The 144179-nt window shown below is 42.0% G+C and overlaps 5 protein-coding genes and 1 non-coding gene across 30 annotated transcripts in view; 3 read left to right on the top strand and 3 right to left on the bottom strand.

Annotated features, from left to right (window-relative positions):
• Positions 1-755: 755 nt before the first annotated feature.
• On the top strand, positions 756-35205 carry LOC139386874 (double-stranded RNA-specific editase B2-like). Its single transcript, XM_071132734.1, has 10 exons — positions 756-950; positions 22970-23059; positions 23280-24439; positions 27266-27383; positions 28767-28935; positions 30904-31055; positions 31249-31417; positions 31687-31868; positions 32227-32408; positions 33536-35205. Exons 1-10 carry the CDS (start codon positions 848-850, stop codon positions 33716-33718), a joined length of 2508 nt encoding a protein of 835 aa, XP_070988835.1. The 5' UTR covers positions 756-847; the 3' UTR covers positions 33719-35205.
• A 3995-nt stretch (positions 35206-39200) lies between these two features.
• On the bottom strand, positions 39201-61315 carry LOC139386573 (WD repeat-containing protein 37). Of its 4 annotated transcripts, none has more exons than XM_071132228.1 (16): positions 60975-61102; positions 59844-60016; positions 58916-58957; positions 57881-57977; positions 57591-57686; positions 57334-57398; positions 50190-50325; positions 48998-49069; positions 48746-48790; positions 48539-48615; positions 48189-48423; positions 47771-47912; positions 44781-44915; positions 44406-44520; positions 42936-43082; positions 39201-42524 (listed from the first exon to the last, which is right to left on the bottom strand). In XM_071132228.1, the coding sequence occupies exons 2-15, from the start codon at positions 59979-59981 to the stop codon at positions 42951-42953; spliced, it is 1527 nt and encodes a 508-aa protein (XP_070988329.1). In that variant the 5' UTR covers positions 59982-60016; positions 60975-61102; the 3' UTR covers positions 39201-42524; positions 42936-42950. The 4 variants fall into 4 exon arrangements, with proteins under 4 accessions (XP_070988329.1, XP_070988328.1, XP_070988330.1 ...); XM_071132227.1 differs by having other exon boundaries at positions 48189-48426; XM_071132229.1 differs by lacking the exon at positions 58916-58957 and having other exon boundaries at positions 48189-48426; positions 60975-61315.
• Positions 61316-64379: 3064 nt separating this feature from the next.
• LOC139386908 (GTP binding protein 4) lies at positions 64380-74558 on the bottom strand. Its single transcript, XM_071132785.1, has 17 exons — positions 74443-74558; positions 73962-74132; positions 73769-73872; positions 73534-73670; positions 72648-72748; positions 71368-71460; positions 70846-71037; positions 67391-67456; positions 67168-67257; positions 66958-67068; positions 66695-66772; positions 66480-66531; positions 66266-66366; positions 65826-66023; positions 65659-65724; positions 65406-65555; positions 64380-65122 (listed from the first exon to the last, which is right to left on the bottom strand). Exons 1-17 carry the CDS (start codon positions 74488-74490, stop codon positions 64970-64972), a joined length of 1911 nt encoding a protein of 636 aa, XP_070988886.1. The 5' UTR covers positions 74491-74558; the 3' UTR covers positions 64380-64969.
• LOC139387634 (small nucleolar RNA SNORA81) lies at positions 70442-70623 on the bottom strand. Its single transcript, XR_011629212.1, has one exon. It is a non-coding gene; the product is annotated as a small nucleolar RNA SNORA81 (small nucleolar RNA).
• A 9807-nt stretch (positions 74559-84365) lies between the features above and the next one.
• On the top strand, positions 84366-110213 carry LOC139386909 (la-related protein 4B-like). 5 transcript variants are annotated; one of them, XM_071132787.1, is made up of 17 exons: positions 84366-84827; positions 87708-87841; positions 94483-94642; positions 95333-95500; positions 95830-95908; positions 96553-96689; positions 96955-97058; positions 100990-101100; positions 101345-101398; positions 101724-101972; positions 102294-102403; positions 102607-102879; positions 103161-103209; positions 103546-103707; positions 103963-104141; positions 104411-104522; positions 104716-105941. In XM_071132787.1, the coding sequence occupies exons 2-17, from the start codon at positions 87761-87763 to the stop codon at positions 105037-105039; spliced, it is 2352 nt and encodes a 783-aa protein (XP_070988888.1). In that variant the 5' UTR covers positions 84366-84827; positions 87708-87760; the 3' UTR covers positions 105040-105941. The 5 variants fall into 5 exon arrangements, with proteins under 5 accessions (XP_070988888.1, XP_070988889.1, XP_070988887.1 ...); XM_071132788.1 differs by having other exon boundaries at positions 84372-84827; positions 103182-103209; positions 103546-103713; XM_071132786.1 differs by having other exon boundaries at positions 84381-84827; positions 103546-103713; positions 104716-110213.
• A 6282-nt stretch (positions 110214-116495) lies between these two features.
• LOC139386606 (disco-interacting protein 2 homolog C-like) overlaps positions 116496-144179 on the top strand; it is a 243132-nt gene continuing 215448 nt past the window's right edge. For 17 of the 18 annotated variants that reach the window (XR_011629081.1, XR_011629082.1, XM_071132302.1 and 14 more), the window contains exon 1: positions 116506-116818. Coding sequence is in view for 16 of the 18 variants with exons in the window: in XM_071132302.1 (XP_070988403.1) it covers positions 116740-116818 (79 nt within the window). In the remaining 2 variants the exon portion in view is untranslated. Of the gene's footprint in view, positions 116819-144179 lie in introns of all 18 variants that reach the window. The other variant, XM_071132301.1, reaches the window with a different exon arrangement.

Raw genomic sequence — 144179 nt, forward strand, 5'->3', positions numbered from 1 at the left:
TATTGGGAGGATTATGCAAAATAGGTATTATGATACAAATGACCAGAGTTTGTGGATTGCCGTGAACTGCCTTCTAACATGCGTCCACTGAAAAGCCATTGCTTCAGCAACCTTCATGGCTGTGGGTTTCAAAGCTGCGGATAATGATAGCAGGTAAATGTTCTACCATTAGGATAATGACTGTTTGGAATGCATCATCATTCAGGCAGAAAAGCTAATATGATTGCCATATGAGTTTCCATGTAAGGAATTTGACTGGAAGAGGGGCTATACATGCTGAAACACTAGGCTACTACTAATGAAAACAGTTGCCTTCTTATATTTCATGAGTTAATTGAATAGATGGATGGTCACTTGATTGTACTGAGATAAATAAATCAGTCTTGACTCTTTTGACATTTCAGGCAAATAAAGACAATACGCTACATTTGCGCTCCCCGGAAGGAAAACATGCACAATTGCGCACATTCCATTCCCAAAGACAGCATACACGTGTTGCCTTCTTGTGCGTTAAAGTCTTTGTTGTCTGTTGGTGTCTTTGCATGTTGTTTGTTTTCAATCGGGGAAGAAAGCATGCATCACTTTGCATACAGCGGTTAGTCCCCATGGTGGTTCTCCTCTCCAGTCTAAATGATGTCACTTTCTAAAAAGGCTGTCAGCAAGAATGTAGGTGGCACCCAAACACAGTAGCAGGGAGATTCCCGCAGTAAAGCTCACACACTGTCACCAAGGCGCTTCAGTGAAATAGTCCTGCACTTTACTTGGATAGTCTCTGCTTGTCATTTCACCGGTTATCAACCAGGGGAAGGCATTCCAGGAAGACTGTAGGAGTCTCTTCGTGTGCCTCATGGCTGCGGTACTTGGAAACAGCACCCGAACTACGGGAACTTCAGATTGTGAGCTGAGAAGCCACTTCAGAAGGAGAAAGAGGAGGAGGTCGACAAGAAAAGGTCAGTAGACAACTTGTTGTGGTCAAATGACGAGTTGTCACCATGAGTTAAATGTGGACAGAAGGTCACAGAATGTACCCTTCATTGAGATGATTTAAGTTTGCCTTGAGGGTTACTTTGTAAGATAAAATCACAAAGCCTGAAATAAACGCAGGAATACTTTGTCACTGCATCGTTATTGGGAAATATTTTTACTTTATTTTGGAGGTGTAAGGTTTGCCAGTGGTCATAAAATGTAGCCTACATTATTACAAATATGATCATACCACACTGTAAAACCAAGTACCTGTGCAGCACATGCTCAACTCATTTCTGCAAGGAGTGAAGTGATACAATTGTTTATTAATTGATCTCCTCATATTGGAGGCAACAGAGAAAATGCACTGTGTTGAATTTTGATTCTCATATTATTGAACTGTAAGTGCCTTTGGTCCTGAATTGATTCGTAAGGATATTATAAAATAGGCTTACTCCAATCAATGGAATGCTTTGACCAATAATTTAAATGGCTTTTGATAGTTCCCTCCCTCTATCTCCTGTTATTTAAATTCACTCTCATTATCATGAAAGCCCTGAAAATAATTTATATTGTCCTCTTGGCAACAGGTCAACATTTTAGGATTACACTGCACTGCCATTGTTCTTGACACACTAATCCTCGGAAAATGCTGCAGATTATTTCACGAGGGGCTTTGTATTAAAACCTATGCTTATTCAAAGTGCCTAAACCTTTTCCATTCTATGTACGACCTATTGGCCTTTTGCTGCTCAATGTGAGAGTGTATAACGTTACAGTGAATGCATTGCATGTGCCCCAAATGCTAGCCGATTCCCATTAGTGCACTGCGTTTAGTGCAGACTTGGTTTCAAAATAATCAGTGGCCTTCTTTTGAGGAGGTTTGTTGTAATGATTTAACTAAAAGGTTATTTTGAATTGATATATTGACAGAAGAGTTGTATATTTCTCTTTTGAATGTGGGATGTGGTAAACATTTGAGTAGGCTATATAAACATTCAAATGATGAGACAAATATATGAACTTGGAACATTTCTTGGATATCATGAAAGTTGTCTTTAAACACAATAATGTTTTGATCATTAACAGAATACATTTGGTAAATTACTGAAAAAAAAAATCTTTATTTTTACTATTTTCTACATTGTAGAATAATAGTCAAGACCTCAAAACTATATGAAATAACACATATTGAATCATGTAGTAACCAAAAAAGTGTTAAACAAATATATTTTAGATTCTTCAAAGTAGCCACCCTTTGTCTTGATAACATCTTTGCACACTCTTGGCATTCTCTAAACCAGCTTCATGAGGAATGCTTTTCCAACCGTCTTGAAGGAGTTCCCACATATGCTGAGCACTTGTTGGCTGCTTTTCCTTCACTCCTTCTCTCTCTTCACTCCTCAACTCATCCCAAACCATCTCAATTGGGTTGATTGTGGAGGCCAGGTCCTCTGATGCAGCACACCATTACTCTCCTTCTTGGTCAAATAGCCCTTACACAGCCTGGAGGTGCGTTTTGGGTCGTTGTCCTGTTGAAAAACAAATGATAGTCCCACTAAGTGCAAACCAGATGGGATGGGTACAGGTTAGAGGTCATTTGTACATGAACAGTCGTGGCCAAAAGTTTTGAGAATAACACAAATATTAATTTTCCCAAAGTCTGCTACATCAGTTTGTATGATGGTAATTTGCATATACTCCAGAATGTTATAAATAGTGATCAGATGAATTGCAATTAATTGCAAAGTCCCTCTTTGCCATGCAAATGAACGGAATCCCCCAAAAACATTTCCACTGCATTTCAGCCCTGTCACAAAAGGACCAGCTGACATCATGTCAGTGATTCTCTCGTTAACACAGGTGTGAGTGTTGACGAGGACAAGACTGGAGATCACTCTGTCATGCTGATTGAGTTTGAATAACAGTCTGGAAGCTTCAAAAGGAGGGTGATGCTTGGAATCATTGTTCTTCCTCTGTCAAATATGGTTGTTTACCTGCAAGGAAACACGTGCTGTAATCATTGCTTTTCACAAAAAGGGCTACACAGGCAAGGATATTGCTGCCAGTAAGATTGCACCTAATTCAACCATTTATCAGATCATCAAGAACTTCAAGGAGAGCGGTTCAATTGTTGTGAAGAAGGCTTCAGGGCGCCCAATAAAGTCCAGCAAGCGCCAGGACCGTCTCCTAAAGTTGATTCAGCTGCGGGATTGGGGCACCACCAGTACAGAGCTTGCTCAGGAATGGCAGCAGGCAGGTGTGAGTGCATCTGCACGCACAGTGAGGCGAAGACTTTTGGAGGATGGCCTGGTGTCAAGAAGGGCAGCAAAGAAGCCACTTCTCTCCAGGAAAAACATCAGGGACAGACTCATATTCTGCAAAAGGTATAGGGATTGGACTGCTGAGGACTGGGGTAAAGTCATTTTCTCTGATGGATCCCCTTTCCGATTGTTTGGGGCATCCGGAAAAAAGCTTGTCCGGAGAAGACAAGGTGAGCGCTACCATCAGTCCTGTGTCATGCCAACAGTAAAGCATCCGGAGACAATTCATGTGTGGGTTTGCTTCTCAGCCAAGGGAGTGGGCTCACTCCCAATTTTGCCTAAGAACACAGCCATGAATAAAGAATGGTACCAACACATCCTCCGAGAGCAACTTCTCCCAACCATCACAGAACAGTTTGGTGACGAACAATGCCTTTTCCAGCATGATGGAGCACCTTGCCATAAGGCAATGCTCAGCATTTAACACCATAGTACCCTCCAAACTCGTCATCAAGCTCGAGACCCTGGGTCTCGACCCCGCGATGTGCAACTGGGTACTGGACTTCCTGACGGGCCGCCCCCAGGCGGTGAGCGTAGGTAACAACATCTCCACCCCGCTGATCCTCAACACTGGGGCCCCACAAGGGTGCGTTCTGAGCCCTCTCCTGTACTCCCTGTTCACCCACGACTGCGTGGCCACGCACACCTCCAACTCAATCATCAAGTTTGCGGACGACACAACAGTGGTAGGCTTAATTACCAACAACGACGAGACGGCCTACAGGGAGGAGGTGAGGGCCCTCGGAGTGTGGTGTCAGGAAAATAACCTCACACTCAACGTCAACAAAACTAAGGAGATGATTGTGGACTTCAGGAAACAGCAGAGGGAACACCCCCCTATCCACATCGATGGGACAGTAGTGGAGAGGGTAGTAAGTTTTAAGTTCCTCAGCGTACACATCACAGACAAACTGAATTGGTCCACCCACACAGACAGCATCGTGAAGAAGGCGCAGCAGCGCCTCTTCAACCTCAGGAGGCTGAAGAAATTCGGCTTGTCACCAAAAGCACTCACAAACTTCTACAGATGCACAATCGAGAGCATCCTGTCGGGCTGTATCACCGCCTGGTACGGCACCTGCTCCGCCCACAACCGTAAGGCTCTCCAGAGGGTAGTGAGGTCTGCACAACGCATCACCGGGGGCAAACTACCTGCTCTCCAGGACACCTACACCACCCGATGTCACAGGAAGGCCATAAAGATAATCAAGGACAACAACCACCTGAGCCACTGCCTGTTCACCCCGCTATCATCCAGAAGGCGAGGTCAGTACAGGTGCATCAAAGCTTGGACCGAGAGACTGAAAAACAGCTTCTATCTCAAGGCCATCAGACTGTTAAACAGCCATCGCTAACATTGAGTGGCTGCTGCCAACACACTGACTCAACTCCAGCCACTTTAATAATGGGAATTGATGGGAATTGATGTAAAATATATCACTAGCCACTTTAAACAATGCTACTTAATATAATGTTTACATACCCTACATTATTAATCTCATATGTATATGTATATACTGTACTCTATATCATCTACTGCATCTTTAAGTAATACATGTATCACTAGCCACTTTAAACTATGCCACTTTGTTTACATACCCATCTCATATGTATATACTGTTCTCGATACCATCTACTGCATCTTGCCTATGCCGCTCTGTACCATCACTCATTCATATATCTTTATGTACATATTCTTTATCCCTTTACACTTGTGTGTATAAGGTAGTAGTTTTGGAATTGTTAGTTAGATTACTCGTTGGTTATTACTGCATTGTCATGTGACAAATAACATTTGATTTGATTTGATTTGAAAGTGATAACTAAGTGACTCGGGGAAAAAAACATAAATATTTTTGGTCCATGGCCAGGAAACTCCCCAGACCTTAATCCCATTGAGAACTTGTGGTCAATCCTCAAGAGGTGGGGTGGACAAACAGAAACCCACAAATTCTGACAAACTCCAAGCATTGATTATGCAAGAATGGGCTGCCATCAGTCAGGATGTGGCCCAGAAGTTAATTGACAGAATGCCAGTGCGGATTGCAGAGGTCTTGAATAAGAAGGGTCAACACTGCAAATATTGTCTCTTTGCATCAACCATGTAATTGTCAATAAAAGCCTATGACACTTGTGAAATGCTTGTAATTATACTTCAGTATTCCATAGTAACATCTGACAAAAATATCTAAAGACACTGAGGCAGCAGAATTTGTGAATATTAATATTTGTGTCATTCTCTAAACTTTTGGCCATGACTGTAGGTAGGGGTGAAGTGACTATGGATAGATAATAAACAGTGAGTAACAGCAGTGTACAAAACAAATGGCGGGGGTGGGGGTGGACATTTGATTAATTGTTCAGCAGTCTTATGGCTTGGGGGTAGAAGCTGTTAAAGGGCCTTTTAGTCCTAGATTTGGCGCTCCGGTACCTCTTGCCGTGCGGTAGTAGAGAAAACAGTCTGACTTGGGTGACTGGAGTCTCTGACAATTTTATGGGCTTTCCTCTGACACTGCCTATGATATAGGTCCTGGATTACAACGGGAAGCTTGGCCCCAGTGATGTACTGGGCCGTACGCACTATCCTCTGTAGTGCCTTATGGTTAGATGCCGAGCAGTTGCCATACCAGGTGGTGATGCAACCGGTCAGGATGCTCTCGATGGTGCAGCTGTATAACTTTTTGAGGATCTGGGGACCCATGTAAAAATAATTCAGTCTCCTGAGGGGGAAAGGTTTTGTCATGCCCTCTTCACGACTGTCTTGGTGTGTTTTGGACCATGATAGTTTGTTGGTGATGTGGACACCAAGGAACTTGAAACTCTCGACCCGCTCCACTACAGCCCCGATGATGTTAATGGGGGGGGGGGGGGGGGGGGCTGTTCGGCCAGCCTTTTCCTGTAGTCCACGATCAGCTCCTTTGTCTTGCTCACATTGAGGGAGAGGTTGTTGTCCTGGCACCACACTGCCAGTTCTCTCCCTACAGGCTGTCTCATCGTTGTCGGTGATCAGTCCTACCACTGTTGTGTCGTCAGCAAACTTAATAATGGTGTTGGAGTCGTGTTTGGCCACGCAGTCGTGGATGAACAGGGAGTATAGGAGTGGACTAAGTACACACCCCTGGGGGGCCCCAGTGTTGAGGATCAGCGTGGCAGACGTGTTGTTGCCTACCCTTACCACCTGGGGCGGCCCGTCAGGAAGTGCAGGATCCAGTTGCAGAGGGAGATATTTAGTCCCAGGGTGAACAACATTCTCACATAGGTGTTCCTTTTGTCCAAGTGGGAAAGGGCAGTGTGGAGTGCGATTGAGATTGCATCATCTGTGAATCTGTTGAGGTGGTATGCGAATTGGAGTGGGTATCCAGGAGGATGCGGGTGATGTGAGCCATGACCAGCTTTTCAAAGCACTTCATGGCTACCGACGTGAGTGCTACAGGGCGGTAATCATTTAAGCAGGTTACCTTCGCTTCCTTGGGCACAGGGACTATGGTGGTCTGTTTGAAACAGACATTACAGACTCAGTCAGGAAGAGGTTGAAAATGTCAGTGAAGACACTTGTCAGATGGTCTGTGCATGCTTTGAGTACACGTCCTGGTAATCCATCTTGCCCCGCGGCTTTGTGAATATTAACCTGTTTAAAGGTCTTGCTCACATCGGCTACCGAGAGCGTTATCACACTGTCATCCAGAACAGCTGGTGCTCTCATGCATGCTTCAGTGTTGCTTGCCTTGAAGCGAGCATAAAAAGACATTTAGCACGTTGGTAGGCTCACATCCCTGGGCAGCTCATGTCTGGGATCCCTTTGTAGTACGTAGTAGTTTTAGAGCCGGTGTAGTAGGATTCAATCTTAATCCTGTATTGACGCTTTGCTTGTTTGATGGTTCGTCTGATGGCATATGGATGTGGATGTGTTTCAAGGCCTACCTTCAAACTCAGTGCCTCTTTGCTTGACATCATGGGAAAACGCAGCCGTCATACCGCTCAGGATGGAGACGCCTTCTGTCTCCTAGAGATGAACGTACATTGGTGAGAAAAGTGCAAATCAATCCCAGAACAACAGCAAAGTACCTTGTGAAGATGGTGGAGGAAACAGGTACAAAAGTATCTATAACCACAGTAAAACGTGTCCTATATCAACATAACCTGAAAGGCCGCTCAGCAAGGAAGAAGCCACTGCTCCAAAACCGCCATAAAAAAGCCAAACTACAGTTTGCAACTGCACATGGGGATAAATATTGTAATTTTTTAGAAATGTCCTCTGGTCTGATGAAACAAAAATAGAACTGTTTGGCCATAGTAACCATCGTTATGTTTGGAGGAAAAAGGGGGATGCTTGCAAGCTGAAGAACACCATCCCAACTGTGAAGCACGGGGGTGGCAGCATCATGTTGTGGGGGTCTTTTGCTGCAGGAGGGACTGGTGCACTTCACAAAATAGATGGCATCATGAGGATGGAAAATGATGTGGATATATTGAAGAAACATCGTCAGACATCAGTTAAAGCATGGTCGCAAATGGGTCTTCCAAATGGAAAATTACACCACACATACTTCCAAAGTTGTGGCAAAATGGCTTGGACAACAAAGTCAAGGTATTGGAGTGGCCATCACAAATCCCTGACCTCAATCCTATAGAAACTTTGTGGGAAGAACTGAAAAAGTGTGTGCGAGCAAGGAGCCCTACAAACCTGACGCAGTTACACCAGCTCTGTCAGGAGGAATGGGCCACAATTCACCCAACTTATTGTGGGAAGCTTGTGGAAGGCTACCCAAAACATTTGACCCAAGTTAAACAATTTAAAGGCAATGCTACCAAATACTAATTGAGTGTATGTAAACTTCTGACCCACTGGGAATGTTATGAAAGAAATAAAAGCTGAAATAAATCATTCACTCTACTATTATTCTGAAATTTCACATTCTTAAAATAAAGTGGTGATCCTATCTGACCTAAGACAGGGAATTTATACTATGATTAAATGTCAGGAATTGTGAAAAACTGACTTTAAATGTATTTGGCTAAGGTGTATGTAAACTTCTGACTTCAACTGTATGTCCATTGCTCATGTTTCTTGGCCCAAGCAAGTATCTTCTTGTTATTAGTGTCCTTTAGTAGTGGTTTCTTTGCAGGAATTCGACCACGAAGGCCTGATTCACGCAGTCTCCTCTGAACAGTTGATGTTTAGATGTGTCTGTTACTTGAAATCTGTGAAACATTTATTTGGGCTGCAATTTGAGGCTGGTAACTCCATTGAACTTATCCTCTGCAGCAGAGGTAACTCTGGGTCTTCCTTTCCTGTGGTGATCCTCATGAGAGACAGTTTCATCATAGCGCTTGATGGTATTTGCTACTGCACTTGAAGAAACTTTCAAAGTTCTTAAATGTTCTGCATTGACTGACCTTCATGTCTTAAAGTAATGATGGACTGTCGTTTCTCTTTGCTTATTTGAGCTGTTCTTACCATAATATGGACTTGGTCTTTTACCAAATAGGGCTATTTTCTGTATACCTCCCCTATCTTGTCACAACACAACTGATTGGCTCAAATGCATTAAGAAAGAAAGAAATTCCAGAAATGAAGCTGGTTGAGAGAATGCCGAGAATGTGCAAAGCTGTCATCAAGGCAAAGAGTAGTTACGTTGAAGAATCTCAAATATAAATTATATTTGTATTTGTTTTAACACCTTTGTGGTTGCTACAGGATTACATATGCGTTTTGTCATAGTTTTGATGTCTTCACTACTATTCTACAATGTAGAAAATAGTCAAATTAAAGAATAACACTGGAATGAATAGATGGGTCGAAACTTTTGACTGGTGCTTTACCTTGTGCAGAGACTAGTGGACTTTTCAGTACAGTATACTGTAATTGGTTATTTGGGAAAGTTGTGCAATATTGTCCTTTATTCAGGACAGATTAACATGATGAACCAACATGGAACAACAGCTGTTGTTGACCATTTCTGTCATCTGTTGTTTTCAACAAAACGTATTATGATGATCTGTATCCATATTTGTTGATTTGATTGTTATTTTGATATAAAGTTACATTACAGATGTAGGATCTTAATTTGACATAAAATGCAAAATAATCATGCAGCAACAGGTTTTGAACGTTTAGTCCATATTGTTGCTTGATCAGTGGTTAGGCTATTAGCTGGCCAAAATGTAGGCTACATAAATGTGCAATACTGTTAATATAACCGTGTGTTAGTGTGGGTTTTCAGTAAATTACAAAGCTCATCTGCATTTCCAACAGTGCAGGAGAATTCTCAGCAGCAAAAGAGTGATCAAATTAAGATCCTACATTTGTATAACAAACATACAACCATTGCTAGAGCAAGTCAACGTGCAATTTTACTTCGGCATTATTCACAGATTTGTAGCATGTATAGCGAGTGCCTCAGGTCTAGACAGACAGGAAGAAAAAGGCTTATATTAATGCAGTGTAGAAACGTCAGGTCTGCATTTATCTTTGTTGGTTGTTAAGTTGCATTGAAACCAGACATGACAGCAGTCAACTAGACAGCATTTTGTTAAAGACTGATAGCCAGACAGACAGACTGCCTGATCTGTCTATGGATCAGCATTAGGGGATGTTTTAATCTCATTTAATGTGTCAGGGAAACTAGTCAACTTTAAATCCACATTGACACCAATATAATAAAGCTGCAATTATTACAGTCCACTGCACAGCAACACTGTCGAGAAACGATAACTGAAACTATGACACTTATTGTATTTAATGTTGTAGTATTCATGAACCATAAGCTGTAGTGAAGAAACCCAGAACAATATCTTCAATATGTTCAGGGAGTAGATCATTTGACAGAGTGCTATTGTTTAGCAAAAAGAAAAAAAGGTTCAATAAAGCCCTTCTCATTGATTCCACTGAAAAGATGCCATTTGTCAGAAGACTCACTCTACTACAAGGCAACATAGATTAGAGGAAATATAGTATTTGGTTTGATGAAGGGGCAGACAAGCAGTCAGTGGTGCTACTAGTTGAAATGGGGACATTTTCACAGCTGTTGTATCATCGGAGAGCCACAGATTCGTGCCACAGTATGCCATTGTTATTATCCTCAATTGCAATTTATTTCACATTACCATATGTTTTAGGAAATATTTTCATCATTCAGTTCCAAGCAAGTATTTATTGTCGGCTTTGGGTTTAGTTTTTGAACAGCTTTTGTCTGTGTTTATTTGATTTGATGTACTGTATGAGTAATTTGATTAGATGTCTCTGCTAAAGGCTATCACCCAAGCTAAAGGGAGTCAAGTGGAAGGCTTCCACTTTCCTCCACAGTGGACAGGATGCGTGTGATCGTCATGGATTTGTGCTCAGATATCAGATATCTCACTGCTTGACTGGCTCTGAGCCTCTGGTTGAGTGGAGTTTATGAGATATTGTCCTCTATAGTTCAAAGATATGACTGCAGATTAGATGGGTGGGCTGTTTTTAAGAAGATCCAGGGCCTTATGTATGAAGTGTCTCAGAGTAGGACTGCTGATTTGGGATCAGTTTAGCCTTTTAATAAGATTCATGGACAAGGAGGTACCTGATCCTAGATCAGCACTCCTACTCTGAGATACTTAATACATACGGACCCTGATTTTTCTCTTAAGTACCCACTAAACTGGAAAGACATTTTTTTCTCTCTGAGGTTTCAAGGTTCATTATGTTCATTGTGTAATGTCTGTTGCATAACAACCTGTTCAAACTGATTTAATAGAGTCCTTTGTTGATGTGTGTGGTAATATGGCTCCTCCTCTCTGAGAATATAATTATGAAGTTCTCTTCCTGTTTATCTGATCACTGCAGATGGGAACAACCTGCTTGTGAACTCCAAACATTACAACTACATGAATAGTTTGTAGCATATTATGTATTAGTTATAAAATGAGTTTGGGTAAAGTGGCAAACCTCCCTTTGGCTCTTAACCATGACAGGCTGTTTCCCCCCTGCTATCTTCATTTGATGTCACTTTCTCAGTAGAGATGCAGACTTTTGGCAGACAGGAGCCTAGCCAATTGTGTCAGTTTCATAGTTTCATCCGCGTTACATGGGTGTGCTGGTTTCCTCAGAGAGGCGGTTCACAGGTAAATTAAAGGAGGTTGTCAGATGATTGTTCCATCACCTCTCTCTGGTTCGATAGAGATACACATCTCAAACCCTCACTACAATGGAAAAGACCAACTGGATTGAGAAAAACATTCAAAATTGGTCCAAGTTGTTTTGAAGTTTTGTCGGGTACACCGGGCTCTATTTGTTTTCAGCTGGCGATAAGCCAGCGCAATGATCACATGCTCATTTGCAATTTTGTTTGCAGGGTTGGACCCTTTTTTTCAATTTTCGTCTAAAACCACAAACCCAAATCTAACTGCCTCTAGCTCAGGACCTGAAGCAAGGATATGCATATTATTGGTACCTTTTGAAAGGAAACACTTTGAACTTTGTGGAAATGTGAAAATAATGTAGGAGAATGTAACACATTAGATCTGGTAAAAGATTATACAAATAAATCTTTTTTTTTTCATCATTTTTGAAATGCAAGAGAAAGGCCGTACATTAACATAGGTTCCCAGATGCAATTTAGATTTTGTCCACAAAATGACAGCAGTGTGTGTGCAAAGTTTCAGACTGATCCAGAGAAGAATTATCTCACTACACAATATTTTGAGCCAGAGACAGCAGTGGGGTCAAACTATAGAACCTTGTTGCTACATTTGAATATAGTATTAGTAGTATTTTAGTATTTATTTTAATTAGTACTTTGCACATAGTATTTTATCAAACATAACTATGCTACATTTTATCTCTGGGACCTTCAGGATGACGAATCAGAGCAAGATTACTGAATGTAAGTACATTATTTACCTTCAGAGGTGAATGAATCAAACCAGTTGCCGTGATAAAAGTGTTTTGTTGTTGTGCACTATCCTCAAACAATAGCATGATATTTTTTTTCTTCTGTAATACCTACTGTAAATTGGGCACTGCCGTTGGATTAATAAGAATTTAAGCTTTCGGCCCATATAAGACATGGCTATGTCCCAGAAAGTTGACTGTTGTATCCAACATTTTCTAGTCACATTATCGCATATTGAGCAACAACCGTCCCGGTTTAGAGACACCGATCCGGTAAAGGTTAGCGTGTTAAAGTCGGCGCTCTCCTTTTTTGGAACCCTAGCAAAGGATTTGTCTTTTACCTGTCTTATATGAGCTCTCTTGCGCTGAGGTGGAAGGGGTGGCAATATCGGAGGTGCGTTCTTCCTTAAAAACGTTCGCCAAAGTGCCAATTTCAGGCAGCGCTGGTGCGGATATTTAAAACCATGGTAACGAGTTTGGTTATGGAATAGATTTTGACAGGGGAAGGGCAGTCTGTACAGCCTTGATGCACAGTGCCCATATGCAAAAATATCAGGTTTGGGAGAATCCCCTTTCTATTGTACATTATTTTAGCCGGCTCCTGTTATTATTTTGGATGTGCGTAAAATGCCCGTCATGGAATAAGAGATGAGATAATCCGGTGACACTCGTATTTAGGAACATTTACATAATTGTTGTCTTTTTTTCCTGTTTAGTTTGATTAAAAAACAAGCCCTTATAGGCTACCCTTACCCTACTATAATGAAAGCTGGTTCAAAAGCGATGCGTCTGTCTCTTTCTTATCCTGACCATGCATTAGCCAAGTCGCCTATCCATTACAGGTTTCTAAATGGTCGCTCATGATTTTGCATTTTTCAGAATTCACGTCAGCCTACCTGCAGTGCATAGGCTACTCCATTCAGCTTGTATCGCGCACCTCCAAACATATATTATAAATGATTCAGTCCTATAACACCATATCAACGATATGTGCCTCACGCAAACAGCACAGGAGCAGGAGCCTAGTTTTTTTTGTTTGAGGATAAGTGCCATGCGTAAATGGGCCTATACACCTTGAAGCTATGTACAACAATATTGACTTCAACACTCTTCACATATTGAGCACTGGGTGTGTTTTAACTGCTGCTATTACGCATTACTGTAGCCTATGCTATTTAACAAACTGTATCAATCCACAATGGACTAGGAAGAGAATTGTGCCCCCAGCCGAATTGGAGAAGACAATGCAAAGACCGTCAATAACCTACAGAACTTAAGATAACTGCATGCAGTATTAAGCCATGAAACGTGCTGATTGGACAGTGAGGCCCCTCCTCACATGTATAATTTATGTATTAATCAAAGCCCAGCCCTTTCGCTCCACCAACTGCTATTGCACTCATAATTCCCACAGTGAAAATAGCAAAAATATTTTGGGCACACTCCTGGACCTTTAGCCCGACTGCCAGCGCTATTTTCTGTGAAGTGCACAGCTCAAAATTGAAAGTCTAACGCCGTCTTTGCAACACTGTGGCCATTTCCCCCTTGGTGAACAGAATACACTGGTGGTGTTAGTAGTGACTGACGTGTTTCACCCACCAGGCCCTTTTGTCCACCATCCGCTCTTCATCCCTTATGTGACCTGATCAAAGGTAGTGCACTGTATAGGGAATAGGGTACCATTTGGGATGCATCATGGTTTATTTCTCGCCTCATTTCCCCTTCCCCCAGCCAGACTCCAACCTGGCCCTGCTGAACGGATTCTACAAATTATGACCAATTTGTTACCATTAAATGTGAGATGCTTATTTGATCCACTAAATGGATTGAATTGTGGAAATTAAATGTATGTATATTGAAACAATGTTTGCCTCATCAAACTCATTTTGCAAAGATGATAGCAATGCAAATATGCACATTTTAAACTGGAGAAATATTTGTGGTCTTGATGTTTGTGCAAAATAAAGTAATGTGTCTGTACAGTGCATTCGGAAAGTATTCAGACCCCTTGACTTTTTCCACATTTTGTTACTTTACAGCCCTATTCTAAAATTGATTAAATAAAAACATTTCCTCATCAATCTACACACAATACCCCATAATGAAAAACATCCTTGAGATGTTTCTACAACATGATTGGAGTCCACCTTTGGTAAATTCAATTGATTGGACATGATTTGGAAAGGCACACACCTGTCTATATAAGGTCCCACAAGAGCAAAAACCAAGCCATGAGGTCGAAGGTATTGTCCGTAGAGCTCCGAGACAGGATTGTGTCAAAGCACATATCTGGGGAAGTGTAGCAAAGATGGAAGCCACTCCTTAGTAAAAGGCACATGACAGATTCTCTGGTCTGATGAAACCAAGATTGAACTCTTTGGCCTGAATGCCAAGCGTCACAACTGGAGGAAACATGGCACCATCCCTATGGTGAAGCATGGTGGTGGCAGCACCAGACTGAGGTGAAGGTTCACCTTCCAACTGGACAACGACCCTAAGCACACAGCCAAGACAACGCAGGAGTGGCTTTGGGACAAGTTTCTGAATGTCCTGGAGTGGCCCAGCCAGAGCCCAGATTTGAACCCGATCGAACATCTCTGGAGAGACCTGAAAATAGCTGTGCAGCGACACACCCATCCAACTTGACAGAGCTTGAGAGGATCTGCAGAGAAGATTTGGAGAAACTCCCCAAATACAGATGTGCCAAGCTTGTAGCATCATACCCAAGAAGACTCAAGGCTGTAATCACTGCCAATGGTGCTTCAACAAAGTACTGAGTAAAGGTTCTGAATACTTTTTTTGGGGGGGGGGGGGGGGAATAGGGTGCCACATCTCTGCTGCTCGGTGGGGGTGAGGCAGCAGATACATCTCAGTGAAATTGGTGTCTCTGGGTTCAGGGGCCAAAACCCAAGCACATTACACAGTGCTGCACCAGTAATGTGTTAAATGTCACTGTGGGACTACAGGGAATCTCCTGAAGATAGGACCCTGGATGAATAATGGACAATAGTCAAAAAAAGAAAGTATTTTATAAAAATCTATTTCTGTTTAAAAATAAAATATTTATGTTTTATTGTCACATACACCGGATAGGTTCAGTGAAATGTGTTGTTTTACAGGTTCAGCCATAGTAGTACGGCACCACTGGAGCAAACTAGGGTTAAGTGCCCTACTCAAAGGCACATCAACAGATTTTTCCCAACGGAAACCGCTAAGCTACCTGCCTTCTTAAGGAAATGGGCCCTGGTCAAAATTAGTACACTATAATGGGAAACTGTGACATATCAAAACATGTAAATTAACATTTGATGACAGATATTCTTTTCACTGATATTGATTAACTTACAACAATGTACATTTTCATATCATGAGAAAGTAGTCCAATCTTTTCCTGGAAATGTTTTTGGAAAAGCTCAATGGATTTATTCTGGTCAGCCTGTTAGCTCAAACAATGCATTTAGCCAAAAGGTGGAGTGTTCACTATGAGATTAAATGAGGTATGGTACTTGCTCAACCTCTGAAAAAGAGGTCCAGGAGGTATCCTTATCTCCCCAGCAGAACTGGCAACCAGGGACTGGCAGAGATTAGTCAACTAATCACTCAGCCACAAAACGTGTGCATCCCAAATGGCACCAGTTTCCCATTATAGTGTACTAATTTTGACCAGGGCCCATAAAGTAGTGCACTAAATAGGGTGCCATTTGGGATGCTACCATGGCTTTCCTACTCTCCATGTGCCTGAACTGAATGAGAATCTTTCGGCTTCCCACATTGCAATATTAAGACAACCAGTCTTATAGATGTCTACAGGTTCAAGAAAACAACTGTTTCAATTGTTTGTATTGCTTTGTAAGAAGTGAGGCAGAAAAGGGATAAAATGTACATGTTTGTCTGTACTTCTCCACTTTGTCAAACTGGCAATGAAGTGTGTATACACTGAAGTAGGTAATGATAGGAAGGTGGTTTCATAGTGTGGGTAGTAGCCTACTGTGCATAACATAAGACAGTGATGCAATCATAAACTATTACAGTCACCAGTACTATAGAGGGTTTTCCTTAAGAAGGCAGGTAGCTTAGCGGTTTCCGTTGGGAAAAATCTGTTGATGTGCCTTTGAGTAGGGCACTTAACCCTAGTTTGCTCCAGTGGTGCCGTTCTACTATGGCTGAACCTGTAAAACAACACATTTAACTGAACCTATCCGGTCCGGTGTATGTGACAAAAAACATAAATATTTTATTTTTAAACAGAAATAGATTTTTATAAAATACTTTATTTTTTGACTATTGTCCATTATTCATCCAGGGTCCTATCTTCAGGAGATTCCCTGTAGTCCCACAGTGACATTTAACACATTACTGGTGCAGCACTGTGTAATGTGCTTGGGTTTTGGCCCCTGAACCCAGAGACACCAATTTCACTGAGATGTATCTGCTGCCTCACCCCACCGAGCAGCAGAGATGTGGCACCCTATTCCCAAGTGGCACCCTATTCCCTATATAGTGTACTAGTAGTAAAATATATAGTGTGCCATTTGTAACTTCACCATGCTTAAAGGGATATTAAATGTCAGCTTTTTATTTTTTACTCATCTACCAAAAGGTGCCCCTCTTTGCGAGGCATTGGAAAACCTCCCAGGTCTTTGTGGTTGAATCTGTGTTTTAAATTCACTGCTCAACTGAGGAACCTTACAGATAATTGTATGTGTTGGGTACAGAGATGAGGTAGTCATTCGAGAATGTTAAACACTATTATTTCACAGAGTGAGTTCATGCAACTTATTATGTGAATTGTTAAGGACATTTTTACTCCTTAACTTATTTAGGCTTGTCATAATAAATGGGTTGAATAAGACATTTCAGCTTTTCATTTTTAATGAATTCTCAACTTTTATAAAAACATAATTCCACTTTGACATTATGGGGTATTGTGTGTAGGCCAGGAACACAAAATCGAAATTGTATCCATTTTAAATTCAGGCTGTAACACAACAAAGTGTACAAAAAGTCAAGGGGTGTGAATACTTTCTGAAAGCACTGTACTTTACTGTGACTTTACACTTTGCTGTTCCCTTGGATATTTGAGTATATTAAATGCAGAAAGAATGAGATGAGAACCAAACAATGTAATTAGAAGGCTTTTAAACTGGAGCTGCACGGGAAGCTCTTTCCTGCTCTTTCCTGGCCCGTATTCTTCCAGCTAATGATGTAATTTACTCTGGAAACGAAAACAAATAACTGTATTTTGTCACGCATCTGCTTTTTTAAATTTGATTATTATTGTATTTTTTAGAGGGTAGATTAGCTTTAATATTGCAGATAGATTGTGGGTTCTAACAATGTAATTGTCTGCATAATTTCCAATCCCGCATATATTTAAAAATATCTTTATTATTTTCCCCTAACCCTACCACACCTCCGTAGCTGCTTAGCTAGATTTAATATCTGTCTCTTTCTCTGAACTCCATAAGAATTAACTGACTTGATAGAAGAGAATGCTTACTCATAACAAGCCTCAGTTTATCAGTTTGAAAGCCAAAGATGCGAGATAGAAGGTTAGTATTGAAGACTTGGCAAGCAGGAACATTACAAGCCGACAGTTGCCTAGGTATTTAGTTCATCCCCATTCTGGGTGGATTACATGTGCATTAGCAAGATGTTCATTAGAATGTGCCTTCAGCTTTAATTCAGGTTAATCTGACTATACCCTCACAGGAAACAAGGACTGAACTGTATAAGCTTTCTGTAAGAGTTTAAGCTTAATGCTGTTAAATACAGTCGAGTGAAAGCAAGGCAAATACAGACATATTTCAAATGAACATTTCCTTTCTGCGTAATACAATACCTCTAAAGACACTGTATTCCGGAAGGTAAATAACATCTCTCACCATCTTGAAGTAGAGACATATCAGTTGATAATTGTAGCTTTCCTCCACCTGTCAAATACCACTACCTCAGATATCGAGACAGGACCCCCTATTACAGTGAGTCAGTCCCATAGTTATAGTTAACTATTAGGCTGAGTTGACATACTTTCTCTCTCCCATGCATTGCCTTCTCAACCTAATGAAATTTCACTGTTTGCTCTTATTTTAGTGCACTTTTGACATGTTTTATCATTTAATATCACATGATCACAGCTACCCCAAACCCAAGCCTATTAGACATGGAGAACCACATTATGTACATTACATACTAAGGGTAAAATCTGATATCACATCATCATATTCCAGTGTGACTCTTTTAATACTCCAGAGGCAAATTGGTTAATTCCGTCATTGTTAATGAAGCATGTTTAATAGAATAATGAAATTAGGCATGGCAAGGAAAGTGAAAAGCACCCCCTTCCCATCCAATGTGTGAGGCCTGACAGCTATGCATAATCTCATTTGCTAAGCATAATTAATAAAAAGTGGTGTGATTTTTCTCTAATGCGTACTGTCTTTCTTCAAGGGCAAGATAAATGTTGAACTACTTGGATAGTTTCTAGCTGACGGTAGTGACAATAGTCTCAACGCCATTCCTCTAGATCAGAAGCAGTTCAAATCATTTGAGAACATTTGGATTCATTATTATCATACAGATCAATATATTACATGTACACTGTATATAATACATACGTACAATGTATGCACAGTGGACCATGGTAACTGGCTAATGGTCCGCTTCTTTTTTTACCTCCGCCTGGTTTTAAGTGCAATGGAAGCGTGAAAGTTCATTACTTTGAATTATTGGTCACTAAGGTGACTCGCAATTGCCATTAGCATGTTATTCTTCCTTCTATCTGGTAAAAATAACACGTCTGCTCAAAAGAAGTGTGAACTGATTGACAGCTCTTTGTCTATTAGCAGAAAATCATTGATAAAACAAAAGAACAAACTGCCTGGCTGTCCATACATTCTGTAAACATCTAGGAGACAACTAGGTTACATAGAACTAGTCAGATTGGCAGATTTATTTGAATGGATTCCATTAAAAGGATGCCCCTGTGTGGAATATTCTGGTTTTATCTGCCACACCTTTCAATTACTCCAGTTTTCTAAGCATTCCCTCTCTGTGTTTGTTTTCTCTCCATCCCTTCAGCCAGCAGAAATCTAATCGACTTTCAGCTTTACTCATCAGATTTGCATTGTTACCATGAAAGTGTTTACTTCAGTCCATTTTATTAGATTTTTTTCTGGAAGTAATAGTTGGGCTTGGAATATATAGAGTTGAATATAAATAACATACAGTACAGGTATTGTCACATTCTGACCATAGTTCTTTTGTGTTTTCCTTGTTTTAGTGTTGGTCAGGACGTGAGCTGGGTGGGCATTCTATGTTGTGTGTTTGTTCTTTTCTATGTATGTCCTGATATGGTTCTCAATCAGAGGCAGGTGTTAGTCATTGTCTCTGATTGGGAACCATATTTAGGTAGCTTGTTTTGTGTTGGGGCTTGTGGGTGGTTGTTTCCTGTCTTTGTGTTCTCTGCACCAGATAGGACTGTTTCGGGTTTTGCCACGTTTGTTGTTTTTGCAATTGTGTTCATGTTTAGTTTCTCTTATTAAAAACCATGAACTCTAACCACGCTGCATTTTGGTCCTCCTCTCCTTCGACGGAAGAAATCCGTTACAGAACCACCCACCACAACAGGACCAAGCGGCGTGGTGACAGGCAGCGGCAGCAGGAGCAGCGCAAGGAGGAATGGACATGGGAGGACGAGTTGGACGGTAAAGGACCCTGGGCACAGCCAGGAGAATATCGCCGCCCCAAAGAAGAGTTGGAGGCAGCGAAGGTGGAGAGGCGCTGGAATGAGGAGGCAGCACGGCGGCGCGGATGGAAGCCCGAGAGTCAGCCCCAAAAATGTATTGGGGGGGCACACAGGAAGTGTGGCGAAGCCAGGTAGGAGACCTGCGCCAACTTCCTGTGCTTACCGGAGGGCGAGAGAGACCGGGCAGGCACCGTGTTATGCTGTGGAGTGCACGGTGTCCCCAGTGCAGGTGGATAGCCCGGTGCGGTACATACCAGCTCCTCGTATCGGCCGGGCTAGAGTGGGCATCGAGCCAGGTGCCATGAAGCCGGCTCTGCGCATCTGGTCTCCAGTGCGTCTCCTTGGGCCGGCGTACATGGCACCAGCCTTACGCATGGTGTCCCCGGTTTGCCAGCACAGCCCAGTGCGGGCTATTCCGCCTCGCCCCACTGGCAGGGCGACCGGGAGCATTCAACCAGGTAAGGTTGGGCAGGCTCGGTGCTCAAGAGCTCCAGTGCCCCTGCACGGTCCGGTCTATCCAGTACCACCTCCACGCACCAGCCCTCCGGTGGCAGCCCCCCGCACCAGGCTGTCTCTCCGTCTCAGCCCTACAGGTGCTCCCGCCTGTCCAGAGCTGCCAGAGTCTCCCGTCTGTCCAGAGCTGCCAGAGTCTCCCGCCTGTTCAGAGCTGCTTGAGCCGCCAGTCTGTCATGAGCCGCCAGAGCTGCGAGTCTGCAAGGAGCCGCCAGAGCCGCCAGTCTGCAAGGACCGCCAGAGCCGCGAGTCTGCAAGGAGCCGCCAGAGCTGCCAGTCTGCAAGGAGCCGCCGGAGCCGGCAGTCTGCAAGGAGCCGCCGGAGCCGCCAGTCTGCAAGGAGCCGCCGGAGCCGCCAGTCTGCAAGGAGCCGCCGGAGCCGCCAGTCTGCAAGGAGCCGCCGGAGCCGCCAGTCTGCAAGGAGCCGCCGGAGCCGCCAGTCTGCAAGGAGCCGCCGGAGCCGCCAGTCTGCCAGGGTCCGCCGGAGCCGCCAGTTGGCCAGGGTCCGCCGAAGCCGCCAGTCGGCCAGGGTCCGCCGGAGCCGCCAGTCGGCCAGGATCCGCCGGAGCCGTCAGTCGGCCAGAAGCTGCCAGAGCTGTCAACCGGCCTGAGCTATCTCTTAGTCCTGAGTTACCTCTCAGTCCTGAGCTACCTCTCAGTCCTGAGCTACCTCTCAGTCCTGAGCAACCTCTCAGTCCTGAGCTACCTCTCAGTCCTGAGCTACCTCTCAGTCCTGAGCTACCTCTCAGTCCTGAGATACCCCTCGGTCCTGAGCTACCCCTCGGTCATGAGCTACCTCTCAGTCATGAGCCAGATTCAATCTGGTTTCCGCTTAGGTTATGGATATGTCACTGCAACCTTAAAGGTCCTCAATGATGTCGCCATTGCCCTTGATTCTAAGCAATGTTGTGCTGCTATTTTTATTGACTTGGCCAAAGCTTTTTATGCGGTAGACCATTCCATTCTGGTGGGCCGGCTAAGGAATATTGGTGTCTCTGATGGGTCTTTGGCCTGGTTTGCTAACTACATCTCTCAAAGAGTGCAGTGTATAAAGTCAGAAAATCTGCTGTCTCAGCCACTGCCTGTCACCAAGGGAGTACCCCAAGGCTCAATCCTAGGCCCCACGCTCTTCTCAATTTACATCAACAACTTAGCTCAGGCAGTAGGAAGCTCTCTCATCCATTTATATGCAGATGATACAATCTTATACTCAGCTGGCCCCTGCCCGGATGTTGTGTTAAATGCTCTACAACAAAGCTCTCTTAGTGTCCAACAACCTTTCTCTACCCTTAACCTTGTTCTGAACACCTCCAAAACAAAGGTTATGTGGTTTGGTAAGAAGAATGCCCCTCTCCCCACAGGTGTGATTACTACCGCTGAGGGTTTAGAGCTAGAGGTAGTTCCCTCATATAAGTACTTGGGAGTATGGCTAGACGGTACACTGTCCTTCTCTCAGCACATATCAAAGCTGCAGGCTAAAGTTAAATCTAGACTTGGTTTCCTCTATCGTAATCGCTCCTCTTTCACCCCAGCTGCAAAACTAACCCTGATTCAGATGACCATCCTATCCATGCTAGGTTACGGAGACATAATTTATAGATCGGCAGGTAAAGGTGCCCTCGAGTGGATAGATGTTCTTTACCATTCAACCATCAGATTTGCCACCAATGCTCCTCATAGGACACATCACTACACTCTATACTCTGTAAACTGGTCATCTCTGTATACCCGTCGCAAGACCCACTGGTTGATGCTTATTTATAAAACCCTCTTAGGCCTCACTCCCCACTATCTGAGGTATCTACTGCAACCCTCATCCTCCACATACAACACCCGTTTTGCCAGTCACATTCTGTTAAAGGTCCCCAAAGCGCACACATCCCTGGGTCCATCGTCTTTTCAGTTCGCTGCAGCTAGCGACTGGAATGAGCTGCAACAAACACTCAAACTGGACAGTTTTATCTCAATCTCTTCATTCAAAGACTCAATCATGGACACTCTAACTGAGAGTTGTGGCTGCTTTGCGTGATGTATTGTTGTCTCTACCTTCTTGCCCTTTGTGCTGTTGTCTGTACCATGTTTTGTGCTGCTACCATGTTGTGTTGCTACCATGTTATTGTCATGTTGTGTTGCTACCATGCTGCATTGTCATGTGTTGCTGCCTTGCTATGTTGTTGTCTTAGGTCTCTCTCTATGTAGTTTTGTGTTGTCTGTCTTGTCGTGATGTGTATTTTGTCCTCTATTTATATGTTATTTATTTTTCATTTATTTTCTTTATATATATATATTTAAATGTTTATCTTTATTTTTTATATTTAATTATAATTTTTGTACATTTATTTTATCCCAGCTCCCGTCCCCGCAGGAGGTCTTTTGCCTTTTGGTAGGCCGTCAATGTAAATAAGAATTTGTTCTTAACTGACTTGCCTAGTTAAATAAAGGTAAAAAAAAAAAGAATAAATAAATAAACATGTCTGGGGTTTCACATGGGGCTTTGTAATATTTTGTGTGGATTCCCCAGTAACTGTCTGTCTTTGTTGTTGTGTTTCAGAGAGAACCAGTATGCTGGCATCCTTCATCAGCCCTATGAAGATTAGAGATACTGGGACAACAACATCAAAAGACGATGGAGACACTTCAAGTAATTGATTCCTGTATTTCCCTTTCCATGCTATTCACTCACACCACATTTCAATCAGAGTAGCACACCAGCAATTTCAGTTTATACTTTCAATTTACACCTTTTGCTAAGCTTTCCCATTTCGGTAGTTTGGCCTTTTCTTAAAAATCTCATCAACATAATGTGAAACTTAATAGCGGTTTCCTCAACTATGTTTGTTCTTGTCTTAATTGGGGAACAGATAGCAGCAGCGCTGAGGTGAAGGAGAATCGTCATAGCACAAACCAAGTGGACTATTCCACCATACGACAACCTGCACATCATCAACCAGCTCTTTACACTGACATCTCCAGAGAGCTCTCCAGGACTACTGCTCTAAAGAGGAAGCAGCCATTGGTGGAAGGAAAAGACAGTCTTCTCTATGAACTCCAGTTGATCTGTAAGAGAACGGCCCATTGCTTTACATCAGATAGCGCCACGACTCCATCTGCACTGTCGGTTGAGGGAGGAGCATCGCGCGGGAGTGACGCAACCTGTCGGAAGACAATGAGGACTTCCTGGTCTGTCACAAAGAAGAACGCCCTGGTGCAGTTGAACGAGCTGAGACCAGGTCTACAGTATGAGATAGCATCCTGGACAGGGCCAGTTCACGCCCCTGTGTTCGCTGTAGGAGTAGAGGTGAACGGTCTCAGGTTCGAGGGCCGAGGCCCCACCAAGAAGAAGGCTAAGATGAGAGCAGCAGAGATGGCTCTTAGGTCCTTCATCCAGTTCCCCAATGCCCCTCAGGCTCACATCACCATGGGAAACCTCAACTTTATCAACACCACAGCACCAACAGACTTCACCTCAGACCAGGCCGTTCTCATCCCTGATACGCTCTTCAAGGAGTTTGAGCCAGAAGCAAACGAAGACCAATTCCTTTACCACAGGACAGACGGAAAGGAGTTGCAATTTGAGGAGCCACCAGCGCAGGGAGAAACACAACTCCTATACCACAGCCACAGGACAGGGGGAAAGGGACAGGAGTTGCTCTCCAGCATTTGTAACCATGGGAGACTAGTATGCCTGACCCTTGACCTGATGTCCTCAGCCAATCAGAAGAGGCAGAGGATCGGTTCCTCCATTGTTGAGGAGCTGAGGCCTGTGGCTCTGCTCAATGAGTTAAGGCCAGGCCTGAGGTACGTCTGCTTGATGGAGAGAGTGCGGGGCAGGCCGATCAGGAGCTTTGTGATGGCAGTGAGGGTGGATGGGAGGATATTTGAGGGTTGTGGGCACAGTAAGAGACTGGCTCAAGCCCAGGTAGCTACCTCAGCCCTACAGGACCTGTTTAACATCAGTCTGGGGCCTGAGACTAGCATCAGTCGTACTGCCAGCTGGGCCAAGAGCTCTCAGCTACCTCAGGTGGGTACCTTACCTTCACTGACTTACTGTATGAGTTCTGAGTTTAACCATATTCCTAACTCTGTTTTGTCTAGCTATGGGGGAGAATTCTTCAATCTCAATTCATTTTGAAATCAGTACCAAGCCTTGCTTGCTGTTCAATGTCTCTCCTAAAACAATGACAATGTTGAGATGCAGTGTTTCAATTTGCTGTAATTTGGATATAACAATCACAGTGCATCATTTTTTTGATTTCTCCATTTCATTCACATCCTCATTGAAGTGCCCAGGTTGAACAGGGTTATTGAACATGCCCCGTCCATTGCCTCTGTAGCTGCAGCATTACCATCCATCCCATCTTCTAAATGGTCATACTGAATATATCTAAGAGGTGCTCAGACTGCCACCAAATGGAGTGTGTCGTATCAATATGCATTTCATGTCCAGGAGCCTCAGGACTAAACGCTATCCTGGCTTGCATGCTCAACCACAGCAGCTTCACAACCCTGTTATGTCTGTCTGGCCTCAGAAAATCTGCTCTTCATCTTTTGCCATACTTTAGAACAGTATTATTCAGACTTTTTTAGTGGGGGCCAAAACTATTTTTGCCCGATGTTCTGAGGGCCAAATATTTTTACCAATAATTTCTTGTGACCCCACCCCACACCAGACCTTAAAATGGTTCAATTGCGGAACTCCCGGGTGGCGCAGTGGTTAAGGGTGCTGTACTACAGCGCCAGCTGTGCCACCAGAGACTTCGCGCCCAGGCTCTGTCGTAACCGGCTGCGACCGGGAGGTCCGTGGGGCGACGCACAATTGGCCTAGCGTCGTCTGGGTTAAGGAGGGTTTGTCCGGTAGGGAAATCCTTGTCTCATCGCGCACCAGCGACTCCTGTGGCGGGCCGGGCGCAGTGCGCGCTAACCAAGGTTGCCAGGTGCACAGTGTTTCCTCCGACACATTGGTGCGGCTGGCTTCCGGGTTGGATGGTGCTGTGTTAAGAAGCAGTGCGGCTTGGTTGGGTTGTGTATCGGAGGACGCATGACTTTCAACCTTCGTCTCTCCCGAGCCCGTACGGGAGTTGTAGCGATGAGACAAGATAGTAGCTACTAAAACAATTGGATACCACGAAAAAGGGGTAAAATTCCCCCCCAAAATTCTAATAATAAACAAATAACATTCATTGCATTCTTATAAAAATGAAAAGAAACCAATAAATACATTTACTTAACAAACTTTTTTTATTTTCAAATTAGCTTTTTCAAAAACGTTTGAATAATCTGTACTCTTCTTTTTTTCCCTCCAAAAAAATGTGTTTTTTTATATCTGCTTGCCCTCATATTTAGTTGAAGTGTTTTACCATTTTATTTTCAGGACAACCAGGGTTCAAGTAGAAGGCAATTGGACATTAACAGCTTTATCCATGAGTTGCATTGACAAGTGGCAATTAAAAAAAGGTCTGCCATGCAAAAACCTGATAAAAAAATATACTTATAAGGAGGCCATAAGTACATACATTCTTTGCTCAGTGACAGCTGTGTGGATTTGGAGTTTGTTACAGCAACTGTGTGAACTTATTACAGTATTATAGACACAAATCCTGGGATTTCCTATGACCTTCTATGTAGAAGAACCCCTTACCTTCTACATTTGACATTTTAGTCAATTAGCAGACATTCTTATCCAGAGCGAATTACAATTAGTGCATTCTTGTTAAGATAGCTAGGTGAGACAACAACATATCTCAATCGTGTCAAGTACATTTTCCCTCAACAAAGTATTTATCAGCAAAATCAGGGCTTGTCGGGGACGCTGGGAGAGTTATTTAAGATGCTCTTCAAAGAGTACCTTCTAATGACTCTTGTGTGGCTTGTGATAGTGCAAAACAGGTTACACGTGTCTCCGTGAGAGATGGATCACAATAGGTTGTAGCTCAAACCGTTCGGACTTTCCATACATTTTTGTAAGAAGAACCGTTTTCGGGATCCGCCATTGTCTCACAAACACCACTCTGGCTCAGCCCCTGTTAATCACACAGACGAGTGGTTGGTATCAGCGTTTTCAGAATAAATAGGCAATGCAACAACCCATGAGTAAAACACACAATGTTTCAAAGGAGTTAGAAGTCCAAAATTCGCCGGGGTCACAGTGAGACTGTAGGGTGAACATTATCATCGCAGCATATTGGTGATCAAGGAGGAGCCCCAGACTGAAGGAGATGAAATTAAGAGGAAGTGTGAAGAGCATATTAATAACTATTTAATACGCTCATTACGCATCATTGCACATGACCTTGTCCCATCGCCATTTAGACAATATCCTTTCCCCTTTCTAGTCATCTCTCCAAGCTTGATATCAGGGAACGGGTGGGATGATAACTTCAATGATCATGTATCGTATATATTATGTAAATTTAGTGGATGAGTTAGCCTTTTTTTTTTTATTAACTACTAAATATTGTCAACATAGTCTCATCATTCCCAGATATACTCTCAATATAATGCTAATCTAATATTGTATGTCTCAGGGAGAGTTGACAGAGAAGAAACCTCTGTCAGAGTCATTGAAAGCACTGCCACAGTGTGCTTCCCAAATGACACACTATTTCCTATATAATGCACTACTTTTGACCAAAACCCATATGGGACGCAAGCTTGCGGCACGTCCACCACACCTGATGACGCATGGCAACTATTATCTGGTTGTTTTGGTGACCGTGATATTGACTTAACAACTAGCTGGCAAACATTTGTTTGCTCTACTGTCTGTTTATGTAGATGTGAATACAGCTGTTATCTTGACCATTGCCTGTTTGATTAGGAAGTAATCCGTTAACGTATGTGATTGCAGTGCTTTGCAGAGTCAATCTTCCACTTGGTGAGAGAGAAACACAGTCAGCTAGCTGACTGTTACTGCCCTACCTCCCACAGCCGTCACAAAGTACTGGCAGGCATCGTAATGACCAGAGGTAGGCTTTGGACTCCGTCCAAACGGAACCCTATTCCCTGTACGTATATTAGTACTCTACTTTTAACCAGCTCGGGTCAAGTATGGCATTATATAGGGAACAGGGTGCCGTTTGGAAGGCAACCATAATTACACTTTTCATTGACATTTAAATATTTTACAAGTCAAAATGAAAGAGAAATGGTGGATCTCTCTTTAATACAACTGTAGATACCAGCATCAAAATGTATGATACGTCGTAAATGATTCAAATGCCTTTGAATACAGGCCTTTATAGGCCTGCATGTGACATTCCCACATCAACAGTATGCCAGTCAACTGGGAGTGTATATTAGTGACTTCAGTTGAAGCCAGCATGGTTTGGTTATTCGCAAACCTGAACATCTAGGAAACTCTCATTTGCCAGTAGAGCTCCTTGGACTAAGATGAGAGAGTGGGCAAAACCATAGAATTACAAGGAATTCTATTCATTCTATTCCTATGGGCACAGCGCTTTACAGGTATTGCCGTCCCAAAAGGCAGTGAATCCAATAGGAATCCCTCCCAGACTTTCATTCATATAGAATACCTCACAAGAAAATAAGCAGTTGCTCAGCTTGCTCAGCAACACAAGATGCAACTTTATACCATCCCCATTGATGAGATAAGACAGTCATTACATTCTTTGCAAATATTTCACGAGGTGCTGTGGTAAGACAACAACATACAGTAGCTGTTAGGTCTTACCTGGTTAAAAAAATACATCAAATAGTAGGATACTGGTATGGTATATTCTGTCCTATTAGTCATTTCTTACTCAGAATCATTTATTTAGCCATCTTAGTCTATTACAGTGATATTTAAATTTTGGGCTCCCGAGGGGCGCAGCGGTCTAAGGCCCAGCATCTCCGTGCTAGTGGCGTCACTACAGACCCTGGTTCAATCCCAGGCTGTATCACAACCAGCCGTGATCGGGAGTCCCATAGGGTGGCGCACAATTGGCCCAGTGTCGGGTTAGGGGAAGGTTTGACCAGGGTAGGACGTCATTATAAAATAAGAATTAGTTCTTAACTGACTTGTCTAGTTAAATAAAGGATAAATAAAAAATAAAAAATGTAATTAGATGAAGTTGTTTGTAAGGACATTTCCTGTTTGAGGCCAAATTACTGTAACTGATATCCCAAAAGACAAGTGTTGGCATACACCCTATTCTATTCCCTATGCAGTGCACTACTTTTGGCCAGGACCCATGGGCTCCAAAGTAGTAATAAAAAAAAGGCATTATATAGGGAATAGGGTACCATTTGGGACACGGACAACACTCTCAAATCTGTTGTATAAGTGTACTGTGCAGCTTTGTTTGATGTTGGTTAGTAAGAAACATTGTGTATTGTCCCCTGCCCAGGTTTTGACATTAGGCGAGGCCAGGTGGTGTCTCTGGGGACAGGGACCAAGTGTTTCAGTGGAGTGTCTGTCAGTGACCAGGGATGGACGGTTAATGACTGCCATGCTGAGGTCATCACAAGGAGGGCTTTCCTCCGCTTTCTCTACACCCAACTGGAGCTCTTTCTCTGGTAATATACTGTATATTATAAACTGGGTGGTTTGTGCCCTGAATGCTGATTGGATGACAGCCATGGCATATCAGACCATATACCATGGTTATGACAAAACATTTCTATTTACTGATCTAATTAGATTGGTAACCAGTTTATAATAGCAATAAGGCGCCTTGGGGGTTTGTGATATATGGCCAATATACCACGGCTAAGGGCTGTGTCCAGGCACTCTGTGTTGCGTAATATGTAAGAACAGCCCTTAGCCGTTGTATATTGGCCATATACCACACTCCTCGACCCTTATTGCTTAATAATATACTATATACTGCACTGTAATATACTGTATATATATACTGTCATATACTGCATCTTTACACAAGGGAATGCATCTCAAATGGTACCATATTTCCTATATAGTGCACTACTTTTGAACAGGTTTCTGTGCTCTGGTAAAAATGTGTGCACTATAAAGGGAATAGGGTGCCATTTGGGACATATCCAAGGCCTCAACCGTGAGGACGAAGTTGTAGAATCTTTGCTTGTATACTTTTACATTGAAGTTGCAAGTGAAACATTTTATATCAGCTGTTACTTACAGTATCTGCACTGATATGTTGGTTCCATTTTAAAAAGAGCCACTTGTAAATGTTATTTTATGCTCATTCCCCATCACTCAAGAATCAATTTTGATTCTTGATTAACACATCGTACTAAAAGCCTTGAATAACTAAACGTGTTCCCATCAACGTCAAGTGCACAAGGATGATTGAAGTATAGAAATGTTTAACATAAAACACCCTTTTCATCTCAAAATACACTACATGACCAAAAGCATGTGGACACCTACTCGTCGAACATCTCATTCCAAAATCATGGGCATTAATATGGAGTTGGAGTTTGCTGCTATAACAGCCTCCCCTCTTCTGGTAAGGCTTTCCACTAGATGTTGGAACATTGCTGCATGGACTTGCAGCAACTGATGTTGGACAATTAGGCCTGTTTCGCAGTCGGCATTTCAATTAATCCCAAAGGTTTTCGATGGGGTTGAGGTCAGGGCTCTGTGCAGGCCAGTCAAGTTCTTCCACACCGATATCGACAAACCATTTCTGTATTAACCTTGCTTGGGCACAGGGACATTGTCATGCTGAAACAGGAAAGGCCTTCCCCAAACTGTTGCCACAAAGTTGGAAGCACAAAATGGTGTAGAATGTCATTGTATGCTGTAGTGTTAAGATTTCCCATCACTGGAGCGAAGGGGCCTAGCCCAAACCATGAAAAACAACCCCAGACCATTATTCCTCCTCCACCAAACTTTACAGTTGGCACTATGAATCGAGGCAGGTAGCATTCTCCTGGCATCCAACAAACCCAGATTCGTCCGTCGGAATGCCAGATGGTGAAGCGTGATTCATCACTCCAGAGAACACACTTCCACAAACCCATTTCATGAAGCTCCCGACTAACAGTTCTATTGCTAACGTTACTTCCAGAGGTAGTTTGGAACATGGTAGTGAGTGTTGCATCCAAGGACAGATGATTTTTACTTGCTACATGCTTCAGCACTCGGCGGTCTTGTTCTGTGAAGCTGTGTGGCCTACCACTTCGTGTTGCTCCTAGACGTTTCCACTTCACAATAACAACACTTACAGTTGACCGGAGCAGCTCTAGCAGGGTGGAAATTTGACGAACTGACCTGTTGGAAAGGTGACATCCCATGACTGTGCCACATTGAAAGTCACTGAGCTCTTCAGTAAGGCCATTCTACTGTCAATGTTTATCTATGGAGATTGCATGGGTGCTTTTGATTTTATACACTTGTCAGCAACGGTAGTGTCTGAAATAACCGAATCCACTAATTTGAAGGGGTGTCCACATACTTTTGTGTATATAGTGTAGATGTATCTGGGTGATTAGGCAACACGTGACAATTTATTTGAAAGTTCATACTCAGAATGATCAGAACAACATAATTTCCTTTATTAGTAACCGGCCAGACAGTTTGGAGCAGTCCATCTTTGTGCGAGACAAAGAGTCTGGGTACAGACTGAGAGATGGTATTCTGTTCCATATGTATGTGAGCTCATCGCCCTGTGGGGACGCACGCCTCAATTGCCCCTACGAGGTAACAGCTACACGTAAGAAATGTCAACATTTTTATTTCAATTTATATCATTCATACTCGCAGTCGACAAGACTGAATTAAGCAGAATCTACAGTTACATTAAACCAAGGTTTTAAAATGCTCTACTTTAAAAGGATTTGCCTGTACTGTGGTTCGTAGAGCAGGTTTGCATTTGTTGGTGCTGCATCAGTTGTCTACTCCCTCAGACCACAGCTGGCACAGATTTGTAAGGAAGTTACGCTGCCATCTGAGGATGAAGATGGAAGGCGGTGAGGGTACACTTCCTGTCAGCGTACGGAGAGCCAATCAGAAATGGGACAGGGGGTTGCCGAGGGAACCTCCGGTCACCATGTCCTGCACAGATAAAATGGCCAGGTGAGCACCAGCTAGACAGTGACGACTTTCACTGAGTCACAAACGTATAACATACTGAACAAAGGGGGCTTGTCTCTCTCTCTTTGTTCCAATGGTAATGTTCCAGGCTTGTGTCTCAAATGGCACCCTTTTCCCTATATAGTGCACTAACTTTGACCAGGACCCAGTGGCTCTGGTCAAAAGTAGTGCACAATATAGGGAACAGGGTGCCATTTGGGACGCAGATCCTAGTCTTGCTTGATCTCTAGCCTTATTGCTTGTATCTCCAGGTGGAATGTTCTAGGTCTCCAGGGATCTCTCCTGTCTCACCTGGTGGAGCCAGTGTACCTCCACAGCCTCACTGTGGGCAGCCTGTGCCACACGGGTCACCTGGGAAGGACCATGGCACGACGCATGGGGCACATCAGCCCCACGTCCTCCTCCTATAGACACAACAGGCTACTCCTCGGCTGTAAGTCACCCAGATCTAAGAGATGATAACATGATATGGTTACTTAAGATACAGTATTTAGGTTCACATTACTTGTCCAGGAGTCATTTGGCAGTAACCCAGGGTTAGAGACCTGACAAAGAGAAATGTTAGGAGGAAGAAAGGTCATGAGGTCATTCTGTTACCTTGCCTGGTGGAGAGGTACGTTGAGGACCACCTGAGCGTGAAGGATAAACACCTTGGTCCTCGTGGTCCTGTCTCTTCCACTATGCCTCTGTGCTGGCTCATGATGTGGTATCAGAAGTGTGCATGTTAAGTACGTACCTGTACCTCTCTGCTCTCCTTCCTGACCCCAGTCTGGTCTCTGTGTGGTCTCCAGGCCTCAGCAGCAGTGAGGGTCGGCAGCCAGGGAAGTCCCCCAGGTTCAGCGTGAACTGGAGTGCTGGAGACGGGGAGCTGGAGGTGCTGGATACCTCTACAGGCAGGAGGAAAGGCTCAGGGACACCATCCAGACTCTGCAAGAGATCCCTCTTCACTCGTTGGGAGAGACTACACCACCAGGTTAGTCATGAACAGGGGAGCTATTCAGTATGCTTTACCCAGAACCAGTGGAGGCTGGTGAGAGAAGTACGGCTCATAGTAATAGCTGGAATGGCAAAAATAGAAGGGTATCAAACAGGATTCCGTTCCATTAATTCCGTTCCAGACATTACTGTGAGACTGTCCTCTGAGCCACCAGCCACCACTGCCTGCAACCCACACTGGCAACCCTGAGTCCACACTTTGATACTTCTGTTTTACAATGCCATCCATTGATACTTCCATTATGCTGTAAGCAGAAGCTCTAATGTATGTATTGGAACTAAGGCATGTGGTCTTTCGTATTACTGCAGTGAGGAGAGAGGTATTAACAAACTATTTGCCTACTGCTGATAGTGGAAAAGGCCAAACTTACAATGGAGATGCCATCCATCTTTGTTCAACTGCACTCTGCTGGCTCCCCAAGCATTTCTGTCTCCATTTAACACTCCTCATTATGAATATGTTTTTAAAGTACAGTTACATTTCCACTGTGAAATTAAATATGTATGCCGGTGCGTTCCATTGTTCCAAATGTCAGTGGTTCCATTTTGATGACAGTAGAGAGTCATAATTATTTAGAAAAGCATTTGAATAGCAGAAAAGGCTTCCTGCACTCAATATCACATGCAAGAATAAACAGTTATCTACTATACATCCTGGCTGTACTCCATTAAATATGTGTGAGACAGTCAGAGAGAGAGAGGCAGAGACAGAGAGAAAGAGAGAGAGAGGCCGAGACAGAGAGACAGAGAGAAAGAGAGAGAGAGTCAGAGGGAGAGGCAGAGAGACAGAGAGGCAGAGAGACAGAGAGGCAGAGAGAGACAGACAGAGACAGACAGACAGAGAGAGAGAGGCAGAGGTCGAGAGACAGAGAGTCAGAGAGAGAGGCAGAGAGAGAGAGACAGAGAGAGAGAGACAGAGAGAGAGAGACAGAGAGAGAATAAAGCAAAGCCTGTGGAATGTTAATTTGTTTGGTGAGATGTAAATGGGGGAAGATAGCCCAGCTGTTGAAGTTTGCAATTTGGGTTGGCTCATTAGTTTTTATTCTGTCTGGGTGGTGTTTTATTAACCCAAGCCTTTCCTATTGTTGCTGTCTCTCTCCTCAGCTGAGCAGGCCAGGACAAGTGTTGGGTGACGAGAAGGCCATAAAGACGTACTGTGGAGCTAAGATGACAGCGGGGGCCTACCAGAGAGCCAAGCAGAAGTTTGTCCTCTCACTGCAGGAGGCAGGCCTGGGCATCTGGAACAGGAAACCACCAGAACAGGAGCACTTCCAGAGCAGTGTGTAAGGGGTTCTTATAGAAGAAGCAATTCCCTCACACACACACACTCACATGCGCTCTTCCTATCATGGTCACTAAGACCATAGAGGTCCTATAACACAATGTTACCATGATAGGGACAGCACATGTACAGGTAACCCGCCAAAATAATGGAAACATTTGAGTAAATGAAGGATACAAAGTATATTGAAAGCCGAGTTAATTAAGCCGTTAATATTCTATAATGCTTAGGGTCATGTATAGAAATGCTGGAGGAGGAAAGCATGGATTATCAACTAGATTCAGCCGTGGGCGGAACAGGGGGGCGGAACATAATTACAGATCATTTCTAGGCAAATTGACCACAAGATCAAAACAGATCATGTATCTCTCTATTATGCGAGGGAATACTTAGAAACACATTTCCCAAATTAGAATCACTTTGGACTGATTTCCTGGTGCTTTTACAGTTTTCTTATGTCCAACAATGAAAAACCCTAGAGGTCTTCTCGGGTCCAAAAATGTGGACATGGACACGAACGGACAGATCATAAATTATTTTTTTTAAATGTAAAAGGGGACCCGAACCTGACAACAATCAGACCCAAGCATAAATGGACCCGACAACACCCAGACCTAGACCTGACCTGTACCCTAAAAGTTCCGGATCTAGACCAGACCCCTGATTGGACCAGAGAGATATTTTTTTTAATTTGCAACTAAGTTGCTCTTCTGGTTAACAAATATGCCTTTATATTTTGGCTAGGCCTTCTGTAAGTCAATAAACTCACATTATAAGTGTAAAATAAATATGCTATAGGCTATGCAGAGGCATTCGGGTCAACGCGGGTCTATCAGCTGTAGTACCTAGACCCAAACCCGATGACAATCAAACAGGACCCAAGGGAAAAGTTATAATTCTGGACCGCGGTCGGGTATCGGGTATTTGTTTTCGGGTACACCCATGAAGACCTGTACTATAACCCTATAGGATGACAATGCACAGGACACGAGTGGTTACTGAATTGTTTGATGAGCATGAAAACAATGTAAACCATATGCCATGGCCATCTCAGTCACCAGATCTCAACCTAATTGAACAATTATGGGAGATTCTGGAGCAGCACCTGAGACAGCGTTTACCACCAGCAAATTATGGCATTTCTTGTGTTGGGGTTTCCTTTATTTTGGCAGTGTGAGGTGAGTGTGTGAGGGAATTTGGCTAGCTAAAGTTCCCTGGATTGCTTCTGTGCACTATTTGCTTATCTATAATGAATTTGTAGCCCTGCTTTCATTCCGCCTCCTCTGTGCAATCATATAACAATAGTAGCCCAAAGATGATCCCATTTCCCCTTTAGTAATCCGTCATCCACACCTGTTGAGTTACTCACTTGAGCTCCCCTTATTTTTGGTGTCTCCTTGCAATGCAAACGACATTTCCTTTCAACCATTCTGTCATGTATTGTCTTGTTCATTTTTTACATTGAATGTTATTAAATAGTTTTGAGAGAAAATTGTCATTGTAGTACTGGGGAGTCAGTAGACTATAGTATGTGACTGGCTATAGTATGTGAAACTGGCCATGAGAAACATGAAAGAGCAGGGACATCTAGTGGCTCAAAGTGTACATTTCAAGCTGACAGTAATTTACTCATTTTTATTTTATTTTATCTACATTACAATTGCACATATAGACATGCCATATAGCTAATTTAAATTAATTCATGTATTTCCTCTTTCTGCAAGCAACTTTATTGCTAGATATATATTTCTACACAAAAGACTCTGCACAACACCTCACAGACTGAAACGACAATGCAAATAGTAATGTCAAAGTATTTTGTATCAATATCATTGAATGTCAAATGTAAAATAGTCATTACTATTTTTATTAAAAGGCAGTAAATTAGCATTTTTAGAATCTTCCACTTGGTCTTTGCCAGTTTTCCAAATCAAATTGTATTTTTCACATGCGCAGAGTACAACGGGTGTAGACTTAACCGTGCAATGCTTGCTTACGAGCCCTTCCCAATGACGCAGAGTTAAACAATAATACAAAGAAAAATAGTAACACAAGAGGCATAAAATACACAAGAATGGAACTATATTTAGGGAGTACCAGATCAATGTGGAGCTACATACAGGGAGTACCAGTACCAGATCAATGTGGAGCTATATACAGGGAGTACCAGATAAATATGGAACTATATACAGGGAGTACCAGTACCAGATCAATGTGGAGCTATATACAGGGAGTACCAGATCAATGTGGAGCTACATACAGGGAGTACCAGTACCAGATCAATGTGGAGCTACATACAGGGAGTACCAGTACCAGATCAATGTGGAGCTACATACAGGGAGTACCAGTACCAGATCAATGTGGAGCTATATACAGGGAGTACCAGATCAATGTGGAGCTACATACAGGGAGTACCAGATAAATATGGAGCTACATACAGGGAGTACCAGTACCAGATCAATATGGAGCTACATACAGGGAGTACCAGATAAATATGGAGCTATATACAGGGAGTACCAGTACCAGATCAATGTGGAGCTACATACAGGGAGTACCAGATAAATATGGAGCTATATTTAGGGAGTACCAGATCAATGTGGAGCTACATACAGGGAGTACCAGATAAATATGGAACTATATTTAGGGAGTACCAGATAAATATGGAACTATATACAGGGAGTACCAGTACCAGATCAATGTGGAGCTATATACAGGAAGTACCAGTACCAGATCAATGTGGAGCTATATACAGGGAGTACCAGTACCAGATCAATGTGGAGCTACATACAGGGAGTACCAGATAAATATGGAACTATATACAGGGAGTACCAGTACCAGATCAATGTGGAGCTACATACAGGGAGTACCAGATAAATATGGAACTATATACAGGGAGTACCAGTACCAGATCAATGTGGAGCTACATACAGGGAGTACCAGATAAATATGGAACTATATACAGGGAGTACCAGTACCAGATCAATGTGGAGCTATATACAGGGAGTACCAGTACCAGATCAATGTGGAGCTATATACAGGGAGTACCAGTACCAGATCAATGTGGAGCTACATACAGGGAGAACCAGGTTAATGTGGAGCTATATACAGGGAGTACCAGTACCAGATCAATGTGGAGCTACATACAGGGAGTACCAGATAAATATGGAACTATATACAGGGAGTACCAGTACCAGATCAACGTGGAGCTACATACAGGGAGTACCAGATAAATATGGAACTATATACAGGGAGTACCAGTACCAGATCAATGTGGAGCTATATACAGGGAGTACCAGTACCAGATCAATGTGGAGCTATATACAGGGAGTACCAGTACCAGATCAATGTGGAGCTACATACAGGGAGAACTAGGTTAATGTGGAGCTATATACAGGGAGTACCAGTACCAGATCAATGTGGAGCTACATATAGGGAGTACCAGATGAATATGGAACTATATACAGGGAGTACCAGTACCAGATCAATGTGGAGCTACATACAGGGAGTACCAGATAAATATGGAACTATATACAGGGAGTACCAGTACCAGATCAATGTGGAGCTATATACAGGGAGTACCAGTACCAGATCAATGTGGAGCTACATATAGGGAGTACCAGATGAATATGGAACTATATACAGGGAGTACCAGTACCAGATCAATGTGGAGCTACATACAGGGAGTACCAGATAAATATGGAACTATATACAGGGAGTACCAGTACCAGATCAATGTGGAGCTACATACAGGGAGTACCAGATAAATATGGAACTATATACAGGGAGTACCAGTACCAGATCAATGTGGAGCTACATACAGGGAGTACCAGATAAATATGGAACTATATACAGGGAGTACCAGTACCAGATCAATGTGGAGCTATATACAGGGAGTACCAGTACCAGATCAATGTGGAGCTACATACAGGGAGTACCAGATAAATATGGAACTATATACAGGGAGTACCAGTACCAGATCAATGTGGAGCTACATACAGGGAGTACCAGATAAATTTGGAGCTACATACAGGGAGTACCAGTACCAGATCAATGTGGAACTATATACAGGGAGTACCAGATCAATGTGGAGCTACATACAGGGAGTACCAGATAAATGTGGAGCTACATACAGGGAGTACCAGTACCAGATCAATGTGGAACTACATACAGGGAGTACCAGATAAATGTGGAACTATATACAGTGAGTACCAGTACCAGATCAATGTGAAGCTACATACAGGGAGTACCAGTACCAGATCAATGTGGAGCTACATACAGGGAGTACCAGATAAATATGGAACTATATACAGGGAGTACCAGTACCAGATCAATGTGGAGCTATATACAGGGAGTACCAGTACCAGATAAATATGGAACTATATACAGGGAGTACCAGTACCAGATCAATGTGGAGCTATATACAGGGAGTACCAGTACCAGATCAATGTGGAGCTATATACAGGGAGTACCAGTACCAGATCAATGTGGAGCTACATACAGGGAGTACCAGGTTAATGTGGAGCTACATACAGAGAGTACCAGTACCAGATCAATGTGGAGCTATATACAGGGAGTACCAGGTTAATGTGGAGCTATATACAGGGAGTACCAGTACCAGATCAATGTGGAGCTACATACAGGGAGTACCAGGTTAATGTGGAGCTATATACAGGGAGTACCAGTACCAGATCAATGTGGAGCTATATACAGGGAGTACCAGATCAATGTGGAGCTATATACAGGGAGTACCAGTACCAGATCAATGTGGACCTACATACAGGGAGCACCAGATCAATGTGAAGCTATATACAGGGAGTACCAGTACCAGATCAATGTGGAGCTACATACAGGGAGTACCAGTACCAGATCAATGTGGAGCTATATACAGGGAGTACCAAGTTAATGTGGAGCTATATACAGGGAGTACCAGTACCAGATCAATGTGGAGCTATATACAGGAAGTACCAGATCAATGTGGAGCTACATACAGGGAGTACCAGTACCAGATCAATGTGGAGCTATATACAGGGGGTACCAGTACCAGATCAATGTGGAGCTATATACAGGGAGTACCAGTACCAGATCAATGTGGAGCTACATACAGGGAGAACCAGGTTAATGTGGAGCTATATACAGGGAGTACCAGTACCAGATCCATGTGGAGCTATATACAGGGAGTACCAGGTCAATTTGGAGCTATATACAGGGAGTACCATTACCAGATCAATGTGGAGCTATATACAGGGAGTACCAGGTCAATGTGGAGCTATATACAGGGAGTACCAGTACCAGATCAAATAGGATATTTGAGGTAGATATGTACGTGAAGGCAGGGTAAAGTGATTGGCCACTGGGTGTTTTCTGACAACTGCGTGGTAACAGACTGAACAATTCATTAAATACTATCCTCATACTCCTGAAGCGGTGTAATGGTAATTTAGCAACTGACTCAAAGCAAGGCTGAAATACGACACAAAGAGCATACAATCTGAGGGAATAAAATGGTACAACATTTTATTTCACAAGCTGTTGTTCCTTATACATCTCTCTCACAACACCGCTGTCAGCAAAAACTGTTTAATGTTGAGTTTTATGTACTTACAATATCATTAGCTAGGTAAAAAAAAAAAATGTTTTTACTAAAGCTATTGCAGTTGATTTCTGTTGCTAAATTTGTGATGTAATGAGGGATACGTCCCAAATGGCACATTACTTCTTTCGTAGTGCAATATTTCTGACCAGGCCCCATAGGGCTCATGTCAAAAGTAGTGCACTGTAAAGGGAATAGGGTGCCCTTTGGAACACAAAAGAGCAGGACCACAGGACCAGATTTACATTATGAGGGAGAAAACCATGAGACTGAAATGTAAATAATCAAATAATAACAAAACTATTAAAGTTGATGATAAACATGGTCAATTAGCTAAACATGGTGGCTCAGAATGTGTGATTAAGGAGTTCAGGTAGCCGGAGTGCCAGTCTGTGCCATCATGCAAACTCATTGTAATAAATGCCAAACGAGCAGTGGAGTTGGCAAGAACACAAACAGATCTGGGATGTTGCTTGAGTTCAGGTGCAATCAAATCCAGCTCTGTAGATAGACTGTCTGCAAATAAGAAAATACTGGAAAACCATTCTAAAATGACACATTCACAGGCCAGTGAGTCCACACGTTTGATATTTTTGCCATTCAAACAAATCTGTTTCACTTCAATCAGGGATGATGACAATCCTGGACGGCTACGGTCCAAGAGGCACCTCTTATTTTACCAACCCATTTAACAGCCTACTATAATCACTGAATAAATGCATCTAGTACTACATCATGCATAGGACTGCACAACAAAATATGCAGTAGCTAGCTTGAGTGCCAGTCTGTTTGTGCCATCATGCCAACTCCTTGTCACTCATTGAGGGGATTTGATTCATCTGGCACGGGCGCCCTGGTAGACGTGTTTTGCAGTAGTTTTGGGGCCAGGTGCCGCGTTCAAAGCCCAAGGCGAAGTCGGCTCAAAACAAGTGACGTAACGAAGCACGTGGAGTGATGAGTTGGATTCTGTTTTCACGTGCAAAAGTGATTGTTTTTGATAAACAACGCTTTAAAAATCAGCCTTTCCAATGAAAACTAGTCTGAAAATTCTAACATTTTATAGAAAAGAGATGTTTACATGACCAAGTGGCACAGATTACTGTTTGATTTGAGAAGGGTGCTCCTCCCCCACCGCTTTTGCCCTTTCACGTCATGGGCCATAGACCGGTACCCCACGGCTCAGCATAATGGAATCCACCCACTGTCTTATTGTTTGGTTTGATAAAGACCAATGGAGTTGGCTCGAGCACAAACAGATCTGGGAGCAGGCTAGCCGTCGCCCTCTAAGACATCCCGGATGTAAATGATACGTGAGAATTACAACTAAATCAGTATTTGAGATTTATGCAAACCCCTATAGATTAAAGCAACAATACTTCAGTCAATGAAACCTAAGAGATCCAACTGATTTAACTGCACAGGATGAAGAACTAGTAGAAATGAAAAGAGCACCTCATAACATTAAAAAGGTTTATAAAATCTGCAGCAGTAAGACATCATTAAGCCAAATGGGCCACTTTGAATATATCAGAATATATTACATTTAAATTTGCACCAGATGTGAGATTTATTGTGAAAGGAAAGTTATGCTCCGTGGGCTTCTTCTACACTTGGCTTCATGGCTTTTTTAGACTTGTCACGATAACTATTCAATATGGGATATAAGATGTTCAATGTGGCTGTTACTGTATCAATATTAATGAGCATCATTTTGTTATACATTGGCAAAACACAAAGTATATCTAAAAGTCTCTACAGAAGCCTTTACTCCTGCAATACAACTGTCTGGTCTCATGTACTGAGATACATAGATCCTTTTTTAGCATTCGTCTGCTCTTCAGCAGGAATTTAGTCAACTGTGCTGCCTGCCAAGTGACTCCTGCAGACAATTACGTCCCAAATGTTTTAGAGGCCAACATCGACTCTCTTCATCTAAAAACAAAAACAGACACAGGTACTTTGTGACATCACACCACCCCCCCAACCCCCAAACACATCACAACAATATCTTCTTTTAGTTTTCTATGCAGTTTGTTGTTTTGGAAGCAGACATTAACGCCATGATCACTGACCACACAAGCATGTTACAGCCATTGCATTTGAATGCTCTTAATGAGATTCCACTTACGCAAGTACAACTAGGACTGGTCTATGTATCCCTGTAACAGGTTTTCAATACTGACTAATGGCACTGCTAAAATATTTTAAAGATACACTTTACCAATTAATATTGCTTGTAAACTCTATATCTAACGGTAAACTCTATATCTAAACAGCAATTTCAGAACGTCTTACTTTCTAAGACTCATTTATGAATATTACACACAAATGAAGTGCCTATTGAAATGGTGAAGACGATCAACCCCCACCCCCAAAACATGGATTGTTTACACAGGTTATTCCAATGGTACAACATAATGTGTCGGAGTAGGCTTCTTAACATTCTGTACAAAAGCTGAAATGAGATTTTGGCTAAAAAGTGTTACACAACAAAATAAACTGTAACAGATATTGGTTTTAAAAGGTGCATGACAGAGCCACAAGAACTCACTGTACTGTAGCCTCATTGTATTGTACGAAGCAGAGCTCAGTTAATCAGCAGTAGACTGTCATGGACCTGTAGACTTCTTCAAGGTGTGGCTCTGTCAAAATGACAGCTTGGCTTGCTGTACATCTGAGCAGGTTAGATAGGTAGAAAGCAGATGCGTGGAATTTCAGAACACAAGTCTCCATGAAATGCTGATCATCATCATCACATTCTAAGGCTACACCATCTACATGGGACAGACTTGCTCTGAACTGAAAATTAGGCACACTACATTTACCTACCCCCCCCCATACCTCCTGTTTGACACTGCTCTTTATCTTCAGCAGCAAGTTGATGAATAAACGGATCAAAACAAGCCCAACAACAAAGCAGAGAGTAGTCCTTCACATTTTCTGTACATGGGCAAGATTGAAACCACACACACTGTCACACATGTATGTATTATGGTATGTATATTCAGACCATGTAGACCAGACTGTGACCACATTTGGAGTGTCAAAAGAATATAGGACTTGACACAAAGAGAGAGCGGTCGGGGTGGGGGTCCTCGATCGATCTTCTCCCCTCCCTGCCTGAGGGTCAGGGTATGTGACTGATCTGACCAGGGATCAGCTCTTAAGATGGGCTCAATTAGCAGATGGGCCAAGCGGGTGGCTCAGAGCTGACTCTGGACCTGTTTTAAAATTTGCACACAAGAAAAAGACAAAAAAAACAATGAGATTTAGGTAATTTAGCAGACGCTTTTATGTACAGCGACTTAGTTACAGAGAATTAAAAGACAAAAGTACATGTGCAGTGAAGGGTAAAAAAATGACTAAAATAGGCTTCTAAAGCCCCTCCCCTTTCAGAAATGTCTAGAAAAAAATAAAGACTAGTAATGTCCAAAAATGCTAATGAAAAGTTGCGAATAACACTAGGGAGTGGATTTCCAGAAACAGGTTTAGCCTAGTCCAGGACTATAAAGCTAGTTTATGGAGATTCTCCATTGAGTCTAGGACAGGCCTTAGTCTGTGCCCGGAAAACCGTCCCTGAAAGAGGAAACCAAAAGAAAACATAGGATAAAAGTAAATGAGGGAAAACTAACCTGTCCTGGCTGGGCTCACTTCTCCTGCAGCAGCGCGGGTATGTTGATGTTCCACCCGATGGCCTGCCGGTCGAAGCCACAGCTGAACAGGTTACAAGAAGGGTTATCCTCACACCAGGCTGAGCAGCACACCATGCGCCGGTGGCCCTGGGAATAATAACAATACATTTCATTTATATAAACACACTTTTCACTGAAAAACCATCACAAGAAACAAAGGTCATAGACAACAAGGAACACAACTCTGTGAAGCAACAGTAACATTAGTACCTAACATGCTCTTTCCATGACAGACTGACCAGATGAAAGCTATGATCCCTTATTGACGCCACTTGTTGAATCCACTTCAAATCAGTGTAGATGAAGGGGAGGCAACTAGTTAAAGAAGGACTTTTAAGCCTTGATAAATTGAGACATGGATTGTATGTGTGTGTGTGCCATTCAAAGGGTGAATGGCCAACACAAAAGACTGAAATGCCTTTGAACAGGGTATGGTAGTAGGTGCCAGACACATCGGTTTGTGTGTGTCGAACTACAACGCTGCTGGGTTTTTCACACTCAACAGTTTCCCGTGTGTATTAAGAATGGTCCGCCACCAAAAGGACATCCAGCCGACTAGACACAGCTGTGGGAAGCATTGGAGTCAACATGGGCCAGCATCCCTGTGGAACACTTGACACCTTGTAGAGTCCATGTCCCGACGAACTGAGGCTGTTCTGAAGACAAAAAGGGGTGCAAGTCAATATTAGAAAGGTGTTCCTATTGTTTTGTACACTCAGTCTATATATAGAATGGAATGGTTTATTTCAAATTCAACATTAGAAAGCATCAATGGCAGCCGATGCTGAATTATTTGACACAATTCATATAAATACACTACGCACAAGAAAATAGTAAACAATAAAAACTCAAATACATACCCTTTGGAAAACCCATCAGGGCTAAGGGTAAGACAGAAGTGGCAGTCCATATCGCACTGGTTGAGCAGCCTAGTCATGTCTGGTACTGGTTGAGCAGCCTAGTCATGTCTGGTACTGGTTGAGCAGCCTAGTCATGTCTGGTACTGGTTGAGCAGCCTAGTCATGTCTGGTACTGGTTGAGCAGCCTAGTCATGTCTGGTACTGGTTGAGCAGCCTAGTCATGTCTGGTACTGGTTGAGCAGCCTAGTCATGTCTGGTACTGGTTGAGCAGCCTAGTCATGTCTGGTACTGGTTGAGCAGCCTAGTCATGTCTGGTACTGGATGAGCAGCCTAGTCATGTCTGGTACTGGATGAGCAGCCTAGTCATGTCTGGTACTGGATGAGCAGCCTAGTCATGTCTGGTACTGGATGAGCAGCCTAGTCATGTCTGGTACTGGATGAGCAGCCTAGTCATGTCTGGTACTGGTTGAGCAGCCTAGTCATGAGAGGTAATATGGAAATAGGTTGTGATTACAGTCCAGTGTTAGCCCCACTGTTTGGTTCTGGTTACCTGTCTGTTGCTACGTGGGAGTCGAGCCAGCCGCACTCCTGACATGTCAAACAGCCGGACTTGACGATTGTCGTGAGGAAGAGCAATGATTCTTTGGTTCACTGACACACTTATCCTGTGAGCGGTTAAACATATAATCAATGAATTACATTTTCTAACACAACATTGATTCTTAACATCCCTCTTAAAATCAATATTTAATTAGTACGACACGCTTATCCTGTAAAAAGTTCAAAGTACAGTAAACAACAAGGCTTTAAATCACCCCTTTTTATTGTATCTTCTAATCCCAGCTGTTTCTTTTTCTAAATCACACACATACTCTACCTAATAAGAGGTTTCCAGAATAAATTGTGTGATACAGTTCCCTCTCACCTATTGACGGCAGAGTCTGTGCGGATGGTAGCTATGGGTGACCTCATGTTCTTGAGGTCCCAGACCTTGACGGTACGGTCGTCACTCCCAGACACCACGTTGTCCCCCACAGTGAACACAGCTGATGTCACCGTGCTGGACACATACAACATGGTGGAAAAGAGAGTTAGTCATTAACCCCCTTTTCTTGCGGTTTAGGCCAGGTTACTGTAAAGCACTTAGGTGACAACGGTTGCTGTAAAAAGAGATTTATGAACCAGCGAAACACGTTATGCTTCCTGGAAAGGACAACATCAAAGTAGCATTCTAGGGACCAAGGCCTTATTAGCAGGACTGTACATTTGCAGTCAAATAAATACCTAGATATTTCAAATCAAATCAAATTTTATTGGTCACAAACACATGGTTAGCAGATGTTAATGCGAGTGTAGCAAAATGTTTGTGCTTCTAGTTCCGACAATGCACTAGTAACCAATGAGTAATCTAACCTAACAATTCCAAAACGACTACCGTATACACACACACACACAAGTGTAAAGTGATAAAGAATATGTACATAAAGATATATGAATGAGTGATGGTACAGAACGGCATAGGCAAGAAGCAGTAGATGGTATCGAGTACAGTATATACATATACATATGAGATGAGTAATGTAGGGTATGTAAACATTATATTAAGTAGCATTGTTTAAAGTGGCTAGTGATATATTTTTACATCAATTTCCATTATTGAGTTGAATCAGTGTGTTGGCAGCAGCCACTCAATGTTAGTGGTGGCTGTTTAACAGTCTGATGGCCTTGAGAGAGAAGCTGTTTTTCAGTCTCGGTCCCCGCTTTGATGCACCTGTACTGACCTCGCCTTCTGGATGACAGCGAGGTGAACAGGCAGTGGCTCGGGTGGTTGTTGTCCTTGATGATCTTTTTGACCTTCCTGTGACATCGAGTGGTGTAGATGTCTTGGAGGGCAGGTAGTTTGCCCCCGGTGATGTGTTGTGCAGACCTCACTACCCTCTGGAGTGCCTTACGGTTGTGGGCGGAGCAGTTGCCGTACCAGGCGGTGATACAGCCCGTCAGGATGCTCTCGATTGTGCATCTGTAGAAGTTTGTGAGTGCATTTGGTGACAAGCCGAATTTATTCAGCCTCTTGAGGTTGAAGAGGGGCTGCTGCGCCTTCTTCACGACGCTGTCTGTGTGGGTGGACCATTTCAGTTTGTCTGTGATGTGTACGCCGAGGAACTTAACTTTCCACCTTCTCCACTACTGTCCCATCGATATGGATAGGGGGATGCTCTCTCTGCTATTTCCTGAAGTCCACGATCATCTCCTTTGTTTTGTTGACGTTGAGTGTGAGGTTATTTTCCTGACACCACACTCCGAGGGCCCTCACCTCCTCCCTGTAGGCCGTCTCGTTGTTGTTGGTAATCAAGCCTACCACTGTAGTGTCTTCCGCAAACTTGATGATTGAGTTGGAGGCGTGCATGGCCATGCAGTCGTGGGTGAACAGGGAGTACAGGAGAGAGCTCAGAACGCACCCTTGTGGGGTCCCAGTGTTGAGGATCAGCGGGGTGGAGATGTTACCTACACTCACCACCTGGGGGCGGCCCGTCAGGAAGTCCAGTACCCAGTTGCACAGGGCGGGGTCGAGACCCAGGGTCTCGAGCTTGATGACGAGTTTGGAGGGTACTATGGTGTTAAATGCTGAGCTGTAGTCGATGAACAGCATTCTCACATAGGTATTCCTCTTATCCAGATGGGTTAGGGCAGTGTGGTTGCGATTGCGTCGTCTCTGGACCTATTTGGGCGGTAGGCAAATTGGAGTGGGTCTAGGGTGTCAGGTAGGGTGGAGGTGATATGGTCCTTGACTAGTATCTCAAAGCACTTCATGATGACGGAAGTGAGTGCTACGGGGCGGTAGTCGTTTAGCTCAGTTACCTTAGCTTTCTTGGGAACAGGGACAATGGTGGCCCATCTTGAAGCATGTGGGAACAGCAGACTGGGATAAGGATTGATTGAATATGTCCGTAAACACACCAGCCAGCTGGTCTGCGCATGCTCTGAGGACGCAGCTGGGGATGCAGTCTGGGCCTGCAGCCTAGCGAGGGTTAACATGTTTAAATATTTTACTCACGTCGGCTGCAGTGAGGAAGAGTCCGCAGGTTTTGGTAGCGGGCCATGTCAGCGGCACTGTATTGTCCTCAAAGCGAGCAAAAAAGTGATTTAGTCTGTCTGGGAGCAAGACATCCTGGTCCGCAACGGGGCTGGTTTTCTTTTTGTAATCCGTGATTGACTGTAGACCCTGCCACATACCTCTTGTGTCTAAGCCATTGAATTGCGACTCTACTTTGTCTCTATACTGACGCTTAGCTCGTTTGATTGCCTTGCGGAGGAAATAGCTACATTGTTTGTATTCAGTCATGTTTCTGGTCACCTTGCCCTGGTTAAAAGCAGTGGTTCACGCTTTCAGTTTCATGCGAATGCTGCCATAAATCCACAGTTTCTGTTTTGGGAATGTTTTAATCGTTGCTATGGGTACGACATCTTCAATGCACTTTCTAATGAACTCGCTCACCAAATCAGCGTATTCATCAATGTTGTTGTTTGACGCAATGCAGAACATATCCCAATCCACGTGATCGAAGCAGTCTACAACACACATGACGTCTGGGTGGGAAAATGGCGAGGCCTGAAGGTCACCAGCTCCTTCATTCTCTTGACTGACTCATGTACCACAGTATCATTTGTTCTGGATGCTATTGGCTGATTAGCTGTGCCCTCACCCGCAACTGTGGGCAGACCAAATCTAGCCCCTGTAATCTAAATGGACACATGGCTTATTAATGCTAATTGATGGATAATTAATGCCACATTATGGGTGGCAATATGTTTTCTGCATGAATTTTGTAGGGGTGCTACTGACTATGTGTCCCTGGATAGTAGATGGAGGGGATCACTGAAATCACACAGATGGAAAGTGTGTGTGTGACTCACTCAGTGTGTCCCTGGAACACATTGACAGAGTGGATGGAGGGGTCTCTGAAGTCCCACAGGCGGAAGGTGGTGTCTCTGGACGAGGTGACCACCAGACGCTGGGTGGGGTGGGTGCAGCAGTGGGTCAGCTCCTGGTCGTGGCCTGGGGACACAGACACAGCTCAGAGGGGTAAGGCAGAGTCACTTGGAATAGGACAGAGTTCAGAACAGTTACATAACGGGCATTCATTGGCAACGTAATCCAAAACAGCCCTTATGACACATAACAACCAATGCAATGCCCACTCTACAGACACAGAAAAAACACATTAAGGTTTTTCTGTTTAGTTTTTACTGTGTGTGCATTTTCTCCTTCATGTGTTGTTATTTCTCTACGTTGATGTTGTAACGTACGAAAAGTGTGGGGGGGTGGACCTACCAGTGAGTGAGTGGACGAGCTCGGAGGTCTCCACGTCGTACAGGTTGGCAGCCCGATCCCAAGAGGCTGTGACCACCTGCTTGCCCCCCACCAGCCAGTCTGCAGCAATGACCACCCCCTGGTGGCTCCTGAGGGTAGTGGAAGAGACGCGGATGGAGGGACACTCGCTAGGGCCGTCACCGTCCCCGTCAGCCTCGTCCTTATCTGAGAAGTCTATGTCGTCATCACAGGGCGTCTGCTGTGAAAACAGAGACAGACATCACACACGCACGCACACACAAACACCAGCATATAGGACCTAGACATCTAGGTGCAGTGGGTTATAAGAGACATGTTTTTGAGAAGCTTACACTGATGTCGGCTACAGGCTGTGGGGTGGGCAACTGCACCGTGTACCTCCAGATATGGGCTGTCTGGTCACCAGACGCTGTGAACAGAGCAGAGATAGAGGCCTCAAAAACACCTCACAACACCCCAAACCAATAGACATCTGAACATACATGGGACTCAAAACGTGTTTTTCAGACAATTGTGGCCATTCAGAAAGAGATCCTTACCTGTAAGAGCCATCTGTTCCGTGGGATGGAACTTGATAGAGTTAACTGGAAAGTGACAAACATATGTTTTTGATGAATAGCCTCCACAATAAAACTTTGGGCCTGTCCCAAAAAGCACACTACTACCTACCCCTATGTACTACTTTTAACCAGGGCCCCACAGTGTCATTTAGGACGCACCCTATGAATCATTTAGGACGAATACATTCCTTCATACACATTGCATGGATCAGAAAGAAGAGAACATTTCACCTGATCCTGCATGACCTAGATACTTCAGGAGGCATTTCCCAGTCTCGATGCTCCATAGCATAGCACTGTGATCTGTATGGAGAGACACGTGGTGTACACACATTCAGCTTTCAGGCCACATACATCATACATCACTGTAATCATTGTTTACGTCCAAAATGGCAGCCTATTCCATACACCTACAAAGTGCACGAAATAGGGAATATCGTGCCATTCGGGATTTAACTCATGAGTCATTCAGTTCACTCTACGTTCATACTGTAATCATTGCCAAATTACATTTGCCCCCTCTTAGCACAATAAGCACTCTGGTCTGAAAGCAATTCCTAATTACCAGACCATATGATGGCTTTGTCACAACCTTAACACGCACCTGTTGACAGTTCAATTCATTGAATATCAAACCAAAGTCTACAGTGCATTTTAAAGAGCCATCAGGCTGAACATTACGGACGACCAGTTTAAAATGTGACTCACTAACACGATTGTTTGTCTTGGGCCAGGAGGAAAATAAGGCCAGTAGTCAAGACATTGGGATGCAGGGGAGTCATGCACCCCAAAAATCTGAGGGGAAATCTGAGGGGGCACAAAGTACACATGGATGGCTGGGGGAGTGGTCCAAAAGTTGGAGTTTTGCATTTTTCAAACATCTGAAAAATATTTTTCCTGCAATCTAGAGCCATAATCATTATCTTTACTTCAGTACATTTAGTAATTGCTTGCTTTTCTAAAAGTTGACAAACCTTGCCAGCAGGCATGCCAGCTAAGACAGTTAGACAAGCTACTCTAACTTGATTGACAGCCTGAAAAAGCTTGGTAGCTAGTTATGAGGTTGAGAGATTGGGAATCTATCTAGCTGAAGACAACTTCATAACATTGTTAGGTGGCTAGTAGTATACTACAGAGAGAACAAATCAAAATAATATATATCTTTTTTAAAACAGGCCAAATCTGATGGGTATGACGCCTGTTAGGATGTTCTGTAGGTATGGTTGCAAAATTACAGTAACCTCTCAAAATGTCCAGATTTTTCAGAAGTCCTGGTGGGAGGATTCTAGATTTCCTACTTATTACCTCCCAATTCCAGGAATCCTACAACTGAGATTTCTGGAAAACCAGGACATTTGGGGAAAGATACTGGAATTTTGCAACCCTATCAGGAGGGCTTTGGAATGCACTGTAGCTTTCTAACCTGCTGACGCTGTGCCCAGCACCACGGGCTGTGTCCTGGTGACACTCAGGTCCCATATGCCATCCCTGTGGCCTACATACTCCTTGACCAGCTGGCACACGGCTCTGGACGTGGTGGCTTTAAAACTGGAGACGATCTGAAGGGCAGGCAGCAGAGACAAGAGATGGTGTTTACACACAGCTGATTAAATGAAGAGGAGGAAGCATAACAGAAGCAGGGGAGGAAGCAGGGAGGGACAGCAGCACTGGGAGGGTGGGTGGGTGGGTGGGTGGGGGTCATTAGGGCTCCAGACAGTCAGCATGATACCTCTGCAATGGCTAAGAAGCTTGGGTTGTTTTACACTGCATCCCATATGGCACCCTATTCCGTGGTAAAAAAAAAAGTAGTGCACTAAATAGGGAAAAGGGTGCCATTTGGAACACAATCATCATTATTATTTATTTTTTCACATCACCTTAGTATCATGTTGGACACAACAATTATTATGCTGCATTAATCAAAACTGATTTTAAATGCAAAGCTGTGAAAGAAAGAGGGGATAAAGAATATATGAACCTATATAAGGTTAAGTAAAACAAAATAACTTTAAATAATAATAGTCAAATGATTATCATCAGTCAGTATCCATGTTTACATCTAAAATGGAGATAAAACAAGTTGGACTTCTGGGAGGGGCAGGTGTTTGAAACAAACCACTAAATAAGTTCCCACTGCAAAAGCAAGAGGGGACAAATAAGCAGGTCAGATATCTCACCAAAATAATTCAACAACATTCAAAAAAATAGGGTAGCAGAATTACAGGAAATCTCCAAAAATTCCCAGGTTTTCCAAAAATTCCAGTTGGAAGATTCCCAGAATCAGGAGGGAATAAGCAGGAATTCCAAAATCCTACTACCGGATTTTTGGGAAAACCAGAATATTGCAACCAAATACAAACAACATAAAATCATACTTCAGAAAAATATGGAAATTAAAGTGGAAAAAAAATCAACACTATGTATAAACTTATAGTAAACACATAGGCCTAGTTAAAGCATAATATCATGGAAGACTAAAATACTATCCACAACTTTGATGAGTTGCAGTTTATTTTCAGTGATTGCTGAGCCAGGGGTTGGTTGGTTGTAAGCACAGAGCAGGCCTGCCGCAGCAGCCTATCCACACATAACAGCAGCAGCTCTGGATCTCTCTGGGCAGCACATATAAAACATCTGCAGATACAGTATCTGAGGGTGTGTCTCAAATGGCACCCTATATAATGCACTTCTTTTGACCAGAACCATCTGGGACACAGCCTAAGGCTGTGGTGTGAGATGCATGCAACGGACAATAAAATAATTACTATCAAATCATTTCAGAAAAAAATTCAGGAATGACATAGATATAATTGAATGGGTTTCTAAATGTTACCAGGTCTGATTTAATACAGTGTCCTATGAAAGACAAAGAGCCACATTAAGTTTAAAGTGTGCATAGACTGTGGTATAAGATAAATGAAGCGCTATCAACAGGAAGTAGTGAATGATGGCCACACGAGAGATAGCACTGCCGTTTATACTCTTAAAGGGCAGTTAAGAGTTACTGAATTAGTTTAAATAGAACACTGACGTTAGGGTTGCAAAGGGTCGGAAGTGATGCGGAAATTTTCCATGGAAAGTTAAGCCCTGGAATTTGGGGAATTTTGCTTAAATTCATTAAAAATAAATGCTTATAACTAACAGTGGACCTTTTTTGTGGGATACAAATAAGGCAATTCTAGGTCTTGTGGCATATTTTGGTTAAACTATCCCCAATTCAATGGAATTGCAACCCTCTATATGCACAGTGCATTCTTCCATCACATGTACAGCTGATTCTCAAGATCTTGCACACTAATGAGATGCTATTGAGCCCACACTACTACAGTGTCTGAGCCAAGGTGGGGCAAATTTTTTTTATATATGTTGATGATTGTCTTGATCGAGCTGTGTATGCAACTGGTTCACCTCTGGTGCTCACAGGCAATGAGTATTGGAAGAGATTTCTGAATGCTCTTCGCCCAGCATACACCCCTCCAACCAGACATGCTTTATCTACTCATTTGCTGGATGCAGAGTTCAAGTGAAGGTCAAATCATAGAGAAAGCAGACTATATTGCAATCATCGCTGATGAGTGGTCGAATGTTTGTGGGCAAGGAATGATTAACTACATCATCTCCACCCCTCAACCAGTATTCTACAAGAGCACAGCAGACACAAGGGACAACAGACACACTGGTCTCTACAATGCAGATGAGCTAAAGGCAGTCAATGACCTTGGACCACAGAAGGTATTTGCACAGGTGACAGACAACACTGCGAACATGAAGGCTGCTTGGTATAAAGTGGAGGAGTCCTAGCCTCACATCACACCCATTGGCTGTGCTGCTCATGCATTGAATCTACTCCTCAAGGACATCATTGCACTGAAAACAATGGATACACTCTACAAGAGACATAAGGAAATGGTTACGTATGTGAAGGGTCATCAAGTTAGAGCAGCAATCTACCTCACCAAGCAAAGTGAGAAGAATAAGAGCACCACATTGAAGCTGCCCAGCAGCACCCGTTGGGGTGGTATTGTCATCATGTTTGACAGTCGCCTGGAGGGGAAGGAGTCTCTCCAAGAAATGGCCATATCACAGTCTGCCAATATGGACAGCCCCATCAAAAGGATCCTCCTGCATTATGTATTTTGGGATAGAGTGGTAAGCAGCCTGAAACTCCTGAACCCTACAGCAGTAGCCATTGCATGGATTGAGGGAGACAATGCCATCTTGTCGGCTGTTCAGACTCTGCTTGCAGATGTAAGAGAAGCAATCCGTACTGCCCTGCCCACTTCACTGCAGTTCATTGAAACTGCAGTTGTGAAATACATCAAAAAGCATGAAGACTTCTGCCTGAAGCCCATACACGCCACAGCGTACATGTTGGACCCCAAGTATGCTGGCAAGAGCATCCTGTCTAGTGTCATCACAACCATGTCTCGCCGCCTTGTCCTGGATGAGGGCAAGGTTCTTGGGAGTCTGTACACTTCCAAGCAAGGGCTTTGGGATGGAGATGCAATATGGCAGTTGTGCCAACATATCTCATCAGCAACCTGGTGGAAGGGACTTTGTGGATCTGAGGCTCTTTCCCCCGTTGCCTCCATCATCCTCCAAATCCCACCAACATCAGCCGCCTCAGAGCGCAACTGGTCCTTGTTTGGGAATACACACCAAAGCACGCAACAGGCTGACCAATAAAAGGGTTGAAAAGTTGGTGGCCATCCGGGCAAATTCCCTGGCTTTTTGAGCCTGACAACGAGCCATCCTCAACAAGGTTGGAAAGTGACAGTGAAGATGAGGCCTCAGAGTCTGATGTTCAAGAGGTGGACATTGAAGAGGTCCAGGGAGAAGACATGGAAGCCTGAGAGGAAGACAACTAAAGCTTTAGTTTCTAGACTATCATTTTACGTTTTTGGGAGATGCGATGGATCATTCAATATTCCCTTTCTTTTGTTTTTCAGTGAAATCATCCCATGTGAATAGTCAACTCATTTAATTAAAGTTATATTTGTAACTAAATTGTTTTCTTTATTTATATTGGAAGGGTTTAATAATTTGCAATTATGTCTACTTACGATAAGGTAAAAGGTTTACGTTTGTCTCCATATGATATAGTAAATATATTCAATACAAAAAACATCTACATTGAAATGGTATTAATATTAATTGGCATATATTTCCATTAATTCCCACGGAAAGTTTCCACCTCTGAATATTCCCCAAAATGTGCAACCCTAACTGGCGTAAGATGCTACATTTAACCAATAGGCAACAGGAAGTGTGTGAGATAACACAAAGCTGGTTAAATATCTAATGCACCCAGCAGTTTATGGGATATAGCCTATTGTGACAGTGCATGGTCTGCAATGTGCATATCAAATTGTTGCTCGTTTTACATCAGTGAACATCAGCATTTCAAGAAAGGATTAGTGTTTGCTTGAAGTCTTCAAGTGCCATTTCTGAAAATTATATACACTACCTTTCAAGTTTGGGGTCACTTAGAAATGTCCTTGTTTTCCATGAAAACATACATGAAATGAGTTGCAAAATGAATAGGAAATATAGTCAAGACATTGACAAGGTTATAAATAATGATTTTTAATTAAAATAATAATTGTGTCCCTCAAACTAGGCTTTCGTCAAAGAATCCTCCAATTACAGCCTTGCAGACCTTTGGCATTCTAGTTGTCAATTTGTTGAGGTAATCGGAAGAGATTCCACCCCATGCTTCCTGAAGCACCTCCCACAATTTGTATTGGCTTGATGGGCACTTATTAAGTACCATAAGGTCAAGCTGCTCCCACAACAGCGCAATAGGGTTGAGATCCGGTGACTGTGCCGGCCACTCCATTATAGACAGAATACCAGCTGACTGTTTCTTTGCTAAATAGTTCTTGCATAGTTTGGAGCTGTGGTTTGGGTGATTGTCCTGTTGTAGGAGGAAATTGGCTCCAATTAAGTGCCGTCCACAGGGTATGGCGTTGCGAAATGGTGTGATAGCCTTCCTTCTTCAAGATCCATTTTACCCTGCACAAATCTCCCACTTGACCACCACGAAAGCACCCCCAGACAATCACATTTCCTCCACCATGCTTGACAGATGGTGTCAAGCACTCCAGCATATTTTCATTTTTTCTGCGTCTCACAAATGTTCTTGTGATCGGAACACCTCAAACTTAGATTTGTCTGTCCATAACACTTTTTTCCAACTGTCCAGTTGTCTGTGTTATTTTGCCCATCTTAATCTTTTATTTTTATTGGCCAGTCTGAGATATGGCTTTTTCTTTGCAACTCTGCCTAGAAGGCCAGCATCCCGGAGTTGCCTCTTCACTGTTGACGTTGAGACTATTGAAGCTACCGGTTGAGGACTTGAGAGGCATCTGTTTCTCAAACTAGACACTAACTTACTTGTCTGCTTGCTCAGTTGTGCACCGGGGCCTCCCACTTCTCTTTCTTATCTGATTAGAGGCAGTTTGCGCTGCTCTGTGAAGGGAGTATTACACAGCGTTGTACAAGATCTTCAGTTTCTTGACAATTTCTCGCATGGAATAGCCTTCATTTCTCAGAACAAGAATAGACTGACAAGTTTCAGAAGAAAGTTATTTGTTTCTGGCCATTTTGAGCCTGTAATTGAACCCACAAATCTCCAGATACTCAACTAGTCTAAAGAAGGCCAGTTTCAGGCCTCCCGGGTGGCGCAGTGGTCTAAGGCCACCAGAGACTCTGGGTTTGAGCCCAGGCTCTGTCGCAGCCGGCCGCGACCGGGAGGTCCATGGGGCGACGCACAATTGGCCTAGCGTCGTCCGGGTTAGGGAGGGTTTGGCCGGTAGGGATATCCTTGTCTCATCGCACACTAGCGACTCCTGTGGCGGGCCCGGCGCAGTGCACGCTGACCAGGTCGCTAGGTGTACGGTGTTTCCTCCGACACATTGGTACGGCTGGCTTCCGGGTTGGATGCGTGCTGTGTTAAGAAGCAGTGTGGCTTGGTTGGGTTGTGTTTCGGAGCTCTCGACCTTCATCTCTCCCGAGCCCGTACGGGAGTTGTAGCGATGAGACAAGATAGTAATTACTAACAATTGGATACCACGAAATTGGGGAGAAAAAAGGGGGTAAAAATAAACTTATTTTTTTAAATGGCCAGTTTTATTTCTTCTTTAATCAGAACAGCAGTTTTCAGCTGTGCTAACATAATTGCAAAAGGGTTTTCTAATGATCAATTAGCCTTTTAAAAATCACAGGAGTGATGGTTGCAAATAATGGGCCTCTGTACGCCTATGGAGATATTCCACAAAAAATCTGCCGTTTCACGCTACAATAGTAATTTACAACATTAATGTCTACACTGTTTTTCTGATCAATTTCATGTCATTTTAAATGGACAGAAAATGTACTTTTCTTTCAAAAACAAGGACATTTCTAAGTGACCCCAAACTTTTGAACGGTTGCGTAGATCATCAAGTTAACATTGAATGGAAGTATGAAAAGAAGCATACATTGAACAGAGCAGGGAAATATCCTAACTTATTGTTAGCAATGTGTGTTAATAGGGTAGTTCTTTATGGTAAGATTGTATGACTGCAGCTAAAAAAAACAAAGGGTTGATGTTCAATGAGGAAAAACCAAGCTCATCCAAACAGACCACCACACTGTTGCCATGATAGCAGCTACTTCGAAGAGTCTACTTGCAGTAACTGTGATATGGTGTTGTTTTTTCCCTACTAAATGACTAAAACGTAAAGATAGAAAGAGCACAACGTCATCTTTCATTGCACTGACTCCCTCTGTGAAACAAAGGAAAGCCCACAACTGCCATTTCAACTCAAACCATTGTCATTAAGCCATTGAAGCTCAAGGCATTTCACAGAGATCTCGTCAGCCTTTCGGCCTAAGTGCGTGACAGCCTGGAAATCCAATGTGCTTCCATTCTAGTGAGTGCAGAAACAAACCCCCAAAAAAGTGTGTACGGTAAATTTCTTAGAAAGCTTTTGTTAGTGAGAGATATCAATTAGTGTCTTTAATATGTCTCACTGTAAATTAGTCTATAAAACAACAAGTCATACATTTCAATCACCAAGTGTCTTGGAGACGGTGCATCAGCCCCATGGCTGGGCTGCTCATGCATAATGGCGGGGGGACACGGGGGAAATGAAGAACCTGTTACCCATGAGTCTCCACCCCACAACTCCACAATGTTCCCCACATTGAAGGTGGGAAGAGGTCCACCACCTACTTTGCCATGGAAAGAATGTGAGCGCTATGGTGAAAAATAGAAATAGATTTACCGCTGACCATACGACCACTTTCATATCTCTTTTTCAATTAACATTTAGTACAAACCCGAAGCCAACTGTATTTTAAAGAATATAGCCTTAGATACATTTCCTAAAAAATGAATACAATTTTGGTATAAGATTGTGTTTTTTTAATAGAACAGTGGACTGTGTCCCTTCTAAGTCATCCCTTCGCTGAAATTATTATTATTATTATTATAGCAAACAACTAGGTTGTAAGTTACTCAACAATATTATTTTTTAAATGACATATCATCATACAAGTCAGATAAAGATAAGAGATTTTACCTTGCTTGTAGATGCCTTATAAGTTGTCTTCAGTTTTTGAGAAAGTTGACTTGTGCTATGACTTGCTGTGAGTTAAGAGGAGAGAGCACATTAGGAGAACAGAATAAGAAGCCAGTGAAGTCTCTGATCAACATATTGTGGGTCTATGTCATTTACTCCATTTGGCATGAAGGCCCTTCACAGCAGCATTAACATGTGTTGAACAGAAATAATTCTAAACGTTCTAACATGTCAAACAGAATTCTGCTGTCTCAAACCTTTCGCTTTAAGTGCCCCCTTAGTCAAGTCTCCCCCGTCGATGGTTTGTCCTTCAGCTGTTAAACGATCGTTCAAGGTTTCAATCTCTCTACGCACTGCAAATGAATAGAAATCACATTGAGGGATAGTGACAGCAATGGGATTATCAAGCAGATATCAATCAAAACATTTTCACATATTGTTACTGCTGTACATGGGGTGAAATCATATTAAGTGACATCCACTCCAATGATGGCTGTGCACATTCACCTATAGGAATGTTATCCATCAATGTGTGTGCTGTACTTACACTCAATGTTTTCAATGTAGAGGTTTTCAAACTCCCTCTCAATCTGGCCAAAGAGGTCCAAAAGATTGCTCCTCAAAGACAATGGTAGTTTGGAATCCTGCAGATGCATAAATTGGTATATTAAGATTTTAGGGGAAAATAGGGAAGAGATAACATAATAATTCACCCTTTGGTTTATAATGAGACCAAGAACACAAACCCCAAATGGGTGGGCTTGGTCCTAGTGCAATAATAGCAAACTATTTAGCATAATATTCCTGCTAGGACACTGAAAAACAAATTATTTACTAGTGCTAAGGGGACTGTGAGCCAATAGGAAACGAGGCTACTACAACCAAACATTTAAGGGTGAAGACAGGGAAACTAACACTGACAACTAAATATCAACTGTGTTACCACTACACAAGGACAATAAGTGTTGAGACAAAATGGTCCCTGACTCTCTCTGTTACAAACCAGATGGAAAATCTACCCAAGTCATTCCTTTTAACATAGAAATGCTTATTCTACCAGAGCACTGATGTGAGCTGAATGGCCTAGTGCCACAAGAACACAGTCTGTCCAGGGCCAAACACATACAGGCCCTTTGTACCCTTGCTTGCAGGTCCAGCTTTTTTTCTAAGGAGTTCAGTAGAGATGCTCTTTGCATTCATAGGCTAACAGTAACAAGTCATGATGCAGCTGGAGAAAGGATGAGTACCAGTACACCACAATGCACAAAGTAACAGCAAAGCAGGCTGGGGTGGTGTAGTTTACAGAGTTGGCTATCGTGCAGGGGGGAATTTGATGGAACCTGTATAGCATAGAGAGATTTGCAATACTGAAACAGATTTTCTGGATAGGAGCACAGGGCATGTTGAATCAAGCTTCCTGTGGATTTAATAGAGCTGAGACGTTTGGCAAGGGGAATGGACAAGTATTGTGTGTGAACAAACACACTAGAAAAAACACTAGAACATTACAACTAAACTATTTAGTACGCTATTGAGAAGGTACTCTACATTCTGACACAGTGTTTCTAAATACCCAACTTACCTCAGGTTTCAAATAGTGATGCAGATTATCAGCAGACTTAGACTACTCAAAGTAGCCAGAGTGAAAACAAAAAAGTTGGATTAAGTGCTTTGCCCCATGTCCCAAATAATTTAAGAGTGTGTATTGTTGCTCTGAAGTAACAATACATGCTACCACCATAATAGCAGAGAAGACCTGAAAACATACTCTATGAAAAAGGCATACTCAAAAAGACAAGTGGAATTCTACGGTGATCCCTTTCTCAGTAAACTGTTCAATTGGCATCCCCTTATTAACCAGACATAGAATTTATCTTAATCTGTTTGTAAAAAAAATAATTATCGTAGAAAACCTAGCTAACACAACGTGACGCAAGCACAGGAACTAAAATCATTGAATGAACAATAACTAAATTAACTAACTACCTGGATTACAACAACTGTCTACTATGTATATTTATTTCATCTCATGTAGCCTAATCCATAACTACAAATACTCCCCCACCATCAACTGAACATATTATGTTCTTCTAACTGCATCCATATACTTTATCTCACATGATTGATTTAACTAAGTGATGTTGAACAAGATTAGCTTGAGTCCATTTGTGTCAAATGGACTGGGAGAGAAGCGCATGCATCGATTCTATTGGTTGAACAGCACCTCACATTCTCATGCTCTAAACTGATGGATCACAGTGTAATTGGCTTAGGTCTACTTAACTAGTGAGCCTAACAGTGCAAACCACAGTGCCATAAGTGCACTCAAGGTAAGAACCTAACAAACAACCACAGACATTTGTGGATTGCCTCTTTCTATACCACTTATGCAATCATACAGTTATCCTGGCTTGTGTTCAGATAGGAAAACATTTCTCTAGGTATGGTGACAACATTCAGCTGGACAAAAGCTCCACTTGTTCTCAGGCTCTCCCCAGCTCAGTCCACACCTGTCCTTCCAACATCTCCCTCTGTAAACCTGTGCGCTCCTGCTCGGTGCTGTTGGTCCGACGGATGGACAGGCTGTGGGACTTGCGCTTCTGCTTGGCCTGGCGGGAGGATGCACTGCTTCCACTTTCGACAGGCATCCCTCCTCATAGACCCCCAACTTTCCTATGTGAAACTGTAAAGGAGGAAGCAGAGTACATGGTTAAAATGATTAGCTATAATAGTCTGAAGCTATTCCTGAAAAGTCTTTACACAAGGCCCGAGCCATACTTAACTAAGAAATAGTAAGTGTCTTTCTGAGTCAGTATGGACAAATATTGTTGTATATTCTGTCGCCTCCTCCTCTTTGGTATGGCTACACCAGACCCCATGTTGGGCGGTGGTAGGTGTTCAGGTGCACAAATACCACAACACGCTGACAGACAGTATTGCTCACATTCTCCTTCACATCTGAATAGCTCCCAGGGGAACCAAGGCATCGTTATTAATTTAGGGACATATTGACAACTCTTGAGTATGTCTGACATTCATGCATGTCAGTCATCATAAAACAGACGTAATACCTGAAATGCATGTTAATATGATATGTGATGTCAGCATGACAAGCTTGGTATCATTTTGCCCTTGGAAGGAGCGTGAAGGACTGATGTCTCCAAAGAAAACGTTCAACGAATGTGAAACAATACATAACTACTGTCAATACATCATTACTGCAAGCTAACCATTTCTGTTGTAGGCACCATTACTGTCAAGCCACCCTGCTTGATCCTGCCTGACGTTAGCTAGTTGGCTAGCTAACCAAACTAACGTTAACTAGCTAAAGACGATAGCTGTCAAACATATCTAGCTAGCTAACCAATGCGAATTACCAAAGCTGACAAAAAAAAGTATTGATGTTACTTTAGTAACAGGACGAGGTATGTGAACTAACAAGCTAGCTACTTGTTTTGCACAAACTATACACACAAATAGGCAAAAAAAAAAAATAGGCAAGGAGGTGCCAGGTCAGCTATTACGAAGCTAACTAACGTTAGCTAAGGTAGATAGTCACTGAGTATGTGTAGCTAACAAACTAGCTAAATGTACGTAACTAGCTAGCTAACTTGCTATGAAAGAAACGTGAGCATACTTACATACAATACTAGAAATCCAGGTATTTGTTCCAAGTTGCTCTGAAATTTATTCTGCGACAGACCATTTTGCCATTTTCTAAATGAAAAGTAACGTTACTGGGATCCTTGTTGACTTCTCCCCATCAAAGATGGTGGATAAATTAAGATCACCCAGGCCATTTACCGTTGAAAACAAATGTTCAGTTCCGGTCAACTTAACTGGGTGTGTCTCCCATAGACGCCAATGCAATACTAGTTCACTGGGCCCCATTGAAACAAAACCGAAACCAAAACACAGACAAACACAAAACAGCAAGTGGGGTGTCTCGCTTCCTCTCCCGTCTCTGTCAAACAGATAGCCAGCAGCTTGACAGTCGTCTAGTTACCACAGCCACAAAGTCATAGACCATGCCTATTTCCACAATTCATATTCTTAAAATGTGATTTTAACCTAACCCATACTGATAACCTTATGCCTAACCTTACATTAAAACGAAATAGCTATTTTTTGTGTTCATTAATTATTACGATATTTGACTTTGTGACTATGCTATCTAGTGGAAAGCTGACTGGTTTGACTGGCCTCAGACAGGAAGACGAAGAGAGAGGCCCAACAAACGCAGGAAATCTGTCTCCCTCCAGCAGGTGGCGCTGTTTCGCCCAAAAAGCAAGGAGTTTTAGTGAGGAAATCATTGAGTGTCTTATTTGCTACGTGAGATTTATTTAACCAAATATAAGTTGTCTAATGCTTAAATTGTTACGAGTGTACTGATATAAGTAGGACCACGTGACATCCTGGCAAATGTAAGAAAATACATTTTATATCGGAGTTTTCTCGAGATGGCTGTGCATATTCATGGTATGAGGCTAGTAAGCATAGCATCTCTCTCCATTGAATACAGGCAGTTGAAGTTGAACAACCCTCATCGAATATTCAAAAATGGATCACAATAATGAGATGTATCCACTTATTCAAAGAAAGCATAGGCTGGAGCAAGACAGCTGTGCCACTTTGTGGACAACGACTCCCACTGTTATGGCAGAGACATGTATCTTGTCAGTATATCCATAATCTTTGCTGGCCTTCTTGTTTCATCCAGGCCACCAAAGGAAATTATGCCTAATTCCGGGTGGCATTCTCCATTCTAGCAGAGGAAGAGGCAAAGCGAGAGGTTTCACTCTCGTAAAAATCTGTCCAAAAATAAGCACAGTGGGTTTCTATGGGCTTATTTTGAACCCCCATTGTGGTAGTTATATTACGCTGGCCCGTGTTAAACTGGGCAATGTCCCGGCGAAAGGGGGAAAAAAGGAGCAACCTTCTCAAATGAACAGTAATCTGCGCTGCTCAGTTATGTTGTCACAAGGCAGCATGGTGCATTGTCCAGAAACTAGTTTTTATTTGTGCTGAGCGATAAACCGAAATGTTGGTTATTTTTCTGTTTTTAAACAACTAATCGACAGATGTCAATTTGGAGATAAATCAGATCATGCCCGAACTGTGTGATGTAGTAGGAAAATATAAAGGCAACAACTTCAAAGATTTTACTGAGTTCATATAAGGAAATCGGTCAATTTTATGGATTTCACAACTGGGAATCCAGATATGCATCTGTTGGTCACAGATACTTTAAGGGCGTGGATCAGAAAACCAGCCAATATCTGGTGTGACCATTTGCCTCATGCAGCGCGACACAGCTCCTTCGCATAGAGTTGATCAGGCTGTTGATTGTGGCCTGTGGAATGTTGTCCCACTCCTCTTCAATGGCTGTGCGAAGTTGCTGGATATTGGCTGGAACTGGAACACGCTGTAGCACACGTAGATTCAGAGCATCCCAAACATGCTCACTGGGTGACATGTATGGTGAGTATGCAGGCTATGGTTGAACTGGGTAATTATCCACTTCCAGGAATTGTGTAGATCCTTGTGACATGGGGCCGTGCATTATCATGCTGAAACACGAGGCTATGACAGCAAATGAATGACATGACAATGCGCCTCAGCACCTCGTCACTGTATCTCTTTGCATTCAAATTGCCACCGATAAAATGCAATTGTGTTTCTTGTCCGTAGCTTATGCCTGCCCATAACATAACCGCACTGCCACAATGGGGCACTCGGTTCACAACTTTGACATCAGCAAACCGCTCGCCCACACGACACCATACACGTGGTCTGCGGTTGTGAGGTCGGTTGGAAGTACTGCCAAATTCTCAAAAACAACATTTATGGCTTATGGTAGAGAAGTGAACATTCAATTCTCTGGCAACAGATCTGGTGGACATTCCTGCAATCAGCATACCAATTGAATGCTCCCTCAAAACTTGAGACATCTGTAGCATTGTGTTGTGACAAAACTGTACATTTTCGTGGGCTTTTATTGTCCCCAGCACAAGGTGGACCTGTGTAATGATCATGTTGTTTAATCAGCTTCTTGATATGTCACACCTGTCAGGTGGATGGACTATCTTGGCAAAGGAGAAATGCTCACAAAGAAGGGATGTAAACAAATGTGTGCATGGAACATTTCTGTAATCTTTTGTTTCAGCTCATGAAACATGGGACCAACACTTTATATGTTGCATCTATATTTTTGTTTAGAACTGGTCAATGTTTTACATAGGTCAGCGCAGAAAACATGATAATTAACTACAATAACCATAATCCATTGTGCAGCTACTTGTCCGGTCTGTTTCTTTTTGTGTGATCAAGAGGGGATACATTGAGCAGTTGCTTTGCAAGGTATTGGTATTCAGTCATAGTATGCCTTACTTAGAACTACAAAATGTGATTTCGTCAGACAGCAGCCTTATAGAGATCAGATGACTTGGAATGGAATAGTCATCAAATAAAACAAATGTAATATACACAACTGTAATATTTTATTAAAACAGGCCTAAAGTAATGTGAATAACCAATGGTTAATAAGTGATAAGCAGTCATGGGCAGTCTACCATCATGGGACATGTATTAACTTTTACTCTGCCTTGTAGAATAATTTATCATCGAAACCCATCTCAAAAAGCACTAATCGCTCAGCACTAGTTTTTATCAAAAGCAATCACTTTTGCATGTGAAAACAGAATCCTACTCATCACTCCGCATGCTTCTTTCTTACTTTTGTTTTTAGCAGACTTGGCCAGAGCAGGGCACCTGGCTCACCCGATCCAAACTCCTCCCACCGGGATAAACCAGCCAGATAAACAAACAACCTCATTGTTAGGATGGAGACACGATCATCTGGTCATTATATACAGATCTCTGATTCTCGTTGTTGACCGAGCTATGATTTAAACATCCCACTTTGAGCAGGCCTATTGAGTGCACCACACAATATTTTCGAGTTTCCTAACATTTCCTGGATGGGTACATCATTTATTATATCTTTCGATCACACTATTTAATAAACAGGCAGGACAAGATCAATATTAAAGTATTCAGTTAATTTGATTTTAATAAAGCACCACAGAGACAAATGTCAATTTAGCATTTAATCAGTTCCCCACTTCAGTGTACACTGTAGAAGAAACTCACATTTAGTGAGAGGTTAACTGTTACGGTGCATGCAGCTTCATGTTATTTATGTTTCTAGCGACACCAAAGAAATACACTGTATTAAATTCCAGGAGTTAAGGCAAGATGTTCCAATGAAAGTTTACAATTCAAGTACACTTTACTCGAATGCTATTTGAGCCTTTTTCGTATAACAATTGGTGGCCACAGCAATTGGAAGCTATGACTGTGGGTGTTCACGTAAGTGACAAGTTGAACTACCACTAAAATCCACCAACATCTCATTTCTTGCTGATACCTTGTCAGATTCTGTGTTTGTGCTCCACTGCACAGCTGCAGCTTTTCAAAACCAGGAACGACACGGCCGTGTCACTCAATACCTCAATATAATGAATGATAATAAATGTTTGCGGTTCCTGAATTATGTTCAGTTTTACTCCAGAGGAAAAGGTACACAATTGAGACAGAAGCTGGACTAAAAAGTAAACTGCATCGATCAATGCCTTTATCTGTGATCGTTGGTTCCGGACTTCCTCTTGCCAGAGAAAAGATGTTTTGGCTTGAGGTCAAATACATGTCTGTCTGCCTCTCCCTTCTTCCCCTGGCGGTTCATGTCCTTCTGTTGGTTCTTCATCAACTTCTTGGCCTGTTTCGCCATCTATACAGGAAAACATACTTTCAGTAAATCCTCAGCAAAACACAGGTTGCGTCCCAAATGGAACTCTTATTCATATATAGAGCACTACTTTTGGCCAATAATAGGGTTCCACTTCAGACAAACTTAATCTTCATAACATCTCCAAAAGCATATGTTTCTTTAAGACAAGGGACTAACACTTCCCACAAGGGACTAACACTTCCCCAATATGCATTGTGCATATTTTTAACACAAACCATTTCACCTGATGACAGGAAGATCTAGCGTAGCCTACACCACATACCTTAGGATCGCGAACACCAGATTGGTCGCGTGGAGGACGAGAGGCACTCTGGCTGCGGGTTCGAGAGGTGGGAACGACAGACGCCTCACGCTTACGCTTCTTGGCAACGCCAACGCTCCGGGATCTACGGGCATTCACTGCATAGTGGCTCTGAAAGGACATCAACAGCAATGTGTGAATATAGTATCCGGTCTGTAGCTTGTATTAAGACATTGTACTTGACATAAATATAACTAAATTAAAAGCAACTTACGTCATCTTTGCCAGTCATGTCCAGACCAAGGTCTCCCATTTCCTTCTCCAGGGTTTTTCTTTCAACCTGTAAATGTTTAACATTTTGGCCCAGTGATTAGTAAGACCGAAAATAAAACAAGATTAACTTTAAAAGTTCTATGCATATAAACAAGATGTCCATGTCACCTTCTTGACAGTTCTGGGTAGTCTGGGGCCGTGCACATCCTTGTCTTTGGAGCAAACGATCTTCAGCTTCCTCTTCTCTCTGATCTGTTTGGCCAGCTGACGGATCTCCTGCATCTCCTCGTCCTCGCTCTCCTCATCAGTCTCGTACTCCCCTGCCTTCACCTTCAGCTCCTCCTCCTTCTCCAGATCCTCCAGGTTCTGTATGGGCATGAGAGAGATGTTAGGAGAGGTGGCGGCCATAGAATTAGAATGAATAGAAAAGGCATCCCCATTTAAGTATATGATTCCATGAAATCACTAGAGGCATTCCCATTCCTGTCAATTATCCCTTTTCAGTCCATGTTGTCGGCTAGTGGCAGAACTGTCCATCCTATCCATACCGATCAACAATAACTATGGTCACCAAGATCAGTGGTTTCACCCCCCCCCCCCCCACTCACCTTCATGATATCAGGGTCGATATAATCTGCAATGTTGTGACCCTCCCATATTTCAGGAATCACATCATATTTCTCATCTTGATTCATCAGATCCCAATATTCTGAAAAGAAGAAACATCAAGTATTAGAGAAAATGGACCAAATAAGTTTGCTGAACACAATATCCTTTCAGACAAGCTTTTGATAAAGTTGATGACAACGTCAATATACATACTCTGTAGGTCCAGGATATAATCATCTCCCATCTCCACCTCCAGGTCTCTCTCCTGTAAATCAATGATGGAAATTGGTCATTCGTGAAATAATACTTAGTAAGACAGCTAGATCTTTACAATGCATGTTTACCACAACATAACCCACACGGATTACATCCAAGGCTCTTCCAAGATAATCCTTCCACAACTGTTACTATTATTAGTATGGTTCTACCGTTTTGCGTTTGGGTGCATCCACCTCCATTGTTTTCCTGCCAATCCTAGCTCCCTCCGGAATGAACGGTGGTCTCGCCTAGTGTTGAGAAAACAGGACAACTCAATTTCACCTGTTCACATTCAAAATGTATATAAACCATTACATTTTTGTTTTAACACGACCAAAATCATGCTTTATGACTTGCAAACATGTTTAACTTGGGCAAACAACGAACTGTGGAAAGACGTACACATCCACAGAGAGTATAGTGTTTAGCCCACCTTCTCATCCCTCTTTGCAGGCACTGCTAAATGCAATCTGTTGAGCACATCATGCACCTTCTTGCCCTTCATTTTGCCGTCGACACGATGGGCCAGAAGTTTGTCACATGCCTGAAATTGAAGAAAATATATTAGTTATTTGTAGAACATTTTGAAAAATGTGCTACTAGCAAATTGTTAGTAATCAGAAGAGTGGACTAGACTCCTCACTTCTGTTTTCACAGTCATCACTCCCTCCTCAGTCAAAGTGCTGGTTTCAATGACAGAGATGCCCTCTGCAGTAAGGTCAGCAAAGATTTTCTGAGGAAACAAAGTAGGAAACCGTGATAAGCAAGTCCCATCTTGGAAGAGGATGACAAAGTAAACTGGGGCGAAAAATACAGCCAAAGTAAAGATAGAGAATATATTAACGAACATGAAAAAAACTACGAACCTGGTCTTCTTCAGTGAGTTCACTGATCTTCTTGACATCACACTTGTTTGCCACAATGAGCAAAGGCTAGAGGGAAAAAATACAATAACATTATCATATTTGCGTGAAACCAGAAACAGGGAACGCCGTCATTTGACTGTAACGGTTTTTTATTTTTTAAACCCCACTACTCAAAATGACAGCACAGAAGTGGACACAACTTTTCGCTGTGAAAGAGGCTGTATCTATGTTGGTTGGTGATACGGATTCGGACCAGTCCTTGCACTTTGAAAAGCGATGTTGAGGCGAGTGAAATAAGTAAACAGCATATGTATGTTTGGTGTTGTCAATGTTCGATGCTGTGAAACTTGGGGAATAGCTCTCAGATGAGCAAGTCCTGTCATGATAACTTGGTTGGTACAGGCGGACACATCAACAGTGGTGCTCAAATGATTGCTCTCGGGCTCGAGTTGCAGAGTTCAGCTGTATATAGTCAGCTAACTCGTTATCTTGTTTCTACCGATGTCATTTTTATGGAAATGGCCCAAGATGCTTGCTATAGGTAGCTGGCTAACTATACTGAACAAAATAATAAACACAACATGTAAAGTGTTGGTCCCATGTTTCATGAGCTGATTTATCTCAAATGATGTTCACAAACTTGTTTACATCCCTGTTAGTGAAAATGTCTCCTTTGCCAAGATAATCCATCGACATGACAGGTGTGGCATATCAAGAAGCTAATTAAACAGCATGATCATTACACAAGTGCACCTTGTGCTGGGGATAATAAAAGGCCACTTAAATGTGCAGTTGGGGGAGCGTAAAATTGGCATGCTGGCGGCAGGAATGTCCACCAGAGCTGTTGCCAGAGAACTGTTGCCCTTGCCCGGTCATGTGAAATCCATTATCCACTAGATTAGGGCAATTTCAATTGACTGATTTTCTTTTGTGAACTGTAACTCAGTAAAATTGTTGAAATTGTTGCATTTTGCATGTATATTTTTGTTCAGTATAGTTAGTCTGTCAGACAAGAAATGTTGTGAGTAGCGGTAAAGGTGGGCTGCGCTCACGAAGTATCAACCTCAGCTGTCACTTTCCCTAGCTAGCAGTACAGACAACCAGATAATTAGCCACCGAAACAATGGCTAGAGTAATGTGTTTATCTGTTGGGATTAGCTTATGGTTTGTCATGTTTGCTAGGAGGATATATTCATAGACTGTATGAATCAGGCCTTCATGGTCGAACTGCTGCAAAGAAACTACTACTAAAGGACACCAATAAGAAGAAGAAACTTGCTTGGGCAAAGAAACACGAGCAATGGACTTTAGACCGGTGGACAATTGACCACAATTATCTTATCTGTTACTCCTCTCCCTCCGTTACTCTGTTCCTCTAGGGGTTGATCATCTTGACCAACTGAGGAGCTATTACAATGTTGGGGACAGAGGCAGAAAATGGTGGAAGTATGCATTTTGGGGGATGCTCAACATTGCCATCAGAAATGCGTACAGTGTGTGGGGGACCCTGCAAAGGTCCCTTCCCAGAAACCGCAGGTGCTGGTCCCTGAAGGCATTCCCTTTGTGATATTGTAGAAAGTGAGGAACTAAGAATGTGGAACCAGGGAATTGTGGATCGAGTTGTAAACTCATTTGAAAGCAGGTTAACTTTGAAGGGCGCAAGAGGGTGTGTGGTGTGCATCCAGAGTGGACGCAGTGTAAAGAGTGGGAGATGTGTAGAAACCTCCCTTATTGTCTATGAACAGTTTGTTGTGTTTTGTATCTTCTCTCTTTATCGGTCTCCATCTGGCAGCTCCTGAGTGGCGCGGCGGTCTTAGGCACTGCGTTTCAGTGCAAGAGGAGAGAATCCAGGCTAAATCACATCAGGCCGTGATTGGGAGTCCCATAGGGCGACGCACAACTGGCCAAGCTTCGTCCGGGTTTGGCCGTCAACGTAAATAATAATTTCTTCTTAACTGACTTGCCTAGTTAAATAAAGGTTAAAAAAATAAATAATATTGAATAATTCTTGTTGTCCAAGTAGGCTACTATTTCTACATTTTGTGTCAGGCCTGGTTTGTACTAAATCTTATTGAAGGGTTACCTACATTTTGTGTCAGGCCTGGTTTGTACTAAATCTTATTGAAGGGTTACCTACATTTTGTGTCAGGCCTGGTTTGTACTAAATCTTATTGAAGGGTTACCTACATTTTGTGTCAGGCCTGGTCTGTACTAAATCTTATTGAAGGGTTACCTACATTTTGTGTCAGGCCTGGTTTGTACTAAATCTTATTGAAGGGTTACCTACATTTTGTGTCAGGCCTGGTCTGTACTAAATCTTATTGAAGGGTTACCTACATTTTGTGTCAGGCCTGGTTTGTACTAAATCTTATTGAAGGGTTACCTACATTTTGTGTCAGGCCTGGTTTGTACTAAAACTTATTGAAGGGTTACCTACATTTTGTGTCAGGCCTGGTTTGTACTAAATCTTATTGAAGGGTTACCTACATTTTGTGTCAGGCCTGGTCTGTACTAAATCTTATTGAAGGGTTACCTATATTTTTTTTTGTGAAAATGAATAGTTGTCTGCATTTTTACAATGTTACAGAAGTAAGAATAGATATCAATCAAATAGCCTACTCTGTCGGTTTTGAAATACTTCTGAATTGTCTTCTGGCCACATTTGAGATCATATTTTTATTTATATGAAAATAATATTTATAAGTATAATATATTAAACGTGGTACATTTTGAGTGAGTAATTTAGTCAGATTTACTACAATTGAAATACTCTAGGATTTTTTGTTGTGTTGAGTGTTTCTGATAGTGTCTTTACACAATGGAAGACAAAATTTGTGTTATTCCTATTGACATGAATGTGGTGTCATTAAATAAGAGGCTGTGTTCTTTAAAACTAAGTTAACTTGTAATTGTCATTTGTTTTTGAGCTGTGTGAGAAAATTTGTTTTATCTTAAATTACTAATCAGTAATCTAAAGCAGCATTCCAGAATTCTATAGGGGTCTAAAGTTTTTGTTTGTTTTTTTGACATGCCTTGCTCATTTCAGAGAAATAATGTAGCACAGAGCCTTGAGACAAAGGACACTGGACATTAAGAAAGAGGTCCGTCCTAGCCTCACTTGCGACTCTGGGCCTTTTCTATCCTTCCTTGGTGTACCCATGCTTACATGGCCGCAAGAGCCAAGCCCGGAGGCTTCACCCCCACAATTTTAGCAGGGTGCTTTAAAAGAAGGGAAAGGTTTTGACTTTTGACCAAGCTGTTGACTAACTCACAAGCTTACAACTATCGACAATGCTGCTTCCATTAAACATGGTCTGAATAGGCACCCTATTCCTTATACAATCCATTACATTTGACCAGGGTCCATAGGACAGTAATGCACTATAAAAGGGTGTGTCATTTGTGATGCAGACTTAAAAAGTAATCAATGGTGCCTCCATAACATGACCTCTGACCTTGTTGGCAAAGAGGGGCCGGATGTTGTTGAAGAGCTCGAGCTGCTGCTCCAGGGTTTGGCCACACTGCTCGGAGACGTCCATCACGTAGAGCACGGCAGAACGCAGATGGGCCAGGGCTGTGATAGCCTGCATCTCAATGGTGTTCCTCTCCTCCAAAGGGTGGTCCAAGATCCCTGGGGTGTCAACCACCTGCGGCCACATATGGAGTTAGCAATACACATTAAATGGTCCAGGTGTTAATCGTACTCGACAACTCGTGATTGAGAGAGAAACTAACACTACCTCGAGTACTTTATTGACAGTCTCAGATATTGTGGTAGGGGTTATCCATCACATGTTCAGCGTGGTGCATGATTTCTCATCACAGACCTACAAAGGGTACTTGATGTATCTGTGTTGTGATCTATTTTCCTACCAAGTACAATCTGGTGGAAAAGTGTATGAATATCAAATATTTAACTGTTCCAATCTATTCCAGCTAGAGATAGCTGGCGTGTAAGTGCATTAAAGCCATCTTACCTGCCAACGAAGGTATTTGTAATCCATGTGGCCGACGAACAAGGACTTGGTGGTGAAGGCGTAGGGCTGGACTTCAACATCAGCTCTGGTGACCTGGGGAAGACATGTTGACAAAGCTGAACTCTTTTCTCACACTACTAAAATGTTTGGTATGACCATTTTATCCACGTTCTGCATATGTACCAGGATGTTCAAATGAACCTCAACCCATTTATTTCTAGTTGCCTTTATTTTACCAGGGAAGCCAGTCACAGCATTATTTACAACAACCCGACTAAGATTGATACATCGTGCAGCAATCGAGACAAGAAACATAGTGCAATGCCTCTAACAATGGGTGCTTAAACTTTATTTAAAAATACACCAAACTAATGGATTTGGCATTGGCCATCAGATCCTCAAAGTTCTACAGCTGCACCATTGAGAGCATCTTGACTGGCTGCATCACCGCTTGGTATGGCAACTGCTTGGCACTACAGAGGGTAGTGCATGAGGCCCAGTACATCACTGGGGCTGAACTCCCTGCCATCCAGGACCTCATTTTTTATTTAGCCTTTAACTAGGCAACTCAGTTAAGAACAAATTATTATTTACAATGACAGCCTACCAAAAGGCCTCATGCGGGGACGGGAGCTGGGATATAGGACAAATACAGGCCTATATACCAGGCGATGTCAGAGTTAGGCCCTAAAAATAGACTGTTCTCTCTGCTACTGCACGGCAAGTGGTACCGGAGCGCCAAGTCTGGGACCAAAAGGCTCCTGCCATCAGACTGCCGAACAGTTAATCGATTGGCTACCCAGATTATTTACAATGACCCCTTTATTAGTTATTCAACTTAATTGTTTTGCACTGACTCTCTTGCACTGGCTCTATGCACACTCACTAGACTCTACCCACACATACTACACTAAAACTACAACACAAACATGCTGCTGCTACTCTGATAATTATATATCCGGATTGCCTAGTCACTTTTACCCCTAACTACATGTACATACAGTATTACCTCAATTACCTTGCACCTCTGCACATTGACTCGGTACTGGTACTCTTTGAATATAGCCTTGTTATTGTTTTTGTGTTACCATTGTCTTTTTATTTGGCAAATAATTGTCTTGAGTTAAATCTGCATTGTTGGGAATGGGCTCGTAAGTAAGCATTTCACTGTAAAGTCTACACCTGTTGTATTCTGCGCATGTGAGCAATACAATTTTATTTGGACACTAAAGGTTCTACCAACCATTGAACTGACAAAGAATAACAACAGGAATGCATACCTTGTTGATGAAACTAGACTTGCCCACATTAGGATATCCACAAAGCAGTAGAGTTCGAGTGTTGGGATCAATCGTTGGTAAACGGGAAAGATGCTGGCGCACTGTAAAAACAATAACAAAATGTAAACAACAATGACAGCTGGAGGCTAATGTCTTTAGTATATGTACACCGGAGCCATTTACAGGCATGCATTATGAGGATTCTGTGTTATGCACTATAGCCCGTTACCATATATGTGATTGAATATTATCTGCTGTTGGCTTGTGTGGATGTATGTATGTGTTTTGCAACATAGCTGACTTGAAACATTGTTAACATTTTCAGAGCCATGGGCCTTTCTCATGATGGAAAAATACAGAATAACATGAAGACAGGAACTGTGCAATGAGTTGGGGGGGGCACATTCAGAACGTAGTGTTGCGAGAACAAACAGTCTTTTGTTAGATAACAGGAGCCAGGTGCGAGATAACGGTATCGAGCATGAGCACATAGATACTCGACACAGCAAGTTACATCTATCAACTGGAGCGCCCGGGGGCTGGTACCAGCTCTTACGACAACAATCAACGATAGGTTGGGTGAGTTTAAACCACGCCCAGTCTCTACTCTGACAGGCCGGCTTGGAAGCAGGAACTTTTTCTGTCAGGGTATATTTATAATATCTTTGTCAAGAACAAGTCAGTTCTCTGTTTGCCCTGCGAGGTGGGACAGAGAGCCCGTATATACGAAAATTGCATTTACCACTTATTGCTTAGCTAATAAAAAATACATAGTATACAATCTGTGACTAATTGTCATATTTATCCTGATACCAGATTCGAATTGACGCAAATCTAACAGCATACTTTGCCTTTCATAAAACAAAGTAAATAACTAAAATATCACCTTGTTCCAGGTATTCCAAGCTTTGCTTCTGTCGCTTCATGATGGTGCACATCCGACCCAGAGCAGCGCGCTTCAATTGTTTACAGCGGTACAGAGAATCACCATACTTCATCAGTCGAACATAGTCTTTGGAAACACTGCAACAAGAACACATTTGAGTGGGACCACTCCAAATTGACCAACATATATGATCAGTGTAAGCAACAACAAAAAGTGGGAAGAGTAAGCTTCATACTTGTCAATCAAATTCTTTGCGATGTTGATCTGTCCCAAAGCCAACTTGTAATGGTCTTTGTCATACAAGACATTCATCAAATCTGCATAGAAAGGATGGATATCCTGTGGAAGACCATATTATTCATTAGCACAAAGTGGAACTTGGTAGTGTCTGAATATTACAAGACTTTCAAAGCAATAACATTACTTACGTCCAATTTGGGAAAGTCTGTCAAAATCTGGGAGAGCCGATCATGATAGTTCTGTTGGGTGAATTTCACCTTGCGCATGTAGAAATGCCTGATGCGGTGAATTTGATAATGCTTGTGTACTACTGTCGGAGTCTTCCTTTGGGTTTTCGATAAAGTGATGTCAATGAATTCCTGTGAAATAAATTGGGAACGGCAATCAGCACATTGAATGAGGTCAATTTAAACAAAATGTATTTGTCAATACTATGTGTTTTACAATAACACACAATTCACATCGCTAGACACGCATTTGTATGTATACTGTTGACCCCCCCAAAAATAAATGTCATGCGTGGCTTCTCTCCCTTCCCAAGCACAACACGTGTCTCTCTCCAGAAACAGACATTTAATTCCAACCAGATAAACAGTACGTTTTCGTAATTTAGAGTCGGTATTTTCCGGAGAAAGACATCAACAACTTGTAAAACGTATAAAAACGTACCTTTGAGGTGGGAACCACCATAATCTTCTTAAAATTATAAAGTGCCATTTTTTCGGAGCACGTTTGGACACTGACTGCAAGCGGAAAGGACCCAAACCGGATCGAAACAACAAAGATGAGGAAGTGAAGCTGTTACATCAAGAGGAACTCCACGTGAGAAAATAAATGTGCGCGCTTTTCTTTACACTGCCCTCTAGTGCTCACATGAAGTCAGGGATGCAAAAATGACATACAGTTGAAGTCAGAAGTTTACATACACTTGTTTTTCAACCACTCCTCAAATGTCTTATTAACAAACTATAGTTATGGCAAGTCGGTTAGGACATCTACTTTGTGCATGACACAAGTAATTATTTCACTTATAATTCACTGTATTACAATTCCAGTGGGTCAGAAGTTTACATACACTAAATTGACTGTGCCTTTAAACAGCTTGGAAAATTCCAGAAAATGATGTCATGGCTTTAGAAGCTTCTGATAGGCTAATTGACATAATTTGAGTCAATTGAAGGTGTACCTGTGGATGTATTTCAAGGCCTACCTTCAAACTCAGTGCCTCTTTGCTTGACATCATGGAAAAATCCAAATAAATCAGCCACGACCTCAGAAAAAAATGGTAGACCTCCAAAAGTCTGGTTAATCCTTGGGAGTAATTTCCAAATGCCTGAAGGTACCACGTTCATCTGTACAAACAATAGTACGCAAGTATAAACACCATGGAACCAGGCAGCCATCATCTCTGTCTCCTAGAGATGAATGTACTTTGGTGTGAAAAGTGCAAATCAATCCCAGAACAACAGCAAAGGACCTTGTGAAGATGCTGGAGGAAACGGGTACAAAAGTATCTACAGTATATCCACAGTAAAACAACTCCTGTATCGACATAACCTAAAAGGCTGTTCAGCAAGGAAGAAACCACTGCTCCAAAACCGCCATAAAAAAGCCAGACTACGGTTTGCAACTGCACATGGGGACAAAGATCATACTTTTTGGAGAAATATCATCTGGTCTGATGAAACAAAAATAGAACTGTTTGGCCATATTGACCATCGTTATGTTTGGAGGAAAAATGGGGAGGCTTGCAAGCTGAAGAACACCATCCCAACCGTGAAGCACATGGGTGGCAGCATCATGTTGTGGGGGTGCTTTGCTGCAGGAGGGACTGGTGCACTTCAAAAAATAGATGGCATCATGAGGGAGGGAAATTGTGTGGATATATTGAAGCAACATCTCAAGACATTAGTCAGGAAGTTAAAGCTTGGTCGCAAATGGGTCTTCCAAATGGACAATGACATAAAGCATATTTCCAAAGTTGTGGCAAAAATGGCTTAAGGAAAACAAAGCCCTGACCTCAATCCTATGGAACATTTGTGGGCAGAACTGAAAAGGTATTATGTTAGGAAGGATGCCTACAAACCTGACACAGTTACACCAGCTCTGTCAGGAGGAATGGGCCAACGCTTGTGGAAGGCGCCCCTAACCGTTTGACACAAGTTAAACAATTTAAAGACAATGTTACCAAATACTAATTGAGTGTATGTAAACTTCTGACCCACTGGGAATGTGATGAAATCAAATCAAATCAAAGTTTATTTGTCACGTGCGCCGGATAAAACAGGTGTAGACCTTACAGTGAAATGTTTACTTACAGGCTCTAACCAATAGTGCAAAAAAGGTATTAGGTGAACAATAGGTAGGTAAAGAAATAAAACAACAGCTATATACAGTAGCGAGGCTATAAAAGTAGCGAAGATACTTACAGACACTGGTTAGTCAGGCTGATTGAGGTCGTATGTACATGTAGATATGGTTAAAGTGACTATGCATATATAATAAACAGAGAGTAGCAGTAACGTAAAAGAGGGGTTGGCGGGTGGTGGGTGGCGGGACACTATGCAGATAGCCCGGTTAGCCAATGTGCGGGAGCACTGGTTGGTCGGCCCAATTGAGGTAGTATGTACATGAATGTATAGTTAAAGTGATTATGCATATATGATAAACAGAGAGTAAACAGAGAGTAGCAGCAGCGTAAAAAGAGGGGTTGGGGGGCGCACACAATGCAAATAGTCCAGGTACCAATTTGATTGCCTGTTCAAGGGGTCATTTTGACGGGGTAAAAACTGTTGAGAAGCCTTTTAGTCATAGACTTGGCACTCCGGTACTGGTAGTAGAGAGAACAGTCTATGACTGGGGTGGCTGGGGACTTTGACAATTTTTAGGGCCTTCCTCTGACACCGCCTGGTGTGGAGGTCCTGGATGGCAGGCAGCTTTGCCCCAGTGACGTACTGGGCCGTACGCACTACCCTCTGTAGTGCCTTGCGGTCAGAGGCAGAACAATTGCCGTACCAGGCAGTCATGCAACCATGCTCTTGATGTTGCAGCTGTAGAACCTTTTGAGGATCTCAAGACCCATGCCAAATCTTTTTAGGGTCTTGAGGGGGAATAGGCTTTGTCGTGCCCTCTTCATGACTGTCTTGGTGTGTTTGGACCATTCTAGTTTGCTGTTGATGTGGACACCAAGGAACTTGAAGCTCTCAACCTGCTCCACTACAGCCCTGTCGATGAGAATGGGGGCGTGCTCGGTCCTCCTTTTCCTGTAGTCCACAATCATCTCCTTAGTCTTGGTTACGTTGAGGGATAGGTTGTTATTCTGGCACCACCCAGCCAGGTCTCTGACCTCCTCCCTATAGGCTGTCTCGTCGTTGTCGGTGATCAGGCCTACCACTGTTGTGTCGTCTGCAAACTTAATGATGGTGTTGGAGTCGTGCCTGGTCATGCAGTCATGGGTGAACAGGGAGTACAGGAGGGGACTGAGCACGCACCCCTGGGGAGCTCCAGTGTTGAGGATCAGTGTGGCACCTACCCTCACCACTTGGGGGCGGCCAATCAGGAAGTCCAGGATCCAGTTGCAGAGGGAGGTGTTTAGTCCCAGGATCCTTAGCTTAGTGATGAGCTTTGAGGGTACTATGGTGTTGAATGCTGAGCTGTAGTCAATGAATAGCATTCTCAAATAAGTGTTCCTTTTGTCCAGGTGGGAAAGGGTAGTGTGGAGTGCAATAGAGAATGCATCATCTGTGGATCTGTTTGGGCGGTATGCAAATTGGAGTGGGTCTAGGGTTTCTGGGATAATGATGTTGATGTGAGCCATTACCAACCTTTCAAAGCACTTCATGGCTACGGACGTGAGTGCTACGGGTCTGTAGTCATTTAGGCAGGTTGCCTTTGCCTTTGTTCTTGGGCACAGGGACTATGGTGGTCTGCTTGAAACATGTTGATATTACAGACTCAATCAGGGACATGTTGAAAATGTCAGTGAAGACACCTGCCAGTTGGTCAGCACATGCCCAGAGCACACGTCCTGGTAATCTGTCTGGCCCCGCAGCCTTGTGTATGTTGACCTGTTTAAAGGTCTTACTCACGGCTACGGAGAGCGTGATCACACAGTCATCCGGAACAGCTGATGCTCTCATGCATGCCTCAGTGTTGCTTACCTCGAAGCGAGCATATAAGTAATTTAGCTCGTCTGGTAGGCTCGTGTCACTGGGCAGCTCGCGGCTGTGCTTCCCTTTGTATTCTGTAATAGTTTGCAAGCCCTGTCAAATTAGAAGAGCATCGGGGCCGGTGTAGTATGATTCAATCTTAGCCCTGTATTGACACTTTGCCTGTTTGATGGTTCATCACAGGGCATAGCAAGATTTCTTGTAAGCTTCTGGGTTAGAGTCCCGCACCTTGAAAGCGGCAGCTCTACCCTTTAGCTCAGTGCGAATGTTGCCTGTAATCCATGGCTTCTGGTTGGGGTATGTACGTACAGTCACTGTGGGGACGACGTCCTCGATGCACTTATTGATAAAGCCAGGGACTGATGTGGTGTACTCCTCAATGCCGCCGGAAGAATCCCAGAACATGTTCCAGTCTGTGATAGCAAAACAGTCCTGTAGTTTAGCATCTGCTTCATCTGACCACTTTTTATAGACCGATGAAATAAATAAAAGCTTAAATAAATAATTCTCTCTACTATTATTCTGACATTTCACATTCTTAAAATAAAGTGGTGATCCTAACTGACCTAAGACAGGGAATTTTTACTAGGATTAAAATTCAGGAATGGTGAAAAACTGAGTTTAAATGTATTTGGCTAAGGTGTATGTAAACTTCCGACTTCAACTGTAGATTACAGTAGGCCTCCAGTACTTTAGAGTCCCATAGAAAAGTATTGAAGAAAGCACTGGCAGTTTGCATCTACACAGTATATTAAACCTGAATGATTCAAGCAGACAAGCTATTATCACTGCATATATTAGGTATTATTACTGCACTGTTGGAGCTAGAAACACAAGCATTTCGCAGCACCTGCCTTAACATCTGCAAATATGTGTAAGTGACCAATTCACTTTTATTTGATTTGAGATAACAAAGACAGGCTGACTGTCATTCCCTCTGGGTCCCCATGTTAGAATACTGCAGTCTATTGGCATCATATCATCCTCCCACAACTTCATGGGGCTGATGGAACCACTGATGTTTATGTTTGCTTTATAATGCACACTTATTTTTATTTAACCTTTTTTTATCAGTGAGTCATACTGAGACCAAGGTGTCTTTTACAGATGAGCCCTGAATTACATAAATTACACAAAATACAGATGAAAATATAAATACAAAATGCAAACAGAAAGAAAACACGGTCATAAAAAACAAACACATTCATCAGTAATAAGGTACTGAATTGCCTAAAGTCACCAAAACATCAAATTTAAGAACATTTTGAAGCGTGTTCTACAAATACGGTGCAAAAAAACGAGAAGGAAATGTACCTAACTCAGTAGAGACCAAAGGAATTTCCAGAGTTAATCATCTATGAGACGGGCTGTGGGAACTCATATGTCTAAAGGTTAGTAATGATGTTGGGTACAGTGGGAGTTTTTGTAAAAGGGCTTTATAAATGAAATCGTACCAATGTATCAACCTATGTGACATCAGAGGGCCAACCAACTTTCTGGTTGATGAGTACTAAACCTGTCACCTGTAATATAGCGCAATATCTAATGGCTTTAATTAAGTGGTAGCTGCGTTCACATAGATGATATCAACAGTCTAGGATCGGTAGGAACATCGACTGAATAATCTGCTTTCTACTATAAAATAAGCCCATTTTTAACTACAGTAACTCATCAATATACGTTTTTAAAAGACAGATTTCCATCTATCCAGTCAATATTTAACTCAACCAGAAAAAATAAATCTGTTGATATCACATACATTAACAAGCATTTCACATACATTATCCAGATACTGTTAGCACTTGGTGGTCTATAGCAGCTTCCCACAACAATGGGCATGTGGGGTGCAATAAAGTTATATTTTACATATGGGCACCCCCCCCCCCCCCTTTCTGCAATCTATCACATCTAAATACATTATAATAATATACTTCAATGTTTTTATCAGAGACAGAACCATGTAACCATGTTTCTGAGAGAGCCTTACTCAAATGTCAATTGTGTCCATTTGTGAAATCGTACTTTGCACATACTACTTACATTGACTTTTTGGTCATTATCTAATTCCTAATCAGATAATTTCATAATAGCCAGCAGCATACCACCCTGCATCCAGCAGCATACCACCCTGCATCCAGGAGCATACCACCCTGCATCCAGGAGCATACCACCCTGTAGCCAGCAGCATACCACCCTGCATCCAGCAGCATACCACCCTGCATCCAGCAGCATACCACCCTGTAGCCAGCAGCATACCACCCTGCATCTAGCAGCATACCACCCTGCATCCAGCAGCATACCACCCTGTAGCCAGCAGCATACCACCCTGCATCCAGCAGCATACCACCCTGTAGCCAGCAGCATACCACCCTGCATCCAGCAGCATACCACCCTGCATCCAGCAGCATACCACCCTGCATCCAGCAGCATACCACCCTGTAGCCAGCAGCATACCACCCTGTAGCCAGCAGCATACCACCCTGCATCCCACTGCTGGCTTGCTTCTGAAGCTAAGCAAGGTTTACCCTGGTCAGTCCATGGATGGGAGACGAGATGCTGCTGGAAGTGGTGTTGGAGGGCCAGTTGGAAGCACACTTTCCTCTGGTATAAAAACAATATTAAAAAATATCCCAATACCCCAGGGCAGTGATTGGGGACATTGCCCTGTGTAGGGTGCTGTCTTTTGGATAGAACATTTAACTGGTGTCATGACTCTGTGGTTACTAAAGATTCTATGGCACTACAAGTAAGAGTTGGGGTGTAGTAGGGGTGTCCTGGCTAAATTCCCAATCTGGCCCTCATACCATCATGGTCACCTAATCATCCCCAGCTTATAATTGGCTCATTCATCCCCTGTAACTACTCCCCAGGTTGTTGCTGTAAATGAGAATGTGTTCTCAGTCAATTTACCTGGTAAAATTAGGGATAAATAAGTCTAAGCATCAACTTACATGCATTGTGTATATGTAAGGTTGGGAATGTGTAACAACATGTCACAAAAGATAGGCATGTCCGGTATAATAATTGTTATTGAATCCATACTGACAGTTGCTGAAGACACTTCACAACCACAATAACCTCATTCATACAGGCTGTATCACAACCGGTAGCGATTTGGAGTCCCATGGGGCAGCGCACAATTGGTTCTGCGTCGATTTAGGCAGTCATCGTAAATAAGAATTTGTCCATAGCTGACTTTCCTAGTTAAATAAAAAATATAATAATTAATCCTGTTATATTATTTTTTTACCAATACATTAGACTATATGTTTTTTTTACAAGATTGTGGACATCTTTCATAAAGTCCAAAAACCTTGAGGTACAAACCCTAAAATCAAGCAATTCACACGTGGCCTGTGATACACACCCACAATGATGATCACGAGTGGATCCGTGAGCCCACTGTGAATTTCGACCAACTGAGGAGCCTGTTTATTGTGGTAGGAGGCGGGAGTTCCTTTCTTGTGACAGCTTTGAGTTCAATGGTCACTTTCCTCCGAAAAGGAAAGGAAAATGCACCTGTGTGAAGCTAGCCACAATAAGGATTAGCCACAATAGTGGAATTTGCAGCTTGCCTTCAAAATAAAAGTCCCTCAATGCTACTAATCCAAAAGGGTACAAATAGTGGAATAAAATAAACACATTTAATTTGCCACATACACATGGTTAGCAGATGTTAATGCGAGTGTAGCAAAATGCTTGTGCTTCTAGTTCCGACAGTGGAGTAATATCTAACAAGTAATCTAACAATTCCCCAACAACTACCTAATACACACAAATCTAAAGGGGTGAATGAGAATACAGTTGAAGTCTGAAATTTACATACATCTTAGCCAAATACATTTAAACTCAGTTTTGCACAATTCCTGACACTTAATCCTAGTTAGAATTCCCTGTCTTAGGTCAGTTAGGAACACCACTTAATTTTAAGAATGTGAAATGTCAGAATAACAGTTGAGAATGATTTATTTCAGCTTTTATTTCATTCATCACATTCTCAGTGGTCAGAAGTTTACATACACTCAATGAGTATTTGGTAGCATTGCCATTAAAACTGTTTAATTTGTGTCAAACATTTCAGGTAGTCTTCCACAAGCTTCCCACAATAAGCTGGGTGAATTGATGATGCCATCTATTTTGTGAAGTGCACCAGTCCCTCCTGCAGCAAAGCACCCCCACAACATGATGCTGCCACCCCCATGCCTCACGGTTGGGATGGTGTACTTCGGCTTGCAAGCCTCCCCCTTTATCCTCCAAACATAACAATGGTCATTATGGCCAAACAGTTCTATTTTTGTTTCATCAGACCAGAGGACAGTTGTCCAAAAAGTCTTTACAATCTTTGTCCCCAAGTGCAGTTGCAAACCGTAGTCTGGCTTTTTATGGCAGTTTTGGAGCAGTGGCTTCTTCCTTGCTGAGCGGCCTTTCAGTTTATGTTGATATAGGACTCGTTTTACTGTGGATATAGATATTTTTGTACCGGTTTCCTCCAGCATCTTCACAATGTCCCTTGCTGTTGTTCTGGGATTGATTTGCACTTTTCACACCAAAGTAGGTTAATCTCTAGGAGACAGAACGCGTCTCCTTCCTGAGCGGTATGACAGCTGCTTGGTCCCATGGTGTTTATACTAGCGTACTATTGTTTGTACAGATGAACGCGGTACCTTCAGGCGTTTGGAAATTGCTCCCAAGGATGAACCAGACTTGTGGAGGTTGACCTTTTTTTTTTCTGAGGTCTTGGCTGATTTCTTTTGATTTTCCCATGACGTCAAGCAAAGTGGAACTGAGTTTGAAGGCAGGCCTTGAAATACATCCACAGGTACACTTCCAATTAACTCAAATGATGTCAATTAGCCTATCAGAAGCTTCTAAAGCCATGGCATAATTTTCTTGAATTTTCCTGTTTAAAGGCACATTCAACATAGTGTATGTAAACTTCTGACCCACTGGAATTGTGATACAGGGAATTATAAGTGAAATAATCTGTCTGTAAACAATTGTTGGAAAAATGACTTGTATCATGCACAAAGTACATGTCCTAACCGACTTGCCAAAACTATAGCTTGTTAACAAGAAATTTGTGGAGTGGTTGAAAAACAAGTTTTAATGACTACAACCTAAGTGTATGTAAACTTCCGACTTCAACTGTATGTACATGTAAGTATATGGATGAACGATGGCCGAGCGGCAGAGGCAAGGTGCAATATATGGTATAAAATGCAGTATATACATGTGATATGAGTAATGTAAGATATGTAAACATTATTAAAGTGGCATTATTTAGAGAGGCATTGTATAAAGTGACTAGTGGTCCATTTATTAAATTGGCCAGTGATTGGGTCTCAATGTAGGCAGCAGCCTCTCTGAGTTAGTGATTGCTGTTTTACAGTCTGATGGCCTTGAGATAGAAACTGTTTTTCAGTCTCTCGGTCCCAGCTTTTATGCACCTGTACTGATCTCGCATTTGAAAATTGCTCCAAATGATGAACCAGACTTGTGGAGGTCTACAATTTGTTTTCTGAGGTCTTGGCTGATTTCTTTTGATTTTCCCATGATGTCAAGCAAAGAGGCACTGAGTTTGAAGGTAGGCCTTGAAAAACATCCACAGGTACACCTCACATTCACTCAAATGATGTCAATTAGCCTAATAGAAGCTTCAAAGCCATGACATCATTTTCTGGAATTTTCCAAGCTGTTTAAAGGCACAGTCAACTTAGTGTATGTATTGCTAGGTTTTACTGTACTATTGGAGCTAGAAACACAAGCATTTCACTGTACCTACAAAAATATCTGCAAATCTGTGTATACGTGACTAATAAACTTGATTTAATTTTATTTAGCAGAGTGGTTAAGGTTAGGTTTAAAATCAGATTTTAAGAAAATAAATTGTAGAAATAGGCAGGGTTTAGCCATAATTATGACTTTGTGGCTTTGGTAACTAGTGACGACAACTCAGCAGGGACATTTCTAACCCTGTTACTCACACTCCATAGTCAAGGCCATAGGCAAGGCTATAATCCAATATGAATGTCCAATACACACAATAGACTGTCAATGGAGGTGATTTCCCAAAGTCAAAGTCTTTCAATAAGAGCTATGATGTAGAAGCTGTTCAGGAACCTTTTGGTCCTACTCCGGTACCGCTTGCTGTGCGGTAGCAGAAAGAACCGTGCATAACTTGGGTGGCTAGAGTCTGTGACAATTTTTATACATTCATTTCAACTGTTTTGTTTGACTGTTTATTGGCAAATTAATGTATTATTGCATTCATTCATTTGTAAGTTATGTAACAACATTCCAAACTTGTTTAGCATTATATCTTCCAAATAGGGCATTATACTATTTGTATCAGTTTCAATAGCGGACTGTTAATTTGAAGGCGAACCGACGATTCCTCTATTGTGGCTATCTTCACACAACTGGAACATCAATTTCTCCATTCCCAACTGGTAGCTACCTCGAGTGATCCAGCTAGCTAACGAACGCTTCACATTGAGAGTTCTGGGTTGATGTTCCATATTTACTTTTCTACTAGTAGAACCTCCGCTTGGTAAAATTCGAAGAATAATATAGATTATTTTAATTCTACTGCACAAAACAAGTGCAAAGTTAATAGCTACTTTTAAGCTAATTTGCTAGCATTTCTAGTTAGGAAAGCTAACGTTACGGTATTTTGTTTTCTGAGATTTGGCTAAAAGGGCGGGTATTTTTTTTGTTTTTGCCATCCCAGCCCCCAACAGCTTGTTATTGCTCATTCGAAGACTGCAGTAAATCGTAGCTAGCGTGCTCGTTAGCTTGATAATATCGTGCGTATTCAGCCAGGAAGCCAATTCAAGGCCTTGCTTACCACAAGTCTTTGCATCGTCGTGCAGTGAGAGCTGACAGGTGAGTAGCGCCCATTGCTTAGTAACGAGCCAGCTCGCTTACTCGTTGTTGCTAACTGTCGTTCGGTATCTGCCTAGAACTATAACAATATCGTATAACTAGCTATACGATAGCAAGGTATAAATTCACGTTTACTGAAGCGGCTGTCAAACTAATTTAGCAAGTTAGCCAACTAACGCGGTTTGCTTGTTGTGCGTTGTTTTTAGCAAATACATAGCTAGCTAACGTTAGCTAGTAAGCTCCCCACGTTATAATCTTGCTACTTTTAGTTACGTAACGTTAACTACACGAATATGGAAGTGGCTGCGTTTGTTAACGTTAGCTACTTAGCTCGTGAATTGATTGGTAACTAGTCGGCTAACTAGCTCAGTATTCACTATTCGACACTTAACGTTGGCACAGATAGCTAGTTGCTAAATGTTTCGTGACTTTGTTCGTCAGCAAATCAATGTGCCACCGCAGTGACGTCCGAGTTAAGTAGCTACAGACGTTGCTATCTAACTACCAGCTAGGTTACTTGCTAAATTGGCGAGCTATGAATGGCCTTGTCTGGAGCGTCAGGTGCACATAATAATTGGTGTCTAGCCTTTGGAATAGCCAGCAGGTCCTACTTGCTTGCTTACAGCAGCACTAGGGTCAGACAACATTCCTGTGTATATTAAGACTGCAGAACTAGATATGGCTCGAAAAACGTACCTAAATCCAGGGATGAGAAATACGTTGTACTCCGAATTGCCCCATTATCCCAACTGTTACACCAAGAAGATTCAACGATTGAACGACTGCTAGTAGTTTAGCAATCTTCTCGATGTAATAGTTGGGATACTGGGGCAGTTCAGGGTACAATGCGTTTTGCATCCCTGGATTTGTTTTGAGCCATTTCTCGCGCCGGCTCCAGTGTCTTAATATACAAAGGATTCCTGTTCGACCCTAGTGCAGCTGTAAGCAAGCGGGTAGGATCTGCTGGCTGGCCTTTGGAATAGTCTCCATCAACAATTGCTGTTGTTAAAAGGGGTCTATAAATACAATTGATTGATTGATTGATGGAGGTGACTCATGCTGGAGGTCGCCATCTTTCACTGAATGCTGATGATACTCTGCTTTTTCCAGCAGTTTGGGTTAACTTTGTAGTTGAACGGGCTTTACACAGCATTACTTTATAGTATTTTACTAGCCAGAATCACTGTAAATGGCAGTCACATGCCACCATGATTCTAGCCTAATCTCAGATCTGTTTGGGCTCTTGCCACAATTACATAGGTAGCTAGTTAGCAAAAGAGCAGAAACAGACTGCCACTATCTACTGTCTAGTTGGCAAGTTTTGACTAGCTAGCTTAATCTGGTAGCTAGGTTAACCATCGTCCTGTCCTCACAAATAAAAAAACACACAATGGAAATCCTCCTTGCAGGCTTTACCTCATCGCATGGTCTCTGCCAAACTTGTCAGCTGGAGCTGAAGTAACAGGCTGTGTCTTACTATAGTATCCACAGTAATTTTCCTGAAATGTGACAAGAATATCTAAATTAAAAATGATAATGCATAGTGCAAACAAGTTGGGTAGTACCAATGATGGAAATAGTAAAATTGTCTGTTTGTCAAGTTGTCTGAGGTAGGGACTATTCAATAGGAACTTGTCAACTTGACAGCCATTGGTGGGCTACATCAAACCTAGCATGTCATTTTATCACTGATGGCATGTATTGCAGTCACCACTTGTAGTGAACAGTTGTTGGAACTCTGCTTAAATTGCCATTTTTGTGGAGACCAGAACGTTGCTTGCATACTGTACAACAGCATAGTCCTCAAGTGACAATGCAAATCAGCAAAATTGCAACAGGTTTATGTCAATACAAACGGTTAGTTTGTCCAATCCGCAGTGGATTTGAATGTTTGCAAAATTTCCAAAAATACTTTTCGATATTTGGTGTAATTCTGGGGTGTCCAAACCTGTTCCTGGAGAGCTACCTTCCTGTATGTTTTTGCTCCAACCCCAGTTGTAACAAACTGAACCAGGTTAATCAACCAGCTAATTATTACAATCAGGTGTGCTAGATTAGGGTTGAGGTGAACCTACAGGATGGGAGCTCTCCAGGAACAGGGCTAGATTACGCCAGGGCTTTCCATCTTCTGTTTCTCAAAGAATAAGCAGAAATGCACGAATAGACAATTACATACAGGGTTAACACTTAAATGATAACAAGTTATGCCCATATGTCAAATAGGTCCATGACACAATATTACACATGACAGTTAAAGATTAGTGTGGGAACCTTGTAACTGTTGGCCATGATCTCTGAATTAGTTGTGCAAGAAATGAGCACAATTGTTGACTTGTTGAAACAATTGCTTTGATAACTGTAGTTAGTTGTGCCTTGCTTGATGGAAAAGCATCTGTTTAATTCTTTACAATGGTCTGTTAAGCCCAGCTCACACTGTCTGTGGTAATGAGTATGTAGGTCAAAGGTCGTGAGCTTTACAGCCATGCCATTATTTTTCTGCTTTGTTTGCGAACACAACGAGAGCTCATGTTAGACAGGCATTCGATTGTTGGGGGATTATCACTTCTTTACAAATTGGACCTACTGGATAGAAAAGGGACATTTCCAATGGTGTTCATACTTCTAGATTGCATGTATGTTTTGTTGACACATATTACTAATGAAATATTTCTTTGCACTTCCATGGTGAGATACAGCATTGGTTGCTGCAGTGTTTTCTCTGTGCATATTCACAAGGAATCAAATGTGACGAAATGGAGGCACCTACCTGAATTTGTCCAATATGAAACACTTGGTTTTGTTTTCCGTTGCAAAACGTTCCACTATGGGGTGCACTAATGAATACAACCCTGGTAAACTTATTTGTTTCTCTGTCCGCAGCTTACTTGGTGACAAAGAGACTTCTCCCTGAGGAGCCAAGAAGTAGACGGCTCATGACTTCTGACCAGGATACAAAAGTTGTAGCTGAACCACAGGTGCAGCAAGTACAAGAAGCAAAAGAGAGCTCTCATCTGGTAGGTACTAAATATTAGGCTCCTAGAAATTCCGCCAATGCGGAGAACACGGACGGAATCCATACATTTTAAAACGGATTTCAACAATATTCAAAATGTAGGGAATCAACTAAATGTAACAAATGTATTAATTTGCACACATTTATCATGGCATTAACAGGATGCATCAGTGATTCGTATTGGTTTGGCTAACTTTACCATCACATGTGCGCTGCAAAGACACTGCTAAACAACAGCCTCTTGCTAGGTGCACAGTATAATTAAAGGGCAACTGCACTCAAATCAACATTTCTCAATTTTCGCCAAACTCAAAGGTGGTTTAAACATTGTTGAGGACTTAGAACATTCAATGTTGTTTTTCTATTAAAGTGTGGTTCTCAGGTTCCCTCTCAAAATCAAACGGAGAAACTGAATTTTGGGGAAATCTAAATGAAACCAGGCAAAAAAACACATGCCTTTTTAACTAAAACTATACTTCTCGATCATCTGAACCAGTGTTATCTCATCTTATGCTTTACAAAAGTAGGGGAAACCTCTCTTCTCTGAACTGGTTTGGTAAACATAGCTTACCTCCCCACTGATGTAGCCTAATTCTATTTTAAAAAGATGTTGGTTGCTCTCCTGTGTAAATGGCTATATTCTCCCACTTAATGCATGTTTTATTGCTGCAAGAGTTGATTTCATGTTTTCTGACACTTAGCGAGTTCCTTACGCCTATTTGTAATTGTGTTTGTAACCCAATTTTTTGACTCATTGTAGCTTCATGGACTCCAACTTTTCCTAAATTTCAAGCGCTGACTTTTCCTCAATGCGAACTGCTGTTGCTGTTTGGGGCCGAGGCCATTTATATAATAATACTTTGGTGGGTGCTTATATTTGTCCTAGTTCACACATGTACAGGTGTGTATTAATACACATGTGAATTGGAATTGTTTTATTTTTTGCATGTCCCAACTCCCCCTGAGATGCCCCCAGAGAATGTGGTCACAGCCAGGGTCTGTCATTATCAACGTCGACCCTCAAGCAATTATGGTTACGTGCCTTGCTCAAGGGCACATCGTCCGTTTTTTCTCTCAACTTGTTGGCTAGCAGCTTTTCACTTGCTGGCCCAACACTCTAACCGCTAGGCTACCTGCTGCTGCTTTCATCACTAAGTGTATTTTTCAAAATTAAGTATACAGTATTTATAGGGACAGACATTCTTTAGTTGGCATTTTAACATCTCAGTCATAGTTCTGCTGCAAGCTTTCATGTCTTCTGTTTCCAAGATACTCCTGTACTGGTATCCCTACAGACTCCTCACTTCTTTCACACAATGGAGATGTGTGTGTCTCTGGGGTCACATCCCAAATGGCAACCTATTTCCTACATAGGTTGCCATTTGTGTAGCCTACCTGCGACCACATGCTTCTTAACAAAATGTAGCCTACAGCATGCAAAGACAACATGCTCTTCATCTAATGAAACATACAAGCCTTATGACAAATCTATTGAGCGAGACTGCCAGCCACATAGCTGCACCATGCAAGGAGAGCACAGCACTCATGAGGAGTCCTCATTTTAACATATGCGTGCTGTGCTCTCCTTGCATGGTGCAGCTATGTGGCTGGCAGTCTCGCTCAATAGATTTGTCATAAGGCTTGTATGTTTTATTAGATGAAGAGCATGTTGTAGGCTACATTTTGTTAAGAAGCGTGTGGACGCAGGTAGGCTACACATATTGAAATTCCCCTTGTTCGTCAAGCTCTTGAGTTGGAAAGAATGTTAAGTTGAATAGCCTAAATGAGGGCCAAAAGGAAAGCTTATTCTCCCAAATTAGGAAATGGAAAGACACTGCTGTCTTTTTCCAGTTTCATTTAGGCTAAACACATGGCATACGTTTGGAAACAAGATTGGTTTCAGGAAAAAGTCCCCAATGGATTCTTGAGGTATGCCGTTTTCACGTCTCAATCCAGGGACTTTTGTTGTTAAGGTAATTATTTATGCCTCCCGCCACTCGCCTTATTAAAGAATGACCTTTACTTCCATGTGTTCCTTGTTAACATGTAGTGTGTGATGTTAAGCATCTTATTCTATGCTGCTCTGCTCAGCGCTACTGTGCCATATGCTGTGGCATATGAAAATTCATGAATAGCACATATGACCTATTTAAAGCTATGTGTTGGCCATATCTTATCCAAATGTGAAAGCTGTTACATTAATGACTCCAATGCTGCTGCCACTCACTGGAATCTGCCTGTCGTTGGTTCTAGTATAGTACTAGTTAATGCTCTGTGTCAGGTTGGAGATAATTGTTTTCAGATCTGGCTGTCCAAGAGATGTCCATTTAGTTGTAACCTAGGCTATATGCCAGAACCTGTAAGCTTGTGAGGATGCACAAGTATAACATTTCCTGTGGACACAGCACCCCCCCCACCCCCCCTAGGTCGTTTGAATCCGGGGTGCTCAGCACATTACCAGTCCACTGTCTGTCTGTCCTGGGTCTGGAGCTCAACGTGGCAGAAGCCTCCCAGACGGACCAGTCCAAATTGTGTGTTTTGTTTAGTATCCTTTTCAGGGACTTTAACCTATCCCTGTGTACAAATGAACACTTCCCTGGCTGTCTGACTGACTAAAGGAGCAATGAAAACATGCTGTGCACTCGATGACAATGTCCCCCGACCCCAATGTCTATAGTTCATAATGAATAACAGCTTCCCAAAAATAACATTTCCAATCAGGCTACTGGGAAAAGGTGAATCACTCCCCTCAGTGAGGGATGGAAGCACCAAGGCATTTTATTGGGAAAGGTCAAGCGGACCTGAAACGCTCTGAAGCTTTGGACATGGTAGTCAGTTATGTCAGGCCAGTTTCTATAGCAGCCAGGTCAGATGTGGGAGTGGGAGGGTATTACATTATTGCATGACTGGATTATAGGCTCTTTGATTCTCCTGCCTTGGTCTCAGTGTGGCGCTCTGGTTTTGATGTAGCGTTTTGTCTTGGTGTGTGTTGTACGCTTGACCAGACCCCATTGAGTTTATAGCCTAATGCAGTGTTTTTTAAAGTTTTTTTATTTTTATAAATAGACCCGGGCAAATAGACAGAAGCTCCCAGTGAAAAGCAAAGGGCCTTGTTGCTGTTCCATCAATGTATTATATCACTCTGAAGAAAGCTGGATTTACTTTACTTTGGATACTCAGCCTCTTGAATTTCCCACAGCAGAGAATCATAACTATCCAAGTTTTCCATTAAGGCTTTTTGTACCAACGATGTCATGTTAATGCAGAATTCTGCATTTTTTCACGCAGAAAAAAATCAAACAGTTATTTCTGCTCTTGTTCAGTCAGTTCCAAATCATGAATGTAAAATGACTGTTGTCTTTCAGTTGCACTTCTCCACTCAATGACATATTTGCTATCATCAGAAATCAGATTCCCTCATACACAAACGACATTGGATCGGCAGACAGCGCTCTGACTGATCTCTGTTAGCAAGTTAAAATGCAAGATGAACTTGAAGCAAAACATGAGGAAATGTAGCTAGCGTCGTTCTTTCTATGATACAAAACATGAGGAAATGTAGCTAGCTTTATTCTTTCTATGATACACAACATTAGGAAATGTAGCTAGCTTTATTATTTCTATGATACACAACATTAGGAAATGTAGCTAGCTTTATTCTTTCAATGATACACAACATTAGGAAATGCAGCTAGCTTTATTTTTTTCAATGATACACAACATTAGGAAATGTAGCTAGCTTTATTTGTAATTATAAGCTAATTGTGTGGCTGCTAGCCAAATAGTGTTGCACTTTTGTCGTCAGATTAAAAACTAAGCAATTTTTTTATTATATTTGCTTTCATTTATTTTGTGTGAAGAAAATGTATAGTTTCACGACCCTGACCACTATTGACCGCAAACCACCACTTGACTTTCAATATACAACTCGGGTGAAATGGTTTAAAATGCACATTTTTGGATGGTCTGCATTTTGAAAATGCTGATTTCTAAAAGCTAGTGTGACCCCTGACACTTGTATGTAGGTTATGGATATTGGTGTGTTACTTAAACACAGGTTCATCTGACACCTAAAGGCCTATTGGGTGTGGATTGCAAAAGGAGAAGCCTAGTGTACACACTGGATAATCCATTCCTCAGGCAGCTTCTGTCTTTGGCTCAGGTGGATTTAACGATAACCCACCTTAGCCATCAGTATGTCTGTTCGTTGGTGACGTGGGTTTGATGTTCTGATGGAGAGAGCATGACTCATAGGGTAGCCGCAGCAGTGATGAAACCAAAGCGCCATTAAATGGGAATGAGTGACAGCGACAAATCGGCGGCTGCCACGTCGGACACCTCGGCAGCAGTGTCTCATTTTTTTTATTTTCTCTCTCCCCCGACAACCTGTCGCTCCTCGTGACCCAGAGGCAGTTTGACAGCACAGATGGACCACAGAAGCAGCCACAGCCTCAGAAGCATCAAAGAGCAGTGAAGACTATGGGAGGCAGAAGCCCGAGGAGGGCATGCTGAATACGCTGTGCAATGCCTGGGAATCAGAAACCTCTGGAAATAACCAGGGGATAATAGACTCTTGGTTGGTGTGCTCGGAAAGCTCTGGGAATATCCAAGAGGTGATACAAGTAGTCTGTGTTGTGCTTGGCTCTGAATGTGGTTGAGGTGCCATATGGACCGTCACTGTGTGCAGCAGGTGCGATGACTGAGCCCGGAGTGTGTAGGGCATGATTGGATGCGCTCCTGGACTCTTCTTACTGTAGGCAGCGGAGAGTAACTGTTACAGACATGCCGCTTTGCCTCAGGACTCTAGTATGGCTTTTACCAAAGCCCTTCGCTACAGCCGTATAGCTTGTGAGTCTTGTGTAAGGAATTGGCAGAACAATTACTTATCTCTTGTGAGTATGTCCAGACTTCTCTTTGCCCAAATCAGTGGTGCTCAATCTGTCATTTTTGCAGTCTTAAGTATGTTGTCTTGATATCTCTTATGCCAGATATCTATCATTGTTGATTTTACTTAAATGCATTATCATAAACTCCGGTTTCTCAATGATGTAGCTATGGCTATATAAAACAGTTTGTTCTTTGTCAACCTTTTTCTGACAACATTTTGTGTATATTTTCCTTGATTTTTCTGTGGAACTGACAGGGAAACATTTAGGTTACACTAGCATTTTCTCACTGAGTCTGTTGCCTCAACTCAAAGACTAGGCGAACTCAAAGACATTTAGGCTATTCAACTTCTGGGATAACTAGTAATCCCAGAAGGGATGGTCTGCTTGCTGTGTGACAAGATGAAGTAGCCTATATAATCAATCATTGTCTGCATACATAGCCAGTATGAAGAAACTACTATCAGCTTTGCTGTACTGAGATGAACACACATTTGTGGCCACTGGCCATTGCTATTTGCACATTGGTATTTGTATGATCACACCACAAATCAAAACCAGCTTTATTTATACTGCTCACTTCAGAAATGGTATGCAATGTGCTTTACAGGAAAAAACAAACAAACAATGAAAATAAAAGCTGAAATATTTACTACACACAAACATAAGAGTGACAAACTGAATGACTAAAAAGCACCCTAAGGAAAAGCAAATCTAAAATATGTGTTTTAAGATATCTTTTAAATATGTCCTCAGTTTCAACCTCCCATCGGGTTCTCTGGCAGGCTATTCCAAAGGCTGGGGGTGCATAATCACTAAAGAATGCCTCTTGGTCCTAGGCTTTGGGATAGTTAAAAGGCCAGTGCCAGAGGACCTGAGGGACCTACTGGGTAACTTAAAAGCATGTATGACATGTATTGTGGTACAATCGTGGATTGATTTTAAAAACCAATAGAAGAATCTTAAAATGTATTCTAAAGCTCAGTGCAGAGACCTTAAAACCGGTGTAATATGTGCTCTGTATGTTTTGCAGTTGACCAATGGCTTTCTTGGGTAGACCAGACAGGAGAGCATTACAGTAGTCATGCCTGCTTGTAATAAAAACATGGAAGAGTCTCTCTGTATCAGCCTGAGAGAGAAACGGCCGCACCTTTGCAATGTTCCTCAGGTGGTAAAAAAGCTTTTTTGGTCACTTTCCAAGTGTGTGATTCAAAATTGAGTTCAGAATCTAAAATAACACCTAGTTTTTTTTTTTTTTACCTGGTGTTGTCTTTATTGACCATGAATTAAAATAAGCGACTAGATTCGCTCTGTGCTTTGGCTCCAACAATAAGTACCTCTGTCTTGCCTTGATTTAGCTGGAGGAAGTCGTGAGCATCCAAGTATTTAAATCGCTAATACAGCTGAAATCCTCTGACACAAATGTGAAGTTGTGCATCTTCTGCGTAGCAGTGAAAATCAATGCCATGCTTTCTGATAACGCCGCCAAGGGGTAACATTCTAGATAGATGGATATATGAACAGTACGCAAGGTTGAATGGCAGAGCCTTAAAAATAATGACTATTGTCAAATTCCTGGAGAGTACCTTCTCATTATTCCTTGATCTAGCCTATATTCTGCTATACTGATAGTATTCTTATACATCTGTACTCCTGTATTGTTGTTGAGTACCCCTCCTTTCTTTTGTCTGCTGAAGTGTGGAGGCCTACCTGAACTCATGTATATAATACTCTCCTATCTTGTCTCCTGCCACAGGAATCTGCCAAGTTTTCTGACCTGAACCCCAATGCAAAAGCATGGGCCAATCACATGCTTAACCTGGACACTGCCACTGCGACTGGGACTGCGAACACACCTGCTCTCCAGCTATGGAAGGATGGCTGCGATAGCAGCTCTGCTGACCCTGGGCCAGAAGGTCAGCCATTTTAAGTACCGGCTGGAGATAGCCATGGTAACAGATGGGGTCGTGTCCCAAATGGCACCCTACTCCCTACATAGTGCCCTACTATTGATCAGAGTCCTGGTCAAAAATAGTGCACTATGTAGGGATTGGAGTGCCATTTGGTGCGCAACCCCTGTCATCACGGCGCAGCCATGGGTTGAATCATTTATACTGAATTTAGTCAGAGGGAGAGCTATAAATATTACCAACCCATCCTTCCTTCTAACACATAATAAGCAGAATCATTTTATGTGCGGACGTTAAGATTAGCCAAGTTTAGCCGTCGTGGCAGTTAACAAGGGACTGGTGGGGACATGAAGGTGATAAATTAGGACCAGTTTTATTCAGATTGACACATCTACATTTTACTCCTAGCTCATTATGTGAAGTTAATTGTGGCGATTAAAGTAGTCACATGTTCATGGTATCCATTTTAACATCTAGATACTTACCTCACTTTCCCCTTGTATAGATCAATGTGTTACTAGTACTACATAACATGTAGGCCTATTGTTTCTTCAACTTAAGCCATCGCGGTATTACTAGCTAGTGTTAACGGCTTTCTTGGTTGTCCCTTTAAGTCTGTCCAGACTATGAAGCCAGTGAATACTGTAGCTTGTGTTAACTGCTTGGATGGTTGTTTCCTGTTTTTACTCTGTCCAGGCTATGAAGCCAGCAAAGACAAAGTGTTTGAGGAGCCCCTGTTGGCCGACCCAGATGAGCCTCCACCGGTGATGATGGCAGAGCCAGCCCCCATGGCCGCAACCGTCACCCTGGAGGGCGCCGACCCTGCTATATACCCAGAGTCTGGCCAGGAGGCAACTCACACAGGTGGGATCCTCATCCACTGGAGTGGAGACCATTCACTTGAGTTGAGCAAAGCGTCTATGAAAGTGATACACAATTATATAAATGGTATTCTCATTGCACTGCAACATTGTGTTTTAGAATATTAGAAATGTATGCATCAATGAGTTTGTTTTAACTTAAACAACCTGTACCTAAAGGGGACTGCGTGTAATATAATGAATGGTCTAATGTCATTAGAGTGCACTATATAGGGAATAGGGTGCCATTTGGGACAATACCTGTGAGTTGAATGAAATGAAGGGTCTCTGCATGAAAGTGAATGTTGTGTTGTCTGTTCCCCCGATGAGCAGACAGTGAGCTCCAGCAGGAGAGCCGTCAGGAGGACCTCCGGGAACACCTGAAGAAGACCCTGGAGTTCTGTCTGTCCCGGTGAGTAACAGTCAATACTACACACTGATTGTGTCACAAATTACACCCTATTCCCTATATAATGCACAACTTTTGACATTTTGACCAATGCTAGTCGTACTCTGGTCAATTGGCCCTGGGGAAGAAGTAGTGCACTATATAGGGAATAGGGTGCCATTTGGGACATAGACATTGCCTACTACAATACAGCCAATAATGCACTGGGCACACTGTGCTGCAGAAACCATATAATCTACAGCCGTGCAGCACAGAGGCACAGCTCTGCCATTACAGAATACAGAACCCGCCTGACCAAACTTTAATTGGCTCTTAGGGGAGGTAGCTAGGGGAGTAATGTACACCACTACTGTTCCATTTATTATGCTGTTCACCATACAGAATGTGTTGATGCTGGGCCATAGTTTTTGTTGATAGTAATCAAGTGCTGCCCATGCTAGAATACAGCCAGTGAAATATGTCACTGTGATGATGCACAATGGCCGCATACTCATTAGTTCTCTTTGGCCCTTTGTGGGAGGCGTGTTCTAAATGAAAGCTTTATTTCATGCTGTCAAGAATTCCCTGGTGGGTGCTGTGGGGAGGGAGGAGTGACTTAGGCTACAGGGAGTGACTTACTGTTTTGTCTTGTCTCTTTGCACTTACAGGGAGAACCTGGCCAGCGACATGTATCTTATCTCTCAGATGGATAGTGACCAGTATGTGCCAATTGTGACGGTAGCTAACCTGGACCACGTCAAGAAACTCAGCACGGACGTGGAGTTAATCGTTGATATCCTACGATGTAAGTGACACCCTTCTATTTGAAACTATCGTTCACTGAACTTTTTCTGATTAACTTGATACTAACAGCAATTTTTGTTATTGAGACTAAAGAGACATTGCTGGGAAGAGATGTTTCATTTGGATTGGTTTCATATGGATTTCAGTTGTATTAGTTAACCTTCTTTGTACAACACCAATTCCTAGCAACATTTGTTACATGGCAATAAAGTTTTCAGATTTTGATTATAAATTCACTGGACTTGAATATTGCCCTGCCCCTGTAGCGTTGCCGTTGGTCCAGGTAGATGAGAAGGGGGAGAAGGTGAGACCCAACCAGAACCGCTGCATCGTCATCCTCAGAGAGGTCCCTGAGAGCACTCCTGTAGAGGTATGTTCACTGGCTAGCCGCCATTTGAGTCCCAAATGGTACCTTATTTCCTATGTAGTGCACTACTTTAGACCAGAACACTAAGGGTTGTGCACCACATAGGAAACAGGGTGTCATTTGGGACATTCTGTCTGGACCATTTAAAAGAAAACAATGACTTACCTTCTTCGACTGACTGTATCCAGTATGGCAGACAGTGGAAAGAAATCAGTCAAGTTTCAGCAAGACTAGGTCATTTTCGTACAAGCTCTAATGTGACTAGGCTATATGTGTGTTTTAACCAGGGCATTGTAGGTAATTTCCTGTTGAGTGCACAGCACACTACCTGAGGTGAAATCATTACTCCAAACAGTGGCAAAACTTTGTTTTGCAATGAAAGCTTTCTATTGGGCAGATTCAGGTAGGTCCCTCCATTTGCTGAACCTGTCCAATCGAAACAGTAGTTTTCGTTTTGCAGCTGTTTGGAATAATGATTACAACCCTGAGTCGTTTTCCTGGAATCATAAGTCATACTGGTGTATATGTCTGTCAACTTTATTTCTTTACTCATCTTCCATCTTGCGATGTTGACACCCTGTTAAATATGTTATGAGCTGTGTTCGAGTACCCAAACTAACATACTACATACTTAATGAGTATATACTATTAGTTAATTTTAGTACAATGTAAACTAACAGTATCCTTTCAGTTGAGCATACTAGCTCTTCGCCTGTCTACCGGAAGTTGATGCTGTTGCTATGCGACTTCTAACTAGCTAGTTAGCATAACAAATTACTAGTAAGACATTTCGGGTGTGTTTTTAAATTCAATCTGGAGTGCTAAATTGCGCTCGTAAATTCAGAGCGTTTCCCTCTCGGGGGGCACATTAGACGTTCGGGGCCGAGGAGTAGGGTTGATTTGAGCGTGCTGACCTTACAACTAGAGATTGACCGATTTATGATTTTTCCATGCCTTTACCGATATCGATTATTGGAGGACAAAAAAAAGTCGATACCGATTTTAATAGGCCCATTTAAAAAATATATATGAATAATAATGTTTTTTAATTATAAAAAAAAAAACATGTCATTTTTTATTTATTATTTTTGAAACTTTATTTGTATTATTTGTAATAATACAAATAATACTGAATGAACAATTAACCCTTTTATTTTAACTTAATATAACACACAAATAACATCTATTTAGTCTCAAATAGATAATGAAAAATGTTCAATTTGGTTTAAATGATGCAAGAGCAGTATTGGAGAAGAAGGTAAAAGTGCAATATGTGCCATGTAAAAATAGCTAACGTTTAAGTTCCTTGATCAGAACATGAGAACATATGAAAGCTGGTGGTTCAATATTCCCAGTTAAGAAGTTTTAGGTTGTAGTTATAGGAATTCTGACGCGTCGACTATTTCTCTCACTACCATTTGTATTTCATATACCTTTGACTATTGGATGTTCTTATAGGCACTTTAGTATTGCCAGCTTAATCTCGGGAGTTGATAGGCTTGAAGTCATCAAGCATTGCTAAGAGCTGCTCACAAACACAGTAAAGAGCTGTTTGAATGAATGCTTATGAGCCTGCTGCTGCCTACCATCGCTCAGTCATTCTGCTCTATCAAATATCAAATCATAGACTTAATTATAATATAATAAACACAGAAATATAGGTAGGTCATTAATATGGTCAAATCCGGAAACTATCATTTCGAAAACAAAACGTTTATTCTTTCAGGGAAATACAGAACCGTTCCTTATTTTATCGAACGGGTGGCAACCCTAAGTCTAAATGTTGCTGTTACATTGCACAACCTTCAATGTTATGTCATAATTCATTTTCAATTCTGGCAAATTGATTATGGTCTTTGTTAGGAGGAAACACAGTTCGCAACAAGCCAGGCTGCCCAAACTTGTTGCATATACCCTGACTCTGCTTGCACTGAATGTAAGAGAAGGGACACAATTTCCCTAGTTAATATTGCCTGCTAACATGCATTTATTTTAATGAAATATGCAGGTTTAAAAAAATATATACTTCTGTGTATTAATTTTAAGAAAGGCATAAATGTTTGTTTGGGTACATTTGTGCAGCGAATGTGCTTTTTCTTCCCCGCGAATGCGATTTTGTTAAATCATTTGGCGACGTTGAAGTAGGCTGTGATTCGATGATAAATTAACAGGCACTGCAATGATTATATGCAACGCAGGACAAGCTAGTTAACCTAGTAATATCATCAACCATGTGCTGTTAACTAGTGATTATGTGAAGATTGATTGTTATTTTTTTATAAGATAAGTTTAATGCTAGCTAGCAACTTACCTTGGCTTCTTTTGATGCTGCGCTTGTGTAACAGGTGGTCAGCCTGCCACGCAGTTTCCTTGTGGTTTGCAATGTAATCGGTGTCCAAAAATACCAATTATGAAAACTTGAAATCGGCCCTGATTAATCGGTCGACCTCTACTTAAAACGGCAGTCAAGCACCCAAGCTAACGTTGGCTTGCTTGCTAGCTACTTCCAGACACAAATGAGACCACTCTGACCATTTTACTCACCCTAGCAGAGCTGGTTAACCAGAACGTTGGTGACTAACTATGCTCCTGGCAACAATTTAATTATGCTTTTTTTTGCCGACGTTTACTGACACCGGCCATATTCAACAGGTGTTGAGCGCTCGAAAATGCATTATTCTGCTCTCTGGTACACTTGGACGAGAGTGCTCTGAAATCGGAGTAGATAGCCAGATCGAATTTACGAATGCACCCGAATGAATGTCCATTGAGAACGACTATACAATTTAGCTAAGCTAAGAATAATGGGAATAATCAAGTCAATAAACGTTGGGTAGTTAGCCTATAGTTAATATACTGGCTAGTTTGATGTATAAGTAGCCAACTAACGTTAGGTAACTAGCTAACAACATACCGGTACATACTGCTGTAATGATATGTTATGTGGTTCGTAAGCGTGTAACTAACAAATTGCCAGCCAACATAACGTGCAAGGTAACTTATTTGAAAAGCCATTACTTTGCTCAACATTTTCTTAACATTTGTCATAATTAGTTAAAGCAATGCATTTGTATCCACTCTCGTTGTACTTCGGCTGCATATTTTCCGCCAATTTCTTCAAATCTGAAAATTATGTGAAGCTACGCCCATTTCCTGAATTGCATTACGGTCCCTAAAGTACGGAAATAGTGTCCTATGCTTGTGTACTTCATATTTTGGCGAATTTAGTACGACATCCGGGAACTTTTGGCATACTAACTATATCCATACTATGACAAATAAGCATACTATATACTCAATTCACGTCACAAATAGTACAGTTAGTATGAGTATTCGAACACAATGACACATTGTTTAAACAGTGTTTAGAGGTTTCAGTTATTGTGCAAGTGGGTGGTTATCAAAATTAATGCAGTGTGACAAATTAAAGGGTGATGTTTTTAGCTGTTTACAATTCCGAACATTTTAATGGTGTTATTTCAGTCTGAACTGTATTCCCATTGGGGAATATTGACAATATTTGACATTGATCGGGCCAGTTTATTTTTGTTTGTTGGATACAGATACATACAAGAGAGAGTGTGTTGAAAAAGCAGTGTGCCAGATTCGAACCAATGCTCGAGCAATGTGCTCCAGAGGCAGTGGCTTAGACCGCCCTAAGCTTTTCAATCAAAACCAGGAACTTGCTCACATTTCCTGTGGCGTTTTGGCATTACTAAAGGGATAGATCAGGATTTTGACAATGAAGTCCTTTATCTGCTTCTCCAGAGGCAGATTAACTCGTGGATAACATTTTTGTATGTCTCTGTGTCCAGTATGAAAGAAGTTAGTTTCGCCAGCCAATGCTAACTAGCTTAGCATATGCTAGCTGTACCCGAAGACTTAAATCCTGAACTATCCCTTTTTAAACTTGACATTTGCTCTTGTTTTGCAGGAGGTCGAGGCTCTTTTTAAAGGAAAGAACTTACCTAAATTCATAAATTCTGAGTTTGCCTACAACGACAACTGGTTCATCACCTTTGAATCAGAAGCAGATGCACAACAGGTAAGGAACATTCTGGAATGTTGCACCATTGCATGATCATGGCTCTTGATTTTGTACTTTTCCCCTGCACGTCATAGCATGTTTTAGGATTGTAGGGCTGGTCTATGTTTGGTTTACAACCGCTAGTTGTGGCCATACAGGGTTTTATACTGGCCTTGAGCTTACGTCCTTCTCAGAGGGTATACAAACTGAAGATATATTTTGTGCTGTTTCTGAAGTGTTCATTTAACCTTTTTTTTTCTAGGCATATCAGTATCTTCGTGAAGAAGTGAAAACCTTCCAAGGGAAACCTATTAAGGTAAGCTAATTCATGTTTTTTGTGGTAATTAAGGTTAACTTCACCCATTTACTGTACTTTCTGGAGTATGGGGCTTCAGAACCTTTTTCTGTCTACATAACAGCAACTAATGCTTTCCCCCAAACGACTTCCAGTGGATGATAACAACAAGTCAATCTAGTGTTTGTTTGGGTTCATTTATAGTTGACGTGAAATAATACCCTGGAGAAATGTGGCTAATTTATTCAAATCTCTGTGCACCGCTTTGAAAAATGCCTACTTTGAATATTTGTTTTTGAGGAAAAATCAATTTTCTAAGGAACTCTAAACTCTAAACCCCAATCAGGCACGGATAAAGGCGAAGGCAATTGCTATCAACACTTTTATGCCAAAGAATGGCTACCGCCCGGTGGAGGTAAACCCATATGCTCAACAGCAGCAGCAACAACAACAACAACAACAACAACAACAACAACAGCGTTACACCTCGTACTACATTCCTCCAGTGTACAGCCCTCAGCAACAGTTCCCCCTCTACAGCCTTATCACTCCACAGGCCTGGTCAGCCACCCACAGCTTCATAGACCCTTCACTGGTGAGGACAACAGTCATGCACACACCTACAAACCTACAATACAGACTAGGGTTGCAGAATCCCCAAAATTCTGATTGGGAAATTCATGGATTTTATGCCTTTTCTCTCCTGATTCTGGGAATCTTCCCACCGGTGTTTCTGGAAAACCTGGGAATTTTAGATACAAATTAAAAATGTTTGAGAAATTACCAGGATTTTTCAAACCTACCACCCACAAACCTACAAGACATCAAATGAGAGGTTTCATAACTTCACCGTATGATATGCTACTAAAAATCCTATAAAAGTAATTGATTTAGTGTTTCCTTCTATATTCAACAGGTTACATCATTTCACAACACCCAATTCATCAATGGATTTACAACATCCCATAGTTTTAAACCAGCGACGTCTCCTCTTGCTGGTGTTAGGCACTACTCTCCCAGGAATAGGTGGGTACACTGACATTCCATCTAATGTACACGATACTACCAAGAATGTCCACATGACTGTGCTTGTATTATAGAAATAGAATGAGTAGAACAGGTATCCCCATTCAAGTCAATAATTCCATAATGTGTGCTCATACCAATTCTATGGAATGATGTAGGATCTTTAAACATTATTGATCAGTGTTTCTTGTGGAATTTTTCAGGAGTCACACTCACAATAAACCTCACCTGAGGCCCACAATACCCAACGCAGATCAGCGTGGCACAGGGCTCCTGGACAACCCCACCATCTTCAACTTCCCCACAGAGCGCATCCTGAACGGGGTGCCCCGGGGTTCCCCCCAGACGACGCGGCTCCTAAGCCAGAACAGAACCAGGTTACCCCCCTCCACCATGACCTACCCCAGGAGGGACATCGGTACGGGTCGGGTGGAGCCCGTCAGCACCGACTACTCACTGGGCATGGGCCGTGGAAGGTAAGTGATCATCCACTATCTGCATGAGCTTCACCACCATAGACATCCATAGGTTGTGTCCCAAATGGTACTATATTTGTTATTTAGTGCACTACTTTTGACCAGTGCCCATGGGATCTGGTAAAAAGTAGTGCGCTGAATATGGTGCTATTTGGGACGCATTATAATTTTACGAGAGAGAGCATGGCGCTCATGTTTTGGAATTGAAATCTAAGGCTAAATTGTGCTTCAAATAGATAAAAAAATGTCAGTGAATCTTTCAAATGTTCTCTCTCTTAAAGGACAAATATTTATGGTTCTAGGAAAAAGAGGGATGACAACAAGTTTACAGTAAGTACATATTTTTTTAATAACTCTCCTCTTAAACTAGTCTTTGACTTTGAGAAAGATCCATCAGTACTGATGCTGAAGGCTGTGACCTCTCCTGACTGAATGTTTGTATTGCAGGGATTTTGTAGGTATGGTTGCCAGGCTGGCTTTAGCACCCTGGCCTACATACTGCGCTCCTTTTGACCCGCCCTATAGGCTCTGGTAAAAAGTAGTGCTCTATGAAGGGAGTAGGGTGCAGAGGTTGTTTTCTCTGACTCACTGCATTGTGCCGACTCCGGTTTTGCTTAGGGAGTGGCCACCCTGTCTGACGGTGTTTGATGCTGTTTTGTTGTATAGAGAGTGGCCACCCAGTCACCCCCTCCTCAGAAGCCCCCGTCCCCCAGCTTTGAGCTGGGGCTCTCCAGCTTCCCCCCCCTGCCTGGGGCCGCAGGCCACCTCAAGACCCCTGACAACATGTTTGAAAACAGACTGGCCAGCATGGTAATAGGAGCCACAAAGGTCAGGGTCAGTACTTACCACCACAAGCTGTCATCTCCAGGCCACCGTACTCTGTGTGTTCCAAATGGCACCTTATTTCCTATGTAGTGCTCTACTTTTGACCAGGGCCCATAGACTTCTGGCCAGGGAATATGGTGCCATCTGGGATGCAGCCAAGCTCTCATCTCCAAGCCAACATAGTGAATCACTTAGCTCAACATTTCAGCTTTGCTGTCAGTAGGAACCTGATGTGTTGTTTTTCTCATCCCGTTCCAGAATGTAAGTGTTGATGCCAGCGGTGCAGGCGCCCTCCTCCCCTCAGGAGGACCCAAGGAGCCACTGAGGACGTTCACGTCTCCACAGCCTCCGAGCCTCCTGCCCGCTGCTCCCCCAGCCCTGACCCTAGCACCAGCCTCGGGCCCTGCCCCTATCCCCACTACATCCCAACCCGCAGAGTGAGTATATGACACGTGTGTTTCAACCCCCCCGCCACACACACACACTATTTCTATTTAGAAAAACACAACTTATTTTGTTTTTCATATCATACAGTATCTTTTCTCTCACACTTGTCTATTTCCTCATCAAACATGCCAAACACGATAGATACAGTAGTTGTTGTCAAAATAGCTTGGTGTAGAAAAAAAATGAACAGAACTGACTTAGCAGCATTTCATGCCCTACTCGTCTTTGTGAATGAATTGTGAGATACTGTGTGTTTCAGGGAAGTGAAAGTTCCAGAGGCGAAGCAGAAGGAGAACCGGGTCTCTGTGGAGCTGGTCACTGACACCCTGTACACCGCTAGCAAATATGTTCAAGTCAATGGGGCTGCTACAGTAAGTGCTGGTTCACCAAAGCATTTAAACAACCAGGTGCAGTTATTGATATTAGCTGATCTAGATCTTTTGATAGCATCTATACCTAACTTGTGGACCGTGTTTCTTATTTTAATGCATGTCAAACCAGGGTGCGTAGTCAATGTCCTATGAAATGAATCATCTACAGTCTAGCTTTTTTTTGTGTGTTCAGGAACTGCGAAAGCCCTCTTACGCTGAGATCTGCCAGAGGATTAAAGACCACGCTCCGACACCACAGGCCCCTAAAGAGGCCAAGCCAGCCAGCAGCGCTGCCTACACAGGAGAGGAGAGGAAGTGCCCTGACGCAGCTCCAGGGGACAGGGGCGAGTCCAAGGCCCCCCGAGAGACATACCCAGGCTCCTCCAAGCCTGCTAACCCAGGCAGACCCCGAGAGGTCCGGAGACCAACCGGCCGGTGGCCCTCACCACCTCCCCACCACCCAGGGAAGGGTCCCAGCAGCAAAGATCTCAACACCCCCCCAAAGTACCTGCAGTAAACCCCAACTGCAATAAAGTCCATTTCAAAACAAATGTGTGAGAGGAAAAAAATCTGGAAAAAGTCAGGGCTATTGAAATACAACCTATCCCAAAATCATCAGTCACAGCATAGAGAGGATGTGTTTCTGGATCAGGGCTTACTGACAATAGCACCTCAGTGTGCATGTAGAGAACCGTTCATCTTTACTTATTTATTTTTTGGGAGGTTTATTTCATTTTGATTTTTGTTTTGCATTATTTTGTGTCAATCGGTCAAATGAACTCTTGTTCAGATTAGTGGGATAAATTCATATGTCCAAACTGCCTTCCAAGATAATATTGTGAGAGTAGGTAGACTGGAAGCCACCCAGTGAGTGAGTGAATGAAGGGAAGTGGATGAGTAACGGAATAGCGGTTTAGATCTTGTTAGTTGTGGGGGGTGTTTCTGTATGTTGTATGCAGTCCTAAGATGTAATGTGATTCCATTGCAGGATGAGATGATCAGTCAATCAGTCATGAGATTGGCGTCCCAAATGACACCCTATTCCCTGAGTAGCGTACTACTCTCGGTCAAAAGTAGTGCACGACATACGGAATAAGGCGCCGTGTGGGACGTAGCCATAATTGTTTTTACATATTTACATTCATATGCAAGGTCAACTAGTCTAGTGTCATTTTAGACTTCACTGAAATCCACAGAAGACCTACTTTCTGAGGGATTTCTGAGATTATTTTTGCCAACACGGAACTCTTTGTCATTGTAACACCAGCATATGAGGATAATACATTTATTTGCATACTGGTTTTGATTGTTGGTACAAGTACCTCTAGTTGTTGCGTGCTGGTGGTTTTAAGAGCGCCAAAGTCTTTATCTGGTATTTCTTGTGGTAAACAATAAAATGTAGTTTTCTGCTATCCCATTCACAGGAGTCTGTTTCCTAGCCGTATAAAGCACATTGCTAGTTAGGCCTCTTAGAGAGAGGTACTATCAGTGTCAGTAGAAATCTACATGTATTTTCATCTCAGAAAAAAAACGCATAAATTCATCATGGCTATTGGTGACTTTACTCCTTCTAAATTTAGCTGTGAAACGAGCATGTCAAAGACTAGTTCAGCGGGCACATGTTGGCAGTGGAGGTGGCTAGGCTACTATAAGGAGTAGGCAGTAGGGTTTTGGCAGGGTGCAGTGACTTCATTATTTTAGATAGCTATGGTGCTAGAGGATGAACCTGGAACATGTTACTTCAATGAATCTGGTACTGTACTTAGAAAATAATACTTGATACATGTCGTCAACTAAACTTTGCACTATTTGTTTTGATTCTGGACATACAGAAGCAAAAAGGGAACATGTAATTCTAGTTTCATATTCTCTGAAATGTAAAGAGGAATATTGAAACTGCTGATAGTCACATTATAAGCCCTTTAAAATATCAGTTATACAACAAATGTAGTTTTCTCCCTCTTGGATTTTAACCTTTCTTTCCATTTGACTTGCGCATTATTATTAAATGTTGTGGCAGGGTAATCAGTTTCAGAAGATCTAAATGTTGACTAATTCGATTAACCTCTACATGGAGAAATTCACACGAGTTAAACTGTTTGTTTAGTAGGCATTTACATGGGAGTAGACATACTTCCGTGCAGGATAAAAATAACTAGTTATTTTCTTTTGTGCTCACTTTCATTGATTTAAACCTGTGGAGTTCCACTAACAATGGCTTATTTTTGCAGTGGTGTTTTATTTGATTTTGTTTTCCATTTTAGGTAGTGAATTATGAAACCACTGGTACGTGGTGTTTTTTTTTTTTTTTTTTCATTTTTATTTTTTTTATAAAGCGGTTTGTTTATTCAGTAGTACAGTAGCAAATTGTAATGTGGGTTTACACCTTAGATCAAAGGTTCCCAAACTATGTCCTGTTATCTCCCCCCCCGGATGCACGTTTTTGTTTTTGCCCTAGGACTACACAGCTAATCCAAATAACCAACTCTTCAAGCTTTGATTATTTAAATCAGCTATGTAGTGCTAGGGCAAAAAACTAAATGTGCACCCAGGAGGGGACCCAGGACTGAGTTTAGGAAATCCTGGTGTCTCCAAAACATTTACAATTAAGTATAATTGGTTGAAAGGAAGAGGTGGGTTTTTTCCTTCACTACAAATGTTAGATATTAAGGTAAAAGACGAGGCAGCCCTTTTAGAATGAAGGTATAGCTTTAGTCATTGGGTGACACTCAGAAAATATGAGTAGTAAACTGCACCCTGTGAGCAGGCAACTTTGACCTGTTTTGGATGCTGTAAACCTGAGCAGCCACTGAGTCCTTTCAGTTTGGACAAATGTTAGGCAGAGCAGGCAGCACTGTTGGGTTGTTCCAACACCTTCCCCTCCATACAGTAGAAATGCCTAGTTTATTTTTTGCATGGTTTTCTTCTGGAGATTTCACCTGGCTCTCCATACAACAACCATATAGCTTCCAAATTCCCCTCTGTGCTTTGCATAAATCTCTAAGTAGAAAAAAAGTGGAACCTGTGCGCTTCTTTAGTGTCTCATTGACGTCTTCCTGCAACAAGGAGCTACCCTGGAGTACTCTGCTTAGAAAAGAGGACTTAATTCGGAGGGAGGAGACATTGCCTGTATTGATAGTCATTGCTGCTTTTGATTTGCATGCCGTTTGGTTTGCAAACACATTATTTGGGGAGTTTGATTCTGAAGGACTGAGATGCACTTATGGGCGGTCTTAAATGGCAGATGTATTATCATTTTTTGTCGTTTTTTTTCCTGAGATGGTATAAAAGACATGTTGCTCTGCTTATTTAGAAACCAGTGCTGTTTATTCCATGAGATATCATTAACGTTTATTTTCAAGAAAAAAATATATACCATTTTATATATTTTCAAATGTATAATTTCCATCCGGTGTTTAAAAACTTGAATTTTATTTAAACTTGAAAATGACTTTGCCTTAACTTTTATACGAGACAATGTAGAGTTAGTTTATTTTTTTTCAAACCCCGACATGTTACTAAGGGAGACGCATGGAAATATTTAGTCATACCTAACGTCAGAAGTCTTACTTGGTCTTAAAGTACAAATCTAGCAGCATTTTGGTTTTGTAAAATTTATCTCAACTCTCTTTTGATTAACTTTGTTCCTTGTTTTTATTTTCTGTTTGTTTTGGGGGGGGAAATATAAATCCTGTAAATGCAAAATAGTCAATACTGTATCAAATATGTTCTTTGAACTGTGTGCTTTGCTTGTACAGTTGTAAATAATCAGAAAATATAAAGAGGTACCTTAAAATGATTTAAAAAAACATATATTGATCTTGTTGAACTATTAATGTCGCTTTTGAGCTGGATGTAGGATATCTAAATGTTTGAATTTCTTTAAAAAAAAAAATTGTTCTGATGTGAAGAATTGCGTCTGCCTCACTTTGCAATGTGGGCAGGTTGTCTGATTGTAACTTTTTAAATGTCATTCTCATTCCATTTCCATGTGTTTTCTCAACAAACAGGTGTTTGTTTCTGTTGTTTAGCCCCTTCACTGTGCACAATGAGAAAAGGGGAGAACCTACCTGTTGTACAAATACACATCTTCAAATGACAGTACAAAGTCCATACTCTGTCCTGTGACAGACAGCTTATATCAATCTGATGTGTGATTTGGCCCATAAAACAGTTCTTTATGAATCACAGTAAAGCACATTTGAAGCACAGGAACATCAAACCTTTCACACACAACCAATGTCAATTCCTCAGCAGCATACGGTATAATTTGTACCAGACAACCTTTAATCGTTTGGCGCAAATTGATTAAGCATGGTTGATATTCTGTAATTTTGCTTTTGAGTTTTTTTGTTTTTCATGAAAATGTACATCAACGGAACTTTCGTAGCTCCCAGAAGTAATAACTGTACTTAGTTTTTTTTGGTAGGCTTTACCAGTGTTTAGACTCAATCATAATAGTGTAGATATTTTTTACACTTCTCATTTTCTTGCAGAAATGATTTCTGGCACACTGTATAACATACTGTGCATTGTCTTTTTGTATCATTTGATCACACATGTGGACTGCGTTTAATGTGGCAAAAAAAAACTGTGCCATTTAATTTGTTTCAGACTGGCAGTTTGTTTGACTTGTACATAATATTTAAGCGCCTGCCATTTTATATTTTGATATTTGTTGTTACTCATGGGAAGTGTAGCTGGTCCAGCATTATAAAACTGGGATTTAAAATCTGATACCACTGACATTAGACAAAGTACTCATAGCAACCTGCATCTGACCGGGTATCTGATCTGACTTATGAAGTCGAGGCATGATTGTCTGTAAATTTAAGCTGGTCTATGCTAGTAGGCCTATCTAATGCAAAATGCTAATGCTGTTGTCTTTGCAGATTGGGTATGGATATGTTATCAGGCTGGGCACTGTGGGTGTGTGTGAGCGTGAAGTGTACCACCTGGGGTCAGCAGAAGTATAAAACACAAATGCAAAGTTGACTGACGGTCAAGTTAACCCAAGGTTCATTCGCCAGCTAGGTGTGTGCAGCATGATGATGAGAAAATTATTTTTCATTCAATGTTATTGGTTCATCTCTCCAGAAGATGATGGCACTGCTTACAGTACGAAAGACTGACTGAACTTGTGTTGAACTTTTTCTTCTTTCTTTTGCTTGCACTACTAAAGCCCTGTTGTAATGTTCGGGCTGTTCTCCTTGTGTACACAGACAAAGTCTCTCATATCAGGCCGTCTCGTTCTCCTTGCCCAGTTTGCTTCGATCTGCTTCGTCTCACCAGTTTGACAGTGTCATGTATTTTTTGCAACGTCTACAGCTTGTTGTAAGTTGACCTTGCTTCTAAAGTGATGTGACAATGCACCAACTGACTGGAATGAGACACAGCCATTGTCTCACTATCAACTCACTGTGGTCAATTAACTCATTTTTACCCATACCATGTTACGCTAACAGCAGTGGACAATCGCTGACTTTATGGGAGAGAAGAACCTATGAACATAACAGTAGTTCATGGAGGTATCTTTGAGTGCTTTTGATTTCTTACCTATTCTTCCATTAAGACTGGAATCAAGCGTACATGTCAACTATTGATAATTTAAGTTACTCGTGTCATGTTAAGCTGTCTAATTTGGAGGGAAAAAATGTAGCTTATTGAAAAATAAAGATTTAGGCACTGTTATTGAGTTCTGTGTGTGTGTGTGTCCCATAATCTGGGATGTCTGGGGGCTGATCAAGAAAAAATATAAAATTGTATTTATCACATGTGCCAAACACAACAGGTGTTACAGTGAAATACTTACAAGCCCTTAACCATCAATGCAGTTTTTAGAAAAATAAGTGTTAAAGTATTTACTCAACTGAAGTAAAAAAAAAAATAAAGTGCAACGAAATAACAGCAGCGAAGCTATATACAGGGGGTACCGGTACAGAGTCCATGTGTGGGGGCAAAGGTTAGTCGAGGTAATATGTAGGTAAAGTGACTGCGTAGTTAACCAGTAGCAGCAGTGTAAAAATGGGGGTGGAGAGGGTCAATGCAAATAGTATGGGTATCAATTTGATTAGCTGTTCAGGAGTCTTATGGCTAGGGGGTAAGCTGTTAAGAAGCCTTTTGGACCTTGACTTGGTGCTCCAGTACCGCTTGCCATGCGGTAGCAGAGAGAACAGTCTATGACTAGGGTGGCTGGAGTCTTGGGCCATTTTTAGGGCCTTCCTCTGACACCGCCTGGTATAGAGGTCCTGGATGGCAGGAAGCTTGGCCCCAGTGATGTACTGGGCCGTACGCACTACCCTGTACTACCTTACGATCAGAGGCTGAGCAGTTGCCATACCAGGAGGTGATGCAACCAGCCAGGATGCTCTTGATGGTGCAGCTGTATACCTTTTTGAGGATCTGAGTGCCCATGCCAAATATTTTCAGTCTCCTGAGAAGGAATAGGCGTAGCCGTGCCATCTTCACGACTGTTGGTGTGTTTGGACCATGATAGTTTGTTGGTGATGTGGACACCAAGGAACTTGAAGCTCTCAACTTGCTCCACTACAGCCCCGTTGATGAGAATGGGGGTGTGCTCGGCCCTCCTTTTCCTCTCTAGTCCACAATCATCTCCTTTAGTCTTGATCACGTTGAGGGAGAGGATGTTATCCTGGCACCACACTGCCAGGTCTCTGATCTTCTCCCTATAGGCTGTCTCATCGTTGTCGGTGATCAGGCTTACCACTGTTGTGTCGTCGGCAAACTTTAATGATGGTGTTGGAGTCATGCTTGGCCATGCAGTCCTGGGTGAACAGGGAGTACAGGTGGCCACCATGTTGAGGATCAGCGTGGCAGATGTGTTGTTACATACCCTTAGCACCTGGGGGCGGCCCGTCAGGAAGTCCACGATCCAATTGCAGAGGGAGGTGGTAAATCCCAGGGTCCTTAGCTTAGTGATGAGCTTTGAGGGCACTATGGTGTTGAACGCTAGGTGTTCCTTTTGTCCAGGTGGGGAAAGGGCAGTGTGGAGTGCAATAGAGATTGCGCCATCTGTGGATCTGTTGGGGTGGTATGCAAATTGGAATGTGTCTAGGGTTTCTGGGATAATGGTGTTGTGAGCCATGACCAGCCTTTCAAAGCACTTCATGGCTACAGACGTGACTGCTACAGGTCAGTAGTCATTTAGGCATGTTACCTTGGTGTTCTTGGGCACAAGAACGATGGTGGTCTGCTTGAAACATGTTGGTATTACAGATGTGGTCAGGGACAGGTTGAAAATGTCAGTGAAGACACTTGCCAGTTGGCCATCGCGTACTCCGAGTACATGTCCTGGTAATCCATCTGGCCCTGCTGCCTTGTGAATGTTAACCTGTTTTAAAGGTCTTACTCACATCGGCTACGGAGAGCGTGATCACACAGTCATCTGGAACAGCTGGTGCTCTCATGCATGCTTCAGTGTTGCTTACCTCAACGAGCATAGAAGTCATTTAGCTCGTCTGGTAGGCTCATGTCAATGGGCAGCTTGTGGCTGTGCTTCCCTTTGTAGTCCGTAATAATTTGCTAGCCCTGCCACATCCGACGAGCGTCGGAGCCGGTGTAGTACGATTAGGATGAATATTCAAATATTCTGAGAAAGAGGCTTGAAAATGTGAAATTGACATGGTACAATTGACACAACCAATGACCTATATTCAAGCTTAGCTTTCTAAAAGCTATAAATTAGCTGGCTAATTTAACGATCCTGCTTTCAGAGGGGTATACTACAAAGCAGGATCAATTAGTTAGCCAGTTTACGTGCCTAAATAATTTTTACAAAATTGTACAGTACCAGTCAAAAGTTTGGACACACCTACTCATTTGAAGGTTTTTCTTTATTTTTACTATTTTCTACAATGTAGAATAATAGTGAAGACCTCAAAACTATGAAATAACACATGGAATCATGTAGTAACCAAAGAAAAGTGTTAAACAAAACTAAATATATTTTAGATTCTTCAAAATAGCTACCCTTTGCCTTGATGACATCTTTGCACACTCTTGGCATTCTCTCAGCCAGCTTCATGAGGTAGTCACCGGGAATGCATTTAAATTAACAGGTGTGCCTTGTTAAAAGTGAATTTGTGGAATTTCTTTCCTTAATGTGTTTGAGCCAATCAGTTGTGTTGCGACAAGGTAGGGGTGGTATACAGAAGATAGCCCTATTTGGTAAAAGACCAAGTCCATTTATTTGACAAGAACAGTTCAAATAAGCAAAGAGAAATCACAGTGCATCATTACTTTAAGACATGAAGGTCAGTCATTGCGGAAAATTTCAAGAACTTTGAAAGTTTCTTGAAGTGCAGTCACAAAAAACATCAAGCGCCCTAATGAAACTAGCTCTCATGTGGACCTCCTCAAGAAAGGTAAACCCAGAGTAACCTCTGCTGCAGAGGTTAAGTTCATTTGAGTTACCAGCCTCAGAAATTGCAGCCCAAATAAATGCAAGTAACAGACACATCTCAGCATCAACTGTTCAGAGGAGACTGCGTGAATCAGGCCTTCGTGGGTGAGTTTCTGGACAGAAACCACTACTAAAGGACACCAATAAGAAGAGACTTGCTTGGGCCAAGAAACAGTAGCAATGGACATTAGACTGGTGGAAATCTTTCCTTGTGGTCTGATGAGTCCAAATTTGAGAATTTTGGTTCCAACTACCGTGTCTTTGTGAGATGCCGAGTAGGTGAACATATGATCTCCACATGTGAGATTCCCACTGCAATCCCCACCTTGGAGGAGGTGTGATGGTGTGGGGGTGCTTTGCTGGTAACTGTGATTTATTTAGAATTCAAGGCACAGTTAGCCAGCATGGCTACCACAGCATTCTGCAGCGATACGCCATCCCATCTGGTTTGCACTTAGTGGGACTATCATTTGTTTTTCAACAGGACAATGACCCAACACACCTCCAGGCTGTGTAATGGCTATTTGACCAAGAAGGAGAGTGATGGAGTGCTGTGTCAGTTGACCTGGCCTCCACAATCTCCCGACCTCAACCCAACTCATTCAAGACTGTTGGAAAAGCATTCCAGGTGAAGCTGGTTGAGAGAATGCCAAGCGTGTGCAAAGCTGTCATCGAGGCAAAGGGTGGCTACTTTGAAGAATATTAAATATATTTTGATTTAACACTTTTTTGGTTACTAAATGATTCCATATGTGGTATTTCATAGTGTTGATGTCGTCACTATTATTCTACAATGTAGAAAATAATAGTAAAAAATAAAGAAGAACCCTTGAATGAGTAGGTGGTCCAAACTTTTGACTGGTACTGTACTTCAACTTGAAATGGGTATGGTCTAATTGACTCAACTACCAACAACACATACAGTATCGAAGTTAAGCTTTCTTAATAAATGGTCGTTCATTAATGTTGGCTGGCTAACTCATTGACCCTTATTTGTAGTATACCTTTGTGGTATACCCATCTGAAACACCCCACCACAGCTAGTGATAGTTGAGAATCTATAACAACTGAAATTGCCAACCCATTCAATCTGCACAACATGATATGCCATGCCCATGAGCCATTGTCCAAAAACTGAAAGGTGGTTTGCACACACAGAAATAGAAGTTCCAAAATGCATTTTTTTGTTCGTTTTTTTGCAGCAAGGCAAAAGTTAAGACGCACCAAGACATGAGCCATTGTCCATCTGCCACATCATATACAAGCCTATGGGAGTACTTTTCTCTATTCCATTTGAAAAACTAGCCACAAGGTGGCAACATATTCCCACAAGAACATCTTAGAGAATTTCTTCCACAGCACACCACAATCCTATTAGGGTAAGTCAGTGTATCACGCCCCACACAAAACAACAGGCTTCTTCATCCACCCCCGATGGGTCAGCAGTTTGATTTGATCCAACAAATGGCGATTGTCTTGCAGCTGCAGACATTTGGTGAATAAGTAGACCTGGGCATCAGCAATTCGTAACCCCTTTATATAAAGACTTATCCAATGGTAGGCCTACTCTGCAAGCATGTTCTTCCCACTCCTTTTCCCATGTCATGGCTGTTTTGCATTTTGGGTGTGTCCCCCAAATGGCACCCTAGTGTCTATATAGTTCACTACTTTTGACCAGAGTCCTATGTGCCCTGGTCAAAAGTACTGCACTATATAGGCAATAGGGTACCACTTGATACGGCTCTTGGTCTGTTTCCTATTAGTGTACAGCTGTTGAGAGATCAGCATAAAGGAGTGGGCTTACAGTTTTCTTTACATAATCTTTACATTTTTTTAAAAAATAAATAAAGGGATATGGAACATTGACAACCAAATCAGATGTAGAAATGCCCCTTGCCCCCCCCATACATGCACCAACCCACCCACTCAAAAACAATGAATTGGTCTTTCCATTCCTTCTTTCCCCTGATATGCAAGCGCATGAATCAAACGCTGAGAGTTTGTGTATGCACTACTCTGGCCTTCTTGGTTTGTATGCTCTCCTCTGGCCATCTTGGTTTGTATGCTCTCCTCTGGCCATCTTGGTTTGTATGCTCTCCTCTGGCCATCTTGGTTTGTATGCTCTCCTATGGCCATCTTGGTTTGTATGCTCTCCTCTGGCCATCTTGGTTTGTATGCTCTCCTCTGGCCATCTTGGTTTGTATGCTCTCCTCTGGCCATCTTGGTTTGTATGCTCTCCTCTGGCCATCTTGGTTTGTATGCTCTCCTGTGGCCATCTTGGTTTGTATGCTCTCCTGTGGCCATCTTGGTTTGTATGCTCTCCTGTGGCCATCTTGGTTTGTATGCTCTCCTCTGGCCATCTTGGTTTGTATGCTCTCCTATGGCCATCTTGGTTTGTATGATCTCCTGTGGCCATCTTGGTTTGTATGCTCTCCTATGGCCATCTTGGTTTGTATGCTCTCCTATGGCCATCTTAGCACTATCATCATTGGTCAGATGGCTCAGACAGGCCAGATTCAGACCATCTGTCTTAATGTGTACAGGCATCCTGGGACGTTGGGGGGGGTTGGATGTTAGGCTTTACAAGAGCCAGTGTGGTAATGTAGGCCTAATGTAATCTGGTCCATTCTCTACAAATACTGGGTCATTATGTTGCAGTGTTCAGCCACAGGACAAGAATATGTCTGGATTTTGAAATGCATTGAAAGGCTTATTGTTATTATCTCTAATGAGGGACACTGCCGGAAACCTTCAGCAGCTCTAATGTGTCTTAGGGTTGATAGTACACCTGTGGAGAATATTTCTCAGGTTACACCACACCACAATGGGCTTGGGGTAAAATACTGATATAACTCCGAAATATGAGGTAGGGACAGTGTTGTGTAGGTTCCTTTCTAAATGTAAGCCGTTACTAGTTACCACTCCAAAATTGTAATCAGTAACCAAACTCAGTAACGTTATCTGATTAATTTCCCCTTAAGAAGCATTAGAAGAAGACAAAAAGGTCAATCAAATGCATTTGTTGTGTCATCATAGTGGACTCAGGTGGAACAAACTTAAACTTGTGTTTTTTTTTCAATGCTGAATTGAGTGTCATTGAGAAAACAGGAAGGTGTCATAATGTATTTGTTTCCGCAAACATCCTTTCTAAATGTAAAAGTTATCCAATCATCTAGATTTCAAAGTATCTGCAATCTGATTACAATATTTTTTTTGCTGGTAACGTAACTGACTACAGTTAGTTTTTTGTAATCAGACTACATGTAATTAGTTACATGGGGGGCTGATCAAAATGTTTAATATTTGAATGCTCTTTGGAACAGTCAGTGTTGTTCAACCGGGCCAGTGATGTTCAACCGTCATTCTTCTGCATGGAGGGGGCAATTCTTCGACCAGTTCTTAAAGTGGACATTTGGCGCCCTCCACAGGGTTCGAATGTGGGCTCTTGTGTCTCAAGCATCACGTGAATGTGTGACAGCACAGAGTAGTGAGAGCACGCAGTACTAGAAACTGGAGGCAACGTTGGTTGAGTATCCCTCAGTTGCACTTTCAGACATTGGAATTACAGCAGCAGTACCTTTTCTTAATAGAGGGACAACCAACCATGGCGGGACTTGAATAAAGACGCGAGCCGAGCGATATTCGCCCAAACACTTTCCGCATTTCTATTTCATACTCAAGTCGCTCCTCTTTTGCCCAATGCATCGGTGCTCTGTGGAGAAAGGACAGTGTTGAAACACTTTACTGGACTCAGTGAGAAGAAGAGAAGAGAAAGCCAAGTAATTTTAAAGCAGAATGGCGGACCGTGATACGTTACCCCTTCCTTTGGAGGTGCGAACCAGACTTGCAGAGCTGGAACTGGAGTTATCAGAGGGTAATACATATTTAATATCACCAGGTTATAGTTATGTTTAGCAGAATTTGCCGAGTAACTGACATTCATTCCTGCTGATAAAAGGGAAAGCGGTGTGGGAATTAATGGAAGGAAATAGAGCATTCAATGAGCAGAGTGCTGCCGCAAATTCATGCGGAGCAATATCACGATTATTTGCTGGCTACATAATATCAGATTCGTTGTACTTTTGTATCACACCACAGAGTGCACTGTGTTCTAATCAGATGTCGCATATTAGAAATATAAACATTGTGACAAATCAAGAAGCCAATACAAAATTGATATCAGTGTCAAATGTATCAACTGATGGAATTTTTTTGATTGATTCAAGGAATTGTCGCGAACTAAATGATGAGGAATAGGCCTACATATTTTTCGGTGCTACAAAGTAGCCCACTTTTAATTCTATCAGTGTTGTCTAAACGTCACGTTTATCATGACATTTTCGAATTTCAAAGTGGCTTTTGAAGACAGAAAAACACATTGATTCTCATTATTTTGCTTGTCAAGTTGACCATGGACTCAACTATCCTACAGTCTATGGTCTTGCAATTTGACATGTTCTTTCAAATTTGTTAGAGGCCTAAATTGTAACGGACACTGAGTGTCGTTTCGGGTGCCGGAGCCGTTAGCAATGTTTTTCTAGTTTCTCATGGGGAGGCGTGAGCATTGAGCAAGTATCCTGTTTATTTGGAGAGCTCACCCAGCTAGCACATTTGGTTCCTTGAATGTTGTGGGAACGTATGTTTTTGGTTTCACATTGGTTGTGAAGACGAAGCTGTACGTTTCCTGATTGGTAACACGGAACGGGTTTTAAACGATTCAGAGAACAGAGGTGAACATTTCGCATGTTTTGTGAACATACATTTTTAGGTTGCAGGGAGGTTCTGAGAACGTTTTACTTTGGTTTCCTGAACGTTTTCCTGTGAGGTTTTATTAACTCTGAGAACTGAAATGATAGATTATTTGAAGGTATTTTTTAATAACATTCTGAGAACCTTCTTTAAATGTTGTGAAAGTGTTATGAAAACTTTAAATAAACACCTAAGAACGAAATGTAAAGGTTCATTAAAGATTTTTGAATAACTTCCTAAAACATTCACAGAATGACTTAATAACACTGCTATCTTATTTTGGGTTAAAAAAAAGAACTCCAAGCACAGATACAGAAGGACACATTAAATGAATTTGCTTAGGCATTAATCATGCAAACTGTTTATTTGATTTATTGTGACATTGCATCAGTGAGATTCGAACCCATGATCTGATTTTCTCTATAGACGGGTTAGCTGACAACTTCACGGAAAAACAATGCTTGTGATTCAATGGGGTAGAAGTCTGTTGTGATTCTGTGTGGCCAGATAGCTAGCAACAATGTCAAGAAACTGTCACGTGGGAAGTTGTAGGTGGCTTGTTTCAGCTAGTTTTATCTTGTTCTTGATACCATGTCTTGTATTGAGTTGTTTTGATTGATGTCACATATATGCTAATATAACCACAATTCGCTAGCTAGCTAACCAACAACAGTAACAATATATTTGAGACAATTGCTCATTGGGAAAATGAATTTGTTTTTAATAAACATTGGAGATTAAATATAGTTTATATATGTTGTCAAGAATCTAAGCCAACCCCATCTGTTTTTCCCATAGTTGTGCATGCGTAGGTTTTGTTGCTAAACAACCAACCTGTCTATCCCTGGAATTGGTCCACTGCTCCACCAGGATGGAGCTAGCGTGCCATGTTTTTTTTTTTACACATAGAAAGCTGTTCATTTTTTGTCTATTCAAACAGACCCCATTTCAAAGGAAACAAACACTCATTAAGATCAGGTGTGGCCAACACACCTGAACACAAGATAAGATTGTTTTGTTGATGCTGAGAACAGAATGTAAATGTTTAAAAAATATATTCTTAGAACACTTTCTGAACGCTACTAAAGTTTTCTTGATTTTTATTGAAAGTTTTCTTAATGTTCTGAGAATGGAATTTAAAGCTAACTGATGTCAATGTGTAGAATAAATATTTCAGAACATTACCAATAATATTGCCAAGAACTAAGAGAACCATAAATTCTCTGAACGTTCTGAGAACATCGCTTGAGTCACACAATTTTTTAGAATATTCACAGAATTTACAAAAAATATTAAATTAAATATACACAATCGGAACTTGTATGGAAGTACTGAAATTCACACAGAATAACGTTGTTTCTTAATGTACTTGGAAGTATACTGAACAAAAATATAAATGCAGCATGTAAAGTGTTTATCCCATGTTTCATGAGCTGAAATAAGAGATCCCATAAATGTTCCATATGCACAAAAAAAGCTTATGCACAAATTTGTTTACATCCCTATTGGTGAGCATTTCTCCTTTGCCAAGATAATCCATCCACTTGACAGGTGCGGCATATCAAGAAGATGATTAAACAGCATGATCATTACACATGTGCACAATAAAAGCCAACTCTATAATGTGCAGTTTTGTCACATAACAGAATGCCTCTGAAGTTTTGAGGGAGCTTGCAGTACCTAGTCAGTTATATGCGTTCAACTGAAATGTGTCTTCTCATTTAACACAACCCCTCTGAATCAGAGAGGTGTGGTTCCTTAAATCAACATCCATGTCTTCGGAGCCCGGGGAACAGTGGGTTTAACCGCCTTGCTCAGGGGCAGAACGGCAGATTTTTACCTTGTCAGCTTGGGGAGTCGATCCAGCAACCTTGTGGCGCCTGGCCCAACACTCTAACCACTAGGCTACCTGCCACTGATTGCAGGAATGTCCACCAGAGGTGCTGCCAGAGAATTTAATGTTCAATTCTCTACCATAACCCGCCTCCATCGTCGTTTTAGAGAATTTGGCAGTACGTCCAACCGGTCTCACAACCGCAGATCATGTAACCATGCCAGCCCAGGACCTACACATCTGGCTTCTTCACCTGCGGGATTGTCTGAGACCAATCACTCGGACAGATGATGAATATTTCTGTCTGTAATAAAGCCCTTTTGTGGGGAAAAAATAATTTGGATGGGCCTGACTCCCAAGTGGTTGGGCCTATGCCCACCCATGGCTGCGCCACTACCAAGTCAATTGGGGTGGCAGGGTAGCCTAGTGGTTAGAGAGTTGGACTAGTAACCGAAAGGTTGCAAGTTCAAATCCCTGAGGTGGCAAGTTCAAATCCCTGAGCTAACAAGGTACAAATCTGTCGTTCTGCCCCTGAACAGGCAGTTAACCCACTGTTCCTAGGCCGTCATTGAAAATAAGAATTTGTTCTTAACTGACCTGCGTAGTTAAATAAAGGTAAAAAATAGAAATCCATAGATTAAGGCATAATTAATTGAAGTTTTTGTTCAGTATATTTGAGGACATTACCAATGTCAAACCGGTTGGAGAACTTTCCTAGCACATTAACACAATTTAAATTAAATGTAATGTTTGGGAAACATTCTGTTTTAAAGTAATGAAATACCAAGAATATAAAGCTTTTTTTAAGTTCTGAAATGTGCTCAGAATTTTCAAAAGCCAAGCAACTATCCTGCACCATTCCCAGAACATTGTGGGAAGGTTGTATGCAAAATAACCATAGGACGACCACGTTCTCACCAAGCTCTAAGAAACGTATGGTTCTCAGAACATGATGTGCTAGCTGGGCAGCCAGAAATTTGAACACTGAAACTGAACAGTCTTTTCTGTTCTCTGTTGCAGTTGGCGGGTGTAGACAGCATCAGCATCTTACCAATGCAATCATTCGAAAATAAATACATAGAAAATGTTCCATAACAATATCAAAGAAATGCAAAGGCTAAATGCAGAGTTATTTGAGTTTGAATAAGGGCATGTTGATAATGCTCTCTTTTAAAAAAAATCTCCATTGCTTGGTCTATTCAAATATTATCTTGTTTAACTAGGCCTAATTGAGTCTATAGCTGTGAGGACAACCCTGTGGGAAGAGAAGGGAATCTAACAGACAACCAGTAACTTTGGATAGGTAGTCTATGTTACCAATATAAGTTGAAGTTCATTTCGTCATGCTGTAATTAGTGGAATAATTCTAATGATTACAGGGTAAACTCACTCCCTCCCGATTCATGTGTTTTAGAAACCAGGAATCTACTTGGTTATGAGAGTTATCCAGCATCAAATGTAAACGCCTTCTACATAAATAAGTTGGGTGCTCTGCATTATTTATAAGCTTTATTAGACAGATGCATAGTTATTCACCTCCTCTCACATTTTGAGCTATATTTACAGATCAGCCTCTTTTGACTGGGATTCCTGAGAGCAAATGCCTTGTTCTTGGTAGCTAGTGATAGTGCAGCTCAACTCCCATTTCAGCTTGTATTAATTTGGGCTTTATGGATCAAGCATCTCCAAGTAAGACTGCTGATTTTTGGATCAGTTTTACCTTTTGGATTACAATGAATAAAAAGCCTACATGGACAGAGAGGGGGGGGGGAACTGATCCTACATCAGCACTCCTATTCTGAGATGCTTGATATGGCCCATGGTTGGGGTTCTAGGTGGTCTGCAAAACATGGTTACTGTGTCATTGACTCATTGCAGAAGTGCTATGTGAGCTGATGGTATTCACACGCTCTCTTTAGGCTCGCACACATCGCACTGAATGTGGATGTAGCGTTCGTCTGCCGATCGTTCAGCGCGCTGTTTTAGGAACCACTATAGACGTCGGACTGCTGACATTTTTAATGCGATTCTACATGTGAAGTCGGTGCGCACTCGGTTTGCAAATTATGTTCAGTGGTGCTAAGTACTCTCGGCAAGCAAAAGCTATTGGTGTGTCTGAGCCCTTAGTGTATGCTCAGTTTAAAGACAGCGACATCGCAGAGTGTTGAAGAAGCTGCTCCTGGTTTCATTATTCCTAAATGAGCCATTCCACACATGGAGTAGCTTCCCAAATGTCACCCTATTACCTATTGGTCCGAATTAGTGCTCTAAATGGGGGAATAGTGTGGCATTAAGAACGCTACCATGGAGTCGTATGGGAAATCTGATCCTGGTCAAAACAGGTACATACACGACCTGCCATGGTGCGAGTCTTCCTGCTGTAAGCCAAGGAGATTTGTGATGTTTTTTATGTGGATAGAGTATTAACGGAGGTCAGTCAGCATGGCATGGGCACAACATGTCAGCAGGTGTCCGGACTGACGTAATCTGATTGTCAGGTGAATGGTAACGTCAAACCAGTCCAGCAGCTGTCCACTTATTGCACCTTGGCTTATTTTAGCCAGGGGTTTAATTCTCTGGATGCATTCCCTATATAGTGCACTACTTTTGACCAGGGTGCTGTTCAAAAAGTAGTGTGCTATGAAGGGAATAGGGTGCCATTTGGGAAGTAGGTTCTGACTGTCAGACAACTGATTTACAAGCTAAGCGCTTATACTGTTTTATAGTTTTACTGAGGCTGTAGTCTGTAGGGATTAGAGGTCGTTCGATTAGGATTTTTCAACACCGATACCGATTATTGGAGGACCAAAAAAAGCCGATACCGATTAATCGGCCGATTAATTAATTAATTAATTAATTAATTAATTAATTTGTAATAATGACAATTACAACAATACTGAATGAACACTTATTTTAACTTAATATAATACATCAATAAAAATCTATTTAGCCTCAAATAAATAATGAAACATTTTCAATTTAGTTTAAATAATGCAAAAACAAAGTGTTGGAGAAGAAAGTAAAAGTGCAATATGTGCCATGTAAAAAAGCTAACGTTTAAGTTCCTTGCTCAGAACATGAGAACATATGAAAGCTGGTGGTTCCTTTTAACATGAGACTTCAATATTCCAAGGTAATAGGTTTTAGGTTGTAGTTAATATAGTATTTATAGGACTATTTCTCTCTATACCATTTGTATTTCATATACCCATTCAAAATGCACTCAATTATTTTTAGAAATGTATTTTTTGTTTTACTTTTTACCCCTTTTTCTCCCCCATTTGGTAGTTAGTCTTGTCCCATAGCTGCAACTCCCCTACGGACTCAGGAGAGGCAACAGTCGAGAGCTATGCGTTCTCCGAAACACGATCCTGCCAAGTCTCACTGCTTCTTGACACACTGCTCGCTTAACCCGTAAGCCAGCCGCACCAATATATTGGAGGAAACGCCGTACAACTGGCGACACGTGTTGGCTTATGCATGCGCCCGGCCCGCCACAAGGAGTCGTTAGAGCGCGATGGGACAAGGACTTTCCGGCTGGCCAAACCCTCCCCTAACCCGGATGACGCTGGGCCAATTGTGTGCCAGACGGCTGCGACACAGCCTGGGATCAAACCCGGGTCTGTAGTGACGCACTTCTAACACTGCGATACAGTGCCTTAGACCGCTGCGCCACTCAGGAGGCCTAAATCTTTTGTCTTGCCCATTCACCCTCTAAAATGGCACACATACGCAATCTTTGTCTCAAGGCTTAAAAATCCTTCTTTAACCGGACTCCTCCCCTTAATCTATACTGATTTTTTAAACAAGTGGCATCAATAAGGGATCATAGCTTTCACCTGGATTCACCTGGTCAGTCTGTCATGGAAAGAGCAGGTGTTAATGGTTTGTATACTCCGTGTATGGTTGGTTAATTACTTGTCCAATGTCTGAAGGAATCTGATATGTTTGGTCAGCACTTGACACATGCACTCGTTTTATTTAATAAATCACTGAACTCTTATCACTTATTGCCCAATAGTGTCATGGCCTCCGATGGACCATTCAGTATTGTTATGTGGTGTCCACTCCTGCACACTTTCTATTTTATTTATTCATTCCTGTTCTCACACCAGTACTGTATTGACAAAGCTATGGCATAACAGTTGAACTGTCAATAGACTCAATTGCTTTTATCTACTTGGTTAACCTCACTCGCTGGTTCCACCAAATGGAAGTTGTTCAACTCCCGAGCCTAACACATACAGAAATGTGATACGTCATAGTGGAGACAGCGCTGTTAAATTTCCCTGAATAGCCAGTTCTTCATAAGGGATGAGATGTAGAGATAATTTTGCCCGCCTTTAGAGTTTCATACACCAACCTCTCCTTGGTCACATCTGGGTCTGATCTGTTGCCCGTTTCTGTGAGACCTCAGACGTTTGTTGTTTTAAAGCCGTACAGCTCAAGGAATCCTCTCCCTAAATAAAGTATTTTCCTCACTGTACTAGCTAGCTACTGGTAATTACAGCTCGGTCTGCTCTGTTTTGAAGCTATAGACCTACAGTTGAAATATGAAATAAAGTGCCTTCAGAAAGTATTCACACCCCTTGACTTTTTCAGTATTTGTTGTTACAGCCTGAATTGAGAAATGTGTTAAATGGAGATTTTGTCACTGATCTACACACAATACACAATACCCCATAATGTCAAAGTGGAATTATTATATATATATATATTTTAAACAAATTAATAAAAAATGAAAGCTGACATTTGACTGAAGTTTTCAACATATTTAAGGCAAGCTTAACAAACTTCAAGAGTAAAAATGTGCTTAACAAGTCAGTTGCGTTGTATGGACTACACTCTGTGTGCATTAATGGTGTTTAACATGATTTCTTTAATGACTCCCATCTCTCTACTCACACAATTACAGTGCATTCGGAAAGTATTCAGACTCCTTGACTTTTTGTTGTTGTTACTTAACAGCCTTATTCTAAAATTGATTCAATTGTTTTTTCCCCCTCAATCTACACACACACACACACACACAAAATGACAAAGCACCTTTGGCAGCGATTACAGCCTCGAGTCTTCTTGGGTATGACGCTACAAGCTTAGCACACCTGTATTTGCGGAGTTTCTCCCATTCTTCTCTACAGATCCTCAAGCTCAGGTTGGATGGGGAGCATCCTCACAAGAGATGTTTGATCGGGTTAAAGTCCGGGCTCTGGCTGGACCACTCAAAGACATTCGGACTTGTCCCAAAGCCACTCCTGCGTTGTCTTGGCTGTGTGATTAGGGTCGTTGTCCTGTTGGAAGGTGAACATTCATCAAGTCTGAGGTCCTGAGCACTCTGGAGCAGATTTTCATCAAGGATCTCTCTGTAGTTTGCTGCGTTCATCTTTCCCTTGATCCTGACTAGTCTCCCAGTCCCTGCCTCTGAAAAATCCTGATTGTTCAGTTAGGCTGGGCAGCCAGCTCTAGGAAGAGTCTTGGTGGTTTCAAACTTCTTCCATTGAAGAATGATTGAGCTCACTGTGTTCTTGGAGCCCTTCAATCCAGTGTTCTTGGTACCCTTCCCCAGATCTGTTCCTCGACACAATCCTGTTTCGGAGCTCTATGGACAATTCGTTCGACCTCATGACTTGGTTATTGCTCTAACATGACCTTATATAGACAGGTGTAGGCCTTTCCAAATCATGTCCAATCAATCTAATTTACCACAGGTGGACTCCAAGTTGAAGGACACCTCAAGGATGATAAATGGAAACAGGATGCACCCGAGCTCAATTTTGAGTGTCATAGCAAAGTGTCTGAATACTTATGTAATTAAGGTATTTCTGTTTTTTATTTGTGCAAACATTTCTAAACCTGCTTTTGCATGGTACTTTTGATGTATTGTGTGTAGATGAGGGGAACAAAAATAATTTAATCATTTTTAGAATAAGGCTGGAAAAAGGGAAGGGGTCTGGATACTTTTAGGGCTCCCGAGTGGCGCAGCGGTCTAAGGCACTGGATTACAGTGCAAGAGGCATCACTACAGTCCCTGGTTTGAATCCAGGCTGTATCACATCCAGCTGTAATTGGAAGTCCCATAGGGCAGCGCACAATTAGCCCACTGTCATCCGGGTTTGGCCGGTGTATGCCTTCATTGTAAATAAGAATTTGTTCTTAACTGACTTGCCTAGATAAATAAATATTAAATACAATTCAAAAAATAATTCACTGTATATGTAAGGTCCCTCATTCGAGCAGTGAATTTTAAACACAGATTCAACGACCAGAGAGGTTTTCCAATGCCTCGCAAAGGGCACCAATTGGTAGATGGGTAAAAAATAAAAAAAAGCAGACATAGACTATCCCTTTGAGCATGGTGAAGTTATTAATGACACTTTGGATGGTATATCAATACACCCAGTCACTACAAAGATACAGACGTCCTTCCTAACTCAGTTGACAGGGAGGAAGGAAACTGCTCAGGGATTTCACCATGAGGCCAATGGTAACTTTAAAACAGTTACACAGTTAAATGGCTATGATAGGAGAACTGAGAGTGGATACATTGTAGTTACTCCACAATACAACCCTAATTGACAGAGTGAAAAGAAGGAAGCCTGTACAGAATTAAAGTATTCCAAAACATGCATCCGGTTTGCAAAAAGGCACTAAAGTAAAACTGCAAAAAAAATGTCAAAAAAATTATATTTTGTACATGAATATGAAGTGTTGTCGTTGGGGCAAATCTTGTCATCGGCAAGGACTATGGAGTTTTTTAAGATCCAAAGAAAGGAATAGAGCTAAGCACAGACAAAGTTCTTGAGGAAAAACTGGTTCAGTCTGCTTTTCAATAGACACTGGGAGACGTCCACCTTTTCAGCAGGACAATAACCTCAAACGCAGACCAAATATACACTGCAATTGCTTACCAAGATGACGTTGACTGTTCCTGAGTGGACTAATTACAGTTTTGACTTAAATTGGCTTAAATCTATGGCGAGACTTAAATGCTGTCTAGCAATGATCAACAACCAAACTTGACAGAGCATGAAGAATTTTAAAAAACAATAATGGGCAGATATTGTACAATCCCAGGGTTACCTAGAAAGACTCACAGCTGTAATCGCTGCCAAACATGATTCTAACATGTATTGACTCGGGCTTGAATACTTATCTAATCAAAAAATATAAATGTTTGATTTTCCATTTTAATAAAAAATAAATCGTCCACTTTGACTTTCCAGAGTATTTTGTGTCGGTCGTTGACATCCATTTTAATCCCACTTTGTAACACAAGAAAATGTGGAAAAAGTCCAGAGGTGTGAATACTTTCTGAAGGCACTGTAGGCCTATTGTTTTATTCCAAATGGCACCCTATTCCCTGTATAGTGCACTACTTTCGACCGGGGCCCATAGGGTGCCATTTGGGACTCTTGGTCTGCACAGAGTAGGCACATATCATCCTATGTTTTATTCCTGGAATTGTTGGACTGAATACACATCAGCATTCTGTATGAAAGTCAGCCTGCCCTTGACTGGCTGTGTTTGTATGGAAGACATCACGACATGCAGCAGGCTACAATACTTTAGATATGTCTAATGCACTTTATTTGGAATGCATCAATTCAGAGAGAATTACCCTGCAGATCAATTTATACAGTAGCCAAGGAAAATAGAGAATATCTCATAGTCGTGGTTGTAAAGAACAGTGCTTTATTTTGTTCTGGATAAAATCTGACATTTCTCCTCTTTGTCTAAGTGAAGTGCATTTCTACTCTTCATTTTTAAAAGCAAGCAACTCACAATTCTATTTTATGAAAACACAATAATATTGTGGAGAGCGACGGTGGATAAAATGACCTTGATTTATTTTGGCAGTCTCCCTAGTGTGTCGTACAGCCTTGCTCTCACTCTGTTTGAATGTTTAATTCTATCCGTGGCATTTCACAGAATATGTCACAGTTGCGAGTCAAAGTGCCATAATGTGTGGGCCTGGTGCTGAGTTATGATGACACTCTGCCTTCTCTCTGGCAGTTTTCAGTTGGGATCAAAATCAGGTGCAGCCAAGACCTTTGGATTGAGATTATGGCAGGTTAGCTGCCCCTCCTTTAGAGACGTAATGATTTTAAAACATGCCAATAATGGCGTAAGTGCTCACTTCTCTATCGCGTTGCCCTAATGATAAGGACACACACCAGCATACCTGCGACGATCACAGTGAATGCTACTAGGCATGTCACGGATAGTCACTCATAGATACAAAGAGAAGGCATGTCAGTGTTCACCGTTTATCATAGAGAATGAGTTATGACAGGCTAGGGTCAAGGTCCACAGAAAAGGTCAATAGAAACCTTACGACATCATCACTCCCTTTCTAGTAGCCAACCTGTAGATGCCTGGCTATATTTGTTTTCATCGTCCTGATCTTTCAGTCTTGGCTTTCACTCTCTGTGTCCCAAATGGCACCCTATTTCCTTTTGTAGTGCACTACTTTCGACCAGGGATCATAGGGCTCTGATCAAAAGTAGTGCACGATATAAGGAATAGTGTGCCATTTGCGACTGTCTCTGATTCAGTCAGACCCCCCCCCATGTCCCTGCTTCTCTTGCTTTTGGAGTGGCAGTTGCCATAGCAATGGCTTTTTCCTCCTCCCTCCTTGGCTGTGGGTGACTCGTGGGGAAAGTTGAGAGTGATGATGGCACTGCCCCTCCTAGATGGCACAGAGGTTGTGTCATGTTGAGGACACTCCGGTGTCTTGTTGAGTTGATGCTTGCTTGTGAAAATGACATGCAATGCCAGGGTCTCGGAGACTGCGTTGCCTGAAAGTATTCTCTGGTCTTCTAGAGGCTTTAGTTATACATTCATGCCTCACCATTGAATGAACAGGATTTTCAGCAGTTCGGTTCAGTACAACCATAAACCATCAGAAGTGACATTCCCATTTGATTTTGAATTGTAACGTTTATTGATTCACAGTCATGGTTACATAATACATGAATTGTAACGTTTATTGATTCACAGTCATGGTTACATAATACATGAATTGTAACGTTTATTGATTCACAGTCATGGTTACATAATACATGAATTGTAACGTTTATTGATTCACAGTCATGGTTACATAATACATGAATTGTAACATTTATTGATTCACAGTTATGGTTACATAATACATGAATTGTAACGTTTATTGATTCACAGTCATGGTTACATAATACATGAATTGTAACGTTTATTGATTCACAGTCATGGTTACATAATACATGAATTGTAAGTCCGATCATATGGGGTAAGGACTTTCTCTCTTAGTCCCCTTCTTAGAGATGTTTCATAGCCAGTATTTAAGTCACAATTGATTCTGAAGACTTGTACGTCATTTAACTTCAGACATGGTACTGTTGGTAGGAGGGCTGGGCGGTATACTGTATTTTACTATACAGTGCCTTCAGAAATTACTCAGACCCCAACCACTATCACCACCACTTCCTCCTCCTGTATTAGAGCATGTCAACCCGTCTATGTCCAGAATGCTGTCAAAGCCAAACAAATGACTGTTGTTCACCATCTGACATTTCAGTGAGCCCTCAGATTTGTTGTTCTCTCCCCTGGCAGAGAGGGGAAATGAATATTTACACCATTGCCTCCAAAGACTGCCTTCAAGCATGTGAACAATGACAGCTGATGACAAGCATGTAGACTAGCTGGAATGTCTTTGTGTGGTGAAAATTCCTAAAAGGTCTATTACTGGTCTTCCCTACCTAGGAATTTGCATCGCTCCTTTCATGATACATGGACTCCGATACGATGCAGGAAGGGTACATTTTAGTTTGAAACGCTTCGATGTGATTTGGTTTGATTAGGGAAACTAATTGATATGATTCGATGTACTTTTTGTTTTGCATGAACACATCAATTTTCCATTTTAAATACATTAATATCTGCTTCTGTTGTGAGTATAGGACCTGGGCCTCTCTGAGCTGGGCCTCTCTGAGCTGGGCCTCTCTGAGCTGGATCTGTCTTAGATTACTCCTCTAAACTGAGTGGCCCTCTGTTAGGTGTGTGTGTGTGTGTGTGTGTGTAGGCACCTGAGCTGAGCCATAGGGCAGGCTGAGCCTTTACCACCCCAGTATCAGATTAGGGGTGGGGGCAATTTATGCTTTTCTTCCAACACGTTGTGCCAAACTCAAAAATCAAGAAAATGAACAAACATAGCATTACTTATTACGCCCAACTGAATAAAACAGGCCTGAGGCTGAGGCAAGCTTTGGGCTTTCCACTCACACAGAAAATTCACATTCAGCTCACAAAGTAAGCTGATCTAGAGTTTAAATGCAACAATGTTTAACACACAAGTTATTTTCATAGAGATACCTAACAGCAAGCGAGCTGCAATTAACACAGTTCCACTAACCAGATGATGATCATTGGGACACCTGCTGCAGCTGCTGCAAGCCTACAACCAACAAAAGCTAGCTAGCTAGACCATGGGAAAACTACTGCTCGCTATTACTCAGTGACCTTTTGGCCTTCGAAGGCAGACTTTTCCATACGTTTTTGTAAAGTCAAAATGTGATTGGTTGATTCCAAAGTCATTCCAAAATTCTGCCCTAATACAGTTGAATGTCAGATGCTTCTATCTAGTGTCTGATTTCTAGCTGGCTAGATTTATTTTCCCAAAGACACCAAAGAAAAATCCTGATTGGATCTTTTTTTCCGTTCAGTGTTAACCCTTTACAACAAAAACCTCAAGAGATGAAATAGAAGGCCCTCAAACACAACACTGGCTGACACACAATGTATGTACAAATACCCCTAGAAGAGGGATAGGCACCCGGGGGCTGCGGGGTTGTGTGCTTATGATATACGATAAGTATAAGAAATGTAACATGTATCAAAGTATATCCAGCTCAGAGCGCCAGGTTTGCATTTGGTTCGCTAAGTAGCTAGATGTCAAGATCAAGCTTCTTCTTAATTGTAGATGTTATTTCCAATAACCAATGAGCATTGCTGTAAATCCAGCTGCATATTGAACGTTGAGATTGCCAAAAGTCTTTTTGGCAATGACCTGGAGTGGCAAGGAGTGGAATGTTAATTAAAAAGACTGGAACCCAGACTGGGTCATCAAATTATAGCAGCCATCTACCTCACCAAGCAAAGTGAGAAGAATAAGAGCACCACATTGAAGCTGTCCAGCAACACCTGTTGGGGTGTTGTTGTCATCATGTTTGACAGTCTCCTGGAGGGGAAGGAGCCTCTCCAAGAAATGGCCATATCACAGTCTGCCGATATGGACAACCCCATCAAGAGGATCCTCCTGGGTAATGTATTTTGGGAGAGAGTGGTAAGCAGCCTGAAACTCCTGAAACCTATAACAGTGGCCATTGCACGGATTGAGGGAGACAATGCCATCCTGTCTGATGTTCAGACTCTGCTTGCAGATGTAAGAGAAAAATCCATACTGCCCTGCCCACTTCACTGTTGCTCCAAGCAGAGTAAACTCTGCAGTTCTGAAAATACATCAAAAAGTGTGAAGACTTCTGCCTGAAGCCCATACACGCCGCAGCGTACATGTTGGACCCCAAGTATGTTGGCAAGAGCATCCTGTCTGGTGCAGAGATCAACAAGGCCTATGGTGTCATCACAACCATGTCTCACCGCCTTGTCCTGGATGAGGGTAAGGTTCTTGGCAGTCTGGTGAAGTACACTTCCAAGCAAGGGCTTTGGGATGGAGTTGCAATGTGGCAGTTGGGCCAACATATCTCATCAGCCACCTGGTGGAAGGGACTTTGTGGATCTGAGGCTCATTCTCCTGTTGCCTCCATCATCCTCCAAATCCCACTAACATCAGCCACCTCAGAATGCAACTGGTCCTTGTTTGGGAACACACACCAAAGCATGTAACAGGGTGACCAATACAAGGGTTGAAAAATTGGTGGCCATCCGGGCAAATTTGAGGCTTTATGAACCTGACAACGAGCCATCCTCAACAAGGTTGGAAAGTGACAGTGAAGATGAGGCCTCAGAGTCTGATGTTCAAGAGGTGGACATTGAGGAGGTCCAGGGAGAAGACATGGAAGCCTGACAGGAAGACAACCAAAGCTTTAGTTTCTAGACTATCATGTTTAATGTATGTTGAAAACGTTTTTGGGAGATGCGATGGATCATTCAATATTCCCTTTCTTTTGTTGTTCGGTGAAATCATCCCATGTGAAAAGTCAACTTATTTAATTAAAGTTCAATTTGTAACTAAATCAAAAATAAAATTCTATAGAAGGGATTTAATCATTTGCAATTATGTCTACTTATGATGAGGTGAAAGGTTTATGTTTCTGTCTCCATATAATATGGTAAATATATCAAATGCAAACATCTACATTTTAAATGGTATTAATGTTCATTTGCATATTCCCGTTAATTCCCATGGAAAGTTTCCACCTCTGAATATTCCCCAAAATGTGCAACCCTATCTGACCGTCATACACAGTTACATGCATAATGTTAGATGGGCTACTGAACTGAAGGAGAGGACTCATCAATTCAGTCACAATGATATGAGGAAAAAAATGTGAGCTGGCTATTCATGGCTTTTGAATTTGTTTTCTGACCTCTGTATGATTCGTTTGGATCGGTTTGGGCTCCCTCGGCCTGATGCACTTGTATCTTAAACATTTGAACTGTGGACCGATGTGTATCGCTCAATCTTTACATCCCTACTACCTAGCTCTGTGGATATAGCTAGATGCTCTCTTTACCGGCCACTATACCAGTTTCCTTCCAAATTGCACCCTGTTCCCTACATAGCGTAATGCGGATCCTGATCAAAAGAAGTGCACTATATAGGAAATGGGGTCCCATTTTGGACATAATTTTTTAACATTTAGCAGATGCTCTTATGGTTAAGTGCCTTGCTCAAGGTTACATCAACATATTTTTGACCTAGTCGACTCAGGGATTCAAACCAGCAACCTTTTGGTTACTGGCCTGACACTCTTAACCGGTAGGCTACCTGCCACCCCTAACCACAGCCTGGGTATGCAGGTGTTTAAGTCTGTCCCATCTCCAAGTGAGCATTTCTAAATCCTATGATTTTCATTGGTCCAGACCGCTGTTTGGTAGTTTATACGACATGACGGTTCTGATGTAAATGGCTGGATACCCAGCTCAATGCAAAACTGGCTGAAACGATCAGGAACACGGAGCTATAAATATTGTATTCCTGACTCCTCAATTAATTGGCCAAATGTATGATTCTTCTATCTTTGTAATTGTGTGTCTGCTTTATGTTATATCACCTAGTCTATAAAGACGTTGGTTGTTGTTGGCAGGCATTTACACTATTTTGCTTTTCAGGCAAGTCTCATATTTAAATTCAGACATTTCTCATGCCACCCTGTTTGAGAAATAGACGCCTCACAAGTCCTCAACTGGCAGCTTCATTAAATAGTACCCGCAAAACACCAGTCTCAACGTCAACAGTGAGGAGACGATTCCGGGATGCTGGGCTTCTTCAGTTTCTTGGCAATTTCTCACATGGAATAGCCTTCATTTCTCAGAACAAGAATAGCCAGACTAGTTTCAGAAGAAAGTTATTTGTTTCTAGTCATTTGAGTCTGTAATTAAAACCACAAATGCTGATGCTCCAGATACTCCAATAGTCTAAAGAAGGCCAGTTTTATTACTTCTTTAATCAGAACAACAGTTTACAGCTGTGCTAAAATAATTGCAAAAGGGTTTTATAATGATCAATTAGCCTTTTAAAATGATAAACTTGGATTAGCTAACACAACATGCCATTGTAACACAGGAGTGATGGTGGCTGATAATGGGCCTCTGTATGCCTATGTAGATATTCCATAAAAAAAATCAGCCATTTCCAGATTCAATAGTCATTTACAACATTAACAATGTCTACACTGTATTTCTGATAAATTTGATGTTATTTTAATGGACCAAAAATGTGTTTTTATTTAAAAAACAAGGACATTTCTAAGTGACCCCAAACGTTTGAACGGTAGTGTATATAGTACCAGTTAAAAGTTATAACCAACTCATTCCGGGGTTTTGATTAATTTGTACTATTTTCTACACTGTAGAAGACATCAAAACTATGAAATAACACATATGGAATCATGTAGTAACCAAAAATTCTTTAAACAAATTAAAATATATTTGGGATTCTTCAAAGTAGCCACCCTTTGCCTTGATGACAGCTTTGCACACTTGGCATTCTCTCAACCAGCTTCATGAGGAATCCTTTTTCAACAGTCTTTAAGGAGTTTGACCATGAAGGTCTTATTTACGCATTCTCCTCTGAACAGTTGATGATGATGTCTGCTACTTGAACTCTGTCCCAAGAGGAGTTGAAGTTCTCTGTGGACCTCACAGAGACTTTGTCCCGAATGGCACATTATTGCTTAGGGTGCCATTTGGGACGCAACCATCGCTGAGAGAATAGTTCAGCTTTATTAGATTCAGACCTATTTAAACTGAATCAGTATCTTGTGCAATACAGCCTGCAATTGTCTGGACGGGCAAAGGTTTGAGCTCATCTACACTGAGCTCTGTGAACACTCCATGTTGGGATTGTGTCACACTGCCCTATTAAAAACAGTATATGTTGTTCTTTAAGGTCCCAGACAAAACATTTGGTTAAAATGTAATTATTAACTGAGTTTGGTTGAGCTGTGGGTCATCTGTAGGAGATTACTCGAACAAGGAAATGAAATTATTCATCATGGCCGTTGGGGAGAGTGGGGGAGGCAGGGTAATCATTGGAACTGTAAACTAACCTCACCTATACAATGGGATGGGATCTCATAAAAAGGGAAATGCAGAATCTGAGGCATTTGTCATCTCCATGTTTTGAATGTTGTTATAAGGCCATGGTTGCACTACTTATTTTCACAGTTGGGGAGTGATGGATTCTCTCACCCCAGAGATCCCACTTTAAATGATGAGCCCTTGCAATATGCTGGCTTCAAAGCAAGTAGAGAATGAATCAAGCGAAAGAAAAATGTTGTGCCATTTGGAACGCATCCCATGCTTTTACTGGTGCCTGTGTGGCAATGAAGTAGTAAACGTTCCCCAATGAAAGGAATGGGAATGTCCCTACATGGCCTTTAACGCTCCACACTATCCCAAACATGGGTTTCTATTAAAATGGTTTCCTACCAGGCAAAACAAAAGGTGTTCCATCTTTTATTTGGGGGATCAGACAGGGAATGAGGCATGGAGGGGGTCAAAAAAAGATGGGGTTATTATGGGCTTAGTTCCACTTAAGAGAATTATTAGCGGTAGACAGAAACACCGAAAACACAATCTAGCTTGTGAAACCATGTTATCAAGTAGCCTAAAAGCATCTCAGAATTACACTCTAGCACAGAGAGCATAGTGTATGTCAATTCAGAAGTGTGTGTGTGTGTGTGTGTGTGTGTGTGTGTATATAGATATATGAAGTACCAGTCAAAGGTTTTCTACATTGTAGAATAGTGAAGACATCAACTATGAAATAACACCTATGGAATCATGTAGTAAGCAAAAAAGTATTCAAAAAATATAAATATATTTGAGATTCTTCAAAGTAGTCACCCTTTGCTTTGATGACAGCTTTGCACACTCTTGGCATTCTCTCAACCAGCTTCACCTGGAATACTTTTCCCAACAGTCTTTAAAGGAAATCCCACACATGCTGAGCACTTGTTGACTGCTTTTCCTTCCCTCTGCGGTCCAATTCATCCCAAACCATCTCAATTGGGTTGAGGTCGGGTGATTGTGGACGCCAGGTCATCTGATACAACACTCCATCACTCTCCCGCTTTGTCAAATAGCCCTTACACAGCCTGGAGGTGTGTTTTGGGTCATTGTCCTGTTGAAAATCAAATGATAGTCCCACTTAGTGCAAACCAGATGGGATGGCGTATCGTTAAAGAATGCTGTGGTAGCAATGCTGGTTATTTGTGCCTTGAATTCTAAATAAGTCAGATTGTGTCACGAGCAAAGCACCCCCACATCATCACACCATCTACTTCATGCTTCACGGTGGGAAACACACATGCGAGGTTCATCCGTTCACCTACTCTGTGTCTCACAAAGACACGGCGGTTGGAACCAGAAATCCCAAATTTGAACTCATCAGACCAAAAGGGCAGATTTCCACCGGTCTAATGACCATTGCTCATGTTTCTTGGCCCAAGAAAGTCTCTTCTTCTTATTGGTGCCCTTTAGTAGTGGAGACCCAGAGTTACTGCTGAATAGTTGATGTGTCTGTTACTTGAACTCTGTGAAGCATTTATTTGGGCTGCAATCTGAAGCTGGTAACTCTAATGAACTTATCCTCTGTAGCAGAGGTAACTCTGGTTCTTCCTTTTCTGTGGCGGTCCTCATGAGAGCCAGTTTCATCATAGTGCTTGATGGTTTTTACGACTGCACACAATTTACCACATTGACTGACCTTCATGTCTTGAAGTAATGATGGACTATTGTTTCTCTTTGTTTATTTGAGCTGTTCTTGCCATAATATGGACTTGGTCTTTTACCAAATAGGGCTATCTTCTGTATACCACCGCTACCTTGTCACAACACAACTGATTGGCTCAAACGCATTATGTAGGAAAGAAATTCAAAAAATTAATAAGGCACCCCTGTTAATTGAAATGCATTCCAGGTGACTACCTCATGAAGCTGGTTGAGAGAATGCCAAGAGTGCTCAAAGCTGTCATTAAGGCAAAGGGTGGCTACTTTGAAGAATATAAAATATAAAATACATTTGGATTTGCATTTGTTCAACACTTGTCTGGTTATTACATGATACCATAAGTGTTATTTCATAGTTTTGATGTCTTCACTATTATTCTACAATGTAGAAAATAGTAAAAATAAAGAATGAGTAGGTGTGTCCAAACTTTTGTCTGGTAGTGTGTGTGTGTGTGTGTGTGTGTGTTCCGGCACCCCGACCATCCGCTCATGGCTGAATGTTATTGGGATCCCCTGAAAGATATCAAACTTAACTCTTCTGATGACATCACAATGTCTGTAGAGTCTCTATTTGAAACTTTCTTTTGCTGCCTGGTGGTTGAAGACATTATCCCCTTCTACTGAACAGTAGACCTTTGTTACCTCAGACAGAGGACTGGAATAAACACCCTTTATTATGCTCCTCTTTCTCTTCTTCCCCTCTTCTGGGATGTTTTGTTGTGTGGATTGAGCTCCAGTAGTATTGTTGGTTGGCAAGAGCTGAGAAAAAACACATCTGCAGCTGTATCGGATATCCTCACTCAGCCAATCTATGCATCATGCATGGTGTCATTGCTTACTTTCTCCTATGCTTAGTGTATGACCTACTTTTCCTGTAGGCTTACTGTTAGAAACAGATTAATACCGCAAAGGCCCGTTCCAAGAGCCACACATCCCACATCACATTAAGATAAAGCAAATCTCAGAGCTCAGAAGGAAAGTTGACAAATTCTAAAAGCTTTCTCTGTGGGTTACAGTAGAATGATTCTTCTTCTTTAAAGCAACACAAGGCAATCTGTAAGAGTTTACGTGAAATTATGAGTTCCATCCAGTATTTCCCCTAGGATTTTTCAGCAGAGGTGGCAAAGTTAGTGAAGGGGGGTGTGGTAGTGGGCGTGGCAAATGGTGCGCTCTACGAACAAACCTTTTAGAGGCGTTTTTAAAGCAAATTTCCTGTAATTCGACACATTTTGCTATGGATTATGCGGTGTTCTTATTACTGTTGCACGGTATACCGGAACTTCGGTACTTTTTCAGTACTAGAATTTGTGTTACTTTTGGTACTTCTTTCAAATGTGTCTCACGGATCAAGCTGGTCTACCAGCGCAGCCGACCCTTTTGTCGCGCGCACTATGCCTGCTCCACTTACTCATTGCTAGCCTGCGCTGGGAGTCTTGGCTGCATCATGTTAGCTCCCCACTCATGCTGCACATAAGTTAACACATTTGAATAATGTGACACGACATGTAGAAATGATTCAACTTAAATACTGTTCGCAAAACAATGTCCATACAGGCTAGAACACTTTACAATGCCAGAAGATACGGTAGCTTCTAGATTTGTAGGCCAACTTTCCTAGCTAGCTGACCGCTAATGTTAACATCAATTCACTACCCTAGTACTTTGTTTGTGATAATATATGCAAACCATAACGCTAAATATGCTGATTTCAAAGCTGATTGGCACAAAAACATTTGATGAATTCCCTTATTCGGTCTCTCTCACGCCTCTCCCAAAGATTATATTTTCCCTCAGCGAACTGACTGCTCTGACTGGCCGCCCCCCTCTTGCCTCGTGAATGACGTCATTACTGTTTAAAGAGAGCACACGTTTTTATGAAATAAGCTACTTCTTTGCATATGTTGATAAGTACAATAAAATAAGTCCCAAATGGAAGGGAAACAGATCAGATCATCTGTAGCCCCATGAAACCAGCCCAAACAAGCTCAGTAACTCAATCCATGCACCCACTCCTATTGAAGATGCATTGACTTGTGTTGTGGATATGCCTTGGCTACAGCTTGATTTAACCAGTTTATCAATAGATTTACCATTAAAATAAAATCATTATTTTGTTTTTGTAGTTAGATGGGTTAAAACAAAGTCAAATTGATTGTATTAATGATTCATTAATGCATACATGGCTGTCTCTGAAAAATATTGATGTGAAAAAAGCAATGTAATGATATTGAACTCAAAAGATGTCCAACAATTGAAAAGAGCAGTAGCTGAGTTTCTGTCTGAATCAAGTGCCATTCTGTGACTTTGGCTAATACGCCTTCTTTTTTTGTCATAGATATTGCATTATATTGCATTGTGGTACTAAACCTGGTATCGGTATCTAAGTCAAAAATCAGGAATCATGACAACACTAGTTATTTTGCTGTCTGAGCGACTCAAACATTGTAACAAAATCATGATCAAAACCATGACATTTGGGGAATTTTTGATTCTGTGTAGTTAAAGATCTTTTTTAAACAAAAAAATCTAATATATATATATATATATATATATATATAGCTCCATTATCATTTCTACATACTTTATCTGGTTTTAGTTTGTAATAAATTCCCTGGAAGTCAAGGTTGGAGGTTTACCAGAATCAGGAGGGAATACCCGTGAATGCGGTATCCTCCAACCAGGATTTCTGGAAAACCAGGGAATTTATTGAAAGTTCCTAGAATTCTGCCACCCTTGGTTTCAGTCGTTTAATTTGACACTGAAAACGTTTTACCATCCCCCAAAATTATATTTAAAAAATAAAATGAAGTGGATAACTGGTATTGTGCACTAAACATAAATGGTTCTCGATCTTGCTGTCTGGAGCTAACTTAGGGCTGGGTGGTTTAGAATTTGGGCTTCTTGTTTGCTTCACAGTACATTGGGTGATAAAGGTTTTGGATCGTCGATGGAAACGGCCGCCAGGAAAGCACCCTGATAAATTAGCTCCGTGCTGCTAAATGTTTTCCGTTAGAGACCACACTGTCGTCCTTCCTGGAATGCAAATTTTTACATAATTGATTATGCTTTTACATTTAGGGCCTATTCAATAAACTGAAGAAGCAAAGCATCAAATCACAGTATCAAATGTGGCTGCTCAATTATGGTGGTGTTGGGGAGAGATCAGCAATAGCATTCTTAATGTTGGGTTTTTGAACAAGCTCAAACTCAATGGGAAGCCCTCCGACACTGTTAGAAAAGCTTTCGTAATGCTAGCAGCTAACATCTGCCCTAAAAGTCCAGCCTTTCTCCAAATTGTCTTGGAACTGTTGGCTTTGCATCAGCTTTCCCAGTGAGAGCGTTGCCAGTACTGATCGAGGTAAAGAGACTGAGCAAAGCTGTCTTTTCCAAAAGCTAAACCTCTGCGCTCTCTGCTTCACTCTGACTTTGAACCTTTTCAAAATATGTTATACATCCGACCTGACAGTTGGTAGTTTGGAGAGGCGCCAAGCCGCCTCACCGGGCATTGGTTTACAGTACTCCAGATGGCATCTTTTAAATATGTAAATAAAATGGTCTTCTGTAGGAAAATAAGTAGCCGTCCTAAGACAAAAGGACAATTTCCTCTGAACCTACCAGGTGTTGATCTTGTATGGCGGTGCAGTTTTGGCATGTGTGCGTTCTTTCTCCCCTCTCTGTTATTTTCATCTCAGAGTATTCTTACTGCATCATCATCACATAGCAAAGTGAAATGAAATGCTGCCACTACCTTTTTACTCTTGATGTTTTTCATTACTGAATGAGGCTTATTTGCATTTTTCTGTCATTGCTTGAGCTCCATCACCAGAACGCAGATATCCAGTAAATGTGATCAATGCCAACATGAAACAAAGTGACCTCAGTCAGTGAGCATTGAGAAGCTACTTTCTGATCTGACAGTGGCAACATTATGCTCAGGAAATATGTTCAAATCATATCCCTTTCCCTCCTCTAAGATGATAAAAAAAAACAAATGCAGGCTTGAAATGTGTTTTTTAATATTGATATCAGTTATTCATCCTCCTTTGACCCAGTCATGCAACAACAAGTCTTCTTGTGCAACAGACTGGGAAACTCGAGGAGCTCCGTTACGATAATGTTGGCTGGTGCATTTCATGCTCCCATTTGAGCTCATTGAGCAACACTTGAATCATATCCTCCCTTTTGAATCAAATTTCTACTGAGCGCCTACGTCTGAAGTGTCTCAAAACAAGTGATTACCCTCTCATAGAAGGCCTCCCCCTCATACAGCAGTGGACTCTGTGAAAACCAGGTATTTTCACCCCTCAAGTTAGGGGAAACCTTAGTGACCCACATCTGGTCTTTTTATGTGAGCTTGTCCCGTTTGGCTGTTCTGGAGTTGGCTGGGGTTGGTTAGAACGGTCTGTGCTAAACGTAAAAATTATATAAGGCCATGCTAACTGGGTCATGAGGATTGATGTTTTGTGGACATCCTCCTCGCTCAACGTTTTGAGGGAGGCCTGGAAATAAACCCAGTCAGAGAGAGTAGATCAAATCCACACTGCTCATGTTGTCATGTAAGGCTAATTTTAAACAGTTTTAAGGGATGTGAATTTGCCAGGGACCTCACAATACGATATTATCGCGATACTTCAGTGCCGCCGATACAATATGGATTGCGATTCTCACGGTTCTATAAGTATTGCGATTCTCACGGTTCTATAAGTATTGCGATTCGATACGTCGATTTGACGTTCCAAACATATTGCTATGTATATCAGCCGCGGAGAGCGCACGAGAGCGCATGAGAAAATGAGTTTTGATCAGGGAAATAAAAGTACCGAAAACAACATGTTGGTTGACTACTTAATAAGAACATGGAGAACAAGCGATAGGATAAAAAATACTGACGTTTTGGCGCAGGTACAGCCAACTAACGCTAATATTGCTATACTGTCATCCAAAAATAATATTGCGATATGTAACTATCGATAAATAGAGTAAATAATGTCTTAAGGTTACACAGCTCTCGTGGTTTGTTTTGTTTTCCCACATTCCCAGGTAACTGAGGGTGCTTGGGTACCTAGAATGACTGGGGATGCAACCCAAATTATACCCTATTCCTTTTAAAGGGCTCTGGTCAAAAGTAGTGCACTGTGTAGGGAATAGGGTACCATTTGGGTAGCAACCTGATAATGTGTCGACCATTTGTGGTCTTTGTGTGTGCGAGTTCTTTAATCGATCACATTTCCCATTATTGCATCATCCCAGACAATGGCCATGTTTATCCCTGTGATCTAATAGCTTGGCTCTCTATCTGAACCAAGACCAGTCAGTGGGGGCTAGCCTCATATTGATATCAGTGTTGCAGTATCACAGTATCACTCCTCAAGATAACTCCCTCCCTCCCACTCACTACTACTACAGAGGATATTAGTACGCTGTTCATCTTGGCATCTCGTTTTTCTCACAGACAAAACAATCTCAGGCAGGAAGAGCGGGAGGGAAGGGGCTGTTCTGACTCTGCCCATGTGCCAGCGCCTGCTCTCTATGACCAGTGCTTCACGCAGCCTCCGCTCTCTCACTTCGCTCTCTCACTTCGCTCTCTCCCCTCTGCTCTCACAGATACAGATGACACCATATCTGCTGCTTTTGTCAGTTGTTGCCCTTGTGTTAACACGTTCAACTCCCGGCCCTTGTGCTCAGTCAGTGCCAGAACAACAGATGCCAATCTGGACCTCTCTTTCCCCCCTTATCCCCCCTCCCTCCCTAGCTGTCTTGGAAAACTGAGAGGAGAGTTTTAGGTAAGAAGAGGTGTACATGACTGTGGGAACTGGGAACCTTCTGTGACTCTAGGGAACCTCCGTATGTACACATATTTTAGACCAGTAGGTCTTCATAGGCAGGAGTCTGTATGAACATATATATATATATATATATATATATATATATATATATATATATATATATATCCCTCGGTACATAGACAGGAGTGTGTGTGTGTGTGTGTGTACGCACAGGAGGTATTTGTGTAAATACAGGATGTTCTGTACTGTTGCTGAGAGATGAGGGGATTAATGGGGAGTTGTGGTTATCATGCACTACAACAGGAGGGAGGCTACACACACACACACACACACACACACACACAGAGTAGAAGATAAGTTAATGCTTTCAGGCAATGAGGCGTTGGGTCTGAAGAGTTAGATCACAGCTCTCTGAGTAGTTATAAGGACCAGAGGAAAAAAACCATCTCGCTGCATATTGCATTGATTATCCGTTTACAATGGATGGAGTATGCACTGTAAGTTACAGTAGAAAGGGCCATTCTAATATGTGCTTAATACACAATATTATTATCATAGATATATCCAATTAAAGGTCAGTAGAAAAGCAAGAGAAAACTGACAAATTGAGCATTTTTTACACCTTCCAGCTCTAGAGTTTGTATCTTTAGTTGGTTAAGATAGTGGTGGAGAGTCGGCTCCCATTTCTGGGTGTCAAGCTTAGATTCAGCTAGGAATCGACTCCAAAGATTCAGTATTTTTGCAACGGGGGAGACCGAGTAGGCTAGTTGCCGTAGGCTAGTTCTGAGAATTGTCTCACACCTTTCACAGCATATAAAGAGCAAATGAGAGAGAGGGGAGGGGCACAGCCAGGCAGTGGCAGGCAGGTCGGCCACCATGCAAGACAGAAGGAGTCGTGCATCTGTAATCAATTTACAGTGGATGGAGAATGCACTGCACACACTGTAAGTTACTGTAGAAAGGGCCGTTCTGATATGTACTCTGTGTTCTTCAACAATATGTTTTGCATTGTGCTAAATGTCTACAGCAACATGAGATATGTTTTTGTTTCACGAATAAATGAATTAGATTTAAAAATAGAGTTGTAGTGAAAAATACAATCCTGTAACAGATGTTTTTTTACAAAGTAAAACTTCAAAGAGAATGTCAACCCGCAAGGTGCATAATCAAGTTTATTTTCTCTAAACATGAGCTCCAATGCTGATAAATAGGCATAACAAAAAAATTATCAATTGCATAAAGAAAAATTCATCAAGATACAGTATATATTCATCGACAAGATATGAAAACAATTTGAGTCATTTACTGATTGTATCAGACCCTGTGTTTCAAGTTTTGTCACATGCACAAGTACAGTGAAATGCCTTTCTTGCCAACTCAAAACCCAACAATGCAATAATCAATAACAATGTAATACTAGAAAAAACACACGAGATATCAAAAATATGAAGAACACAGTAAGTAGGTAAGCATTCTATATACAGGGTCAGTTCCAATACCATATTTACAATGTGCAGGGATACTGGAGTTATGGAGGTAGATACACTACATCACCAAAAGTATGTGGACACCACTTCAAATAAGTTGATTTTGCTATTTCAGCCACACCCGTTGCTGGCAGGTGTATAAAATTGAGCAAAAAGTCAAGCAATCTCCACAGACAAATATTGGCAGTAGAATGGCCTTACTGAATAGCTTATTGACTTTCAACGTGGCATAGGATGCCACCTTTCCAACAAGTCAGTTCATCAAATTTCTGCACTGCTAGAGCTACCCTGGTCAACTGTAAGTGCTGTTATTGTGAAGTGAAAGCTTCTAGGAGCAACAAAGGCTCAGCCGCGAAGTGGTAGACCACACAAGCTCACAGAACGGGACCGTTGAGTGCTGTAGCGCAGAGCGGGGACCAACTCCATATTAATGCCCATGATTTTGGAATGAGATGTTTGTTGAGCAGGTGTCCACATACTTTTGGTCATGTAGTGTATGTATAGACTTAAGGTGACGAGGCAACAGAATATAAGATAAACAGAGTAGCAGCAGTGTATATGATGATTGTATGTGAGTGGGTGTGCGTGTGTGTAGAGTCAGTATGAATGTGTGAGCAGATGATGGAGTGAGTGTGTAGGGCTCTGTGAGCGTGCATAGAGACAGAGTAAAAATAAAGGTCAATGAAGATACAGGGTTAACTCATAGTCCGTGTAGCTATTTTTTGCTGTGCCCTTACCCATGCCTTTACGCACAAATCAATATTTTTGTCTTTTCTCTAAGCTCCCGATTTCAGTCACAATGGCCACAATTCTTCATTATACTATTGTTCTAAATTAAATCAACCTCTTCACCCTCATCATTCAGTTAGGCCTAATTTAAATTCAATTGTGAAGTAACGTGCACAATTATCAGTTTCTATTGCCCCA

The sequence above is a fragment of the Oncorhynchus clarkii genome, chromosome 28, assembly GCF_045791955.1.
Source record: "Oncorhynchus clarkii lewisi isolate Uvic-CL-2024 chromosome 28, UVic_Ocla_1.0, whole genome shotgun sequence".
Classification (NCBI taxonomy): domain Eukaryota; kingdom Metazoa; phylum Chordata; class Actinopteri; order Salmoniformes; family Salmonidae; genus Oncorhynchus; species Oncorhynchus clarkii.

Coding starts and splice junctions, on each gene's coding strand:
- LOC139386874 (XM_071132734.1), top strand. CDS start 848: ATGGCTGCGGTACTTGGAAACAGCACCCGAACTACGGGAACTTCAGAT. Junction 24,440..27,265: donor AGAGCTCTCAGCTACCTCAG/GTGGGTACCTTA, acceptor ATGTGATTGCAG/TGCTTTGCAGAGTCAATCTT. Junction 32,409..33,535: donor GGGAGAGACTACACCACCAG/GTTAGTCATGAA, acceptor CTCTCTCCTCAG/CTGAGCAGGCCAGGACAAGT.
- LOC139386573 (XM_071132227.1), bottom strand. CDS start 59,981: ATGCCTGTCGAAAGTGGAAGCAGTGCATCCTCCCGCCAGGCCAAGCAG. Junction 57,978..58,915: donor ATCACTATTTGAAACCTGAG/GTAAGTTGGGTA, acceptor ATGCATCTGCAG/GATTCCAAACTACCATTGTC. Junction 50,326..57,333: donor ATAAGGCATCTACAAGCAAG/GTAAAATCTCTT, acceptor CCTGCCCTTCAG/ATCGTCTCCAGTTTTAAAGC.
- LOC139386908 (XM_071132785.1), bottom strand. CDS start 74,490: ATGGCACTTTATAATTTTAAGAAGATTATGGTGGTTCCCACCTCAAAG. Junction 74,133..74,442: donor TGGTGGTTCCCACCTCAAAG/GTACGTTTTTAT, acceptor TTTATTTCACAG/GAATTCATTGACATCACTTT. Junction 66,773..66,957: donor CTGCAAAGAGGGATGAGAAG/GTGGGCTAAACA, acceptor TCTCAACACTAG/GCGAGACCACCGTTCATTCC.
- LOC139386909 (XM_071132786.1), top strand. CDS start 87,761: ATGACTTCTGACCAGGATACAAAAGTTGTAGCTGAACCACAGGTGCAG. Junction 95,501..95,829: donor CCAGGAGGCAACTCACACAG/GTGGGATCCTCA, acceptor CCCGATGAGCAG/ACAGTGAGCTCCAGCAGGAG. Junction 103,714..103,962: donor TAGGAGCCACAAAGGTCAGG/GTCAGTACTTAC, acceptor ATCCCGTTCCAG/AATGTAAGTGTTGATGCCAG.